Genomic DNA, 144,179 nt, shown 5'->3' on the forward strand with positions numbered 1-144,179 from the left:
AAGTCTTGGATAGGTGTACACTTTATTGGGTTAATAACTGGCTGGGTGACCTAGCTTGAAGAGTCATGGTGAATGGAGTTAAATCCAGATGGAGACCGGTCACTAGTGGTGTCCCCCAGGGCTCAGCATTGGGGCCAGTTCTCTTCAATATCTTTGTCAGTGATCTGGACAAGGGGATCGAGTGCACTCAGTAATTTTGCAGATGACACCAAGTTAGGTGCAAGCGCTGATCTGCTCCAGGGTAGGAAGGTGCTCTGCACTGGGATCTGGATAGGCTGGACTGATGGGCCGAGGCCAACTGTATGAAGTTCAACAAGGCCAAGTGCCAGGTCCTGCACTTGGGGCACAACATTCCCAAGCAGCACTACAGGCTGGGAGATGAGTGGCTGGAAAGCTGCCTGGCAGAAAAAGAAATGGTGTATTGGTCAATAGCTAGTTGAATGTGAGCCAGCAGTGTGCTCAGGTGACCAAGAAAGCCAACAGCACCTCTGTCTTGTCCTCCCAGATTCATACTTACTTTCTGCCAGTGCTGGTTAGAGCACTGGAGGCAACTAACAGAAACTGTAATAAGGGAAATCCTAATAAGACATAAGGAGAAAATTCTTCACTGTGTATGTGGTCAAACAGGAATGGGTATCCAGAAAGTCTTGGAGATCTCCATTCTTGAAGACGCTGTGAATTTGACTGGACAAGTCCTTAGAATCATAGAAACACAAGGTTGGAAAATATCTACAAGATCATCTACTCCAACTGTCCTCCTATCACTAATACTACCAACTAAGCTATTAAATCGTATATCGTAGCACCTCATCCAGGCGCTTCTTGAACATCACGAGGGACAGTGACTCCATTCTGGGCAGGCCGTTCCAGTTCCTGAACACTCTTTGAGAGAAAAAGTTTTTCCTGATATCTAACCTAAATCTCCCCAGGCACAACTTGACGCCATTTCCTCAAGTCCTGTCATTAGTTATCTGGGAGAAGAGGCCAACCCCCTCCTCATCACAGCCTCCCTTCAGGAAGTTGTAGAGTGCAATGAGGTCTCCCCTGAGCCTCCTCCAGACTTAACAATCCCAGCTCCCTCAGCTGCTCCTTGTAAGATTTGTTCTCCAGACCCCTCACCAGTTTTGTTGCCCTTCTCTGGACACGTTTCAGGTCCTCGATGTCTTTCTTGTAGTGAGGGGCCCAAAACTGAACACAGTACTAGACGTGTGGCCTCACCAGAGCCGAGTACAGGGGGACAATCACTACCCTAGACCTGGTGGCCACACTGTTTCTGATACAAGCCAGGATGCTGTTGGCCTTTTTGGCCACCTGAGCACACTGCTGGCTCATATTCAGCCAACTATCAACTGATACTCTCAGGTCCTTCTCTGCCAGGCAGCTTTCCAGCCACTCATCCCCCATCCTGTAGTGCTGCTTGGGGTTGTTGTGCTCCAGGTGCAGGACCCAGCACTTGGCCTTGTTGAACCTCATCCCATTCACTTCAGCCCATCAGTCCAGCCTATCCAGATCCCTCTGAAGGGGCACCCTACCCTCAGGCAGATCAACACTACCTCCCAGCCTGGTGTCGTCTGCAAACTTACTGAGGGTACACTCAATCCCCTCATCTAGGTCATCAATGAAGATATTAAACTAGATAAGCCCCAGTACCAACCTCTTGGGGACACCACTTGTAACGGGATGCCAGCTGGACTTAACTCCATTAATCACTGGGCATGGCCCTCCAGACAGTTTTTTACCCAGAGAAGAGTATACGTGTCCAGGCCATAGGCAGCCAGTTTCCCCAGGAGAATACTGTGGGAGACCCTGTCAAAGGCTTTGCTGAAGACCAGGTAGACTGCATCAACAGCCTTTCCCTCATCTACCAGGCAGCTCACCTGGTCATAGAAGGAGATAAGGTTGGACAAGCATGGCTTGTATTTCATGAACCCATGCTGGCTGGGCCTGATTCCCTGGATGCCATGCATGTGCCATGTGATCTCACCCAAGATGATTTTCTCCATAGCTTTCCCTGGAAATGAGGTCAGGCTGACAGCCCTGTAGTTCCCCAGATCCTCCGTATGGCTCTTCCTGGAGATAGGAGTCACACTGGCGAGCCTCCAATCCCCTGGGACCTCTCCAGATAATAAGGAATGCTCATAGATGGTGGAAAGTGGCTTGGCAACTACCTCTGCCAGCTCCCTCAGCACCCTGGGGTGGAGTCCATCTGGTCTCATGGTCTGGTCCCATGGACTTGTGTTGTTCCAGATGGAGGAGCAGGTCTCTAACTGTCTCTGCCTGAATGACAGGGGGTGATTCTTTACCTGAATCACAAGGGACTTCCAGGTCAGTGTGTAAAGTACCCTGAGGATAACTGATCCGACTATTAAAGACAGATGTAAAGAAGGCGTTGAGAACCTCAGCCTTTTCCTTATCCTCAGTGATCACATTCCCTGTTGCACTAAGGAAAGGATGGAAATTCTCCTTGGTTCTTCTATTACAGTTAATATATTTGTAAAAAGATTTCTTGTTCTCTTTTACTGCAGTGGACACTCTGAGTTCAAGCTGGGCTTTTGCCTTTCTAAGTTCCTCCCTGCATATCTTCTTGTAGTCTCCCCAAGTATCCTGTCCCTTCTTCCAGAGGATGTATATTCTCTTTTTCTAACAGACTCTCAACAGAAGTTCCTGGTTCATCCACGTCAGTCTTCTTCCCTTTTGGCTTACAGGACACAGGAACAGCCTGCTCCTGGACCTTTAATATTTCCGTCTTGAGGAGTGTCCAGGCTTTCTGGACCCCTTTGCCCTTCAGGAGTGAATCCCAAGGGACCCCTGCAACAAGTGTCCAGAACAGGTCTAAGTCCACCCTCCAAAAGTTCAAGATAGCAGTTTTGTTAGTTACACTTCTGACATCACCAAGAATAAAAAACTCTACAGTTTCATGGTTGCTCTGACAAATACAGTCCCCAACCTTCACATCTCCCACCAGTCCTTCTCTGTTAGTGAAGAGCAGGTCTAGTGGGGCACTTTGCTTGGTAGGCTCTTGTACCAGCTGTGTCAGGATGCTGTCTTCCACACACTCTAGAAACCTCCTGGACTGCTTCCTCTGCGCAGTATTATACTTCCAGCATATGTCAGAGAAGTTGAAGTCTCCCATGAGAATGAGTGCTGGTGATCGTGCAACTTCTGCGAGCTGCTCATAGAATGCCTCATCCATCTCTTCATCCTGCTTAGGCAGTCTATAACAGACCCCCAACAAGATGTCACCCCTACAGGCCTTCCCCCAGTCCTTATCCATAGACACTCAACTTTATCACTCACAACCCCAAGCTCTTCAACGTCAAAACACTCTTTAATATAAAGAGCCACACCACCACCCTTCCTTCCTTGTCCATCCCTCCTGAAGAGCTTGTAGCTGTCCATCACAGTACTCCAATCATGGGACTCATCCCACCATGTTTCAGTTATGGCACCTAGGTCAGTTAGCCTGCCGCACAGTCGCTTCCAGCACCTCCTGTTTGTTGCCCATGCTGTGTGCACTGGTGTAGATGCACTTCAGATGAGACATCTGCCTCACCCCCAGCTTCAGCATCATTCCCCTAGGCTCTTCTCTGGTGAGTCCTGTTTTATCCCTTCCCCCCATCACAGCTAGCTTAAAGCTCTCTCGACAAGTCCTGCTAGCTCCTGCGCTAGGATCCGTTTCCCCCTTTGAGACAGGTGAGTTCCATCCATCAACAACAGGCCAGGGGTTGAGTGAACTGCCCCATGGTCAAAGAACCCAAAGTTCCTGTCTCAACACCAGCCTCTCAGCCAATTATTCATTACCTGTGTTCTCCTAGCCCACCCCATGTCCTTCCTTGAGCAACTTTACCATTGCTAGAAGCTGGCAAAGCTTTGAATAGGAAGTTGAACCAGTTGACTTGCAGAGGCTCCTCCCAAAGGTACTTAAGACAAAATTCTTAAGACACCAGAGTTTTGCCATGCATCCCTTATTGGGGGTATCAGACTCCTTAACACAGGTTTCAGTCCTGGTTCATGCATCTGTAGTGATGGGTTTAAAGTTGCAACATCTCACTGTCACCCTACAGATTCCTGTTACTTGAACCCTGCTTGGTCTCTCTCACAGTATCTTCTTTCCTTAAAAGTCCTTCACTCTGCTCCTGCCTTCACTCGGTCAGGACTTGCAATTGCTTTGTGTTATATTAAATAAATATGCAGTCATCTGAGTTCCATGAGGCAGCAGGTAAGGTGCAATTTCACCAACCATTCAGAGCCTTCTTACTTGGCTTTCATGGCTTTAATACATCCTATGTTCTGCTGGCAGGGGAACTTCCAGAGAAGAAAGCGGAGAGTGCGCAGCACTGTGCAGTACACCAGCAAACAGAAAGCTACAGCTTTGCAAAAAGAAGAATGGGCTCCTACTGTAGTTGGATGATGTAGAGAAGTTGAGATATAAAGTAGTGTCCAGTGTCTTTTGTTTCTCACTTTTTAAATTTTTCTAAGTTATAAGGAAGAGGGACAGATTATGCTATTTCAAGTGATCTACTGTTGTTTCCTTGGTCATTATAAGCTAAAAACTGTAGTGAATCTTCCCTTCATACTTATAGATCACAGTCATGAAAAGGTTTAGCTTGGAAGGAAGTTCTGAAGTGAATCTGTTCTAAACTCTTGCTCAGCAGAGCTACTTTCAAAACTAGATCAGATAGCTCCAGCCTCTGTCCAGTCAAGCTCAGAAAATCTCCAAGGACAAAGCTGCCACACCCTTTCAAAGCACTTGTTCCAATATTTGACCACCTCAATGTGATTTGTTTTTCCTTGTCAGATCAGAATTCCCCTTCATATAATATACTCCCATTGCTTCTTGTCTTCCATTGTGTATTTCTGAGTTTGGCTTCATCTCCTTTATACTCCCCTTTATGCAGTGACTCCAATTAGTTTGTCAGTATCTTTCTTTTCTCCAGGCTGAACAAATCCCTGTAAATCATGTGCTCTGTTTCCTCATTATCTTTGTGGCTACCTCCTTGACCAGTTTTAGTATTTTTGAGGTTTAGAGGTTTTTGGTTTGGTTTGGTTTGTGTTTTGTTTGTTTGTTTGTAATTATATTTTTTTAATAATTTTTTCTTACTGGGGTGCCTGAAGCTGGACGTAGCACTCTAGCTGTATATGCACAACTGTTGAAGAGAATTATCACCTCCTTTGCTCTGCTAGCTATGCTCTTGCTAATTTTGTCTGATCTGTGGTTAGCCTTTGCCACAAAGGCTTGTTTGTTAAGTGCTCTCTGTGTCTTCTTTTTCCACATTGTTATTTCCCAATTGTCCCTCTGAGAAGATGACATTAGATTCTGGACAGTGTTTCCTGTGTGATTACACAGTTTCATCTACTATTTACAGCTGTGACTTTTGATCTGAATTGAAGACAAGCACCTGGATTTTTAGCCCTTAACAATGAGTAATGATAAAGGCACAGAACTGAAATCAGCCTGCCTCTGAAAAGAATTGAAGGTGTTTGTTCTGTTTCAAAATGTGAAAAGTTCAAAGGAGATGGAAGTCATGGAAAGGCTCAATAGAAAAGAGTGATACTATGTAGCCATAAAATGACTGGGACTCATGTCATTTCTATGTGTCTGTAGACCTGGGGAGGCAGAATCTAGCTGAGATGTGCTGAGCAGAAAGAGAGGATTCCTTCTCCTGAGAGAGGAAAAGGAGGAGTCACACATAGTACTTGAATATGAATAATTTGACTCGGGAAACTTGAAGTGTGACTCATTCTCCTCTCTCTTCCTTTTTTCTGCTTTTCTCTTTGCTTCTCCTTCACAAAACATTTGGTCTGTCTTTTAAGAGGATCATTACTGAACCACGAATGAGTTTTCAGATACTGAATATGAACACAGAAGAGGATGGATACTCTCATTTAAATCACCTGCCACAGCATCCATCCAGACACTATACATCCGTGAATGTCAACCAAGGTATGACTGACACCTGTTCTTGAATTTTCTATGCTATAGTGGACAACCGGAATGATCTCTCTTGTCCAGATAAGTAAATGAGAAAAATATGTATTTATAGGCTTAATGTTTATTTCTGTGCACTATTTATATGGTTTTGTCCGATAAAAATAAGTGTGCATGGATGTGAAAATACATAGAAAGAAACTACTGCTGTTACTTGCCCTAAATTTCTGGAGAAAAAGACAGATGGCTTTGGTTCAAACTCTGGAATACAGGAATCAGTGCTAATGTGATTAGTTTTATTTATTGTTTTATATTGTGTCTATTTATATTGTGTTTATATCTCAGTGTGTACACTGAGAGTAGAAAGGATTTGTGCAAAGTGGAAGATGATATGGATATATTTCCTTACTCTATTCTGGCACAGAAGAATAATAAAGTATTGCCAGGGAGAGCAGGAACATCACCTAATTCTAAGCCATAGGATCACTACAAGGTTTCATAGTCTCATCATTTTCTAAAGGCAAGGAATCCCCTACCCATTCTGTTTAAACTATATACTTCCAGTGACTCATTTCAAACAGACCCCTTTAACAGATGCACTGCAGAGAGCCTAATGTCCTTCACAATTTTCATTTGAGTTGATCCTTAAAATATAATATATCCAAGAAGGGAAAATACTTTGAAAGCCAACTAATGGCTTTTCCTGGAAGGAGGGAGCATTGTCAGGGTTACTGAACAGAGTGCTGCATGGCACATAAATTTTTGGTTTCTCCCAGGGCGATCTCTTCCCTTTGCTGTATGGTTGCCAGCTATCTTCATTTTGTTTGTACTGTGCCTGGCCCTCATCATAGGAATGATAGTCCTAGGTAAGTGCTGAAACCTACTGTATTCCTTTATTCATATTAACACCTTGGGAATAACTGCACTGAAGAAAAGTGGCAGACTGACTGCAACAAAGGAGTCATAGTTCAGCCTCCTCACATATACTGTTCTTCCCCATCTTCCTATTTGCCTGAAATAAACACCACAGCTTGGTGCATAAGTCTTTGAGGAAGTATTTTTAAAGGCATTTCTGGACCTGTGCCCAGAGCAAGGAGACAGAAATCAAGGTTGTGTATTTTTGAAAGAGTGGGAGAAATGGATTCTACCCTCATCCATCTATCACTCTTTTATTTGCTAATTAGAATTCAGTTATGAAATTCTAATGTTGACTTTTATACATCAGTTTGATGTTTCTCTTTTCGTCTTCTCTTCTTGTTCAAGCCTCTTTACTCTACTGGAACAGCAGTTCTTTTCTCCTTGCTTGGAGACCTTTTGTGTTGGAAAACTACTATCTTAAATTGGTTCACATAAGTATGTTAAAAAAGGGACATACTTCTAGCACTCAGATTCGTGAGGAAATCTCACTGTCTGTTTCACTCTATCATTCGAGCTTACCTGAGATGTGCAAAAGAACTGAGGACCTTCATGTTTTATATTAGCTTTTATCATGTGACATCACTGTACCTAACTTGTTATTGCAGAACCTGGACATTGCCATTCTGACCCATTACATTCTGACCCAAAAGCTAATATCTAAGTACTCCTGATATATATATAAGTATATATATATATATATATATATATGTATATATATATATAAACTTCCTGCCTTTCTCAGAAAAGTTTAACCAAGATTTAAAGGTGTGTTTTTTAGGAGTTTTAGGGTGTTTTTTTAAAAGTCTCAAAAGTCTTCCTTTAAGATCAGCATGATTAGTTCAAGATACTCCTTGCTAAGTATATTTTTTTTCATTGTTTTAGTTTTTTATTGGGTTGTCAAGTGACCTGTAATGGAACTGTGATTAAAATACATTTAAAACATGGGAATCTCTTTATCCATTGTTTTCACATTTGCTAGTTTCCTCACCATATGTGACACTGTAGCATCAGATTTGTATGTGAACACACAGCTGCAAAAAGTAAATTTGCAAAATATGATGAAGCACATATATCATGCAATACCATCACAACTTTTTTTGTCTCACTGGAGATTATCTTTATAAACTTCAGGTCTCAGAGGTTCTCAGGCACCTGTGCAACATGATGAAAACTTGCAAGGACTAAAAGAAAGATTATGCTCAATGGGTGACACAAACATTAAGAACAGTAAGTAGAACTACCATTCACACAGCCTGAAGTGTGTGTTAAGTCTTATATAGTTAAATAAGGGTGTTATATATTATAGGAAATTAAATTATGAACTAAAAAAATAAAAAATAATTAAAAAAAATGAGTATAGATACAACCATAAAGTGCCATATGCATTTCAGCTCTACATATCTTTGACTTTCCAGGCCTATGAGTGCACATTACTCTTCATTTGGTTATTTATAAGGGACTGATGGTTTCTTACTGTTCTAGGCCCAGCATGTTCACTGTGCCCTGTAAACTGGAAATGGATTGGAGGTGACACCTGTTTCTATATTTCAGAAAAGGAGGCAACATGGCTAGAAAGTAAAGACTTTTGCTTTTCTCAGAATTCCACCCTTCTTACACTGAAAAGGAAAAGCAAGTTGGTACGATTCCTATCATACTGGTATTTCTTTGCGATGGTATCAACTATTGATAACTCTTCACCAGTCAGCAAATACCTCTTTAAGATATACATTAATAGACATACTGTCCCCAGGGTCTGAGGCAATGTGGACTGAAGAGCATTTAATCATAAAAGTATACCGATGAGGAAGCTAATAACATGGGATGTTATTCAGACAGTTATTGGATGCGAGTGTCCTGAATCCTGAGAAAGTTAGAAGTGATGATTTTCAACTCAGAAAATCTCTTTGAATACTCTAATAGAGTTCTAGAGAAAATTGTTGCCATGGTCTTATATTTTGTAAAGATGTCAGACACAAAATATTCCTGTTTGCATGTCAAATAAAGACACTGTCTCCTGGAAACAATGTTATGAAGTTTTGATGACGAGTTCAGAATATCATTGTCAAATTACTTAACTCTTTTGGTTCTTTCTTTGATTACCTCTTCTCAGGAGAAGCTATTTAGATTTAAGCAAAAACACATCCACAAACACGTTGGTGATAAAGGTTTTGCATTTTTCATAGATCAGAATGTCTCATATATTACAAAAACAATCATATTGGATTGGATTATCCTATGGAGTTGATGGCTGGTCTTGGATGGATGATACAAAACTTTCTACACAGAGGATGGACTGGTAGGTTTTCTGAACTTAGATGGTCAGTAGTTTTTAATCTCTTCTTGCACAATATCATCCCGGTGCGTTTAGGGAGGAGGGAAAATAAATAAATCCTATTAATGGCAGAGTTTCAATGCAGAATACAGCCACAGACACTTTCAGAATTAGAATACTATTATAGATTTGGAATCCCTGAAAAAGATAGTTTTAGAAAACTAAAAGTGAAAGCAAGAGAAAGAAAAAACGAACCAGTGCAATCAGTGACTGCTCTCCCTACTTAAACCCATTCTCTTTATGAAACATTCCATGAGCTCTAAAGTAAGTAACTCACACTTCTTTCAAGACAGACTGCCTCATGCACAACCTTCCTGAACAAGCCTTTTCTACTCAGCCACAGTAATCCCAAATTCACTCCTCTCTTTCATCAACATTTCAAACCCTTAATACACAAAAATGGTCAATGTGAAAAGAACCCATTTACTTTTTCTGTAAATTATCATCAGCTTATTCAGCCTCTTTCTCCTTTATTTAAACTGTGGGGAAAATGAATTACTATTCTGTTCTACATGAAGTGACCACTGCATGCAGTAATATGAGAGTCCTCATCAAAATGGAGAGCTGTCACAGGCAGGACCAATATTTTCTGACTGAAAATTCTACAGTGCCTCCTGAGAAATACGTGCTCATTTTGTCTTGCAAACTCTTGCAATTCCCGTGGCTAGTAGATATCAGGCTGAATGATCTGGCTTCTGTTTGGGCAGACCATTGTCATTCAGTTTTCAGACTCAAATTACCACTGTATAAATCAACTGTTGGAGGGTCAATAATGACTGGTGAGGAATTAGTGTTATTTTTTGTTTTGAGTATGCTCTTTTTTCTTTTCTTTTCTTTTCTTTTCTTTTCTTTTCTTTTCTTTTCTTTTCTTTTCTTTTCTTTTCTTTTCTTTTCTTTTCTTTTCTTTTCTTTTCTTTCCTTTCCTTTCCTTTCCTTTCCTTTCCTTTCCTTTCCTTTCCTTTCCTTTCCTTTCCTTTCCTTTCCTTTCCTTTCCTTTCCTTTCCTTTCCTTTCCTTTCCTTTCCTTTCCTTTCCTTTCCTTTCCTTTCCTTTCCTTTCCTTTCCTTTCCTTTCCTTTCCTTTCCTTTCCTTTCCTTTTTCTGCTACATTACAAATATGTTTTAATTGCATTAAAAATAATTTTAATTAATTAATTTTTAATTATTTTTTAATTTATTTTTTTTACATCTTTACATCAAAGGAAGGTGGGAGACTGCCTTGACTTGAACAATGTCATGTTCTTCAACATTTTGTAGAAGAACTTGCATGACTGTGCAAATTTTGCAATAATGTATGATCATCCAAAAGCTTTGTACAAAACATGTATGTGTAAGTTTTTAACAACATGATGGTTTTTGTTCCTTTTCCTAGGATTGATTTGTCCAACAAGGAAAACTGTGCGTACCTATACTATCGTAAATTAAAAGTTCACAGTGAGGATTGTTATGAGATATATCCTTGGATCTGTGAAAAGACGGCAGTCCAGTTGATCTAAAAATATTCTTCTGATCAGCAGAAGGAGAACTGGAAGCATATGAAGAAATAGATTGTCATTTTCAGATTTTTCAAAAAGATGATGTAAAATAATGTTTAATAGAAATTCAAAGCAGAGTCTAACCTTCACATACACTAAAATGTAACAGAAAGGAAGCCTTTCCAGATAAATAGAATCAGCAATAAGAAATATTTATGAATCAGAGACAAGATATTAGCCTCCTCTGTCTAGCTCAGAAACCTGAACTGTAGCAAAGTTGTTAATCTCAAGCATGTCAGCATAGCCAAAGAACTCAGAAGCATAAAGTCTTGTGGGGCTACTTCTTGTCATTGGTTAGAATTTCTTATATATCCGTTTCTACCAGGGCTCTCCTTTTAGCCCATTTGACTACTCAGACGATGAGTCTTCTCTCACTTCTATTTACAAAGATACATTCACCTCCAAAAACTCTTAATTATTTACAGTTTACTCTTCAATGCACCAACTTTCAGTTATTCTAAATTACTCTAAAACCCCAAAACAAACACTCCTCTCCTTTACTACTCAAATATGTGTGGGTTCTCTGTTTGCTGCTTAGCAGCAAAACACCAGTTAGCACCTTCATCCTCCTCTTGGCTGGGGAATATGAATTTTAAGTATGTTCAAATTTTAGATCCAAGTAATGGTGCTTTTCCTCTACATGCAATAATGTGATCTTCCAAGAAGTCCCAGAAGTCATTGTTAAATAAGTGTTAATAAACAGTACGTAGTTATCATAATTGCCATAGCTGTTATGCAGGGAGAATGGAAATACTGATTGGATTCCAAGATTGCCATCCTAAGACCATTGGTCTTCAACTAAGAGGGAATATCTCCCTCTCTTTACCTAACACATAGGGCCGTAGAGGGAAGAGGGATCCAAAATACCTAGTTGATATTCAGCTATCACCTCCTCCAAACTCAAGAGAGGTCTGTCCCAATGAGCAGAAATTCAGGCAAAAATGCCAAAAGACATTTGATGAACTAGAGGTTCCTGGCCAAATTCAAACACAAAAAGAAAGCATAGAGAGGGTAAATACATGGATGTGTAACCTGGGAGTAATACAGATACAGGGATGAGGTTAGGAAAGCCAGAGCCCATTTGGAACTCACTCGGGCCAGTGATGTCAAAGACAACAGGAAGGGCTTCTGGGTGACAAAATGTAGATGGAAAAATATGGACTCACTGCTGAAGGAGATGGTGGACTTGATTATACAGTAGGTGAAAACAGCTGAGGTACTGGGTGCCTTCTTTGCTTCAGTCTTTATGAGCAAGATTGGCCTTCATGCATACCAGGCCCCAGAATGTAAAGGAAAAGTCTGGAGCAAGGAAGAAGTTCTGGTCTGGGAGCACAAGCAAACTGTACATAGATAAATCCATTAGCTCTGATGGGATGCACCCATGAATGCTGTGGGAGCCAGAAGATGTCACTGTTGCAAGGTCACCTTCAGAAACCTTTTAAAGATCATGGTTACTGAGAGAGTGCCTGAGGACTGGAGGAAAGCAAATATCACTCCTCCACTTCTATCTTCAAGAAAGTCAGGAAAGAAGACCCAGGGCCAGGCGGACTCACTTCAGTCCCTGGGAAAGCGATGGAGCACATAATCCCGGAAACCATTTCCAAGCACAGGAAGGGCAAGAATGTGATCAGGAGTACTCAGAATGCATTTACCAAGGGGAAGTCACATTTGAACAACCTCATAAACTTCTACAATGAAATCACTGGCTGGTAGATGCGGAGAGAGCAGAGGACTTTGTCTACCTGGACTTCGGTAAGGCTTTCAACACTGTCTTCCATAAGATCCTCATAAAGAAACTATGTATGGGATGGATGAGCAGACTGGGAGATAGATTTAAAACTGGCTAAACAGCCAGCCCAAGAAGATAGTGATCAGTGTTTTAAAGTCTAGTCAGAGACCACTAACTAGCAGTGTATGTCAGTGGTAAATATTGATTCCAGTCCTGTTTAACCTCTTTATTAATGATCTGGATGATGGTGCCGAGTGTACCCTCTGCGTGTCTCAAGGTAATACAAAACTGGAAGGAGAGGTGACCATATGGTTGTGCTGACAGTCAGAGGGACCTCAACAAGCTGGAGAGAGGGACTGACCTCATGAAGCTCAAAAGAGAGATGCAAAGTCTTGCACCTGGGGAGAAACAACCAACCCCATGCACCAACATATCCTGGGGGTAAAACAGCTAGAAAGAAGCTAGGCAGAAAAGGTCCTGGGGTCCTGATGGACACCAAGTTGAACATGAGCTGGAAATGTGCCCCTGCCACAGAGAAGACTGTTAGTATTATGGGCTACATTAGAAAAAGTATTGTCAGCAATTTGAGGAAGGTAATCCTTCCCCTCTCCTCAGCATTGATGAGGCCACATCTGGAGCATTCCTAGGCTCCTCAGTACAGGAGACACATGGACATACTGGAGAGGGTCACAGAGATAATGAAGGGAGAAAGTTGGGACTCTTCAGCATGGAGAATAGAAGGCCTAGGAGAATCTTATCAATGTATATAAATACCTGGAAAGAAGCTGATAAGAAGACAGAGCTACACTCTCTTCAGTTGTTCCTAGTGCCAGGACAAGAGGCAATGGGCACAAACTGAAACACAGGATGTTCCCTCTCAACCTCAGGAAGCCCTTCTTTACTATGTAGGTGACTAAGCACTTGTGCAGTTTGCACAGAGAGGTTGTGGAGTCAGGCCCTTTGAAGATATCCAAAAGCCATCTGGACATGGTTCTGGGTAATCGTCTCTAGGTATCTCAACTTGAGCAGATGGGATGGACCAGAGGTTCCTTCCAACATAAATCATACATTGATTCTGTAATTCTATGGTTGATTTAAGAGCTTAAATTTTATATACACTAGTCTCAGAAAGCCTCAGTCTGATATTCATGTGGCTGTGTTTAAAAGAGGTTGATCAATTTAATAGAGCTTGCTACTTTTGAGTAGGAACGTTGATTAGAGAACTTCCTTTGGTTTTGTTCTAAGTTTGAAAGTGTCTGAGTTTTTTTCTTCATGTTGGAAAACAGATTTGAGCAGAAAAATTTGAAAATATATTTTGATGTATTTCTATGTCACAGTCTACTAGAAATTTGATTTGTCTCCAGTGTACACAGGGATGCAGTTTGAACCACCACATTCAGCAATGACACTTCCTGGTCTATGAATGTGTGATAACATTGGTGGTAGGGGAGATGGTTGGACCAGATGATCTTGGAGGTCTTTTCCAACCTTCATGATTCTATGATTCTATGATATTCATGACACAATCATACGGAAGAAACTTCTCTCTTTCCCTGGGTTGCTATACTGTACTTCAAAATACAGATTTTATGAAATGCATAAGATTTTTGCCTTCATAGCATAGGCAAGTTGATATTAATTTTCTATTTCCTTTCTGCTACAAAATACTGGTTTTCATGTATACAGTTCCCATTAAATATTTGCACCATAATTTGTGCTGTGTCCAGTATTCAACTTTATTTGACATTATAAACAGCAGCAAATATGATTGCTGCATGGTCATTTCAGCATCCATCTCCAAGAAAGGTCCTATCCACAAAGGTCACCTACGAACCTTGTGCATTTCAATGTGGTCTAATTGTGTGTTCCAATTCCACATTTCAGTTGAGTCTGTTTGTTTGGTGTTTACACAGGAAAAAGTCCAATAAATCTAGAAAATTATAGAAAGAAAATACAGGAAATACTGAATAGGGAGGAAATACTGACTCTTGCTGATAGTTTAATCAGATTCAGGAGGTCTTTCTCTGTGAAAGAATATTTTGCAACTCTTTGTTTGAAATCAGAACAAAAGGGTGACCTTTCTACAGATAGAGTGCACGTTTCCTTCTTCTCAATTTTCTGGTGGGTTTTTAGAGTGGTGAGGAGTAGAGTGGGTACATAAGTTTTCAGGATAGCAAGGATATGTGTGATTGCGATCCACTGACTCCAGATTTCCCCCAAAGAAATAGGCATCTGTATTTACTCATTCTTTTGTCATTCTTCTGCAATTCAACAGTTCATGGAGGGAAGTTACCAAGGAGGAATCAGTACTACTGAGAACAATACAAAGATCAAATATTAGGGATTTTGTATTCTCTTCTTGTGGCCAGATAAAACTCTTATATTGACTTTTTATCATTGTAAGCCAGTGACTTAAACAGTGACATCTAGTTTATACTGAGTGAAGGCAAATCAAAACCACATTTACTAAGATATGGTTGAAAAGTGCTAGGCTAGAACTGTTGCTTCTTTGACTGCAAGAAGGGTTGACTGAATCACAGCAGCCAACTTTTAGCACAACAAAACTGAGTGTACTGCTTCTCTTGTACCACTATTTCTGCAGCTTAAAATTAAATCCCAGTTTCACCCAATCGTATCAAAAGAAGTTTGTGCAGTTCAGCTGATTTGTGCTCACTGACTAATGGACAATGAACTGCGGAACAGGAAATGAATGTCTATGTTAGTTTGCTCAAGAGTTTATGACCAACAGTCAGTGTAGTCAAAGATGCTGATTCTTTTACAAGAGATCATGTTTGTTCTTCTACTCAATAAAACACTTGTTAAATGTGAATATTTAAAAAGACATCTGTTTTGGTTGGTTGGTTGGTTGTTGTGTTTTGTGTTTTTTTTTGTTACTTGATGAACCATTGAAGCCAAAATTCTCTATCACATTCTCTTCTGTCTAGACACTTCAAGTCTGAACTGGCGATAGCACTAATTTCAGTGATTTCAAGGATAATCTATTCTTTATCTGGTGATTAATACTAATAGTGGTAGACTCTTTCTGCTTCTTAAAGAAGACTGCAAACAAGTATGGTGAAGATATGTTATTTCAAATCCATGACAAAGCTTTGCTCACCACTGCACAGTGAGGTGCAGTTAAACATGTGATATACAAAGGCCTCTGTATATTGCTCAGAAATATTTTTTGGGATGCATTAATAACCTCTATAAAAAGCTTTGCTTTAACATAAGACTTTGTTAACCTTTATAGATAAAGCAAGTGGGTAATTTGTGGGTTAACCTTATATTTACAAATCATTATAAATTTAGTGGTTTGGCTATGACTGCAGGGAATTTGGCTTGTCTTTGTGTTTACTTCACAATGACAAGATACAAACCCAATTCTTTTGCCGTGTAAATGAAAATGCCAATATCTGTAGGGCAATTGGTTGAATAATTATATTGAGTACAGATTGATTAACAATTAATCGGAGATGTTCAGATACAGTTCTGCAAGAAATTAACAATATAACAAAAAATATATTATCACTAGAAAAACATATATATATATATTATTCAGGAAATTCCAGAGAATTATAACAGTTCTGAGGTTGCAATTGCAAGATGCTTAAAATAATTTTCATTCAAATAAAAATTTATTTGCAGCAGCAAATTCAGAACATTTAGGGGAATCATGACGTCTAAAAATTAGCACACTTGTAAAGCTACTTTAAAACCCAAATTGTACAAGCACGCAATACTTGCAAGTTCCCTATAATGAAGACGTGGGGGGAACAAGGTGTGATATATTCAGAAATTAATTTTTAACAAGCTAATCACAGCATGGAAAATAGATCTAAAATGCTTGTCCTCAAAATCATGAAAGCAGTTCTGTTTCTCTCAGTAAGACATGAAAAAAACAGGTCAGTTACAAGTCTGTGGGTTTCGGGCCTGGATAGATGTTTAAGTCAGCACTTAATTGTGTACTTCTATCCTTGTTTCCTTGTTCTTGCAGCAGTCTTTAGAAGAGTTGATTGAGAATCATTTTCCATGTACCATGTGGCTGTGCAACTTGAAACATGGCAGTGTATTTTGCAAGTCCTGATGTCTGAAGACAACAGCTTCTGTTTATAAACATGAATTCAGAGACATATTATCTCTGATAATGTGAGAACTGGAATCTTGCTGCAAGAATATATTTCCCCACTCGGATTTCTTTCTGGTTTTATGATCCAAATGGTTTACTGCTTGTCTGTTAGCAAGAGTAAGAAGGAGGACAATGGAGAGAAGAAAACTCATTAATAAGTAAAACTGTGACACCTCATTCTGGGTTGCATCTCTGAGGTTTGCCAAGAAATAAGACACTTGTGCAATTACATGTCAATACAATGCAACCAACATAAAAATAAGAAAACAAAGTCAGCAGAATAATTTGTTTTTAAAACAAATAAGCACTATGAAGAAAAACACCTATGAGCAACTGAAAGCAATAAGACACCAAGCTATGTCGTACGGTTGACACGCTGGAGGGAAGGGATGTCATCCAGAGGGACCTTGAGGGGCTTAAGAAGTAGGCCTGTATGAACATTATGAGGTCTGGCAAGATCATGTGCAAAGTCCTGCATCTAGGCTGGGGCAATCCCAAGCAAAAATGCAGGCTGGGCAGAGAACGGATTGAGAACAGCTCTGAGGAGGACTTGTGTGCTGGTTGATGAGAAGCTCAATCTAAGCCAGCAATGTGTGCTTGCAATCCAGAAAGCCAACCATATCCGGGGATGCATCAAAAGAAGCATGGCCAGAAGGTCAAGGGAGGTGATTGTTGGTCCCCCTCTACTCTGCTCTTATGAGACCCCACCTGGAGAACTGTATTCAGCTCTGGGGCCGCAAGGAGGGACACAAAGATGATCAGAGGGCTGGAGCACTGCTCCTATGAAGACAGGATGAGGAAGTTGGGGTTGTCCAGCCTGGAGAAGAGAAGGTTCCAAGGGAGACCTTGTAGCAGCCTAATACCTAAAGTGGGCTACAGGAAAGCTGGGGAGGGACTCTTTGTCAGGGAGTGTAGTGATAGGACAGGGAGTAATGGCTTTATACTATAAAACAGTAGTTTTAGATTAGATGTAAGAAAGAAATTCATTGCTATGATGGTGGTGAGGCACTAGAACAGGTTGCCCAGAGAAGCTGTGAATGCCCCATCCCTGGAAATGTTCAAGGCCATGTTGGATGAGATTTTGAGCAACTTGGTCTAGTGGGTGGCATCCTTGCCTATGTCAGGAGCATTGGAACCAAATGATCTTTAAGATCCCTTCCAATCCGAACTGTTCTATGATTCTACTACTCTATATTGTAAGAAAACAGAGTGAGAATAACAATTTGTCTTTAAAACACGTAAGTACTATGAAGTTGATTAATTTGGTAGATCTATTGAGATGAATATTCAGGTTGGGTACAGTAAGGAAATAGTTTACCAAGAAGCACTGAGAGTGGCTTATGAGCTGAAGGTGTACTTTGTGGCATGAGTACAGCGTTTATAGTCCTGTTTTAATGGACATCATATCAAGCTGAAAAGGCTAGTCATAGACTCAATATTTTTTTTATCAAAAATTAACATCAAGGATACAAAAAATGTAAAGGCTCTAGCTGTGCTAATACCTTATGGCAACAACAAACTGCAAACAATTACTATTCTAGTGGTGACTATAAAAAATCTTTCTTCTTCTGTCTTTTTCAGTGTGTAAAAAAAATAAAATGTCTAAGAGCATTGTATTAGGCTTGAAATGACTCAGTTCACTTGAAGATATGATTGGATTCTGCCTTCTGATCTTTGCCAGTGTTAAGTGCTTTCTGCACTCAAGTGACTCCATCTTACATATAAGAGTGTTTTTTTTTTCTCTCCTGTATTAAGCCAAAATTCAAGAACTTGTTTATACTACATATCAAGGAAATTCAAGGTTAAGTGTTACTCAAACATAGTAATAAGTTGTACACTATGCACCTTAGGGCAGACAGCATTGTGTTACTGGATGCCACAAGCTCTTCTATTCTGTGTAGCTTTACTCATCGCGTAGCTGTTATAATTACAAATTATCATGGTATAAAATGAAAAAGAAAAAAAAAAAGAAAAATAAAACAAAACAAACAAAAAACAACTGGGCAGCAATGAGGAGCAGGACCTTATCCCCTTGTTTTAAAAGTTTCTGAGCTTATGAATACTCATCAGCCTAGTACAGGGAGATCTCTTTTCTGAATTCATGCAGCAGCTGTGTGTAGGCTATGGGATCAGTTGGCTGACATCCTCAAATGGACCTGTGAGGTCTCCATGTATGGCAGAAAACCTGGAGGCAGACCTCTGCACAAGGATAGAAATCTGCTACTTGGAAGTCTGTGAACAGCCTTTATGTCCCGTACAGGGAAACCCAATGGACATCTCCTCCTGAGCACTGTACAGAACAACAACCTTTCTTTGAGCATCACCCTTTATTTCCTTCAGAATTTAACTGCCAGCAATAGCCCATAGTACCATTGCTTTTCACTTCTCCCTCAGCCAGAGCCCAACAATCAACCACTACTCTGATAGAAGGTCTTTGCACGAGTTCCCTTCCCTGGTTTTTGACTCTATGTCCAGACAAGCTGCCCTTCCTGGCCTGATGATGAATTCCTGCTGGTCCTCTCCCCAGTGCTCTCACATCAGTTTTGCTCACTGGTTCAGCTCATAGAATTATATCATAGAATCATAGAACAGCTTGGGTTGGTAGTGACCTTAAAGACCATCTAATTCCAACCCCCCTGCTATGGACTGGGACACCACCCACTAGATCAGGTTAGCCAGGGCCCCATCCAGTCTGGCCTTGAACACTTCCAGGGATGGGGCATCCACAACTTCCCTGGGCAACCCGTTCCAGTGCCTCACCATCCACTCTGAGTGAAGAATTTCTTCCTAACACCTAATCTAAATCTCCCTTCTTTTAGTTCAAAGCCATTCCCCCTTGTCCTTGTCACCATCTGCTCAATGAAAAAGTTGTTCTCCATCTTTTTTGTAAGTCCCTCAAACAGGTCCACATCCTTCTTGTGCTGGGGGCTCCACATCTGGATGCAGCACTCCAGGTAGGGCCTCAGAAGGCAGAGCAGAGGGGGACAATCACCTCCCTCGACCTGCTGGCCACCTCTCCATCGATGCATCCCAGGATGCAGTTGGCCTTCCAGGCTGCAACTGAGCACTGCTGGTTCATGATGAGTTTTTTGTGTACCAGAACCCCCAAGTCCTTTTCTGCAGAGCTGCTCTCAATAAATTCTTCTCCCACTCTGTACTCATGTCTGGGACAGCATTGAAGCAGCTGCATCACCTTGCACTTAGACTTGTTGAACCTCATTAGGTTCACGTGGACCCACTTTTCAAGCTTTTCCAGTCTCCTCCTCATACCAGCCCCCTCAGTGAGGGCTCTCCTGCTTCCTCGTGGTGTGATCCTTAGGAGACCCTTGCATGGTCAAGGGCTGTAACATGGGGCCTTGCAGCATGTCCTAGTACAACAACCCTGTGTGGATTACTCCTTCCATCCTTCACATCTTACCTGCATCCCCTGTAGACAGGTAAGTGCTGGGATCCCAAGTAACATCTCCACTGCTGCTGAGGCCCCATGATTAGACTTAGAATAGGCAGCATTTCCAGACTGTGAGATAACTGTGACACAAGACACTTTGTTGTCCTGGCTCCTCTGAATTACTTCTTCATACCCATAATTAAGATAACTAAGATCATTACCATATTGCTAAATACCCATCTAGTGTGAGATGAAGCACACTTGTTGGCTGTTCTTACTGCAGAGTTACGATGCACAGCTTCAAGTCCGAAATAATCATAATTATAAGCCTGCCGAGATAGCACCATAGCTAGGAACTTACAGTTCAATTTTCATCAAATGGCTCAAATTAGAACAAAATACATACAAGAACAGAAGTCCCAAAACATAAACTTGTTTGTTCCTGTGGGACTTCAAACATTTCTGTTGCATCATTATAAAGGCCCTGTTATGGTGGTTATTCAGCCTACTGTCTGCAGTGACATACCAAGAAGACACACTACAGAAAAAGTCATTTGTAGCAATATTTATTCCAGCTGTGAAATTCTAGAACAGGATAGAAAATGGATTTGGGATATCAAAGAACTAGATCAGATGTGACATAGATAATTATTAAGACAGATGTCTTAGAGGAATGTGCCTTCTTCCCTAATACCTGATGAAGCAGAATCCACTAGCAGTTGGACTGGCACCCTTGGCATTAAAAATTGGTGACTTTCCTCAATGAAGATGTATTCTGTATTTGCTTTCTGGTTTATGAGCCCATAGGGGATGCAATCTCATTTCAAAACTTTACTCTCTAACCAGTAGAACTAGTAGTATTTTGTCTTTTAATACAGGCTCTGATTTCTTTGTATCACCCAGTTACCAGCTAGTAGGGACTGAAATTAAATCAAATATTTGGCAGTTTATTGTAAAATGGGCATTCATGTCATTCATGTGTGATTACCCAATGGATGCATTTTGAAAACATGTATGTGTTGTCCTAGCTAATGTACATTGATTACAGATTGTTGGTGATATGAATCAATCTATAAAATTGAGTTCTGGAATCATGTGCTTAATTTTGCTTCACTTAGAATGGAATATATAAGAAGTGGATAGAACTGGTTACACAAGAACACAAGGCCTGAAAGAAAAAAGAGGGAATTAAGTTGCTGGGGAAAAAAAAAAAAAAAAAAAAAAAAAAAAAAAAAAAAAAAGCACAAGGAGCCTGGCTGATGTGCATCACCAGAGGACAAGTTTATAGTATCCCTGACATAACCTGTCCCTGCAACAGCATATCACAGGATGGGGCTTTCTGCAAAGCTGTGCACACTACTGCCTGTCTGAGTAGTTCACTTGCTCAATCACTGCAGGATCCACCATTTTCTCACAAATGCAAAATTTGTATTCACCACACTGTGCAGTGCCTATGTTTGAACCCTGAAGCCACACACACTCTACGAAAGGTCTTGAGCTGGTTTCTTGGATCTGAAACCTGTGAAAAAAATAACAAAGATTTTCACCATCCCATGAAAAAAAATCCACAGACTAATAGAATAATTCATGATGGCTGTTACCTATTTGACCCACACTAGCATATAAGCCCTTTTATGGAGGCTTGTCTGAATAAATAAACAAGTGATGAGCAATCTGATGATAAACTGTGGGGATGGGCAGCTGAGTACTAAGTGGTGGCTAAAGGCTCCTGCCTTTGGTTCACAAGAAATATGCATGGACTTGGTCTGTTCCTATCTGCATAGTCACTTACAGATCTGTGGAGAAAGCTGATCCATCCTCCCATAGCCAGGGTCCCTCAGATCCATTGTGAGACAGCCCAGTCCAGAAAGAATATGAACCGTAAGACTGTGCTGATTGCATTACAAAGTCCTGTACAGAAATAAATGTGAAGCCTGTGAATCACATCCCTGCTTCATTCATAACCGCCTATGATTTGGAAAAGGAAAGAAGGAAATTAAAGTGAAGTATTCACACCTGTGTGTAATAAACATTGTTTTGCAAGTGACTCTGGGCAGTGCCTCCTACTTCTGGCAGCAATCTGCTATTTTGGAGGTAAGGAAAACTAACCTGCCTAGAGCCTTTAGAAGTTATCAGCTAAAATGGTCACTGAGATAACCACAGACTGCACATAGCTGGGTAAAGGATATAGGATAACTACTCCCTTCTAACACCCTTCTAAAGCTAATGAGTACTAGCTCAATTATATTTGACCTGAAGTGGGGTGAGGCTCTAGATGTAGACTGGTGTGTCTCAATTAACTCTCCTGAAGTCAGTGAAGATACATAAGAGAGAGTACAGCCACAGTACAAGCAGAGTGACTTCAAAGAGGCAGAGACTGAGTTTTTGTCGTTTGGTCCAGCACATGCATGCCATAACATACTGCTCCGGTAGAAAGATGGAGTGGCTGTTCAGACCACATTAGATGTAGTGCATGTAATTAGAAAAAGGAAAGAACAACAAAAAAGAATCTTTACCAGCTCTTTCTTACTCTCTATCTTAAGAAATCTGGACTCCAGAGCAGAGCACCGAGCCTTGCTTTCTTGCCAAGTTTTCCATTCCTTTGAAAAGTAGTAACAGTTCTCCCCATACTGCAGCCAGGTCTCAGGACAAGGAGTACATTTATATCCTTGAAAACAAAACAGCACCTGATCAGCTTTGTCAGTGATGGCAGTCTCTTCTAGTCTAGTGGATTTCTGCAAGATCACAAGAGCAGTGCACAGCCTCTCTATCACAGAGAAGCAGCAACTCCTCTTTCATTCTGAAGCTAAATTCATGCCTTCGGGGGAGACTTTATAAACACAGTTGCCAGAAGGCCAGAATAACATTTCAAAATTAAAATCAGATAAACAAATACTAAAGATTTTTGTAATATGAGCAGAAAGCCTGTGAAAATATGTGTATGCAATCCAGAACTGTAGAACTGATAATGACTGATTTTTGCACTGTATTTGAAGCAGCTGCCAGCTTCACAATGAGATGGAGTGCTGGGGTATGCTTCTTTCTTCTCCATGCAACGGGATAACTGCTGGTAGGAGAGTGCTAGTATAGTACAACTAGAGGAAATTTTGACAATTGAGTTATGTTCACAGAGACATGGATCTAGGTGGGCATACAGGTAGAGGGAACCTAGACTTTCAGTCATATGGGGTCATCTCTATTCATGTGAACTTTCAGTTTCTTGCTAACAACTTAAGGGGCAGCTCTTCCCTCCTATATGCTTTGCAAAGCAACTTATACTGGAACTTCTCTGGCAGCATTTCATATATGCTATGGATTCAGCATGCAGATGGCAGATAGTGATGGCCAGACAAAATGAAAGATATTGCACCCATTGTTCTTCCAAAAATACCTTTCTGACAGCTGCACTTTGGCTCATTCTGCCACATTATTCTGTTAGCTGCTTGTTGGGACCCTGAGTAATACTGAAGCCAGTGAGAATTCAAAATACTTATTTTTTCCACCACTCTTGCACAATCTAGAAAATCCATTTTCTAGTTGGAAACAGAAATAATCACAAGTGGCAAAAAGACCTGCCAGATAAAATATTTTGGAGAACTCTGGGAACTGGGTCCAACCTACTGGGTGGATCATGACTATTGTTTTGCAGTTCACAAGGCAATTTGATATTATAACAACTCAGTACCAGCTGGGAATATGGGGACTTGATGCTGGATGGCAACAGATAGCACAGCACAGTGCATTTGACTCTTACAAGTAGCTTCTGGTTTCCGTTAAATTCAAATGCAGACTTCTACAAAGACGATAATCTTGTCACTCTTTCACAAGCCTTTCATTTATAATGATTCTCTTCCCTCCATTATGTGATAATCTAGCATATTTAGCCCATTCAATATTAAAGGTTCGAACCATTATTTTACACAAGTTAAAATATACCCTCTGGATATGGTCCATAAACTGTTAAGGCCAGTGATTCCAAACCTATTTGGTAGAGGTCAGCAGTATTTGCTCTGCTGCATCCACTACATAACAGAATGAAGATGTCTTGAGTGGTCAAAGCATTCCAGACAACTAGAGCTAGTAGGAATTTTCCACGATTATTTTTTTTCATGATAATTCGCTGAAACTGACAACAACAAAGGGAGAATGGTGGCATCAATGAATTTGCCTATTGAAAACACATTTTTTTAATATAAAAACAAAAGTATCATCATTGGGGTACTTTCTGAATTAAAATGTTTTTTTTTGCTTTAGGATTTTAAAAAGTTCCATTGCAAAAAGTCAGTAAACATACTTCAAAGAGACTGATACTTAAAAAATGGAAATGCAGTCTTTTCATTGATTCACCAGAAATTAATTTTCCAAAGAAACAATTCAGAGCAATTTTAGAGATTTTGAACTTTCCTTTCAATATTTTTGATAGAAAACAATTATATTTGTGGTTACCATGAGGTGGAATCACCTTCTTCCCACCAGTATGTACCTCTGGAGGTGGCAAGTTGCTTTACAGTTTCTGACAAGTTCAAATTCTGAGCCTGGAGGTGCTCCAACTGCTGGCTGAGGTTTTCCATAATTGCCTTTTGCAGGGTGAAGTTTTCATCCCTTTCACGCACAGCGTGGCAGACCAAGATGACTTGAATGACAGTGAAACAAGAATGAAATTGTTCCATTAATACTAAAGGCATAGGGCTCAATGTCACCCAAATAAACTTACCGAAGATGCATATTCCTCCCCAAAACCAAATATACTTGACCTACCTTCACTTTGTGTGTACTACATAAGACATATCTACATCCTGACACATACTACATCATGATTTTGAAGTCTGTGGAGTCTCCTGAGTGGGTAAATTCTTCCAGAAAAGGATCTTTTTCTTTTTTTTTTTTTCCTTTTTTTTTCTTTTTCCCATTAATTCTTTGGGCTAATTGTTTTCCTTAAATTGCTTCTAGTTGTTCATACAGCTCTGAGCAGCCCTTCTGTGACCATACTTACACTTGGCTGCTAAGACTCCTGTAGCTGCCACTGAACTTAGGCAGATGACCCCAAGCACCATTGCAGCCAGCTGCCAACAGGAAGATCGACTGCGAGACTCTAAGATACACAAAAAGAAGGAAAGCATCAAGAACAGGCGCAGAATCAATGAATGAATGAGGCTGGCAGGGACCTCTAGAGGTTGTCTGGTCCATCCCCCTCTGCTCAAGCAGAACCACCTAAAGCAGGTGACCCAGGACCATGACGAAATGGCTTTTGAATACCTCCAGAGGAGAAGGCTCCATAACCTCTCTGGGCAACCTGTGCCAGTGCTTAGGCACCCTCATAGTAAAATGTCTCCTAATGTTGAGAAGAAACTTCCTGTTTCCAGTATGTGCCCACTGCCTCTTATCTTGGCAGTAGGCACCAATGTTTACAGCTTCTTTCCAGGTATTTGAATACATTAAAGAGAAACACACAAATACACACCACCACCCTGAGCATTCTCTTCTCCAGGCTGAAGAGTCCCAGTTTTCTCAGCCTTTCCTCATATATAAGATACTTCATTCCCTTAATCCTTTTCATAGCCCTTCTTCGGACTATCTCCAGCATGTCCGTGACTTTTGTACTGAGGATCCCAAAACTAGACACTGGCACCTCTCATCTTTATGTCTCCAGATCCTACATTGCACAAGACAACATGACCAGTACTCTGCCTAGTAAATTGCTGAGATTCCAGTATACTAGTAAGTGGTATTACATCAAAAAAATTGTCCTGCCATTTGGCTGTGATCAGTCCTCCTCAGGAATTTGGGGCTAGGAAGTGAGTAGGCCATAGAGATTAGTTTAGCTATGAAGTATTAAGAGAATACAAATTGAACAAATAAAGCTAAACGGCATAGACTTTCACATGTGTGAAAAGACTGTCAAGGAAATATTTGGCTCAAAACATGGTCAGAATTTTCATATGCTTTGAGATATTGGTGTATTTTGACTTTTGGATGCCTAACCTGCCAAACTGGGAATTAATCTTGTGATTCATGTCTTTTGTCTTCTTTTGGTAGACTCCAGTGCAACACTTCAGTGAGAATACTTAAATTATGTTGAAGTCACCAACAGAAATAATTGGGATACCCGCCTCTGATACTTCTGTCTTTTATTTCCTGTGTTCCCTAACCCTCTAACCTAACAGTTGGGATTAACCCTACTAGACTATTAGGAATTCAGCTTCAACCTCCAAATATAAAATACAAAGAACCCTTGAAAAATAAGTATGAAATAATCACAGACTAGCTAATAAGGAAAAAAATATTTCAGAAAGAGCTCTTTAAACTGCTAGCCTAATAAATTCATCTAGTTACTCAGGCTGGAACATAAAATCTCTTTGTTTTTCTCATACCTTTCATACAGAGCAATTTAAAAGCACGAATGTGTACAGTACAGAGTACAGATTTGTGATCAGCCACATTCCCACATTCCTCTGTGTCTTCTGTGAAGCTATATAGCATATTTTTTATGATTTTTTAAGTACAAATATGTATTTGTTCATCCTCACCCCCACCCCCCCAATATATAACCTGCTTTTCTTAGCATTTATTTCAGTTACTCATATTTAAATGATTAAAGTTGAAAGACCTTTACAGAGTTCCTTAGATAGATTACTTCACTAACTTCCAGGACCTGACACTTGATATCTAGCCTGAACATGCTTTTTTTTTTTTTTTTTTCCCCTAACTGCATCCCACAACTCTAATTGTCTCTCAAATCTAAGCACTTTTTCCCCTTTCTCCAGACTTACATTCTTTTTAACATCCTGCTGTTTTTCTGTCCCTCCAATTTCTTTGAAGATTTGAGTCCAAAGGTCTCCCTTTGGAAACACGTAGGTGACAATCTCCTCTGAGCACCACATCAAAATATTATCCAAGGTGAAAGTTTGCCCTGTGGAGAGCTGTCCCCACCGAACATCAACACTACCTTTTGCTCTGGCAGTCTGGATGTCCTTGGTTTGTAATTTTTCCAATGTCACAAACTTCAGGTCTGCATATGTCACTTCTTCGGTCATTTCTGAAGGCTACAGGAGAAATCAAAGGTTGGGTTGATTCCACAGAAGAAACAGAGCTTAGGTTCTGGCTGGGATAAGATATATGCTCAGTGTCACTGGGAGTTGATAGAGTGATTCATATAGAAGTCAGAAGGTTTTTTTTTGCACATTCTCAAGGACTTCATGACACAGAGGTGCCAGGGTTATTTACACGCAGCAGAAGCTTCTAAAATGGATTCATGGAATAGTATTTAACTCTCCTGTGTATGCAGATTGCAATGGGGCATGGAAATCTCCAGTTTTCAATTAATGGAACAAATGCATAGTTACCCAGTCTGGGGACTGCACCCTTTCTGTAGAAAGAAAAAGAAGGAAGACAAGAGTTAAAAGGGAACTGATGTTAATTTTGGATTATGTCTAAACTATTCCTTGAAGTTTTTCAGCATCAGGAACATTTGTTTCCTGGCTTTATTCTCCGGTGATTAATATTCAGAAAATGTAGCCAAAATGGCTCCCCAGTCTTACTTGCTATGAGTAGGAATGGAGGTAAAATTAAGTGGGAATTATTCCTTTGCTTATTGTTTATGATCACATCTCAGTTGTCCTGATGGGGTAGCACATAGGTTTGTCAAAGCCATTGCCCATTCCCGGAACATGAAAAAGTTTCCCAGCTGTCCTTCCTATCTCAGGCCTAGAAGCAGTCTAGGCACAGTCACATATGACACATCACAATTCCCTCGTTTTAGCAAGAACAACAGAGCACGGTAGCAAGTCATTGTGCTAGGAGTTGCCACTGCATCCAAGGAAGAGCCACCCATCAGCTTGAGAGTCTGCCCCATGGTCTCTAGAACACTAAGTGCTGGTAGTATGATGGAGAAGCTTATCAAGTTTACCAGTATTTCTATGTCTGCAGAAAAAAAGGCAGGAATGAAACCTGAACCTTCTGTTTTATTGCATGTGGCACTGCTGCACACAGCTCAAGAACTGCTGGCCTCACCATCTGTGAATCTCTGTGACAGAGGAAGAGCACCAAGTAGCATAGAATCCCAAACTTTTATCTCAGAGTGGAAGAAATGAGTACAGTAACTTAGGCCCCAGCATCTGGGCAGAAGACACAGAGAGGCCAATAGGTGTTAATTTCCAGGAGTGTCTTGGCCTGTCCCCAGTGAGATGGTGCTTCTGAATCTTCTGTCATACCTTCTCTCAACAACCATTATGCCATCAGTGGAAGGAACATGAAATGTGGAAGTGTTCTGCTCCTTTGCACCTCGTTCATTTGATAAAGATACAGTTTTGTTTCACAAGTGACAGAACCCTTTTGGATTATCATCATCCATTGTAAAATATATAAAAATCTTCATGATGTCTGGCTACACCAGCAATAGTATCAGGGGCCCTCATGAGTCCCAAATGTCTTCTGCATTTTACATTTCTAAATATCCCTGGAGAAGTATTGGGTATGACTAATCAAGCTGGCTTTAGTGGAATACTCATTGGAAGAATAAGAGGGATCAAACAGCAACTTCTGAAAGATTTCCAAGAGTAAGCAGTACAGCAGCCCTTTTTCCATGCTTTAAGAAGTTTTACTCCCAGTTAAAATCATGCTAACTAAGAAATAAAAAACAGGCTTGACATCCATCCCCTGATACAACCAGAACAGGATAGCTGAGACAGGACAAGAGTATCTTCTGCCCACACTCAGATCTGCTTTCTCTAGAATCCAAGGAAAGATATGTGGAAATCACATAGTTTACTGTTGCATGGACTATTAGATTTTAAACTATGTCAAAGAACAATGAAAAGTCAGTGATGGGACATTTTTGTTTGTTTTAGCAATTCTGTAAGAGTCTGATCACATTTTTAGAACCGTCTGAAAGGTGCTAAGGTAAAATATGAACGACAACTTTTACTTCAATAATAAAATAAAATAATAAATTCAAGCAAAGACAAATAAAATATAGAGATGACTGAGGCAAAATATCAAGGGAAAGTGCAGAAATTGAAATCATTGTTGGATGACAGGGCCACAGACAGGTTACTAGAAACACAGTATTGATGGCAATGCCATATAAATAGAAAAAGAATGATCAATGAAATTCAGCAAGAGTGAGTTATGGTATGCTTTTGGATGGGTCAGATCTTCATGCTACACTGATGCTTTTTCATTAGATTTCTTTTTACCACTCTATCTGATATTTCTTCAGTTTGGTCTTTCTAGAATTTGAAATTCTTATGAGACTGAATTTCAGCTAAAAATCAACTGGTAATCTTTTGAATTATGAGCAAAAAATCCCCTGAAAAACATTAATAATTTGCTCTTCTTTTCTACATTTTATTCTAACAGTTTTTAAAGTTGTACATACAAGAAAAGCTATTTTACAGTTCTACCACCCTTGTGATTGGCAGAGATCTTCCACTAAAATTCTTATAATACACAAAAGAGTTTCAGGAGAAAGAGAAAAAAATAATATTGTCCACTTCCCACATAAACAGGAAGCTGTTAGCTCATGTTTCTATATTTCTTATTTGTCCACCAGGATGCAGAAACATTCTTCCAGTAGTAAACTAATTTAGAAACAAAAGCAATGAGAGAGAGAAAGAGACAGAGAATGATGCTAAGGAATGTTTACACTGCACCACTACTTTTATAATTGGAGCACGGTAAATGTTTTTTAGCCTGCCTTGTAACTGTGCATTATGTTCATGAATTAATTGGTTCTGCTCTGCAACTCTAAAATGCATCACCAAGGCTAATGATTCACCAGCTTAATGTGATTGCAACATGGAACAACAAGTCTCTCTAGTTGCTATCCTGCCCTTAACATATACTTATACACCAGTCCCAGGTGGTTCCCAAACACAAATAGTAACATTATTACTGAACATTTTTTCTGTTTTAGCTATTCAAAAGAGAAAGAGAACATGAACACAATTTTACGCAAGTAATCATATTCTGACTAGTCATAAGCAGTAACAGAAATCCAAAGCAGCTCTACAAAGTAAAGAACAATAACAGGTTGTCGAATGGAACCTTCTAATTTAACTAATTGCAGGACTTATTGTATCCAGATAGGAGAATTAACATGTATCCCCTATGATGCAAAGTATTTGGGGAGATTTGGCTGGCCATGCAGGACATTCAAGAGTGGGACCTGTGAGAGAGAAGTAAGCAGACTGATAGTTGCAGGACTGACATAGCAGGAGACTACAGGTAACAGGCATGATGGCAGAGCCTTAAAGTGGAAGATCCAGGAGGCATAGTATATGCACATATATGTGCACAATTATTTATTATATTGCAAGCTCTTTCACCTAGCAGGAACTTCCCAGTTGTAACACACTCTAGACATTGATCACATGGATAAAGTCAATAGGTTGAATCTGAATTGGTAAGGGGCAGAAAAAGTACTGGAGGAGGGAGAAGAATCTGATACACATTTAAACAGGTCAATAACATGACCTTCAACCCACTCCCCTCAGGGTAGGGGCGGGGAGAGGAATAATTTGTAATGAACAAACTCAGACCCTTTCTGCTCACAGAAGAGAAGGTTCAGATCTGCAGAGATCTCTTGATACCCTTCATTGAACTAGTTCAACATCTAAAGTAAGAACTCCTAAGTACCGCTTTTCTCCTGATCTGACTGGAAGGTTTCAGAGAACCCTTCAAAAGAGAGGAAGAAGCACATCAAGAAAATAACGAAAGGTGACAGGCAGAACCAAACAGGAGTTGTCGGTGACAGAGAACAGAAGAGTAAAAACAAAAGCCCGAGAAGTAGAGACAAAGGACAGACCCAGAGGCAGATTGAAAGAGGTAGAGTGGGAAGAGACTGGATTCAACATACGAGGAGTGTGCTCTTTATTCTAATCAGTGAATAGGTGAGGATGAACAGAATCTAACAAGAAGAAAAGTCACCGAGTAGCTTGAGCCAGCAAGAGGCCACAGAAGCACCCCTTCAGGATGCATAGCCTTGTCATGATCTGCTTTGTTTTAGGGTGTTTCTTATGGGTAAGTCACACCAAGTTCAGTCCCTTTTCATATGGTCTCTACTTAGTTGTGGAGTTACCTTGGAAAGCTGGACAGCTGTTAGCAATTGATAATAGCAGGAATTTCTGTTATACTAGAAATAATTGGGCATATCAAATGCAGAAGAGAAGAATAATTGCTGTTATTCCAGGGATGATAACGCAGAGGTCAGGGTACCCAAGACAGAAGAATGAGAAGGGTAGGAGTGCTGGAGAGACAGAGACAAATTCAAATTGATGTGAGTGTAATATGTATTCCCCATATATATACACTCCCAATATTTGAGCATGGAGAAGGATTTACATCTGTAGTATGGCATAGCTACATATAAGGGAAAAGGGAAACTTGTGGTGAGTGCAAAGGGAAGTTGGAGTCTGTGCTGGAAACAATGTTAAATAGGATTTTATTGACTATGTGAAGTTAAGATGCGAAATGGTGAAGTTGCCATCACAGTAACTTTAAGTCTGCAGCAGAATATACAGGGAAATTTTTGAAGATAACAGCGAGACCTTTCCATAGGAAATTCAGACAGGTAACTGTCTATGGTGACAGAAACAAATGTTGCATATCTTATTTGTTTTTCTCCTTCTAGTTCCCCCAAGTGAGGGGCGAGGAAGGGTGTCTCAATGCTGAATTGTGAGTATTTGGAGATCTTGCACTCTTTTAAGAAAACTGTGAAGGTCAAAGGTAGTAGTGGACATCAGTGTTAATAACATGGTGACAGACATTTTCCAGAAAAGCTTACTTTCATTTTGACTACTGAAAACTTACATAAAATGCCCATTGCTTTGAAATTTAAGTGCATTGGTTGCTACCTATTCAACATATTCATCATGCAGTACTGTTTCTGATCCCTATTTGGATAACTCTAACGATTAATAGTGTTCTGGTGTAATTTTGATTAGCTGAGATTATGCATTTGTAATTAACCTTTCCTTAAAAACTTGTTTTTAAAATATATTTCTTTGCTGAATGGTGGTGTTATTTGTAAGAATAACAGAAAACAAGACAAGTGAAGGGCATACAGGAATGGCACAAAGCTGTGCCAGGAGAGGTTCAGGCTGGATATCTGGAAAATTTTCGTTAACATGATGGTGGTCAAATACTGGAGCATACTTCCTAGAGAGCTGTTTGATGCCCCGTGACAGTCAGTGTTCAAGAACCATTTGGACAATGACCTTATTAATATGCTTAAACTTTTGTTTAGCCCTGAAGAGGGCAGTCAGACACGATGACCTTTGAAGATACCTTCCAACTGAACTATTGCATTGAATTCTATTCTATCCTGTTCTGCTCTGTTTTGTTCCGTTCCATTCCATTCTGTTCCATTCTAAAATGTCCTACTAGGATTCTGTTTTGACTAAATCTTTAAAAATGCACAGACAGTTCAACTGACTGAAACTAAAGGAACATACAACACAGTATCTAAAATGTACTCACAGGGACAGAAAAAAATCAATGAGAAAGTCAGAAGAAAAAAAAAAAAAAGTAAAACATAGCATTGGCCAGACTGAATTGTGAAAAAAAAGAAAGAAAGTTGAGAAATTATAACATGATGCAGTTCCTAAGGTTTGCAAAACAAATTGGTCAGGCACAAATATCAGGGGAACAACTAAGAGATAAAGCAAAACAGAAGGGAAACTCATCTGACAAGATCGATGAGGTTGGGCAACTGCCTCCTACATGAAATACTGTGTTTTTCTCATATTTTCTGTCATTTACAAGCTGCAGTGTAACACAGGAATGTGAGGGAAGCTGGAAGAGAATACAGTGGGGATCTTTCCATTTATTTGTTGTTCTATGTCTAACTACTTTTTGTATCTCTTTTTCTCAGCTGTTCAGGTACAGAGTGGGTCCATCTGTGGTATATCTGGTAAGATGACATATGATTACTTTAAAGATCTGTATCACTGGACAATTCCAGTAGCAAATGGTGGGATTAAATGTGGTCTTGTAACTCACTAAAGGGTGATGCTACCCCCTGCATTCCCTTTACACCTTCTAATGTTCTGCAGCAGTAGCAAGCCAACCCCTAGACATTGCATTGTCTTTGGCAAACATTGACTTGCCACCACAGGCCTCCTTTTTATTCCATGTATAGTTGCAAGCACAATATTAATAAAGCCTTCATGTCACTGTATGCCTTTTAAAAGGCTCATCTTTTTACTAATTTCAGTCCATTTCCTTAGTAATTAAGGATGGGATTAAAAAGGACAGCAGTTGTCAGACATCTACAAGGCTGCATTAGTAAGATTGTAGCCAGCAGATTGAGAGGTATGATTTTCCTCTCCATTAGGACACTTCTGGATTATTTAGTCCAGTTTTGCTCCCCCAGTACAAAAGAAGAATTGATAAACTGGAGCAAGGCTCTTGGAAAGCCAACAAAATAATCAGGGGACACAATGTGTGAGGAGGGGCTGAAAGGACTAGGTCTGTCCAGACTGGAGGAGGCTAAGAGGCAGGGAGGAAGGGACCTAACTGCAGATTTCTACAAGCTGAAGTGTATCTGAAAAGAAGACAGAGACAGAGTTTTCTCAAAGTTGCACAGCTTAAAGATTCAAGACCATGGGCCAAGCTGCATCCAGGGAAGTTCTGATCATACAGAAAATTAGGTAGAAGGTCAGATAGAATAAAAAGTGTTTACCCTAAGGATGATGCTGGAATGGGTGCCTGAAAGGATGGGATCTCCATCGCCACAGACTGTCCAAACTCTGCTGGACAAAGCCCCAAATAATTGCGTCTAGCTTTGATATTAGCCCTGCTTTAAGCAGGGAGAGATCTTAATATGCCCTCTCTAAACAAGATTTTTTCTGCTCAAATTCTGTTTTCTCTCCCCTTCCAGGCTGGTGGTTGTGATTGGTGGACTGCTTCTTCTGTGTGGCCTGGTTTCTGTCTGCATGAGATGCTGTTTTCATTGCCATCAAGGAGGGGACGAATCTGGTCCTCAGCCCTACGAGGTCACCGTCATTGCTTTTGATCATGACAGCACCCTCCAGAATACCATTACCTGTGAGTTAGCTTTGACAGAGGCTGGGGACCTCAGTACACCCTACTGTGAAGGGATGTACTGTGAAAAGCCCAGGGTGGGGCATCTCAAGGTCCCCCAATGGGCTGACAGAGGGAAATCCCAGGCAGGATGCTGGGAAAGTGGCATCTGTAAATACTATAAATTAAGGTGCTCAAAAAGCCTCATGTAGCAAATATGGTCAGATGGTGAATCGGTTGTAAGACGTGCTTGGGTGAACTAAGGGCAGCTACAGGGGCCTTGGTGCCAGTTGATGAAGGAGCAATTATGGGATATTGCTAAGGGGGCTTCATTCTTCCCTTTAGGGCAGGATGAAAGGGTAGGAAAGGAAAATATTCAGGCTATGGGGACAGAAAAGCCTGTGCACTGTGCTCTAATTGTGTGGTACTTTCAGGATAAGGCAAATGGCTTTTGTGTCCTCCCTTCCAGCTCTCCATTCGGTGTTTGGACCTGCTGCCAGGAGAATACTAGCAGTGGCACACTCCCATAACACTGTGCAGGGAACATCACCTCTCTCGGCATCCGACACCCCTCCAGTCTACGAGGAAGCTCTACGCATGAGCAGGTTCACAGTTGCCAAGGCCGGACAGAAAGTGACAGATGTGGATCCAGTGCCCAAAGCAAAACTGCAAACATCTGCTGAGGTCAAGGATGCCCTGCCAGCCCTCCCAGGACGCTAGTGCTTGTGTTTAGTGAATGACAGTAAAATAGAGAATGATTTCATTCAGAGGCTAGTTCTTCTGGGCAGGACTAGGATTACCAGATTAAACTCCTTAGTCTAATGACAAAGGCAAAAAAAAAGATACTAAAGTTCCAAACAGTTCAAGATCCAGCATATTTTGATGGTTCCTTTCGATACCTCCTTGAGATAATCACCCATTGGCATTCCCCAGGTCCATTTATTACACACAGATGTCATTAGAATTGCATTTTGCATATACAATCAAAGAGGTAGCAGGATCAAGGTGCTGAGGTACTTTGCACGCTGGTGCTGGAGACCTACAGGGAGTGGCAGATGCTACCTCATTGTACTTGCCTCCAGCCTAAGATTCCTGGAGATGGCAGAGCTTTTCATACCAGGAAAAACAAAAATGTGAAAAGGACTTACTATGCAGTAATAAAACCAAACTATCGAAAAGTACCAACAATTCACAGCATTATTTTTTTTTTTTTAATAAAAAAGACCTGTGTAGGAATACAATATGCATGTAAGAAAATGATAGGATACACTAGTAGCATGTGCAGTGCAGTTCCCTAAATGATTTATACAGTGCGCACTGTCTGGTCCTGAATAGGATGTATAGCAATTCTGAAATAGCAGTCACAAGCTCTGGCATTTGAATTAAACCTATGATAACATAAACCTGTGATAACATATCAAACAATGGGAGGAGCAGGAACACTACTGCTGAAATAAAATTCAATCATAATTCATTTACCTTCATATTATATCATATATCAGTTATTCCTACTGTTGTAGTCAAAAGCAAATCAAGCTAAATAAGACCATCTAAAAGATTTAAGCCATTTCTCAGATAGAGATAATATGCAAGTCTTTCCTGATCCACATAGAGGTGTTGAATCATTCAGAAATATTCATCAAACTGTTTGGATGAGCATAGTTATGGACTATCTCTAAATGTTCCTTGGACTAGGGAATCATGACAGGGTGGCAGCTGAACTACATTGGTATTTTCTCTATCCCAGGTTCAACAACCAAAAACATTAAAGAATAAGAAACATCCAATATCAAATAATAAGCAGTCATGAATTAACTGCATGTGTGTGTTGATGTTGATATGAATGCACAGGTCATGGACTTCACATCTGTTTGAAGTGCCTGCACAGCCCTTCCTGCTATAATAATGTTGATCTTCACAATACTCCTGTGAAATACAGAAACATGATCATTTTGTAGTTAAGAGAAAGAACCAGGTTGTCAAATGTGTTTAGGAACATAACTGCTGTTGAAATTAAAACCATGGAAAACTTTAGAAAGGAATTTAGAGAAGGTTGCTAAGATACCTTCAGGGACAACATAAAGCAGAACTGAAAAACCAAAACATCTTTGATGATGTCCTAGACCTTGCCCAGTCACAGAAATTTTATATCCAATAAGAGAATTGAAAGAGGGTCTCGATTTCCTAGATCATGAACTTTTTCCTGAATTACATAGTTGTTAGCTAATTGTACCATTAATGAATGATAATCTAGAATAAAATAAATGACATATAAGGTTATGTCTTTCCTGCTCTACAACACATTTGAAATAAGAGTAACTGTTTGTGAAACATCTAATAGTGTGACCTATTTCATCAGCTGGTCTCTGAAGTCCAGTTTAAGACTGACTTCTCCAGCAAGCTGCAGAGCATTTCCTGGAAGGCTCTTGTTTACTATACAGTCAAAGCCTGAAGCAAACAGAGACATTTGAATTGGCTGAACATGTGTAAAGCACTATCAAGACCAGAAATTTCCTGGAAGTCTTCACAATCGTTTCCACTTGGAACATACCATTCCCCCACTGCCTCCACCCCTTTCCTCCTGCCTGTGAACACAGGCGGCTGAGAGCTGAGCTGTGCGTGCATTTAACATGAGATGGCAGACGTGCTCCACAGGGCAGCAATCCTGCTGCTGGAATTCCTCCCATGACTAGTAGAACAGGAATTAACAGTTTTTAAGAATTTTAAATAATAATTACACTGTAATTTTGATAAGATGTGCAATAAAAAGGGAAGATTTAAAATTCTTGATTTCCCCTTCCTCCACAGCACATAACCTTTACTATCTCCTTTTTCTCCGTTTCAAGGAAAAAGTTACATGTCACTTGTACCCAGAGCTGGGCATTACCTGCTAATTTATTTCCCCTGAACAGAGCCAGTATAGTCTAACTCTCCTGCACTTTTCCATCTGCTCACATTCTTCTTCGCATGTCTCACACTTAATTGTAACATAGTAGAGCAGACACCTCAAGGCTTTTTTGCTGGCAAGAGATCAAATAATGTGACAATAATGATAGACATAACTTCACTTGTTAAGGGATAGTTTCCTACTAAAGTGATTTCAGATGAGCAATTTCAGAGAAAATATTTATAACTCTAGCAATGAATCAGATACTCAGAGCCTACAGGACATGAAACAACCAGATTAATAAATAGATAGATAGATAGATAAAATAGTAACAGATCTACAGACTCTAGGTAATGATACGAGATAGTATCTAATAGCAAAAATTAGGTGTCATTGACTGGAGACAATTTACTCTTGTTCTTAGGTCTGCTATGAATTGGCAAAGTTCTCTCTTCCAGAAACAATCTAAAAATGAGGACTTAATCAATAAAGACCACGTGTACTTTGTGGGGAGAAAAAATAAATAAATAAGTAAAGCAGAACCACACCCCATAAAAGTATAGTATGCTTATTTACAGAGCTAAGCTACTACTTGGTACTGCTATTTGCAGTTATTTGGCTGTTTTGTTCTCCATTGTAGGTGGTTACATCTCACTGTAGAGCCTGGTTTTTGAATATATCTTCTGTGTTGTTTTATAATGGCTAATAAGCTTTCTGGGATCTTTTATGCTTTCGGAATGAAAATGAAGTATAAACATTAAATACTATTGAACATTAAGAACTACTACTTTTATGCAATATTAAAAAAAAAAAAAATCAAGTAGCAACAGTTTTCCCCTCATTTAAAATTAATAAGGACATGAACTGTCCCCAAATAAAGAAGGACATACCTGGAAAATAAATAAAAGGGTTCTGTTTTTCATAACATAATCTTAGGCTTTGTTTGAGCAGCTTTTTAGAAACCGTAGAAAATTGAGGAAACTGTAGAAAATTAAGAAATTGTAGAAAATTTAGAAAATTAAGTAGTGAGATGAGACTTCAGCATAGACAATATTGAGACGTTTCCTAGAAGGAAAAGATCTACACCGTTAATCATTGTTTGCTGGGAGTGACTAACCCTGTGCCCTTACCCAGAACCAACATGCACATAATGTTTTTGTGGCTGCTATAAATTCAGCATAAACTGGTGACAGGTCACAGCAGATACAGCAGACACGTCAGGCAAGGATTGGGGAACTGCCCATGGACAGACAGCAGAGCAGAATTGCAAGTGACTTCAGGTATGCCTTCTTTGGTTGAGATTCAGCCTACAAAGTAGAAGTTTTCTGACAAGACAGGCTTTGATATGCGTGAAGCATACTAGAGAATAAAATAAAATAAAATAAAATAAAGTAAAATAAAATAAAATAAAATAAAATAAAATATTAAAAAAAAAATGTTCCTGTGGAGCTGCAAATGGAATAAGGACCCAAGTGGAGGTACTAATGAAAGAGATATCCATGGGAATCCTGAGTTTCAGGTGGCTGATATAAGTAAACAGCAGCTCCAGGGTTGGCTCAAGAGATATCCACCTATGATGACACCTTCAAAAAACGTAAGGCAAATAACAGGGATAATTTTATGTTCAAGTCATGGAATTTTGGCCAGTTATGTAGATACACCTTACAGACGAATACTGTAGAGATCCTAGCATTGCCCCAGGAGCTCTGCGTAGCACAGCACGGGCTGCAGCCCCCTGCCCCTGCATTCTGAGTAAATATTTTTATCTCCTGTTTCTATGGCTACAGCACTGGCAGTACTTGGGGAATCTCTTTTAAAGTGAAGCTCTGCCTGCTTGATCTGCAGACACAGCAATACACTACATGCTCAGAGTTCTTCTGACACTCAAAGTTAAGAAAGCGCTCATTGTTTGGCCACTCTGGGAACCACTTTGTGCTTGGAGTTCAGTGTAGGAAAAATAACCAACCTCATTTCCAGTTCCACCCTCTAGCACATGGATCCAGAATGTGGGGTTTGTCACATGCCCATGGGCTGACATTTTAATAAGAACTCTAAGTCAGATGCCTAGCTGTTTGTTACTGCTTCTGCATGTATCATCTTCCTGCCTGCCGTTGTGCCAGTGACGTTATTGTTTTTACTGAGCCGGCGGAGAGGCTGGGAATTCAGTGCCTGTTGGGGAGGAAGCAGAAAGTGGGAGGAGCAAGCGTTGTGGCTGCATATTCAGGGCTGCATCATCAGGACAGAAAAAGTTCAGTAAGGGGATTTGTAATCCTCACATGGGATTTGTTGGGGGAGGGGAGGTCACCTAGCAATGCTCTCATGGCCCATGTCTTTGCATCAGACCAGGGAAGAACCCCAAAACTTTTCTCCTATTTGTAACGGAATTTCAACCTAGATGTTTGCTCAGTATCCTGAGCTACATGTATATATATATATACATATATGTATATATATATATCCGTGTATATATATATATATGTATATATATATATAATCCTGGAGTTGGAAACAGTGATTAACAGGAGTTTGAGATCAGTCTGTAAAACAGCTACAGTGGGCTGATGGCCTGGGTGAAACAATAAAAAATCTTCTCTTGAGGAAAGGCAGCTACTTCTCAACAGATCTGTAAACTTAGCAACTGCTATGGTGCAGGTAATTAGGAAGCAAAAAGGAGGCCAAACATGGGTGAAAAGAACTATGCCACAAAACCAGCATTTTCTCCAGGTCTAAACAAAAATGATGCCTTGCTTCTGACTCACCCTTCTGAGATCCTCTGACACTACCTGCAACCATGGGGAAATGTCCACGTGTCTAAGCACAGACAGAAACAAGTCGATGATGCTTCCTGTACTAACATCATTTATGTGAACTATTAAAGACTGAAACACACTCACCTATGCCATTCCCACTGTTGGTTGCTCTGTCCTTAAGAGAGCCTGGCACATGCCTGTTGGAGCTGGTCCTTGCAATGTGCAGGAGGCCACAGAGCCCTGTGCTGAGTAGTAACCCTATAGGCACTGAAACGTCTGCCAGAGTTCTTATGGAACACACTTCATCCCTCCAAGAGTAGATGTCATGATTCAGGTGAGAAAAAACACACCCCTAACTTGCCTATTCATCACCTCTCACTATAAAGGCATTTTAAGGTGTCAGGCCCAACAGTACTTGCTTAATTTGTAAGTGTAGGTGAGATTTCTAACTCATACCCATTTGTATTCCCATGGCAGACCAGATTTTCTGGGAACTGCCACCATCAGTATATATGCATCTAAGTAAATATGTTTCATCCATATATCTCCTTTGTGCAGTGTGAGAGATCACGGTGTACCTGGGCTTGTAGAGAGAGTGCCACCAAAAGACCTCCAAGTTCAAGAAACGATGGGCTCTAGAGTGCAAAAGTGGGTGGCAGGCAGTACGTGAAATGACTCTTTACAAGGCAGAGGGCACAAGCTCACACTGTGAGTCTGCTGTGGGGATTTGTAATAGGCGTGTCCTAAACTCTGTTGTCAGCCTGAGCCCCACCCTGCAGGCAAATCAGGTGTGCATATCAGTGTACGGGATAAAGCCACCAGTAATGCCTGAATTATGAGTTTCTTGGAGCAGCCTAAAGGATTTGTATGAGTACTTTTAGAAAAATACCAGGGCTTTATGTTCCTCTGATCCTGTTTTTACCACCAAGGAGCACACCTTAGGAGCACCGTTACAGGACATCATTAAGGGACATCCAGCTTGCTCTTCAATTTCTTCAGATTTCAAGCTGACTCCACTCAAATCTGGATTTTTTCCATTCTAACCACACTAGACGCAGAGTCCTGCAAAATGGCAAGTGTGTCTTTTTCTACTCTTGCTTGCCAATGCACTGACATGGGGTTGAATCAGATATGGGAAACCTGGGATCTCTCACCTCTGTCACTGCTGTGGCCTTAGAGGTTTGCCTTATGGCATCCAAGGCAGCCTGCTGCCCCACTCAGCACATATTGCTGCAACCAAAACCACTGCACAAATGAAATATCACCCTTGAAATATCATCCTTGGAAAAGTTCTGCTTCTCCGGATAAGGCATGCAATGAAATAATTATTTGATGCACTCTCACCCATTGTGCCCAAGGTAATACCATTCAGTTTTTTGTGCTGATTTGACAGTGCTGATCCATTCATTAATACTGTGTCTTTTGCTGGTCAGTAAGTAATTGTGAGCCTAGCCACTGCTAGAAAAAAAAAAAAGATATTCCAAGAATGCATCAGCTGAGTAACTGGGCTAAAATTGGCTGGCAGTTCAGGCTTGTTTGCAGCCAGTTCCCTTTACTATCTGCTGTCTGTAATGCGCATCTGGTCTGGCGCGTTACGTGACACACTTTCTGCTCCCTGTTTTTTAACAGAGAGAGAGAACAAAACATAAACAGAAGAATCCAGAGCCAACAACCACAGGGACGGCCATGAAAAAGCACCGCCCCTTTTTTCTTCATTTTACATCCCACAGCCTAAAGAACCTAAAGCAGTGAAGAACAGGCGGGGGGCAGGAGGGTAGCTCGACCTCCCCAGGTTTAGGCCAGCAGAGGCACCCCAGCATGACGTGGGGACACCGGGCCTTGGCCATGGTGCAGTGTGTGCCCATACAACCCTGAGTCACACCAGGGTTGCTCAACCATATTTTATTATTTTATTTTATTTTATTTTATTTTATTTTATTTTATTTTATTTTATTTTATTTTATTTTATTTTATTTTATTTTATTTTATTTTATTTTCATTCCGAAGACAAAACCCGCGATAAACGAACGTAGACGGAGCGAGCCGCCACCCCGCACGTCGGAAGCGGGGGACACGCGTGGGTCAAGGGGAGGGGAAGGTAACACGAGTGGGGGGGCGGGGACGAGGGGGTGCCTCCCAGTAGCGTCACAGCGCCCCATTTGCCGGCCGCGGCTCCTCCCGCAGCACGGATCGGCTCGCCTCGGCTCGCCTCGGTTCGGTTCGGGGCTGCGGTGCCGGGGGCGTTTTTGGGGGCTCGCCGAGAGCGCAGCAGCCGTCGGGAGGGCACCGCGGAGCCCGGCAGCGCCGCAGCATGAAGTTCCAGTACAAGGAAGACCACCCGTTCGAGTACAGGAAAAAAGAAGGGGAGAAAATCCGGAAGAAATACCCCGACAGAGTCCCCGTGAGTGTGCCGGGCTCGCCCTGCAGCCCTCGCCATCCCCCCCGCCCGCCGCTGTGCTTTTTTAAGGGGAAAAAAAAAAAAAAAAAAAAAACGGGATTAGTAAAGATGACGGCTACAGCGATGTTACGACATTAATTCCAGACCGCGTTTCCCTTTATCGCGGACCGATAGCTGTTAGGTTATCGTATGTCGGGGGCCGTGAGGGTGGGCGGGGGTGCTGGGGTGCAGTACTCCCTTTTTTCAGGCATCCGCAGTGGCTGGGCAGCGAGATCGCCCTTCATCTTTTTATGGCAGGCTGTGTGCGTGGGGCTGGGGGTGGGGAAGGAGCTTGCCACTCGCTCTGAAAATGGAGGAGAACAATGAGCGAGATGCAGAAAACAAGATGTACACCCGTGTCAGCAGGTGCTTTGCTTTTATTTTTATTTTCTGGCGTTTGGCTTGGCACTTCAGTGTGGTTTTGCTCTGTCCTTTTCCTTTACAGGTGAGAAAAAAAAATGATAGTAAATGGTCCTTCTTAGTCTTTCTGCCCTCCTCTTTAATAAGCTGTGGAAAAAAGGTCACTTGGAAAACAAGGTCATCTTCTAGCTAAACTGGTCCATAGGTCTCTTTGGAATGCTGGTGGAAAACTCCTGGCTTTATAATTACTACTAATAATTGCAAAACAAAAATAGCAAGATTAGTTGTGATATTATTATTTTTTTTTTTTTTGGTCCTCTTTTAATAAACGTTTTGCAAATGTTCTTTCTCTCCATCCCCACTGGAGAGGTCTGTCCTAGATTTACTGCCCAGGGGTACAGTGTGCAAGCGAAGTGAGACTTCCCTGTAAGTCTAAGGGCAAGGGGGAGCAGTTATACCAGAGGTCAAGATCACTTTTCATCTTGGGAATGGCCCATGACTATTTTTTCAGAAGTTTTTGGAAGTCACAATTTGGGTGCAATTTGCCCATCTGTTTTGGGGGACGCTGGCATAGCATGGCAGGTTAATCATGCATCAGGTCAGTGATTAAGTATATGCTGTTCTGTTTTTTGAGACAAGGACCACAGAGGGCTCTGCAGGTCAGGAGTAAGACAAACTGTAAACTGAGGATCAGCATGGCAGATTATGCAGGAGATCATGATAGATGTGTCTGGAGGAGCTGTGTGGGGAGCCTAGGACCAGATACTGTCTGGCAAGAGGTAAGATCAATACAGAGGGCCATCTGCAGAGCTTTATGGAGAAAGTCAGGACCAAAATAGTAAGGTGAGCTAAGTTAAGGAGCTGAGGAGGAGTGCAAACACCTCATGGAGAGGCCCAGATGTGGATTGCTAGGGGAAGGTTGTTGTCAGAGCTGCCCATGGAACAAATGAATGCAGCAGACAACGTTCTTTGCATCACTTCCATCTCTGCCCTTCTCAACAGCATGATCCTTGAAGATGATGGCCCTTTGGCTGCTTACACTGCAGTGCCCTGGTATGTCTCAGCATTTTGCACATGTTGGCACAGTCCCGCATTTCCACAGTCATCACCCAGCAACAACAGATATGGAGATAATCTGTATCTGCCGTTTGGATTTTCTTTGTAGGTTTGTCAGTGTGTGTGAAGAAATCTTCAGAAGAGATATTTGGGTTATTAGGCACATTGACTACAGTTGGTAGTCTATCAAAACACATCCAGTCTTTACCTGCTCTTCACAAGAGAGAGACCTCTCTCAAGCTCAGCGGTGATTTGATTTGAATCCTTCTTAGTGGTTTAGAAGCCCCAGCACTTTCACCTCATCCTCATACATGGCATAACTTGAGGTACCCCCATTTTTTCCTTATTATCTAGCTACATTACGGAATTACATGCCGTCCTTTTGAGTCAATGTGGTCATATCACTGCTACTGCCTAGAAGTTTTACTTGTCTCTTCTTGAAATCAGAGGCAAGAACTCAAATTTTTTCTCCATTGCAATTTATTGTATTAGATATTGCCCTGTAGGATTTGAGGGTAAGAAAACAGGCAAAGTGCTGTTGCTGCTCAGCCTGTACCTGTGCAACAAGGCTGTGGAACTGGCTACCCTTCACAATACTTATCAATTGCATCTTGTATGGAAATACATCTCTTACCACAAACTTAAAGGAGCTCAATTGCCTTGTACTAACTGAGGTGCTTAAAGTTCTTGAACTAGCAGAGATTACTGCTATTTCAGAAACAAACATAGAATTTTCAGGGTTTTTTAGTTGGCAGCATCCAAATGGAGCACAGTGAAGAGAAGTCCAAGCCAGCATCCCTTCTATGTGACATGCTTTGCAGATATTCACTTGCATCTCTGGAGGAGAGTTTGGCTGGCATGGCACTTTTTCCAGGCTAATACACCAAGCTAATCACTGTGTTTTTTTCTCTGACAGTGTCTTGCTGATGTGACACCATTTTGGTTCTAAAGAAGTCTTAGTCCACAGCAGTTCAGCTATTGTACAGCAGACATACCTGCTGATTTTGGTTGCCAAAGGGCTATGGGAGCAGGAGGCCTTAGAAATTAGTCCCACAGTGTCTCATATGGATTATGTTCAATTATGGGGTATAGTGGAATGAAAAAGCTTAGAAAAATTAGGAAATTCAACTTCTTGTTTAGATGGTCAAAATGGCTTCCGCAGAACAGCAAACCATATAGATTGAATCATATAATGTATCTCTACTTGTTCAGAAATATGTACAAAAAAACCCTAGCAGTGTCTGCACTTCCGTTCCATACATGCGTAGTGTTTCCATGCAAACATACCTCCAAACTCTGGAAAGGCTTCCGAGCCTTTTCATGGAAGAAAGTCAAGTCACTTTGGAATTCTTCCCACTTCAGAGGTAAACATTTTGCCTAGCTCTTGTAACAGATATTTTTATGTAGCAGAAGATCTCTTTGCTCTTTGACCTTAAAGCTGCTGAACTTATGCTTTTCTATGTCATATAATAAGGATTAGTATTTTGTGTCAAAGGTCTCAGTAGATCCAGATGGTACCCAGTTTTGTATTTATTATTTATTTATATGAATAAGGAAGTGTACATAACTGTATCAAGTAGGGAAATAATCTTAATTATCTTAATAAGAGAGATGAATTTCAGGGTAGAAGTTAACTACATGAAGAATTGGGGATTAACAGCTCCCTCTCCTCTCCTCCCCCCCAAAAAAACCCACAACCTTCCACAGTAAGCCGCAGTTTCTCTTTAATTCTGTACTTCATTCTAGAGCATTCAGTATGGGTGAGCTTGGAAAGTAGGATATGGGACTACTGGGACTAGGGCTGATTTTGTGCCAGGCAGTTTAGAAATGTAACCTGGAAACAGTTCAATTTACTTGTGTTCATGTATTGGCCTCCTGCTAGTTCCTTCATACAAAATTAACCTGCATTGGGACCTTCAAGGTGACCTGGTTGTTTTTTTTTTTTTTTTTGGTTATTGCAGTTTATTTTTAAGCCTATTCCAATCTCTCTTTTTTTTTTTTTTTTTTGTAAGCACACTCATTGTGCTTACTGCTACATCCCAGGTTCCCAGCACAGCCATTGTCAATGATTTGCAGTCTTCTTCTCAGCTGTCTGTTGTGTAATGTTGTCTATTTGTTATAGATTAAAGAAATTTTTAAAGGCCAGCACCACTGGCACCAGCTCTCTAAAAGGGTAATATCTCTTTACACTGATGCTTTTTTCATCCATTTCCTTTTATGATAGCCATGACTTGTCTCTTGCTTTCTGTCTCACCAGGTAATTGTAGAAAAAGCACCAAAAGCCAGAGTACCCGACCTAGACAAAAGGAAGTATCTTGTACCTTCTGACCTCACAGGTAATAAAGTCTACCTCCTTTCTTCCTGATTTTCAGTGAGAAGGTTTTAGAAGTGCTTTTTATTCATACTATCATCACCTAAAAATATCTAGGCAGGCTGAGCTAAGCATCTTATCATTACCCCAGTTTAATTAGCTATACTCATTATATTTACGTGTTTTAGAGTCTGGATTATCAGCATGCAGGATTGTCTGAGATGTCTGAGGTGTGCCAGTGACTTAACTAATATGCACGTGTCACTGCTGACTTCTAGCTATGATGAAAATGACTGAATTGTGTGTCATAGGCAGTAGCATAAGTACCAATCAATGATGACTTAGCTGCAGCTCAGGTTGCCAGAGGCTGTATCCTTGTGGCAGGAAAAGACAAGTTATTGAAAGAGTGTCATAGTTTTCCACCACCAATGGTTGGAGTCATGGCCACAAAGTTCCTTTTCTGAGTGGTCATGACCATTTAGTATATTTTTGTTTTCATTTCAGAACATGAATGAGTTAAAGGAACAGCTCTTTTTTTTTTTTCCTTACAGGATAAAATTGACTGCAAAATACTTTTTTTTTTTTTTGTGGAAAATAGCTAAAGCAAATAAGGAATTTATTTTCAGGAATTATAAATATATTTACACTCTGGCAATATTCTCCAAGGTGTTATTGATGTATAGGATTCAAAGGTTAAGCAAGTTAAATGTCTTTTCACCAATCCCTGCAGTAGAGCATTTCCTACCATAATAGGTGAGGTGTGGATATAGAGGATGTAATGGCCTAAGATGACATAGAGAACTTGCCAGCACTGAACAGGATGGCTGCTAATGTGGTTACAGTCATGAAGTTCCTACTTGCTTTTCCACATTGTCCCTTTTCCACTATTTTTTATATATAGTGTTTGATTTCCACAGCTTCTTTCCCAAAAGAAAACAACCATGTTTAGGATAAAATAAAACAACAAATTTAAAAAAAATAAAAAATAAATTAAAAAGGAAGGTCTTTCTGCATCTAAGATGTTCTCCTCTGTTCCTCTTTAGTTGGGCAGTTCTACTTCTTAATCCGAAAGCGAATCCACCTGAGGCCAGAGGATGCACTGTTCTTCTTTGTCAATAATACCATCCCCCCCACCAGTGCTACCATGGGCCAGCTGTATGAGGTAAGCCTAGCCCATCTCTTTCTCCTTTTGTTGGAGTGTCCAGAAGAACACATATTCTTGCTATAGTACAACTGTGCACCACTCAGCTGACAGCAGATGCAACTTGGCCACAGATCCCTGAACGTGGAAGCCCTTGGCCTGGGCTATATTCCTTCATCTCTTCAGGAAAATGATGTTCTGCAGTTATAAGGAGGAGTCCAGGGAGCCTAGTAATTGTAATTAATTGTTTGCTAGTTAAAAGTGTTGTTATATCAGGTGGTGAATAGTTTTCCCAGCAGTTATATCTTTGGTCATACTACTTTAACAAGCTATTGAAACAAACCATTTACCCGTATTTCAGATGCACAAGTGTCAGGAGCAGGAAACAGAACATATGCACTACCTTTCCTGTTTATACAGAAAAAAATTTCCTCTTAGCCAATCTTAGCTGATTTCTCCTTGATTTCTCCATTGACTGTGCTGGTGTTTTTTAATATGAAAGCTCCAATTTGGTGCTGCAAGCCTTATTTGACCAGGCACTGTGTCTGACAATGACTGGACAATGTGTATATAAACTAATGAAGATGATATAAGATTAGCACACCCAGATCTGGACATGTAGGATAAAAGTATGTCTAACTGTCCAGGGCTGAGATCTGGACTCTGTCTCTGGCATCCTGCAGACTTTTTATGTCTATGGAATCAATTAACATCTGTTTTACTGTCCATATACAAAACAGGACAGCCACTTGTCAAGGTGTTCTGAAAAATGATGAATATAACCACATTTATCAAACACCAAAGTATGCAGAGATTATTTTTGACATGTTAAAGCTCTCCAAGTCACTCCCCCTGACCTTAAGGCCATACCAGTGCACAGTCTGCAACAGTCAGGGCTGTTCCTGTTGTGTGTTTTCAGGACGCTCTGGCTGTGGCTTTTCTAGTAAATCCGGTGTGTCCAGAAATGTGACATGTCTGCATGTAGAGGTAGAGCCGTGGCCAGGGAGCATTGCTCCACACATTCTGATGTAGTGGATTAGCCCTTCTTCTTGTTACAGTGATCTTCTGGTGGGCTTTTTCACATGTAGTGAGTTACAGGGCTATGGTTTGTTACTTCCTCCCTTTCTTCCCTTGCAGGATAACCACGAGGAGGACTATTTTCTCTATGTGGCCTACAGTGATGAGAGCGTCTATGGCAAGTGAGCGTCAGCCCCCCAGGCATGCAGGCGAGATGGACTGATGGAACTGATTGGGGGGGGAGGGGTGTTGGAGAGGAGGAAGGACAATGCTTGAGAAGAGGGGAAGAGAACTGGAAGTGAAATACATGCACAAATGCTATCACCTTCCATGCATTAATTATAACCATCATTTTTTAATTGAGGGGAGGGAGGTTAAGGGTACAGTGAATGAAAGGGTGAACTGATAGGCTAGGAAGGAGTGCTGGGTTGAGGAGTGGGGAGACTCCACTGTTTGTAGTTCTTCTGTTGCCACAGCTGGAAGCTGTTAGCCAGGACTGGAGGCTGCTAGACAAGCCAGTGGAGCTCCTGGAGAGTGACTGCACAGGACGGAAATGGCCATTCATGTGTAACCCTTTCATTGGATGAGGAAGGCATGCCTGGAACATGTATCGTACACTGACCGTGTCACACCTTACCCATGGCACAGACCACACTCCTATGAGCATTCAGCAAGCTGTGAAATATTTCATCCTGCCCATACAAGGCTGTCTTCTGCTGACAGTCCTCACACCAGATGCTACCTGTGAAGCATTACGAGACTACTGCATTTTCTGTCACTTCAGCAGTTTTAGAAAAGATAATTCTTGAGGGTTGAGAACTCCTCAGCTGTGAGACATAAAGATTGAGAGGATGGGGGGAAAAGGAAGGATTTTTTTTTTCCTTTATTGCTTTAATTGCAAGTGCTGGACAAAAAAAAAAAAAAAAAAAGAAACAACCCTTTTGTTCTTTTCAGGGAAGCCAACTGCTAAACTTACAAGCATAGGGCTAGAAAGGACCTCATGAGAACAACTAGCCCACTCCAGCTCTGAGACAGGGCTGAGTATACCAAACATGACTGTTCTTCCAACTTGTTCTTAGTGAAATTCATGTAGGTGGATCCTGGAGGCTGCTTAGATAGCTTGTACCAGTTCCCAGCTAACCTACAAGTGAGAGAGCTTTTCTTGCTATCTAACTATTCTCCCTTGCAATGCATTAAGGTGATTAATTACTAATGGTCTTGTTATTGGTGAACACAGAAAATTAGCCATCAGTGTTGTCCTTGTACCAGTCTTCTGCAGATTTGAAGATAGCAGAAGTCCTTTGGGCTTAGCCTTCCCTTCCATGTCTCATCCCTGTACAGATCTTGCACCACTTGCACAAGCAGAAGAAATCAGTTCCTCCCGTGTGTCTTTTGCTGGCTTTTTGTGATTGGACAACAGTGCCACTCTGACACAAGAGAGGTGCTTTTAGACATGAAGGGGAAAAGATTCTCTGTAGATTTTGTATTTAATTACTTTAAGCCAGTGTTGTTCTTAGAAAGGTACCAGATAGATTCTGTCCAGTGTAAGCCTTATGCTGTCATGCCAAAGCAGTTTCTTCCTGGTGGCACAAACAGCAGATTTTCCCATAACTGCCATAACTCTGATGAGGGGCTGGGGTTTGCAGAGTGAGCTGACTTTCAGGAAGGTTCTGGGGTTTTATCTAAAGTCAGAGAACTGGACCTGAATTACTGTAAACATTCCTAGATTTAGGGGAGGGACCAGGATGGAGGAAAAAACAAGATAGATGAAGAAGACAGGCAGAGTCCAAAATAAATTGAGAGTGTTTACTATATATACATGAAGAAGTTAAATCCCAGGTCTCTGTTCCTCAGAAATGAGAGATCAAGATGAGTGCTTCTCGGATTGTGGGAAACAGGAAATCAGATTTCAGGCTTTTCTGACTTGTTCCACTGAGTTGTACATGGCAGAAAAGCAGGCTGTGAGTGTGGAGCGGGAGTCACTGACAGAACTGTGTGAAGGTCCAGGAGGCAGTATGGTAGGGCAGGAGAGTCACTGACTGTGTGTTGTGGAAAGTAGCAGATGAATGGCAGAGAAGGGAGGAAGTGCAAAGGATCTAGGCAGGGTAGTCAGAATGGACAGACTGAAAATGGGGGAACAAAAGATGAAGTAGGTGGGTTTCTATCTAGTTTTTCATCCTGAAGTTGAGGTTTGCTGTTCCATCATGTGTTCATCTGGAATAAATGCGTCTGGATGAGTTGTACCTACTGCCAGCTCAGATAAACAGTTTCTGCCTGCAGTGCTCAGTCCTCTCTTACTGGCCCACATTCTTCCAATGGTCAGACTCTTTTCACATCGTTTGGGTGCAAATCTACATCAGTCTCTTGTTTTAGGAAGTTCTGAATGTTCTGAAGCAGAGAACAGACCCAGAAGGTTTTTTAGGGTGAGAGACAAGATGGGGGCAGATGGTGTACATCTCTCTGCCACTGTCCCACTCACTCACATGTGCTGCTAAGCACAGGGTTGTGTATTGTCTGAAACTAACCTGTGCTTAGCCACACTTGAGAGAAATTAATTGGAATCTGAGGTGTTTTTTTAAAATTGTTCAGACCTCTACCCTCTCATCAATGGGTTTATAAGTGATAAGTATGGGACTAATCTCAGCTGTTTGCTGCATTTAGAGTTTACACTTTAATTTAGTTATTTTACGTTTCTTTTAACTGGATTGTGGCATTTACTTCTGTTTTTGCGCGCTAGTCCAATATTGTACAAGGTAATGATGGTAATTTCTTTTTGAGTTGGTTAGCTGCAGATTCTTGTAAAATAAAGTTCATATTACTTGAGCTAAATCAGCCAATCAATAAAGATGCATTGAAAACCACAAGTTTGGTCCAAAACAGGTGACTGTAGTATTTCTCCCCATAAGTGTGCTTGTAAATAAAGGGCCTGTCCAGCTGGGGCAGCTTTGTCAGAACTTCTCACCACTATTTTTTCCCTGCCCAGCCGTCAGGACTTGGTCCTGACCCTGACCTGTGGATGGACTTCCTATCTGGACCTTGCACCCTCCTCACCACTGTGATGAGCCCTGTGGTCTAGGCTGGTGGCTGGGCCTGGCCACCATTCCTGGGCCTGCCCTGTGCCCCCCACAGGGACAAGGAAATGCAGAATTCACTGAGGGGCAGGCCTGCAATGGCAGTAGATTTGGGCTTCACAGAATCATGGTATCACAGAATACCTGAGGTCAGATGAGACCTCAGGAGGTCATCTGGTCAAACCCTAGGGCCACCGAAAGCTGTCTGCCCAGGACCATGACCAGACAGTTTTTGAATATCTCCAAGGAGGCAGACTGCACAACCTCTCTGGGCGTATCTTTATGGATATTTGTATGCTGACAGAAAAAGAGCCCTGCTGGGAGCGGGCAAGCCCAGCAGGTGCTGTCTGCTCATAGCACAGCCACTCCAGGACACAAGGCAATGGTGAGAATCGCATAGCTTCCCCCACCTCACTCATCCTTCCAGGCTGTGGGGCCAGGCCAAGCTGGGCACTGGAGCATGCCTGTTCCACTGTGGCATCACAAATGTTGGTTTGTGCCGGTACTGCTAGCCAGGATGGAGCCAAAGTACTTGTTATAGGTTAACCCTGGTAGGCAGCTAAGCACCACACAGTTGGTCCCTCACTTTTCCATCTCCACCTCCAGTGGATCAGGGGAAGAGTAAAAGCATGAAAAACTTGTGGGTTGAGATAAAAATTATTTAATAAGTGAAGAAGTGGAAGAAAGAGAAAACAAAACGAGATGCAAAGTTAATCACTCACCACTTCCCATGGGTAGATGGATACCCAGACAGTTCCCAAGCAGAAGATGTCTAACTGACCTAAAACCCCTCCTCCCCCTGTTTTTTGCTGAGCATGATGTTACATATTATGGAATATCTCTGTGGTTAATTCAGGTCACCTGCCTGATTGTGTCCCCTCCCAACCTCTTGCATACCTCCAATCTGTTCAATGGGGGGACAGTGAGAAAGAGAAATCCTTGACACTGTATAAATACTGTTTAGGAATAGCTAAAACATGGATGTGTTATCAGCACTGTTTTGGTCACAAATCTAAAATACAGCACCATACAAGCTACTATGAAGAAAATTAATTCCATCCCAACCAGACCCAGAGTTGTGCCAATGCTGACAAGAAGCATCCTTCAGCTTTTGTCATGGCGTCTGCAGGCTGCACATGGAGTGGGCGAGAAAGTTGCTTTAAGCATCAAAGTCAAGAACTGTAACACTGAAACTCACAGGAACAAAATTTATTAGGCCCAACAGGATATTTTCTTCCCCACTGTGTAAAAGGTAGAGCCACGGTTTGAGGTTTTGCTGTTTGTACTGAGGTCTATCAGAGACAGTAATTCATCCTGCACCATGTAAACACAGAGCCTACACTTAGCAAAGCTTCTGTGCTTATAAACACTACCAGGACTAAAACAAATCCCCTCTGTATAGCATAATGGTGCTGTGACTCCAGCTAGACAAAGATCTGCTAAAAGCTTATACTACCCACTGAAATTCAAAATAGTTGCAGTTTTCAGCCTTGAATTTTAGCTTCAAATGTAGTGCATGTTTTACTCTTTAGGTTATGATGTTCTCTGCTGGCTGAAGTAGAAAAACACTATGGAGTTGTATCTGACCAACCAGACCTCTCCCACGCCCCCTCTCATGCTTTTCCTAGGAAAAAGGCATATCAATGATCCTTGTATGCCTCTTACCTGCCACGATGCTTGCATGTTTGTGTCAGTGCCATTCACGAAAGAAATAGCACACTTGCTGAATATGGTATAACTGGTTCATATGTGAAATGTTAGCCTCTGCTTAAAGGTTGTCACCTTTATTCTCCTGTCATGCCAATAAGGTTATAAAAACTGGATTTGAGCAAGGCCTGGTAGAAACTGAGGGCTCAGCTGGTTAAGAGAGGTTGGGTAATTCATACACTGTATTGGTCACTGTCACTGCACCTGGAATCTTCTCTCCAGTGATCTTGATGCTTCTTTTCAAAGAAAACATTCTCTTGGGACAGAGAATATCAGAGAGTATCTAAGGAAAAAGATGACCTTGGGAATTAGGGTCACCAAGGTCACCACCATGAAGCAGATCTGGACTAATGTAACGGGTCCCAAATTATGTTAAATACTCATCTTTTCATTCCCATAAAACAGTCATGTCCAAGATGAAAGAAACACTGATTAAAACAGAAATAAAACTACCGGAGGGAGGAACTTCAGCTTACTCCTGTCACTCAACCTCTGACAATCAAACACTCCCCCAGGATGTGCCACAGAGTGTGACTAGAGAGCTCATTGCTGCCAGGGCACTTGTGGGACTGACCCAGTCTCAGAGACCATGAACAGTGACTGCCCCAGCCTGTGCTGCCAATGTTTAGGAGGATGTTTCAAGTCCCATGGTATTTCTGTTCCTGGAAGCGTGCATGAGCATAGCTTAATCCTGGCTATATCTGTGTTACAGGAATTAGTTAACATTCTCCTGAAAAAGCTGGATTTTGCAGCATCTTTTTGTGAAGTAAGGATGTGATTCTCCCCGATTTTGCAGCCTGGCCAACGTCATTTGGATGTTGTGTTTTTGTTTGGGCTGTTAAAAAGTGATGTAAATAGTGATACATGAAAACAGCAGGAGAACATTAAGATTTTCATTTTCAAATGAAGGCATTGCTAGAACTGCATTAAGGTGGAATGCTCTGGATTAGTAGCTGAAGGAAAAATTGATCTGATTCATCTCCTGTCAACTTTTTATTTTTATCTTGCAAGCTTAGAAGAAGTCTTTGTCAGAGCCTAGGACCTTGTTCTGTTGTTCATTGACAAATCCTCTCTAACCATCTGAGCAGTCTTCTGCAGCGTCCACACCCCACTTGGGAACCTGGAGAGCTTTCAGGAGGTAGTGATTCATGTTACCTATTGTAGGACATTCTCTCACTCCTTGGTGTGCCTAACTGCTCTTGAGAAAATTCATGAGATATTTTGGTCAGCATACTAGTCTGCTATTTGACATCTTTGGAATAGTTGTCCATGTAGCACCATACCTTTAGGTACTGACATTTACATCCACTGGAATGTAAATCTATGCTGTTTGCAGAGAAAGTAAGTTTTGGGTGAAAGCATCCCCATTCAGTGTTCACAGCATGTACAACCTGTACATGGCAAGTCTCACAGCTGCCACCAAATCTACAGGCTGCCACCTTCCTGCTGGAAATCTGGCTTTTCTCTACCTGTTATGAGCTATTCTGCCACTGCTCAGCACCATCAATGACAGTGACAGAGAGACTGACAGAGAGAGCAATCTAGAAGCACAAATGGACTACAAGAAGGTGACAGCTGCCTGCCGGATTTGAGAGTGTCTCCTAACATGTCAGGGAGATCAGCAGTTGATGGTATATATCCTCGTCCAAGCAGAGTTCTCTTCCATGAATTAAACCCTTTACTTTTTGTTTAGTTTGTAGCAAAGACAGATTCTGTGACTTCTGTCTTCCAATATCCTCATATTCCTCCACTAGCAGCTGCCCTTTTTCCCCTGAGAGTGCAGCAAGGTTTGCAGGAACAGAAAACACACCTCAGCCTTTGATGTCATTGCCTGTCCAGCTGCCTTCTGTCTCACAGGAGGTGACAGAAGGCTGAGGTTTTTTCTCATCCAGCAGCAGCATCTACCTCCATTACCTGGAGTTAGAAGACGCTTTGCTGCCAAATATGCAATGAGCAGGATAGTGTGAAATGGGGGAAGAGGAGAGAGGATGAAAATTCATCACATCAAATAGACAAATGCATTGCACATCCATGAACACATCAAACACCACTTTGACCACATACACAGAAGCATAGGCTACATCCTGCACCTCATGCTGGAAATATACATACGTACCTCTTCCACCATGCTTCTTCACACTGCATCAAATGCACATGTATCTTCACATGCTGCACTGGCCACAGTACAAACATTACCATTTTAAAACCCTGGCATGTCTTTAGTTGTACCCCACACCATAGTGAATTTGCATACATTCCCATAATACACCAATAACAAACATGTGCTTTCTATGCCAGGCCATATCACAGCAGATATGCAACACCTTACCAGTCCAGCATATTCAGCTGTAGTGCTAGGTAAGCAGAAGGGATGTAATGGAGACAGTGATATATGCTATTCACAGGATATAGTTCAGCTCCCCACACAGACAGCACATATGGAAAGCACTGCAGAAATGAAAGAAAAAAGATGGACACACACACAGAATGTGACACTTTACATGCCTGGAGTACAGCCACACCATTAAGTATAGCACATCTGGACAAATGAGAAGGAAATACAGCAAAACTTACCACACAGCTGTGCTCACAGGCTTTCATCCAGTCCTTAGGATGATGGAAAAATACACTCCATGCAATAACGTGCATTCAGTGCAACTGGAGCCAACACTCATGTGGCAAAATAGGCCATAAAGAAGTGGAAATCAGTAGGAAAACATAGGATAGAAAAAATGCACAGAGTAATACATAGTCATGGGCTTCAGGTGGTTACAGGACAATTTGCATGGGCAAAAGGAGTGAGAAAGGAACCTGGAGAGATCAGAAAAGATACCTGCAATCTACAGCCACTAAACACCTGCCTCTTTTCTATGGAGTGCCAGGTCACAGGAAACCTTGTAGGAGAGGAGCACACTACCTACAGCTGTACTTCAGAGGTGAAATAGTGATCCCTCTTTCCTCTATCATTTTCAAATGAAGATGAAAAATAGCGTCTGGAAAAGCAGGACCCTTCTGATAGGGACTAGGGTGGACTGGGAGAATAGGATGGAGGCATAACTAGAGTATTGGCAGTTTGTGACGTGCAGGTGGAGGTGGTAGCCTTGCAGAGCAAGGTGTGGGAGGAGACTAGTGGAAGGGCTGCAGGATATGAGTGAAACTGGCAGAACTGTGTGGGAAGTGCAGCACTGGAATAAAAGAATGGCTCCAATGAAGGAGTGAAAAGACATAGATGGCTTAAACTAATAGGAAATGTATTGCAGAAAAACGTTCTTCTAGATCAGGTGTATGGTGGCTCCAACAGGTACTTGTGCATTCAGATTGCTGTAACTAGTAGCAGAAAGACAACTGCACATAGAGCTCATTTGCAAAGATGAGCATCTGGTGAAGCTGTGGTTATTTAACTACCTCTCTCTCCATCTAGTTCTTTCATGCATAGTCATTACTACAGCCAAGCTCCCTGGCATCACACACAAACGTTGTGGCAGAGTGAGGAAGTAAATAGTTGTCATAGGCATGGTCCCTCTTTTTCTTAAGAGGTATTCTTGGCCCATGAGCAAAATAATCATATATTCAAAGGAGGCAATCACCATGTACAGTCAATCACCATGCAGATATTAAAGGTGATAGAGCCAAGTATTTCACCCTGGAGAGAAGGCTTAGCGGGGACCTCATCACGGAATTCCAGTACTTTAGGCACTAAGGGTGCCTAAAAGAGGATAGAGGCTCTCTCTTGACAGAGAAGAAAAAGCTGCACCATGAGAGGTTTTGTCTCGATATAAGAAATAATATATATATATTTCTTTACAGTGAGAATAATCAGCCACTGTAATAACTTCCTCAGGGATGTGCTAGAATTCCCATCACAGGGAGCTTTCAATATTCTTGTGGAAAGGGTGCTAGATAATCTCATCTAGGCTCCTTTTTCCCACAAAAGCCTGGGCCTGATGATCTTTCAAGGTCCCTTCCATCCTGCACAGGTCTGTGGTTCTATTTAGGAGAGATCAACCTGAATATAACAGGCAAATGCATTACTTGATGAATGTAAGTGAAAATTATGTAATGATGCTAATTCAATTAGAATCTGAAATAAATATTTTTCAATTTTACTGTGGTTGTTCAGAGATAACATTGGAATATTTCAGGTCTCGTGCACATTTTATTTGCTCCAAGGGACATAGAAAAGGAGCGGTGATGGGTCTGATCATATTTACTTTTCATTATTTTGCATTTATTTGGTATGTTTCATATGATAGTCATTAAAAAATACAGATCTATTCAGCCTCACAACAGCCCAGAGAGGTAGTACTTATTGTCTCCAACCTGCAGATGAGGAAACAGAGGCACAGAGATGTGAACTGTCTTGCTTTGTGGCCATTTATGGCCACACACCAAATTAGAAGCAGAGTCAGAAAAAAGGAAAACAGAAGAAGAAGAACATAAACAAACAAAAAAGCCTTATTCCCCTCATCTCTAGCACTTCTAGTAACATGATTATATCCACCAGACAGAAAATTTGAAACATGGATTCTCTATATCCATATTATCTTTCATTAATGAAAGAAACTCCTCATTGTATTTGGGAACACAGCCACATAACATTTTGGTGTTCTGCCATTTGCAGACTGGAAAAGCTCTGATTTCTTTGCCAGAACCAGCAACAAGAAGGTAGCTCCTATTCTGACATACTGCCAAGAAAACACTGCAGAATTGTCTTTGAGCAACAGCTCTGTTCAAAGCTCTTTGATACATTTATCAGTGCCTTCTTTCTCTCAAACAAAATAACAAGTCACAGTGCAAGTCTGGTGAAAAAAAAAAATGCATCTTCTTGTCATTTACATTTTGTCAGACTTTTTGGCAACTTACAAGTATTTAGTATCTGTTCCTTTTTTCTATTATGGAGATGCTTCGTAAAATTTGCAAAAGGATTCAAATGGTTTAGAAACCTCATAAAAAGTAGAGATCAAGAGACAAAGTGAACTAGTCTAACCCAGTGCAAGTGAAACAGAAACCTCCCAGCCATTCTGGTTTTCAGATAACTGTTACAAGTATTTTCTTTTACAAACTTATTTCAGTCAAATTACTCAAATATCCACTGATTATGTAAGGTATTTATTTGTCTGCCTGATGGCATGTAGGAGTTGTGAATCTCCAACATGTAGAAAAGACATTGAAACGTCATCCTACTGGACAGATTTAGTCCTGTTAGTGTAGGACCCAAGACACCAACATCAGTAGGATAAACAGTTATGAAGTCAACAGGCTATAGCCAAAACTTGACTCTTCTGGGGTTTACACTATATGAAGGAGAATATCCTTATCCTTTCAGGTAGATGTCACAAGAGCTCTGTTTGTTGAAACTGCCAAAAGCATGAGTCAAATTAATATAGCCTCCCGATGTAAAGAGCAAGACTCTCTTTTGTCCAGCCCTGCATGTTGACTTTTGTACTGGTCTATCATACCAGTGTAGGAAAAAGAAGTGTGAAGCTGTTTGGTACTGAAGCATTAGTCCCTGCTGCATCTTTCTGCTGCTGGAATTCTGCACTGCAGTGTTTTCTGGAGAATCTGGACAGATGCCTAAGACAACTTTTTTTCCCATTCAGTCCAGAAAGAGCATTGTATCCTCTCACAGGACAGCTAGGTCCATAACTGTCTGTCTCTGCATATATGTTTGAATGTACATGTGTGCTATATGTGTAAGTTAACAACAGTGATATATTTAGAAAATTAAAAAAAAAAAAAAAAAAAAGTAGACTTCAAATGTTATTCCTTTCTTTCATGCAATCTTTTGACCTTTTAATCCCATTAAAGACCACTCATTATTTCCCAGAAGGAAGGGAAAAAAATGTGGGTTTGCTCCTTTCCAACCCACTTTTCATTTTGTAAATGTCCATCTTCTCTCCAACTTCTGCCATGCAAAAGAGCTTCACATCACCATTGCTCACAGGCATGTCAACAGAGAAAGCTAGGGTGGCAAGGACAGTAACTAATAAACTTCCCTGGAAAGGGAAGTAACAACGAGGTTCTAAATGGAAGGGAAAAGCACCAAAAGAGACATAAAGGACTTAGTGGAAGAAAATTCTATATGCTTGATTCTGCTTTCACTGATACTACTGAATAATTTCATGTTAGCAGACTGCATTAGAAAGCAGAGACAAGATTCTGCTCTAAACTACATTCATGGCGCTGACGTTAGTAGAGTTGCACAGGGGCAACTGACATTGATATCTTGGCTTGTCTGCAAGCACCAGCTTAAACTGTCTCTCCTTCTCCAGCAAAAGAACATGTAATTTTAAAAAATAAAATAAAATAATAAAATTAAGTTAAATTAAATTAAAAATAAAGTAAAATTAAATTAAATTAAATTAAATTAAATTAAATTAAAAAGTTTTCTTTGTGCTAAAAAGAGTTTAAGCAAGTATTGTTTTCCTGTTGACTTTAACACTTTTTTAACTTAGTCAAAAAAGTTTGCATCAAAATAGCTGGGAGTTGTTTCAACTAAACCTGTGCATTATTACTAAATATTATTCAATTTATCTTTTGTACAAAGAGATAGTAGTAGATTTCATAATTACGTAATTTCATTATTATTTGCAAACAGAACCAGAACAACACAATTAATTAGCTACCTGTGTAGAAGATTTGAAGACAAACAACAGTATACCAGTCAAGGAGAAATAATATTTAAAAAAAAAAATGATTTTAGCCTTTTTCTGACCCAAAGAAAAACGAAAGTAAAATATACATTAATTAAAAATACTAAGATAGAAGTCTGAAGAAATGTTATGTTTAATTGAAGGGAAGGTTTATTTCAAATAAATTATTTGCTGTTAGTTAATTGCTGTTGGCGAGCAACATTTTAAAGGTCCAAAGCGCTAAGAACTGCTAGGTCTGGCAGAATGCTGCTTGTTCACATCTGCTCCTGTAGGAAGCTGATAAGCAAGGAATATTTTATGCACATGATATTTTCTTTTACTTTCCAAAATAGCTGGAAAAATTAACACTGTCATAAGTTCTCAGATGAAAATCAAGTTGAAAATTCCACTCCAAAATATAGCTGAGTATTGGAATAAGTGGATATTCCACACTTTTGATACCTACAATGCTGGAAAAATTTAAGCTTTTTGTGTCCAAGAAAAAAAACTGTTCCTGTCCAAAGGTGATTTTTTTTTTTTTTTTTCCTTAGCGGGAGTTCAAAATGAACCCTAGAAAGCTAGGTGGTAGTGTGCAAGTCCCCATCACAAATACTTTAGCATATTGGATGGTCCCAAACTCCATTCATATTTCACTTCCCATTTCAGCCATAATCATATATCAGACTGGAAAATGCTGTTGAGAAGTAATTAATATTGGATTTCAGACTGGATAGATCCCACTCTATGACAACCAATTTAAAAGAATAAAAAGCAAGTCTGATGCGTCTGCTTTTGTGCTGTCAGCTGGGAAATGGTGCAAGATTTAGAAAGCAGGCTGAGAACTAGGTGTTAAAAAATGATCTGGGTGCACTGATATTTTATAACAGGTTTTATTGGCCAGCAAAGCATTAGATATGATCTGCTTGGCTAGGTGTGATACATGTCCCCATGTCAGGGTGTTTGCAGCCCTCAAACTCCTATTGAACACTATATCAGATTATTAACAGATGGCTGTTAACAGCTCCTGAGAGCTTCCCCCCTACATTTCCAAGCAACTACGCCTTCAGTGAAGATGTCTGCACAGCTTTAATTATCCAGGCCATCCAACGAAGTCAGATCACAGTGCAAAATTCTTTTCTGGCTTTGTGACAAATATTGTCAAATGAAATGCACTACAGCTACAAATCTTTACCAAAGGGTTGGATTTTCCACACTTTTTTTTTATTTTTTTTTATTTTTCCCTCCAGGGTTTTGTTTCCTGACACTAAATACACAGCAGGACTGCTTCAAATTATATGTTTTTGTGAGAAAAATTCAGCCCCTTTTAGGCTTTTAACATATTACCAGCATTCTAGAGCAGAAAGCTAACAAGGTTTCCACAAACTAAGTCATTAGGAGAGATCATCGGGTGGCATTGTGCTTGTATGTGTATTTATCAAAATTAAAAATACATATATTAAAAAAAAATAAGGTTTAGGCATCAGTCTAACAAAACTGAAAATAACTAATAATAATAATAATAATAAATTTAAAAAAAAAAAAAAAAAACAAGCAAGTAGGTGACGGACCAGTTTCCCATCTTGACGTCTGTGGTAACATATTTTTGTAGCAATACCCGGGTAACCACTTTCAGAAACAGAACTATACTTTTGCAGATTTCCTTTTGTGACCACCCTCCCCTGGCTTGGCACCTTTTCTTAATATAACATTATCTTAATCACACCAATGCCTTCTCAAAATGCATTTGATCTCTGTGCTTCCTGAAGAACTGGGGACTGATGGTCACACTCCGTTTCTGAATTTTAGACTTGTTAGTGTTAGGTCGGAGGTTGGATTCAGTGACCTTGCAGGTCTCTTCCAACCTAGATGATTCTGTGATTCTATGAATGCAGCATGTTCTTTTCCCGTCCCCATCCCTCTGATGCCCAGTGAAGCAACTTGACAGTGCACAATGCCTTTACAACAACGCTGTGCCAAAATATTTATTTTTCTCTTAGAATGTATAAACATCGCTTTTCCTTCCAGAGCCCAAGTAATTTCCCATCCCTACAGTGCTGCCAGTATAATTTGTGGATCTAATAGTTGTGGTAAAGACACAAATGTTAAAGTGCGGTAAAGGCACAAGTAGCTCAGACCCTTCCTTTTATTCCTCAGGCTCTACAGGGAAAACAGGTAAGAAATTTCATGTGCTGGTATATTCTGGTATATTCATGAGGTGTTGTCATACATATTAAACAGTAGAGTGCTCCTAAGAGGCTGCAACAGCACCCGTATGAGAGGCATTTACATGCCCAGAATCCTGCCTGGGGAGAAATACGGAAAACAACAGTATTTATCAGAAGGTATTTGAACTACCTTTACTATTTCTCTCACATGCTGTATTAGTTTCTGTAAGTCAAAATGAATAGCTATTAAAGAAAACCAGTGAGCACAAAGGAGTAACATTTGCAAAATGTTTATTAATTACTGATTTGATTATGCTTTTAAAGTAAATTCCTTTTGTATCTGTATGATAAGCACAGTCACAGAAGGGCTCTCTGACTGGAGAATAAGTTGCAGTGTGTGGCGTAGGGCCGAAGATTCTGTTTTCTGTACTATAAGGTACAAAAATCTGGAAAATTGCTGAAATGCCTGCTGAAATTTTTTAAATTCTCCCAAGGTGACTGAGATGAACATTTTGAAAAGCAGAGAGGCTACAACTGCTGTAGGATTTTTTTCTAGGTATGTTGTTTCTCTTAGCCCTAGTCTCAGTAGCATGATTTTCTCTGCTTATTGTGGGGCTTGCCTTAGAAAGCCTTTGTTCACAAAGATGAGCTAGTGCTTATGTATAGCCAAAGGAACAAAAGTCTTCTGTTCTGAAAGCAGCTTGGTGTCCTATGCAATCCTGTTTCATCTGAAATCTGAAACTGGAATCAGGAATCAAATACAACTTTTATATTCTGCTACAAAAGACACACTAAGAAATGGTACATTGCTTACTTCTCTAGGTAGACCTTGAGTCTTTGAGTTTATAGGAATTCAGCATGCAAGAAGCAGATGAGAGAACCATACCAGGCTCTGCTCCTTCACAGCAGAGAAAAAAGCAGTTAAAGTTAATATTCTCCAAAGAGGGAGCCCAAGAGTTGTCAATGCTGCTGTAGTTTGCACTACATAATACATCCCCGGATTGCTTCATAGCCCTGGAAATGGGGGCTAGTAGGAACAGAGGGTAAAGCCCGTCAAAAGGAAGACTTTATGGTCATGGTACTGGGAGCTGAGGAAGACAAAGTGGTGACAAAGGAGAAAAATATGAAGCAGGACAAAGACCGTATCAGTGACACACTCCTGATTGATGTATGTAGGCCTGGGACTTTGGAGAAGTTTCTAGACTCCCAGTCACTCAAAGGAAGTATACAGTCTGTCTAAGGAAAGCTCCAGGTATCCTGAAACAAGGATTTCCTTTTTAAACAAAAACTTCTTTGACATAAAGAAATATAGTTATGTTTCCTCTTACATGTTCACTTAACTCTTCAACAGTGACTAAGCTCCCAGCTCTACACGATGCATTGCACATTCTGATAGTGTGCATGTCTGCATTTTCTACAGCAAACACCAAGGGCAATGGTATTGCCAACCATTCCATTCAGGGAAGTGGTTGAATCACCATCTCTGGAGGTCTTCTTAAGAAATGTGTAGATTTACAACTTAGTAGCATGGTTTAGCGGTGGACTTTAGTACTAGGTTAAAATTTGGGCTAGATGACATTAGAGGTCTTTTCCGAACTGAATGGTTCAATGATTTTATGATTCTATACTCACCCCCTTGCTTTGCTGCTTTGGATGGTGGGTGAACTACTTGGTAACAGTACCCTGCATGTCATCATTGACAGTGTGATGATCCCCACATTTCCCCCATGGCACTCTGCAGAGATTCACCATTTCTCTGTTTACACCTCACAGAGTGTACTCTGAGCAATAATGTGTTGCCACCCCTGAAACCTCTAAATCTTGGTGAGACTGATTTATTTATGGGGAAAAGGAAATGCAAGCAGCTTTCTGAAATCCTGTAGGGGAACAAACAATATCTCACACCTCATTTTTGGTAAGTAGATTCCAGGGAAGGGGCCATGAGTGGCGAGTCCAGGACAGAGACATTCTCTTCTGATTTAACTAATAATGTTCAATTAAAAGCAGTACTTGCTATATAAATTCTGACCTAGGACTCTTCAACAAAAGTCTCACTTTGCAAGCCAGCAGGTCCTATGAAAGGCTACAGATACCACCCCTACAACATTCTCATTTTGCAGCAAAGGCAGAGCTCTGAACAGGAAGAAGGACTCACTCACTTTACACACCTATCAAATACTAACCCCAAACAAGCTCTCTGGCAGAGAATTTCAAATTTCACAACATGAAACAAACCAGTTTGCTGCTGCTTTTACCAGCACTCCTAGACAGGAACGTTTGCAGACGAGATTCTTGGGGAAACATGGCCTCATTGAAGTCAATGCAAAAAGCCCCTTACAAAAAACACATACTTCTAAAGCCACTTTTATGAAGTCTTATACAGTTCCTATCACAACTTCAAGCTGTAGAAATAGTAATATGAATTCTATTTATGGAATAATTTATATTGTAATGATACTAACATTATGGTGTACTAATGCAAGGGCCTTATGATCTGTGAAAGTGCCTAGAATTGCCTGAATCCTGTAAAAAAGGAATAGAATATGTACTTAAGTGGATTTTGTCGGAAAATTATTTGCTTTATTGTTAAACTATGGATGAAAGCTGACTGTACTGAAATGTCTTGGAATAAATTATGCAGCCCTACAGTATCGTCGAATTAAAATTAGTGAAAGATGAAGTAGTGCTAATATAAAGTAGAACGAAGTTTAGGAAAGAAAAACAAAATAAAACAAGTAAACAAAAACAAAACAAACAAACAAAAACAAACACGACGTTTTGGTGTGAGAAAATGCAATGATGTCCAAGTTCCAGCAGGTGGCAGCTGAGTACGGGTTTTTGAGTCATAAGTGGCCCCCTCGGCTCTCAGGCGGGGGACAACTTTTCCTTCCCACTGGGCTCAACAGGGAACCCAAGGTTTCCAGAGAGAAGAAGCTATACAGCATGGACCTTCGCTCTGCACATCTTTGGAGGGACTCACCTGCAAAACTGCAAATAATCTTGCCTGTTTTCATTGCAAACCTCGTACAGGACTTATTGGACTCAAAAATACTACAACCCCATCCTACAGGAAAGATGGAGAGAGACTCTTTATAAGAGAGTCTACCAATATGACAAGGAATAATGGCTTTGAACTAAAAGTGATTAGATTTAGTTTAATGTAAGAAATTCTTTCTTATAGGGGTGGTGAGGCCCTGACACAGGTTGCCCAGAGAAACTGTGGATGCCCCATCCCTGGAAGTGTTCAAGGCCAGGTCAGATGGGGCTTTGGGAAACCTGGTCTAGTGGAAGGTGTCCCTGCCCATGGCAGGGGGCTTGGAACTGGGTGATCTTTAAGGTCCCTTCCAACCCAAACCATTCAAAGATTCTGTGATTCTATGACTGAAATCTCCCACAGTTTAGATTGCTAGGTAGTGGAAATGCAGATAATACAGAGTCTTTCAATACAAGAAATTGTTGGCTACTGTAAGGAATTCTCTGGGCTTAGTAAATTAAAATGGTTGCTCTTTAGGTTGCTCTGTCTTGTGCCATTGAAAAGATCTAAAAGAAATATTTTTCATCTTAAAGATTTCCTCCTCCTCCCTCACTCCATTTTGTGCTATGTGTGGTTCAAGGGTCTGGCAAATCTGTTCCAGCTTCCAGCACAATTCTTTATGAGTGTGCTGTGGAATGCTACTGAGATGTTTTCATAGAAAGTGTTAGGAATCTGTTGCTTTCAATATTTCAAGCTCAGCCAGACAAAGAATGTAGCAACTGTAATATAAAACATCTCTCTGGGAGCAAAACAAGCTAGTACATTTATTTCCAAGTAATTATACCAAGCACTTAACTCACAAAATTGAAATCAATTTTGCATACAGCAGAAATCATATAAAGGATAAACACTGACTTGAGGAAGAACTTTAGTCCTATTTTACGAATCTGAGGCTCCATCTAGACAGATGCTTGAGGGAAGAAGCATCAGACTTATCACACTTCTCAGCAAGCTGGATCTAAATTCTGCCCACCAGTCCCTGAGTTCTTTACTGTTCAGTTGCCACTGACCACACAATCTAGGGCAAGATATTCTTCATTTAAAACACTGATTTTTGAAACAAATTTGAATATAGAAAGCAAGGTTATATTCAATGAAAGGTTTTATTCTTATAAATCAATATAAGAAATCAAGTAATTAAACAGATTCAAACAAAATGAAACTAAATGCTGTTCGCCAGAGTATTTCTGTGCAGAAATTACAAAACTCAAAAGGTATAGGTTACAGATAATTCAACTTGTCTCTGGCTCCTCTGTCTCGTCATGTAGTATAAACCACATCAAATCCACAATTTAAAAAGACAGCAATAGCTTACAGAAAATGTTTCTTTTGAAGATATTAACTTAAAGATTCAGGAACTATTTGCTTCACAGAAGGATTTGTTGCCTGAATAGATTGCTCATATAAAGGAATGACTAATAAGAATGGCAATGAGGAAGGTCTAAGTGCTTCTCTTTCAGGGGTCTGGAACACAAGTCCTGTGAGGAGCAGCTGAGGGAACTGGGGTTATTTAATCTGGAGAAGAGGAGGCTCAGAGGAGACCTCATTGCTCTCTACACCTACCTTCATGTTCCTGCTCTGTTCCACGGAAGCAGCTCTGAGGTGGTGAGGCAGCCCCTGCAGCAGAACTAAGCTGTCCCAGCATTGGCCCCTTGGTGCTCCAGCTGACTAAACAGGTCTGTCCTAGATAGAGCAGTGCACGTGGGAGATTTTTTAACTTTTTTTTTTTTTTTTTTGAACATTTAATTTAAAAGAATAACCATGCCAAAAAACATTCCGCAAAAGTACTATCCAATGTCATTCTTTCCTCTACAGGCATCACAGTCAGGCAGAAAAGTACTGTTTGAGGGGGAATCATCCTCAGGGTGGGAACGGAGATTGACATCAAACCACAGGGTTACTGTGGAGGTGCCACATTCAGATTAACATACACTACTGTTCATCAGAACTAATTTGCTCAGACAGTGTCTCACTGTCATGGTACCACAGCCTCTAGCTCCAGTACTAAGGGGAGTGGGGGGGTTGGGGGGTTGTGTTGCCTCCCACTCCACAGTGTACACGTACGGTATCTCTGGAGATGAGACGCCAAATGGTGGGAGATGGTTTGTAGACAAAGCCTTAGTATATTGGGTGATAAATCCAGATAAATGAACTCAACCAATTCTAATTCATGTAATACAACTTTCAGCTACTTTTACTGTCCTGATGCTCATGCATTCTCAGTAACATCAAAGTCATGCTTTCTCAGTAACAGCAACTTGTCCGATGGAAGTATTGTGAATCTGACAGTTAAAGTTCAGGAGCAAAGTCCATTCTTCCAGTTCTGTGGCTGCATTTCACACTAAGAAAGCAGGGGCTGACTGAATTAAGCAGACAATTCTGCTATCTTGGGGAAAATTACAGTGTAATATGAAAAAGTCAATATTTTCTATGGGAACAAACCCATTCTTCTCCACTTAACAACTGTAAAAGATTTTCACAAAGACCTCAGTGGTTTCACTAACAAGGAATTCATGCATGAGTCTATGCTGATCCTAAAAATCCCATGCATGAATGGAGACTGACATGAGGAAAAGGTTTCTATATAAACTATTTTAATTATCATGAACTGCAGGGCATCTACGCATGTTTAATTCATCTATTCCACTATGAAACTCAATCAGATTTAGAGTCAGTCACTTCCAAACCTGTATGAACTAACGTGGGGAAAAGGCTGTCAAATCATCATAAGAATGCACATGCTGAGACTCAAGCCACTTTAATGAAAGGTAAATGATATTAAGGTCTAAAATGTATCAGAAGTATGTGTTTCTGTGGACAAATTCACAAACAGTGCCTTGGCACAGATTTGCTCTCAGATGAAACTAAAGCAGATCTTTTCTTAGAGGCTGTAAGTTGCTCATCATCCTGAATTCCCATGGATTTCCTTGATCAAAGTTTTGATTTAGTATGAGGTTTCATGTAAACCAGAACATTGCTTTTTGTGATGTAACAAGACAGGGAGCTTAAGAACAGTGATGCATTTGTCACATTTATCTCTCCATTTAACAAAGCTCCCTCTGAACAACTGTGCATTATTCATTGGGTCTGCAGCAGTACTATAGATGCTGTTCATGGTTCTGAGATTGTATTACGTATCCACAATACACACATTTTTTGCTGGCAAAACCTGTGAGAGTATCCTATTCTTGTGTGGAAGGTTTGAGCCAAGCAAATGTTTTTTAATGAATAGTTTATTCACACATGAAAAATAATATCAACTGACTGGTAATTGTGAGTTTAACCTATGTTGACCAGGTAGTGTTAACCCTCTTCTCAAATGAGGGACAGAGAAGAGGATATTATTATACATTTTTTAACATGTTTTAGCATTAAAAAAAAAAAAAAAAAAAAAAAGAAAAGAAAAAGGAAAAAAAAAGTTGTTTCAATTCTTCAATTCCTCAAGCTAGAAAGCTAACTGAGCAACTCCTTAATGGAGTTTGCAATATGCCAGTATATAGTGGTGATGTATGTACATGATAAACCAAAGTTCCCTTTATTTCTGGAAGTAAACAGTTTTGTTAAAAGCCTACACCATACAGGGAAAAAAACAAACACACACATTTTATTCATGTTATTTTACATTTAGAAGAGAAAACTTCTATTACAGTGTCTTGGGAGGATTAATAAATTTTAATGGAAAAAAAAAAAGAATCTAAGCTCTTTTGTACAGCTATATATTCTTAGTATATAACCATCCCCATGCTGATGTACTACTAATGGTTGAACATTTCCTGCAGGATGAATACTCCCCTTCAGAAGAGCCATTGATTAGCTTTTTTTCACATAACCTTTTTTCTTCTTCTTCTTCTTTTTTTTTTTTTTTTTTTCTTCCAGACATGCATCCTATATGGTTAAAAAACCTAGTTTTGGCTTTGTAGGATGCTGCAAGTCTTCAGCTTGTTCTGAAATTATCTATTTATTGGACACTTAACATTATCCATTTATAAGACATTTATTGAACACTTAATGGGCAAGAATACAACTAACTTCAATAGGTCCTTGGAGAATATGTAATTGTAATGGACAGAAAACTACCCATTTACATTACCTACTCAGTCCACTTTTTCTAATAGGACCGTGCCCCATACAATATTCCTCAGGACACTTTCTCTTCTGAATACAACTCAGAAACATATTCTAAATGATGCAGTTTTACAGGACAGCAAGATGAGGATATATTTCCCAAAATATCCTTCAACTGAAATTTGTCCTGCCATTTGCTACAGCTTCCTACATCAACTTTGCTTTCAAATGACCACTATCAAAGTGGTATCAATGAGGTGATTTAATATTATTATTACTAGTAGTTCGTTGTTTCAGGTGTGGAGCAGAGATCTGAAATATATCATGTGACTGAAAAACAAAGAGATCCCTCACAACATACACACCTCATTCTGAGCTTGCAAACTGTCTAGAAAGGGCAAATTCAGAGATGACTCCTTTACCAATATGGGAAAGGGTCCTTCAGAGTACAGTGTATTCACTCACTAGGCTATCTATTGCAACACCAGCAATATTAGCATAGAGTTCAGGCACCACTAGCTCAGGCACCTGCAGTACTGCATGGTCATTGCTGGTCTTTACAGCTTTCTGTAGCAACTCAATCAGGTCTGCAGGAGAAGGCCTGTCAATTGCATTCCACTGCCAGCAGGACTTCATGATGTTGTACCTGTAAGATGAAGAAGAGAGAGGAGCTGGGAATGAAAAGCACCAACACCAAATTTTACTACAGTCAAATCATCTTGTACTTAGAATGTCTAGAAGCTTCCTCTTTTTCTGCTTCATTGGAAGTTCTTTCAGTGAAATTTGCAATCAGATAATAACGTGTGAGGACAAAGGCAGACCTGCAGTTGTTTGCCAGGTTGTCAGTTGTGAGTATGGGAAAAGGAGAAAAGATTACATTTGGCATTACCTTTTGAAACAGTAACTGGTATTCTTATAGATTAAAAAGCCTATGAATATTAAATTAAAAAAAAAAAAGTCTTCACGAGAGGAAGTATGATGCCTCAGATCTCCCCTGTGGATGCTTAGATCATTCTGGAGATTTACAGGAGAATGATTACTCTAGAATAGCTCAGTGCCTTGCATGGAAGCAGTGGAGCAACAAAATTCAAGGGCAGAGAAAGAAACAGGAACAAGAGCAATTTTCAAAAGCAGGTAAGAGAGTTTTTGGCAGCCAGGGTTTCAGTAAGATGTGGCAGGCATGAGAACAAGTCTCCTCAACTATCAGGTTTCTATTTTGTACAGTCTAGACTTAGAGATCTTTGTTAAGATTCAGTTTTGTGTGTTCCACTTCCATCTATCTCTGCAAATCTCACTTTCAATTATCCATAAAGCAAGTGGCTTACATGGCTTGCCGGCAGCTTGAAGGCTGTTTCATAATGTTCCGTCTCTGCAGGTATGGCAAGATATCAGAAGGTGGTACCTCAGGATATGGTGGAGCACCTGGAAGGGGAAAGGAGTAACAGTAGAAAACCGTGAGATAAAGGTAGCAGCTTCTGTGTAAGAATGTCTTCATTTCATACCAAAATCCATTCATTTCCTATCACAATTCACACTGAGAGAAAGACTAAAAGCAACTATTGAGACACTGCAAGATGGGAAAAAACAGGATGTATAGTTAAATGCCCCAACTTTGCATTCTTAAATTGAGATTTTCTAACTTGTTAATTTGTTACTTCCTTTTGTATTTTTTTTAATTATTATTAAATCTTCTTACCTAATGTAATCATTTCATACAGTAGAATTCCAAAAGACCAGCTGCAAGAAAAGAAAACAAAGCAGTGTTAAGTTACCATACTAGCTAGCTAGCAAGCTTAAACATATACAAATGACTAGGCACGACCTGCAGAAATGAGAAGAAAAGGTATGAGATGTAAAGCAGAGCATTGCACTGAGAATAGGTATGCCTTACTGTAAACTTCAGGACATGAAATGATACATGACAAAGTGAAAGAGACAGGTCTGACTGATAGATTAATATATAGTCCAAAAATAAAATCATACATGTCTGCCTTAATGCTAGGGGGTTTCTTCAGGAGCCGCTCTGGTGCTTGCCACTTTACTGGTACCATCCCTGTGACTGAGCTGGCACCTTTTGCATGAGCTTCATAGGCCAGCCCCAAACCACACAGCTTGGCAGTGAAGCTGTTCTGAAGGAGGACATTCCTGGCAGCAATGTCACCATGGAACAATTTCTTCTGTTCAAGGTATGCCTAAAAAGTTAGAAGAGGAAGAGACCTTCATCATTTTAAAAGGAATTCTAATCAACAGAAGTTTTTTTACTGAGCTTGCACCCATCCTCCACAGTGCGGAACAGAGGTGTATGCTTACCAAAACAATGCCAGCATATTTGGCTCAGCTTTAACAAACTACATCCTCACAGCTTAGGCTAAGAAAACTTAAGCCACCATGCAGACTTGTGCAGGAAGCAAAAAATGCAGCAAATGTGAGCAGACTTACCAGAGCTGCTGCAACTTGCTGTCCAACTTCATATACTTGCTTCTCAGTGAGGTCATAGGGGATACCATTCATTGTCATTACATCCTAGGATAAAAGAGCAGATCTTGGATCATAGCTGGAGGGTACTGAAAAACTTCATAAAATCAGAGTCACTTAGCTTGGAAGGGACCTTAAAGTTCATCTAACTCCAACCCCCCTGCCATGGGCAGGGATGCCACCCACTAGATCATGTTGGCGAAGGCCCCATCCAGCCTGGTCTTGAACACCTCCAGGGATGGGGCATCCACAACCTCTCTGGGCAGCCTGTGCCAGTGCCTCACTACACTTACAGTGAAGAATTTCCTCCTAATATCTAGTCTAAATCTATCCTCTTTTCATTTAAGACCATTCCCCCTTCTCCTATCATTATCTACCTGAGAAAAGATTCCTTCTCCATCTTTTTTATAAGCCCCCTGTAAATACTGAAAGCCTCTATGAAGTCACCCTGGAGCCTTCTCCTCCAGGCTCAATGTTCCCAGCTCTCTCAGCCTTTCTTCATAGGACAGGTGCTCTAGCCCTCTTGTTTCCTTTTAATCTAATAAAATGAGTATTTTACATGTATAATCTTATGCTCCCTCAACTAATTTCATAGATTGATTGTAAATTGACTGAAAGATAGGGGTACAAGGACGGATATATGGTATGCTGGGTAAGATTGGCACACTAGAGACTGATGAGTAAACCGAAGTATAGAGAAGAGATTAATAGGTTAGACAAAATTGGCAGAATACCAGTAAAGCATGACAAATACATATGAATGAAATATATATGAGTGAATTAAATACTACAAATTAGACTGACAAGTAGAAAAGCATGTCTGTAACATACAAATGAATATCTGGGATGAGACTAACAGTCCATCTCTCTTACTCCCCTGTCTATAACACTAACCCTAGTTGGATACCAAAGTAAGAGAGAGAGAACAATGTAAGCATATGTTGCTTTTCTTGAGTAGTTTTCCACCCCCAACAATTTTTAGTCTAAAGACTTCCCGAGATGGTTATGGTTTCAATATGTTCAGTAAACTTTAACAGGTTATCTTTAGTGAATTTATTCAGTCTTGTCTTGAAACAATATAAAGCTTAAGTATCTGCACTAGCTGATGGAATGGAATTCCATTAGTCAAACCCCTACTTTCTGAAAAATCATATACGCTTGTTTGTTTTGACCATGGCACTTACAAGCTTTATTTGTTACCATCTTGTCTTTCTGCTGAACAAGACAAAGAACAATCCCTCTGAATTTAGTGCCCCTGAGGTGGGAGTATGACAGATTTCTACAATAACATAGCAATGTTTTGTTTCTATTCCTCTCTTACTAATTCACAGAATATCTTGAGTTGGAAGGGATCATCAAAGTCCAAGTCCTGGCTCCACATAGGGCCACCCAAAAATCAAACCATACATCTGGGAGTGTTGAGCAAATGCTTCTTGAACTCTGACAGGCTTGGTGCTGTGACCACTTCCCTGGGAAGCCTCTTCCGGTGCAAAACCACTCTTTCAGTGAACAACCTTTCCTGATGTCCAAACTGAACCTCCCGTTACAGCTCCATGCCATCCCCTTGGGTCCTGTCGCTGTCCCCAGAGAGCAGAGCTCAGCGCCTGCCTCTCTGCTCCCCTCGTGAGGGAGCTGCAGGCTGCCATGAGGCCTCCCCCCAGTCTCCTCTTCTCTAGGCTGAACAAACCAAGTGACTTCAGCTGCTCCTCATATGTCTTGCCCTCTGTGGAGTAAAGTAACTAGGAAAATTAAACTAATATTCACATTTTAAAGAAAATGTATAGAATTGAAGAAGCTTTCAGGGTGGAGTGTAGCTGCACTACCTGACCATTCCCTAGGCTTCCAACCATAGATGCTATTGCACTAGGGGAACCTGGTGTGCTGGCTCTAAGGAACAGTGTGGAGCATAGAGCAGAGTGGAGACACCGCGGCTAGGCTCTGTGACAAAATGAGGTCTCGACTGTTCTTGCGCACACTGAGACCGATAAACTGCACATTTGCTACTGAGACAACAACCTGTCATGTTTTTGACAAAATGCTGTGCTCTAGTGAACTTTTGCTCATTATAATATCATTATAATACCAAAACACACTTCCATCCCCAAAGCAACCTGCCTCCAAGGTGCAACCACCCCTCACTGAGCACATGCTCTGAATTTCTCAGAGCCTATACCTTTAAACAAAAGCAAGAAAACTTTACCAGTCATAACCAAGATATGTTTGACTAGAGTCACTCAAGTTCCACCTAAGAGATAGAAAATAATATAAACTGGCTTAAGAGAAAGGGGATGTTAGGGAAGATACTATCAGGAAGGATACCTTCTGACATCAGTCAATGGGCTGAGCTTCTCTTCCCCCCCTCCACTGGGACACCGTATTGTAAGATTTGAAAACTTGGTTATACCAGGTATCTCTGCAGAAACTTAGAAATCTCTAGAGTTTTTGTGTTTTTTAACGCGTTAATAGCCAGGCTGTGGACCTGTGTATTTCATGCATGTTAGATTGCTTTTGCAGACAGTGAATTTATCACCGGCAATCCAAAGAACCTGTGTAGCTGTTGCTGTAATAAATTGCACTTAATTGCATTGTTCCTAGCAGTGATAGTTCTCATTGAACGCAGCTAGAGTGAGGGTGTGCTATGTTGTTGGTGAATCCACGACTGTGTTGTGGTTTAACCCAGCTGGCAGCTAAGCACCACACAGCCGTTCACTCACCCTCCCACCTCCCTCTCTGGGATGGGGAGAGAAATGGGAAAGTGAAGTCTGTGAGCTGAGATAAAGACAGTTTATTAAGACAGGAAAATAATAATAATAATAATGATTATAATAGTATTACTAATAATAATGTGTACGAAACAAGTGATGCACAATGCAATTGCTCACCACCCACTGACCGATGCCCAGCCCAACCCCAAGCAGCCAGCCTCCCCACCCCGGCTAGCCACCCCTATATGTTGTTTAGCATGACCCCAGATGGTATGGAATACCCCTTTGGCCAGTTTGGCTCAGCTGTTTTGGGTCTGTTCCCTCCCAGCTCCTGCTGCACCCCCAGCCTGCCCGCTGGCAGGACCGAGCAAGAAGCTGAAACGTCCTTGGCTTGGTGTAAGCACTGCTCTGCAACAATTAAAACATCAGCGTGTTATCAGCACTCTTCCCATCCTAATCCAAAACATAGCACCCTACCAGCTATTAGGAGGAAAATTAACTCTGTCCTAACTGAAACCAGGACAGACCATGATAGTTCAGTTCCTTGAATCCGACCAGACCCATAATGGTTAATCGGCTACACCCCTTAATGCAACACCCTCTAGAACCTTCATCATCTTCTTAGCCCTCTTTTGGACACTCTCTAACAATTTTATGTCTTTGTTTTATTGTGGCACCCAAAATTGCACACAGTGCTCGAGGTGAGGCTGCACCAGGCAAAGTACTGTAGGTAACTTCCCTTGATTAGCTAGCAATGTTGTGCTCGATACACCTCAGGGTACAGTTGGCCTTTTTGGCTGCCAAGGCACACTGTTGACTCATATTCAATTTGCTGTCAAGCAGAAGCCCCAGATCCCTTTCCATGGGGCTGCTCTTCAGCCTCTCATCACACAGTCTGTATGTATAGCCAGGGTTGCCCCTTCCCAGGTGCAGAATCTGGCACCTGCTCTTGTTCAGCTTGATGCAGTTGGTGATTGCCCAGCCCTCTAATTTGTCAGGATCTCTCTGCAAGGCCTCTCCACCCTCAAGGAGTCAGCATCTCCTCCAACTGTAAAGTTCATTAGTATGTATTTGAGTCCTGCATCCAGACATCAAACCTTTCCTTTACGGAAACAGCACTGTAAGAGGGGTGTGATGTAAAAGGCTTAGACAGCACCATTGATTTTGTTGTCTTGCTTTCTAATTTTCTGAAGTATCAAATAAAAGCATAGGAAACAAATCACAGAAGCAAGGGGTTGCACATCTCCCATTTCTGTCATTCACAAAGCATGCTTAGTGTCTTATTCTAGCTGGACCTCCAGATCAGCCTCTGGGAAAGTGCTGACATTGCAAAGCATTGCCTGGGTGCTCAGCAACTCCCTTGCACTATTGAAATCACAGAGCATTGCAAGTCTAGACAAGAACTGTCCTAATATTTAGCTTATTTTTTTTGGCTTGTGGTAATATTTTCAAGGGAGTATATGTTTTCATAGAATCAGTCCCATGATTTCACATCTTGTCAGCAATGGGCCATCAGTATGTATGTGAAGCCAAGATTGCTTTTGTGCTTCTGTATTATTTCATTTATGTCTATGCTGAATTTCATCTGTTTCTTTTTATTGGACAGTCATTCTTCTGCAATTGCTCAAGGTCAGCCCCTGCCCTTACTGGCTGTTGTCATTGTCAACCGTCACCACCTCATTCTCATTCACTACCCATTTTCTAAGATATTGACACATACAATGAAAAGCACCAGGTCCTAGCACATTTCCCAGCAGAACTTCATGGGTGACCCCTCTTCACTGTAAGTACTTTTCACTCCTATCCTCTGTTTCTTGTCTTTTCATCAATTAGTTATCATTCAAGCACCTTCTCCCTATTGTCATGAGTACTCTGTTTCTTTAAAAGCTTTTGGAGTGGGACTTCATTTGAAACTTTTGGAAACTCAAGTAGCTGTATCAATTTTCACTCTTTTTTTGAATGCCTGTTTAACTCTTCAAGGAACTCCAATGGCCTGCAAAGTAGGACTTCTACTTACAAAATGTCAACTTCTGCAAACTACAGCACATCTATACAGAAATACACTATTTATAGACCAGCTCAGACTTTTGTAAAACATCATTAGGGAATGAAAATAGTTTAGATTGATATAGATTGGATGCATGGAGAGATGAAAAGAATCTTACGTGATTTACACATAGATATGCACATAAGCAATTTAAGAAGATATGCTGTCATCACTTCTTTTGACTCACCTTCCGACATGTCCATAGAAACGTCAACAGGTCACCAAGAGACACATCTTCCATGATCATATAAAGTGGGAACCGGTCTACACAGCATCCAACTAATTCAGCCAGGTTCTCATGATGGCCAAGATTCTGATGGAATTTAATCCTTCCCAGGAAATCCTTTACTTCCTGGAGACCAGCCAGATCTGAAAGAATCAAAGAAATCCCAGTCTAGCACCATGTGGAGGCAGCAAAGAAAAGGGCAAGTAACTTAAAAATCAACATGACTGCAGTTTTCTTTGGTCCAATCAAAATGCTACTATGACTAGCTATGTTACTGAACACAGCTCTATCTCTCCTAGTAATGACTGCAAAGTTCTGACCAACGTCATGTCTTTGATACACAGATCTGTAACAAAATGCTTTCTGGCCACGTGCTTTACCTTGTAAGGCTTTCAATATGACAGTTGTAGTCTTCCCAGGGTTTCCAGTTTCCAGTTCTGCTCTGTAGATGCTCCCATACCGACCATGTTTTATCACCTGCAAGGTGCCTGGTAAGAGTTTCTCTCGTGGTATCTCCAGTTCTTTCAGAGTCAGGGATGCAGAATTTAGCAGGTTCTCCACAGTTGTTTCACTCATCTGTATATACTGGTTCTTAGGTGAGCTTGATTCTTGCTGGTTCCTGTCATTCACTGACAAAAACAAAAAATGTGATGCATAAAACCAGAGGGATGAACTTTTGCAGTAGGTGGCAATGCCCCTCCTATTGTCTTTTTTTTTTATGTTCTTTTGATTTTTGCTCCATACTGCTTTTGGAAATCAGGATGTAATAAAGAAATGTTAGTGTATCGTACTTATGCCCCAGAGGCATTCAAGATCTTTTATCTCCCACTTGACTTGATGAAAAGGCAGAACGAGTCTGGAGACCTGTACTGTATTTAACTGTACAAACTTTCTTTCTGGGTAAGACACAATTTGTATTTGACTCCCATGTGCTGAAGCCACAGACATTTTCTTTTATTACCAACTACTGTTTGTTACGAGAGAGACACACATAGGGTGCTCCCACAAACAACTTATCTTTGTTTTCAGTTATTTCCTTTAATATAGGCCGAAGATGTTTTTTTCCTGTGCAGAAACAAGAACAGTTCAGAACTGGACTTTCCTTTCCACAGAGCAGCATGTGGTTGTAGTAATGACAACCCTTTTCTCACATTCTCACCACTCCCTATTCTATTTCCTTTCGTCCCCATAAGAAGTGGAATACAGGAGTTTGAAATGAAATTTCTTAAATGACAATATATATAACAAGTTAACTAGGTGTGATCTGCATCCAAAAGACTGTCATACCTCTGAAACTCTCCTTGCATGAGCATCCATGAAGACTCTTATGTAAGCACACTTTACAGATCTCACATGATGTTACCACAGTACGGTATGTTGCTTCAGGTTTGTTGAGAACCATCTGCACTACAAATTCCATTATTGCTACCTCAAGTGGAGTAAATAAGGGTTCCCCAATTTTTATGTTCACTAGATTGCTGGATACCACTCAGGCTCTTCAGAAACAGTATTGCCTAACAGCTCAAGCAATGAGGAAATGGGTTGACTTAGGACCACTGAAACCAACACGCTTTCCTCTGAAAACTATGATGGTTACCTTGTTGTTCAGATGCTGAAGATCCCTCCCTCTTTGTTCGCAAGCCTCGACAATGGAGCCAAAGGATCACGGTTAGTAGGATGACAAAAAAACCCACAAGGAGAGCTGGGACAACAATCACTTCGGTCTGATATTCACGCACAACTACAAGCAGACAAAGAAAATGGGAAGCCAAGGCATAAACATCACTGTTTTGAAAAGGACTGTGTGCAGCATTACCTGATATGCACAAATTATGTATTACATAGCAGTAATGAATCATTTCAGTAAACTTCAACCCTAAAGGTGTGTGGGGGTGTTCACCCTCTGCTCCTTGGAATAACAACTGAACACTTTTAGTGCTGCAACCCTATTCCTCAAAGGTGCTGAATATTTAAAACCTCATGAAGCCTCAGGACTCCTGCACCTCAGGTCACTTATTTAGATGCCTTAATACAGAGGTGAGGAACTGTAACCGTGAGTGTAAGTATCCCACCAGTGAAATATAGTTGGCCCTGGCAAAGGGATAGAAGGGATATGGGAAGGGCTGGACATTGCTGTGCTATCACAAATCTAAATAGCAGTGCTATACAGGTTCAACTATTTCCATTGAAACTATAGGGAGCATTTTAAAGAAAAAAGGGTGGGATCACCTGGTTTAGAATTTGACCCAAAAACACTATAATTAACAAGGATGTTGCAGGTAATTGACTCTCTTGATTTGGGGGTGGTGCTATTTTTGCACTGGGGCAAGGCACCATTTCAGTTTCCAAAGATGACACGAAGTGATGAAATCAAAATCTCACAAAATTGGTCCTTAGAAAAACAGCAGAGAATCTAATTGACTATGTCATGACATCTTAATCTCACCTTTATGATTCATTCAACGTAGAAATACTCTAAGCTAAAATTATGTGAGATGAATCCCACCATAAAGGCTGGAATCCCCACAGAAGTTTCCACCTTGAGACAATGCAGGGAAAGGTCAGTCAAATCCTTCTGTTTGGGCTGGGATGCAAGTGGAGGAGGGGAAAGAGCTTGGTCCCCTTTTAGCAAAGCTGGCCAGCAAAGCTCAGCATATGAAAGATGCTAAAGGAATCTGTGAATCTTACCACAGAGCTTGTCATTGCTGTTGCATTCCAGTAGCATGCGTGTGAATCTTTTCACATCCCCTGCCATGTTCAACCACAAGCAAGCGAATCTCCAGCCTGTTGTCTGCACTGACATGAAGAATATTAATGAAATTTGTTAGGAGGAAGGATGATTTAGGAAACAATTAGTGAAAAGAATATTGAGATTTCCACCCCTTAAATTCAGTAGTAGTGTGAAGAAACAGCACAGGGACTTCAAGGCTTAGAGAATGACACGGGATATCCACTATCAAATCCCATGAACTGGAGACTGCACAATCAATGAGAATTTAAGATTATTTTTTTTCTGCAGTGCTACACAAACAATTGGGTACCCATAGGTCTAAAGGTTGTCATATGCACAAACATTCATAGTCACTAATTCAATCATATTTAAAGAGCCTAGCATTTCTTAGATCCCAGATTTACTTAGGTTTTTATCTTCTGGTCCATAATAAACGAACAAATCAGAAGCATGAATACAGAATGTCTGCCATGCTTGACTAGAGTTCTTTTCACAACTCATATTATTGCCAAAGGGTAAGACTTAGCTTCACAAACAGTATCAGCTAGAATGTTTTATAGACATTGGGACTTTTTTTCCTGGAAGCACTTATTTATTTATTTTTTGGCTATGGGTTTAAGGCAGTTAATTGCAACAACAAATGCTAATAGTAATATGGAATTCTTATTTATACTAACGTGGCTTTATGGAACTTGTTGATAGATAAAACATTAAAGAGTTTGTTCTCATGCTTAAAATTAAGGGTTGAATTTATGCTTAATCAGCTGTAAAAAAGATGCAGTGGAAAGAGGAAAACGGAGTATATCTGCTTTTTAAGATATTGAAAAAAGTCTACTTCATTTTTTATTTCCTTTGATTCTTAATATGTCAGCAAATCCACCTGCTTTCAGGGTGTGGCTACAAAAATATCAACGATACAGAAATAACTCCAAGCTTTTCAGGTAAACTCTGAAAACAAGCAGACAAAGTCAAACAACCTCAGCTATAACACATGAGCATACTTACACACAAATACACAGGCATCACCCTGAGAGGAACATTCCTAGCTTCTTTCATTCTCAAACAAATACACAGATACAAAAGACAAGTAGGAACAGACATGATGTCATCACAGAACAACTGACTTTAGGAACAATTAGCAAGCAACCATGTTGAATAATCTAAATCACAAACAGTCCAAGCTCTATCTTACCACTAGTCAATAGCTTTGCTTTATGCAGATGCTCATTAGAAATGCATGCTTATATTTAAACAAGGTGCACGCACAGGCTCACATAAGCACAGGTATACCAGCTGTTACTTATGCAGAAACATGTTCATACGGTCACGAAGATCCACGAAAAAAAGCTTTGATGCAGCAACCATGTATATACTGCTCCCCTTTCTGTAAAAAAGGTTCCTACCTACCTTAGGTTCTTGCCATTAGCAATGTCAGTGGGCGGCACATGCATTTTCTAACCATACCCAGGCAGAACTATGTAATCCAGAAATAAAATCACTGGCGCATTAATTGCACTGGCACTCCCACTGGTTGCTACTGTTTACAGAGACGCATTGGTGTTACCAATGTAAAAGTCAGAGTAGACAAGTCCATTCACACTCTATCCTCTTCCAAAACTCAGAGAAGTAGAAAAAGAAGCTGCACTTAGTGATATAATTCTGAAAAGGTTTTCAGTGCTACTTTCCAGGCCAAGAACAAATGAATTCTTGTACTTAGCTCTGCGGCTTGCTGGTCAAACATTAACAACATTGCAGTTCCTGCATTTCCTTCCTGAGTTAGCATTCTTGTGGACTGTTCTGCTAACTCAGAAACACACAGATCTCATCTCACATATCTAATCTTCTTATATATTTAATAAACATTTTTTACAGTATACCTGTAAGGCACCCATTGAGGTTATGTGGAACCAACATTTTTAAATTTACAGGTGCATTGTCACCACAGAGCAGAAAGCATACAGACAGTGCTCAAATATTTACTTTAATATATGAAGTCAGTTTTCCAGCGTAAAGCAAGGATACAGGGAACGAAAATATGTTAAGAGGTCCAAAACCTATACCTTATTGGAACTGTATTTTTCCTTGTCTGTCTTATGTTGTGCCAAGACTATGTTGTTTCAATCATGAGCACCTGGAAAACTTATCCTGCATAATTTCAATTTAGAATTTGTATTGGACAATTTGTGCAATCACAAGTAAATATCAGTTTAGTTATTCCACTGTTGTTTTTTTTTTTAGTACTCTTTTGCATATACTAAAATCTACTACCTGGAACTCTTGGATCTTCATTTCTCTTCATTGCTTACTTCTAAAAATACATTTGCTTCTCCTTGCCTGAGCCTATCTAGACTTTCAGGTTATTCTGATTTCCTTCTCCTTCTGCTTGTTTCAACAAACTTGTCGTTTTTGTTTTTTTTACACAAATCCTTGAATTTCCTTTTTTTTCCTACCACAAGCATTTTTTTCCACCAGATCTGATGCGCCGTTGTGCTTGTACACCTTATACAAGAAAACTAATTGGTAATGAAATATAAAAATAAAACATGGTAGGTAACAACCACAGTACCAGGCCACTCTTCCTTCAGAATGCCAAAGATCAAGGTAACAGCGATATGTTTCTGTGCAGTTTCAGGCTCTCAAGACTTCCTGAAAGACACCTTCCCCTTGATACATTGACCAGAATGCAGATTAGCTTTTCTCAACAAAGCTCCTCAACACAAGGAACTGAATGGAAGCAACAAGAGGCTGTGAAGTTCTCGGTAAACAAGTTTTGAAAAGGCACCTGTTTCCCTGATAAGGGCTCAGAAAGAGGGGACAGGAGTTTTACTGAAAAGATCTGATGAAACATGGGAGCTTTTGCTGTGGCAAAAGGAAATACAGCTTTGCTAGCGCCTGTAAGAGTAATGCTCAATGTATTACAAACCACGTTCAGATACAACATGGCTCCATGTGAACCCTAACAACAACAGTCAAGCCTTTCTTCAGCCAATACTTGAATCCAAAACCCCACATCCAAGATAAATATATAATCAAGACTGTGGTAGCTAGACATAGCAAAAGTAGCTGCCCTTAGACACGGTACTTTCCTACCATTTTTGTGTGTGGTACTACTTCACCAAGCGATTTAACAAGTGCCAACACAGGCTCAAGGAAGTGGCAAGAGCATACATCCAGAAGCAGGAACAGGGAAAAGGGATCTTCCACTACCCAGAATATTGAATGGCTATTTTGTCTAAAGCTGTATCATGACACCATTCCCTGGGTCAGCACCAAGCCACAGGCACTGTATGCCAACATAAGCCCTGCTACAAATTTTTCCATTCCCTGTCATTCATTCCCATGTTCATGCTGTCCCTCTAGTGCTAGCACAAGCATTTACAGGGCAATGTGGTAAAATGAATTGAGCAGGTGATTGCCCTAAAATAAATAATCTTCCCTTGCATTTTTCATCAGCCTCAATTTACGCTTATTTAAGTGCCAGCACCTAAAAGTCAAGAAGCCTAAGAGACAGACATTGCTGTGAAGACTGAGAAGTAACAAAAACATAAAGTCTTATATGTCAATGGAATATATGGGAATAACTGGCTTGAGAACTGTGCACACAAACTGGCTGACACATTCAGGAAAATAAGATGCTGCATGTACTCATGGTACACAGTTTGCCAGTGAATGTATCTGACTTGCAACATCAGTTCCCATTGTTGAAACAAATCCATGTGTACTGATTAGCTATTCTGGCTAAAGGAACAGGTGATTAAATTAATTAAATATGATAAAATTAAAGGCTAAGATTAATTCAGATCTTCATTAAAACTTTTAAACTGTGCTATGAGCTGATGTGGAAGTTAACATTTCATCAGACTTCCTGACTTGCATAATTGCACACCACTTTATTATCAGAATATGCTTCCAAATGTTTTTCTTGCACTCATCACAAGGACCAACTGTAATATGACTGCAGGTAGGTAAGGAACAGCTGAGTAATTATTCTCCTCAATCTAGCATACTAAATAGCCTGACTGATAAAAGACAAAATAAATCCTTTATCCATAATGCCTCCTATTTTATTCCTTGCAGCAGCAGATCTATACTCAAGCTTTTCCAGTTCTGTACTGCTTTTATTATTTTCTTTCTGTTTTATATGACCTTTGAACATTGCTACCAGTCAAGGCTATGACAGACATTATGTGTGCAAGCACGCAACTCAGGTCATGCAGCTGGAAAGGAAGGGAGCTACTAGGAACCAAAATGGCAGTGAAAGCACAGTGTCTGGGCTCCAGATAGCCAGGCAGCTGTGCACACTGAATGTGAGAGAGGGAGAAGAAAAATACCACAGAAAAGCAAGCAGAGAAATAGAGACTTCTTCCCAGCAGTGTCCACCATTTTACATAAAAGTAGTATCCAAAACAAATAAAAAACAGCTCCCACGGGTCTCAAACTGAACAACGTGATGCCTTTCATGTCTACAAAAAGCTATGCACCTGTTAGCCTGCATGTCCTGTCCCTTCTGCCTTCAGAAGACTTTAGTGACTTTTCCAACAGCCAGGCAGATCATGACGTTTTTGCAAGGCTTCCCTGACCCACTGAGCCATCTCACCATAAGGCACCTCTGAGCTACTTAATCTGAGCAGCATCTCCTGCCGTGTAGAATGGGAAATTCTGACTGGTCAGTACGGGTCATAACATACCAGAGCCACCTCACTTCTGTCCCAAACAGGGATTACTGATAATGCCCTGTGGCTTGCTGCACTCGCTGTCATAATTTCTCAGCTATAAAGATTGGTATTCTAACTCACTTTTGCATCAGGTGGCAGCTGTAACGCTCTATAAATAAACAAAGAATTTCAAAAAATCCCATACAGTGACTCAAGATTTTCTCTTGGTCCAAAATTAGAAGCAATACCTGAACATCAAATCTAGGCTAGCTGCTACTGAAGTATTTTAAGGAGTTACAGAAAATCAGGATGACTACTTCTGAAGAGATATACCATTGGGGAAAAAAAAAAAAAAAAAAAAAAAAAAAATAACAAGGTTCATGCTACTACCTGGGCAGGTGGATCACTTAGGGCAAACCTGGCTCCTTTTCAAGGGAGCATAAAAAACAGGCGAAGTCAGCAGTCATCACTGCACTGAAAAGTATGAGTGAAGAGGACTCTGCACTGTTGTGCTTTTATCCTAAGGAGATCAGTCCAAACCGGCACCATGTCATTGGAGATATGCAAGATCTTATGGTGCTAAGTTTTGCTTAAACTCAGATCATCTCACAAAAAAAATGAATTTATTTGTACATCATGAGGAAGTCCTGAGCAGAGAAGTGTGAAACAGTACAGAAACTAAATGGTGATTAAGACAAAAATATTTTTCTAATACAGATAAGCCCTCATATAGTTTCTGAAATACTAACATACACTTTAATCACACTCCCCTTTATTAAGGCCACAAAAAATATTCCTCATAGGTAGCCTGCAAAATAAAAGATAAAATAAAATAATAATAATAATAATAAAGTAACAAATACATTAACCTGAAGCCATTAGTGAGAAAGAATATGAAACGCCTAGAGGCCAGGTTCGCAAACATACATTTACCCATGACCTTCCTTTTTGTAGTTCCAAAATCACAGGCTACTTTTGAAAGCACCAGCCATGTTGTATGTTTTTCACTGATTTTGGCAGTAGCTGCAAGCACTAAGCCTGTACCCAAACCCTAGTACAAACCTAATACAGATATTGTGAAATATTGTGACAGAAAAAGCCATACCAGGGCATTAGAAGAGTTGAGAGTTTTTCAAAGGATCAATGCACATGTAGTTCTTGTTGTAAAAAAACACTGCATGATAAAAATACTGCATATCATGTTGCTGCATAATGGCTTAAGAAACGATGTGAACCTGCTTTCATAGACACACAGCCATATGGAAATTTAGCTGAAGTTGTGCACATAACTTTAGCTTCACAAGTCCTTAACTTTTGGCTATTTGTTGGTGCATTTAATGTAGATTGTCTTTATGCTTAAGTAGCTTATGTGCGTGCACATATAGATGGAAACAGGTAAGTACACAGAAAAAAGCTAGATACCTGCACCACGTAGGATTATTTAATTTCCTTACAATAAAGCAGTAGTGACAAATCAAATGCTAATCAATTCTGAATCCACACCTAGGCACATATTACTTAACTGAGCACTGAGCATATTTGTATTCACGGGCACTGCATTGCCTTGCATTATTTCAGTGAATTGAAACTAATTTTAAACAGTACTTATTTCCTTTCTTATTTTCTCCCTGTTTAAAATGTGCCTAGAAGTTATTTCATTATTTCATCAACCTGTGTGTAGAGGGTATCACCCTATTTTCTCAAACCCCAATACCGTTATGACAAGATTTTATCACAGAGATGTATAAGTAACTTCTGTACAAGCAGTAAGAACACACTCAGATGTACATAGATGTATAAATTTTACAGTGCAGTTATATCCTAGTTCATGTCATATTTATGTTAATAGAAGTCTTTTCAAATGTTTAAATATTCATCAGCTAGTCTTCTAGCAGCGTTTTCTCTCACTTACCTCAATCACACCATTTCTCTTGCCCTGCAGTACTCTTTTCCTGGAACCCACCTGCTGCCAGCTCCCTGTTTGTCTGAAGCCACTCCTGATAATGCTGATGGTTACCTCGTGCAGCTGTAATTCTTATGACTAAGTTCCTCCTCACTGATTTGCCTGCCCCTGACCTGCCCAGCTGCGGTTCTTTACTCCTCGAGGTTCTCTCGGCTGTCTCCCCAGGGGTATCGTAGGAGCCTAAGTCCAACACGCAAGCTGACAGGTAGGCACACACTCGTAAAACGGGTCTGCCTGGCTTGCACACACCAGCTGCTCACCCACTGATGACAGACACAGGCAAGGCAAAGACTCCTTGAGCGGGGACCTTCGAGCATAATTGGAAAGGCAGGCAAGCGCCCATCAAGAGGGACGGGCTAACATAACAAACGGAAACTGCACACTTCAGATTAATGGTTCATCTTTAGAAATAAAATGGGTTCTCAGAACACAACATTTGGACAACGCCCCTAAAAAAACTCCAGATGCTGAAAAAGCTTTCTATCAGGAACACAACCCGGTAGAGAACATGCAACTGAACAAAGGGAGAAAAGATTAATAATACCCAAACAGATAGCTGCAATGCAAGGTTTTTTCACATTCAGACTTGCTCCTTGTATCCCTCTTGCTCAGGCTGCCCATGCATTCTGCCAGCATTTTCCATCTCTGCTGTTCAGCTCTTCCCTTTCCCTTTTCTCTCGGTAGCCCAGCTTGGAGCTTCCCACACAGCCCTGACAATGACTCGCACTTACAAAGCCCCTTCAAAATCCATCCTAACCTCTCCAATAAGTCCTGTTAATATTCTAGAACACACCCTGCAATCTCATCTTGTTACCATGCCCTTGAAGTCACTGTTCAGCTCTGTCAGTGCCCTCAGTCCTGAGCAGCCATGGGGTATACTCTTCATTATATTTCAGTTCCTTAGCATTTCTGCCCTGGGGACTTCCTTCCCAACCAACCAGTGTATTTGAGTCCCAGCTGCTGGGCTGTAGGCTCCCCCTGTCAGCTCATAGACTGCCCTCAGCTATCACCGAAACATCTTGTGTTTCAGATTCCTGAGTCCTGATTATATGAGCCTGTAGAAGATTATTTGCTTACCTATTTCACACAAGAGGGAGGCAGTTGTATTACAAGAGGAAACAACATGAGACCTACCACTGAGAGACAAAGTTCAGTGCACAGTCATGACGCTCTACTGGTGGCTTTGGATAGGTAAAAATCATATGATCTCTGACAACTGTTTGAGCAGATCTGATTTATTCCTATTAACACTTTGGTGCTGTATAAATTAGTTTTGGGAAGTTTTTAGCTGTGGTAGAGGCAATAGCTTTAGATAGGGAAACACAGTAGTTAATCTATCCATAGGAGCAACTGCATATCAATGTATCTGTACAGCAGTACCTCTCAAACTTCTCTCTGGGATTATCGTTCCACCTGGCATTTACTTTCTAGGTGTAAAGAATGGTTAAACTCAGGAGTGGATCTCTTTATGTCTTGATCTCTACAGAGCCTGGCAGAAGCAAGCAAAATAATATTAGTGAAATAGTCACATAATGTGGACTCCTGTACCCCGAGAAATCAGCAGAAATCCTCTAGACTGAAAATTTTCTCGAGTTACAAAGATCACTACAGCTGCAGACCATAGGCTGAGGCTCTGTTTTCTATTTTCCTCCTGTTCTGGTGCTACCTTGCATTGACTGTCAGCAGTATTTTCTCTGTGAAGAAGTAAAAGATCTGAGGATCTATACCTCACTCCTCATTAAGAAGCAGATAAATTGCAAAGAATAGTACCTCATTTAAATGTGCTCTCTACTGAGATGTGTTGCTTTCCAGAGGCACTTTCCCTAAGGGCAGCTGGGGGAACCTATTCAAATATACTGTTTAAGAATATAATAAGTGATAGTCTTTCTCATTTTGATCCTTGTTCCACAGTTTCTACAGCCCCCACCTGTAGAAATAAAGAGTAGGAAAGGCATGGGGTTAATATTCAAGGTATGCATATGCAAAAGTAGCAACCCCTGTTGCTTTTAGTTTCCCCAGTCAATCTTTCTGCTGTGATGCCAGTCAGACTGGTTGGAGAAAATGTTTTAACAGTTCAGAGTTCAGACTTCAAACTATAGTCTTCCTCACAGATCCATAACCCCCTCCCCCTGTTTGGTTAAGGGACAGCAGTCGTTTATTGTCCTGTGAAAAGCAAACTTCTGCTACAAGTCTTCTATTGTGTGCACAGCCACAAAGAAAACATTGCCTGTTTAAATGTCCTTCTGTTTTTTTCCTTATGCAATTTTTTCCTTATGTATGACTAGGTGCACTGAAAGGTGATGGACTGTCAGTCTTGCTAACAAAAACGTCCTCTTTACCACACACAGCAACCATCCAAACTACACACAACTGCTAAGTAACCTCAACAACATGCTTCTGAGACTGAGTGGCAATGCAGCCACAAACCATTCAGTCTTTGTCCTATGTGATGAGACTGTTCAGCAGGCTGCTACTTTTCTAGTTTAACTTCCAGAAAGTCAGCAAACTCCAAGAAACTGTCACTGGTCCAGAAAGTAAGCTTCATATGAAAGGATCCTCTTGTTTAATCTTACTGTGGTATCCACATTTTTTTCTGCAGTAATTTAGAGGCAGTAAGTTTTCTGATGTTTACTTTCACATCCTACTGTAAGATTTGAAAACCATGCCCATAGATGATGGATAATGACTGATCTTTTGGTCAGACGAACCCCACAGAGGTTGAAAGGCTTAGTACCTCTTCCTTTGGTTCCACAAGCTAGCCATTTGTCCCTGAGCAGGGCAAGAATCAGAAGAGATGATCTAGAAGTGAAAGAAACATTCCCATCATTATCCCAAGTCACTTCTGCCTCAGGAGCTCTGCCTCTCATGACGACAAGATATTCTGACTTGAGAACAATTCATTTGCCTTGATTTTTCTTGAAAATGGTATCTCTACTGTGATTTTCAATTCATCCTTACTGCTTTTGTTATTAAAAATTTCCATAAGAATGAAGACTAGGAGGAGCTGCATTACATGAAGAGAAATGAGGAGAAAAAAAGAGCTCTTCCATATAAAAACTAAATGATCAAAAGATTAATTCTCATCAGCCAGTTGAAGGTCCAGTAATTTGCCAGCACTTCCACTATTTAAGGTGAGGCACAACTAATAGTAATCTTTTCCACCCACTTTCCAGCCAAACTAGACTGTACCTTTCCCAACTCTCTTCCTGAATCTAAATGGAAATTTCCTTTGCAGTTTTACAGTCTCTGCCTTGGCGGTCAGCCCTCCCTACTCAAACCAGATGCTCAGGAAAGATCCTGAAGGATGGTTAGATGCTCGAAGTACCTAAGCTCAGTAGGTTATGGTAGAGTTTTCCCCTTTGGCTTCTTTGGCAGATTTTCCAGGCCCAGAGGCTTGGATTCATTTGACAGAGATGAAAAACAAAGTTAGGAGTATGGCTGCCACAGACTCTCTGTTATAGTTAGCACAAGGTCATAGGCAGTTCTGTAAGCAGTTCAAGCACTAAAATCCTCTCTTCCTACATGACAGGTATAAAGGGTAGCCCAGCTCCTAATTCACATCTTTGTCAAATGACAGAAGTTAGATAACATGCGTCTGAGCTAGATTCTCTTGTTTTCTTCTTCAAATAAATAATTTCCCAGAGTGAGAGCTCACTGGGATCCTCAAATCAGTAGTCATCAATTGACAAACTGTTAGATTGGAAGTTAGGTGCAGCACATACAGCTTTGTGTGGTTTCTTGCTGCTCCTGACCTTAGCAACTAACACCCTGAGCACAATAGGCATGCACATTCTTCAGTTACTTTTACCTTTTCTCTTTCAGCTTCTTATGTTCTTTCTGCTAAATATACACATTTTCCTCCTAAGTTCATTTTTTTTTTGCCACTGCATTTTTACATTGTTCACATTTCCAAGTGAGAACACAACAGCTCCTCTTGGCTAAACTTGGAAGCTGTTGAACAGAAGTACAATAGCCTAAACACCCAGTCTAAGTATTGAATAAATTGCGTCACTTCACACAAAAAGAAACAGAGAAGCTGGCTCTTCCCTGGCAAGGATGCCAACAGAGACCTCACAAGAACTAAAGAGTATGTATATCACAAAAGTTCACTTAATGTAACACTGTTACATAAAAGCATGTTTGTTTCCATTTAACAATATATTTTTTGACCTGTAATTCACCCTCTACCACATCGCTGTGTCCTAAAGGACAGGCAAGAATGACAAATAAACCAAGGCACGTTGAAAACATACTGTTCCCGTCTGCCAGTGCCACGGGAAATGGATTTCAGCCCACTTAGTATTATGCACTAGCAAGGTACCTAAGGCACGCAAACTACTGGAATTGCGTGCACACATTAATTATTATACAAACAGAGGATGCTAGCTGCCCAGATTTTCACGGAGCGAGGAAGCAGTACATGGGAAAGCAGCGCCAGACAAACACACAGGTGCACAGCCCCCGGGAGCTGAGGTTACCCAACACCGAAACGCCGGGGCAGCAGGGAAGGGGGGTTACCTCCTGCCTTCCGGCCTCCGGGGAAGGCCAGCTACGTTTGGCGTCCGCTGTGGCAGGAGGGGAGGCGGCCGGGACGCCCCGCGACAGCCGCCCACCCCCCCCAAAAAAAAGCCGTGTCCTTCCCCGCCCCTTCCCACGGCAGCCTACCTCGCCGACGCCGCAGCGCTCGCTTCCGCGAACCACAACATTTACCGGGGTGGCTCAGCCCGCGGGCGCCGCAGCCGCGGGCGGGCGGGGAGGACGGCACGGCATTTTCTTGTGTCCCGTTGCCGCCCGCCCCGTCGCACGCGGGCCCCGTGGCGGCGGGGAGCGGGGAGGGTGAGGGCGAGGCGGGGTCGGCGGCTCCGTGAGGGGCTGCGGCGGGCCCCGAGCCGTGGGACGGGGCCGTGGCTGCCGGGTGGCACGGCACGGGGCGGTTTGGGGCCAAACCGCGGGGTTTTGGGCAGCTGGTAAAGGCGGGGGTGCGCTGAGAGCCCTCAGCGTCCCCGTGAGGCCGGGCGTGCCGTTAAAACGCTGCGAGTGTACCAGGAAAATAGATAACGTTTTCTAATGATCTCTTTGACACGGTAATCTTTGTCATTACAGATACCAAAATATTTACCTCACACAAATACAGCATATTTCAGTGTAAATCTTTCTGCTTAAGCTGATTTTGAAATGGATTGAAGGAAGCATGCGACATACAGTTGGTAACCAGTAACTTCCAGGTCAGGCTCTTAATGGCTTGACATGTAAACGGAGAAACTTACACACTTTTTATTATTAATCTGTATTCCAATATTGTCAAAATCAACTCACCTCAAAGTAAAATAAAGTATGAAATACTTGCTTTCCTTGCAGATGGCCAGATCAGAACCTCAGGACAGAAATTATGATAACGTGGTAAAGATGGTAGAGGACCTGAACAGAGAGCTAGAGAAACTTCTGGAGGAAATGGAAAAAATGACAGGTAAAGGTCTTTAGTAAGAACAGTGTGGATTTGTCTACTAGAGTGAAGACACTGGAGATTTATTAATTATTTACATTTATTGCTGTGAACTTCCTTGTGTGATAGAAATGTAGTTGGAAAAAAAATTGCCATCAGCAAATGCCCTAACGTTCTTAACTGAGAGAAAAAGAGTGCAAATAATCTAATCGGGCGTTAACACTAAGATGATGCTTAGTTCAGAGTGGTGGCTGAAAGCAAAAATAATATTAAGGCATTTAATTTACAAAGATTAAAACATAAATAAAAACATAAAATTAAAATTTAATTTTGCAAAATGGTGGAGTACACAGTAACTCTTCAGTCAATCCATGACAATTACCCTGTTGGAAGACTCCTTACAAATTTAATCTTATGTATGGAGAAGACTACATATTCCTCTTCATATTCTGCAACAATTCTATCAGAAACCGTACAACTAACACAAGTGGATGGAAATTGATAATTAGATTATATGTAATTAATGATGATTTAGGAATGTTGTTGAGAAAACTACAGTCAATTTATGGTAAAACAAAAAGGAAAGAATGAAATTTAAGAACTGATCTCATTAGTTAGGTTGTTCTTAATTGTTTTTCCATCTCCATGCTGTGATCTTTGGCTTTTCTTTTCCTCACCTAACATAAGCCTCCTGTTACTGCTCTGGAGCTAGAATTCTTGGGTTTCATTCATTCATATTAAAAAAGTTGATTACACCTTTTTTAATTACCCATTTTGTTGTAAACGTTAGGTAAAATGTCCATTTCCTTTTTGTACTTTACATCTGTATGCTTCCATTCTGAAGTATTTTGAGACATTTATAAAAAAGTAACACCAAACATATATATATTTTTTAATTTTGAGCATTACTGTGAGCAGCTTCTGCTATTTTATTATAGGCCTTCTCTGACATAAGGTCTGATCTAATAATAATTAACGTCCTTTATTCTTTTATTGAATCAGCCACTGCATTATTATTTTTATTATTTTTTTTGAAAATTCCTGTCTTGGTAATATCTTTTGGTTTAAAGTGCAGGCAACCTGGATGGCATATGACATGGTAGTAATGCGTACCAACCCAGACCTGGCCAATTCCATGAGGCGTCTGGAAGATGCCTTCCTGAGTTGCAAAGAAGAGATGGAGAAAAAATGGCAAGAGGTGCTAAGGGAATCTAAAGGTGAAGAGCAAAAAAAGGAATAAATTAGTCATGCTGTCAGAGCTACATCCCTTGGAAAATCTCTCCAGTCTTTTTGTTTTCCAGCCATGGAGGTTTCACAAACACCGTGGAAAATGGATTGCCATTCATTTTACTAAGAAATACTTATGCGTATACATTTATGGAAATATTTTGATGATTATACATACATGTATTAATATTGTTGAATATACAAGGTAACAAGGTGTCTATTTTTATTACATTCATCAGTCATCCTTGTAGTGTGTGTGTGTGCATATACAAATTCCTGGAAGACCACTCTCACTTCATAGTCAATATGTACACATGGAATAGTTTTACCTCTGAACAAATGTGTTGGGGTGAGAGTGTGTGTACAATGGAAAACTGCATTGCACCAGCATATGCCTATCAAGGAAAATTGAAGAATTATTTTGATGTGGGATTGCCTACTAGGTGTTCAGTGACAGAATTTTATTATTAGATAGCTCACCTGTAGTGTTTTCATTTTGTTTCCTTGGATTTTTAACCATTTATTTGGACTGGTTATCCTAGAAAGATCATTTCTTTCAAACTTTCTGAAGGTAATGTCTTATTTCAGAAAAACTTGTTTATAATTATAGACTGTAGTTTGTGTGTGAGGTTGCTGCAAACACCAGATTAACATTATTACAAAACATGCTTTTCTCCATATGTTCCTACTGTGGGATATTAAAAAGGAATAGAAAAAAAAGAAATTTATTTTCTTGTCGAGGTGTGGATTAAGAGCATCACCTCGTGGCTTGTAGTTACTGCATAAATGAGTATCTTACCTGAGCTGGAAGTCAGTGTAAGCTTTGAGAAGTAGTTTCTCTTTCATTAAAATGCAGTTTAGCAATGCTATCTGGCATTTTTAGAGGCATAAATGGTAAAGAATATGAAGTTAGAACTATATTCTTGACTTTTGCTCCAGCAGATAGGTCTTCATTCCTGCCGAGGTAGGGCTAAATGGCATAACAGCATGATGAATCTTGTGCTTTGATTAATCCTCGGAACATTTCATGGCATGTTGTCACTTTGGTACCTCTGACAGTGTTATCTTTGTTCTTTAATGCTGCATTAAAAAACTTTTTCCAAGAGGCATTGCCTTTAACAATTTGTGTAGAAACTTACCAATTTTTGTGTGACGTTTTGGCTATTAAGTGCTAAGTGTAGATTGACTAGGTTTCTAGAAAGCTCAATTTTCATTTAGATACTTAAGTGGCCGGTGTTTAAAAGAAAACAAAAAGCAAAAACAAAGGCAATAAAACTTTTTTAAATCCAGCAGTCCTATTGAGAGAATGGTGCTCAAAACCAACACTTCTGAAACAAAAACCAAAGCATGGCTTTTATTCATTAAAAAGTCCTCTGTGATGTTCAGTGATGATATACCTGTAGCCCTCTCCTGACCTACTGTTATGCAATGATATATGATTTTTTTCCTAGCCCTGAGGTCTCATCATTCTACAATTTGACCAGTCTTGGATTTTTTTTTTTCTCTGTATAACCATGGAGGTAGGCATTATAGCAACAGAAAGTATGAAGTACGCCTTAGACTTCTCACCATGAAGCAGATAAATTATAGCACACCAATGCAGTCTCAAAGACAGATGCTCATGCTGAGGGGCTTAGCACAATATGAATTCCTCTGTGAATGAACTGAGTTAAAGGGCAGGTATTGTGAATACCTGTGAAAACACGTTGTCTATGTTATCCTTTTTCTTACTCTTGAAAGTTCTTAAACTTGTAACCATATGCCCAACAAGTGCTTAACTATGATGAGTGGTAGGGACAAAAATTAGGAAGAGAACCAAAAGGTTGAGAACCAAAAGGTTGCAGGCAGGGACTATAGCACATAGCAAATCTGTATATGGGAATATAGCTTGGAGAATGTGTCTGGCTAAGTAGACTAGAACTGCTGCCCTACCTTCTCCCTAGGCTTTTCTTCTCAGGTACACAATAAATGGAAGACAGTCAGGGATATCCACCAGAACAGGAACAGTGCATACTGCTTGAAATACAATACTGCAAAATAACTCTTTTTACTTGTAACAATAACTTTTAAAATTGATAATCATCTTGTGGAGATTGACAGTTTTTTTTTGTCTACATCTACCACATTCTAGCCCAGCTGGATACTTAAGACTTGCCACAGAAGCCACATCAAAGTACAGATTTTTCTGTGACAGGGGTGCACAATACAAGTTTTGTTTACAGAAGTAGAAAGGATATGGATCAACATCTCCATCTAGTGTTCACAACTGTAACAGTAATCATGATTGCTAGGTTGACATCTTCTACTCACCCACTATGGAAGATTTTTGTAACGAAAAGTATAAGTAGCAGCTTAGCTTTATGCTCACTCTCACTGAACTCCACTTACGTGACTTCAGCCTGTGCAGCAGTTATTCCTAGGTGATTCCTACACTGTATTTTGAAAAAGCACGTGCTTTCCCTTAAACAGCCACAAAAGTAAGAGAAGGGGGCACTGGTACATTGCCACTCTATAACCTCAAATATAGCAGTAACAATTCTGTTCCATTAGTTCTTAATTATTCTTCCTTTATCCACTTATGGTAACACTTAATAAGCACATCATGAATCAGTTAAAAACTTTTGTTTTGTTTTTAAGTTATCATTAATGCTGAGACCTGGACAGTGGAATCTGTTTGTTCTGCTTCATTTTGCATGAATAGAAAGGTCAAATCTAATTCCACAGCTGATAAGTGTGAACCTTAGCAAGAAGGGCACAGAGTTGATCTTTAAACACTTGTTAAGGGCGGTAAGCACTCTGTTTAGCAGTGCCACCTTTTTACAGTGCTCATCACAACAAAATCTACAGTCCATTGTTACATACTTAACCTGTCTGCAGGGAAAGAGTTGGATGCCTACAAGTATCCAAGAACCAAGTATCCAAGAACCAGCAAACCAAGTCAGATGTTGTCTGATACAGAAAGGCTGTAATGATACACTGTAAAAATAGAATTGAGAAGGCCTGCCCAAGGGGGGACAGGGACTTTGCATTTCAAATGGAAGCTTCAACTTATCAATCCTCATCAGAACATTAACATTCTAAACAAAGCCTGGGCTATTTCCTCCAGTACTGGTGCTTACCACTTCTGCTTCACAGTTCTTATTTTAAACTCAATTCAGGTTACCTTACAAAGGTTCAGAAATCAAGTCCATGTTTTAGATTTGTTCTACAAATTTGGGCTGTTTCACATGTTGACAGTTATTTAGAAATCTCAGTCCAAATCCTTGCCTTTTTCCTGAACATGGAAACTAGATGAGGACAGAACTCACCTGCCAGGAACCTCTACTCCTTTTATCTCTACTCCTTTTGTCATACACATGTACAGTGTCAATCTGTACCAATAGGGTTTATCTGAAGTGCTATTATTTATTAAAGGCTATGTGAGGATTGTATAGCTAAGTTCAGGAAGAGGTGTTTTAAGGATACAAATACACTACCCCAACTTTGAGTAACAGCAACTGTAGGACAGAAACATAAGTGTTGGACATGTTGGAGAATGAAGCATGCAACAAGATATCTGAACAAACACACCCATATTCAGCAGCTGGAAGGAGACTGATAACACTTGCAAGATATCTAAACTTCATGAAGGAACACAAACATGCATTCATAGGACAGTTAAGAACTTTAAGAACTCTGCTCTTCAGCACAGAAGAGATACAATATTTTATTTTTCAATAAAAAAAGTTTTAGGGGGGCTAATAAATTTTACTGCCACTATCTTGGAATAGAATGAAGTGGCAGTTACATTAGCTGTCTTTTTGAGCAGATAGGAATCTCAAAGAGAACCTTGCATTCTACTGTTTACAGAACACAAGAGCCTTGCAAACAGATTTGGAATGAATTTGCAGGATAGTTTTTCCCAATCCTCCAAACTCCTGCTGGAAGACAGTAACAGAAAAACCTAGCTATTTGAGTCACAAAATCAGAAGGCATTGTAAGTTATAGCTGCCTTGTATATTTTTTGTAGAAGTTGTTTTGCATTCAAGTAGCCCTACTTAACATTGCCACGTCCTTGCTCATGTATCATCCAGCATAGCTTTAGACAAGACACATCTTTTTTATACATTCAGTGATGTAGCCCTCATTTTCACACAAATGCTGAAGCAGTAAGATAAAGTCATTCATTATTTTAAAGGAGAACATGAACAAACTTCAACAGATTTGCTTTTTTGGTGCTTGAAATCGCTTTTATTTGTGAGGAACGTCACCCATGCTGCACAGTTTCAAATAGATCTTACCAAGGAAAGCTGAAATTTCTCCTCCCCATGTCCTGCAGTGAACAGGACTGGCACAGAAAAATGAAAACTCAACACACTTGGGAGGTTTAGCACCAGCATCCAATAAAAAAGCATTTGATTTCAATTTCAGTTCTTTGGTTGGGTATTTTTCCCTTTTCTTTTCAGTTTGATACCAAAAGAAAAACTGAAAAATTCAATACTAGCAAAATATTGAAATTCTAATAAAGAAAAAACCCACAGTTGCTGTTGAAACTGGGGAGGTTGCTCTTTCTGAATCTCGCTCTCTTCATGCATCTGTCTTGCAGGCGTTCCCTGGATCTCTGCTGCTGGTATTATTTAAGTTCCGATGTTTAAAATCTTTGCTTTCATCATTGTTGACTATTTATTGCTTGAATATTTCTTTGGTGTTACTTTTGAGTTGTACTTTAGGACACCTGTTGAAAAGACAGATTAAAAATATATTACAGAATACATAACTTTCACTTCACTGAAGAAAAGGTGGGATGTCAGAAGGGTGAGTGTTAGGATTAACGAATTAAGCATGACTGGCATATCCTATCTATAAACTGAAAATACAGCATCTTCCTACAGCAAAACAGCACCAATTCATTAACACATGCTATTACTAAAGATACAGATAAAGCAAGACTTGTTTTCTCACAAAGAACAGTAGACAGTTCCTTGATTCACCTACAGAAGGCTCTCAGAAGTTACATGTAACTTACCAGATGGCCAGACATATGGGGACACAGCCACAACCTGAAGTACTAGAAATATACACAATCCTGCTTCAGTTGGACTACCCATATTCCTTACCTGAGAGATGGTAAAGGTGCCTGGGGAAGCTGGACATTACTCGGCACCACTTTGCTCAGTCACTGGAGCAGGATTTTCAGCAGGTGTTTCAGTCACCTTTGTCTGAGACACAATAAGCCTTGTTAGAAACAGACTAAAAAAAATCCCTTCTCTGTTCAGTGTCAGCACCAATATAACCCAGGTTTTTAATAGAAGCAAGGAAGATGAATCTTCAGAAAATTTTAGCATATTTCTTATAGTTAAAGCATTACACAGATCATTTTTGGCCCACTTTTTTCAATACAGCTCTGACATGGAGGAGACTACTTCAGGCAGATATAGTATAAGAAATTTGCTCACTAGGTAAAGTCTGTTTACAACCTGGATTCAACTAGTTCAAGCAGCTCAGAAAATTGATCCAAAGCTTTCAAAGCTCTCTTATCCTAGAAAGAGATGGTTTGAGGATATTTGAGAAAGCTCAAAATGTCTCTCTCTACTTCAAAAGAGTGTTACAGTGACTCCAAGAATTATCCAGAAGCAATTCCTATCCCGCTGCTGGTTCCATTTAAGGTAAGCTGCTCAAAGAAGTTCATAAGGAACAGGCAATGAAAACAGCTGCCTTTACTGTCAGCATCTTGGAGTCAGCCATCAGTAACCTCCAACACACCAATACACCTGGTAAACCCTCCCAGCAGAACAGAGGCTTGTGAATATTCATACCATCAGAACTCAGTTCCTGCTGCATTGCCAGGAGCATGCTTACCTCTTTCCCATCCTGAGCTGACGCATTGGGTGGACGAGGTCGGCGCCGGTAGTTGTATGGGCGCCTATACCCACGGCGAATTGGCTGCTGACTCATAGCATTGGCTTCATGCTGGTTCTCTTTGTTTTCGGCCTCTCCTGCCACTGGGGCAGGGCGTGGACGTGGGGGGCCTCTGAAGAGGCAGGGAAATATGTATCAAGGACAAGGGAATCCTGAGAAGGTTAAACTACCTTAACCTCAGCCCAGCAAAAGACCTCTCTAACCAAACACCATCTTAATGGTTTCAAATGCAAGCAAACAATCCCTTTGCAGTTTGACTGTTATGTAGTTTAAGGGAAAGACTTGTTTCATTGGAATAGACAAGCAGCCTGGGTGTCTCTTCACTGCTGAAACTACATCAGCATGTTCTGCTGCTTGTCTTATAATAAAGAGGTAGTTACAACATCTGAGCTGCTGGCTAAGAGAAGAAACAAGCCAGCAGTGGCAACATAACTCTGCCAAGTCAGCCTTGGACTAGCCCAGCCTTATTTGTAATTGAATGGTTTAATTCCTAGGAATTCCTATTACACCCATGAAACACTTCTGGATATCCCTTCTGAAATAACCAATACAATGTTACCCCTCTTGACTACATAAAACAAGCACAAGATTTAGAGGAGCAAGTGAGGTCTGCTGAATGGCATACCAACACAATTCAGCTCCTTAGGAGTAGTCTCTATAAGCAATTATGAAAGATACCAGCAAACACAATCCAGCAGTTCTTATTTGTCACTCATCCTCCAAGAGGAAACAGAAACAAGTAACATGAAGTCAGGAACCTGAATAAACTTCTCTACTTGAAGTTAAAAAAAGTTGGGCAACATCTCAAAATGTTTAACAGTCAGAGGCTGGGTATTTCATATACTGATATTTTGAGCTACACTGAATTACTCAGTTATGGAATTGCTTCCTCAGTGCAAAAACATGGAAAGAGTGGCCATGTCAGAATTAAGACTGAAAAAAAAGAAAAAATCCTATGCTGGCCAAGTGAAGGGATGACTAACATGTCACTCAGCAAGTTATGCTGCATACCCCATTGGAAAGCATGAGTACTCATGTACACTCATGTACAGTCTGAACTTCGACTTAACCCAAGAATAGCCTATTTGGTCTTCAAACACCTATCTAGCCCAGTTTTATGGATCCCTACATGGATCCCTTCACCAGCACAGGATACTACAAGTTAACTGAAATGCTACCATATAATCTAATAGCCTCTAAGAGGTAGTGCATAACTTCAGTTTTTCCTGAACAGTAGTCTTTTTTCTACACCTACAAGAGACACCAGCACTTGGAAACAAGCCTAACTGACACACAGGACTGTGCTAGATACAGACAAACCAGTAGTCCAGCAATGATCTGCAAACTACTATGCTACATGTGAATGCAGTCCATGTGAAGTATTAGAACACATTGCCCCAGCAGATGCTGGACCTACCTGTCCCAGATCAAGTGAAATCTAGATTCACCATTGTTCAAGGAAGTATAAGAGTTCAGCTGGGACGAGAGCTTACAACTCACTTCAATATGTTGATCAGTTGTGAGAAGTAACAATACAAAACTTTGTCCTTTCTTGACCTATTCCTGACCCTGAATAACATAGTCATATTAAACTACTTCTACAGTTACCTCCTTACTCCTAATAATTATACCTTTCTCCTAATAATTAAGAGGCTTCTCACCTCTCCCTACCACTCACATGTACATGAATGTCAGGGAATACAGCTTCCTACTCTAAGCTTTTTATAGACCACATTTATGTGGTATTGCAATGACAAGCAGAGAAAATAACACAAACCTGCGGTAGCGGGGACGATACGTAGGATTCCTATGGACTTGCTGATTAAGTTGTCCTCCTTCTGTGATCCCATCTTTGATTTCTCCCTCAACACCCTGCAAGCAAAGTAAATCAAAAGACCAAGACAAAGATGAAGTGTTATCTCTTCACAGGTATATGTTGACTATATAGCCCAATGATTTGAATACCAGTTCAGACAGAACAGTAAACCTCTACAAGCATCCCAACACATTAGGTTCAAAGCATAGATACCATAAGGCTTTCATTTCAGCAAAGTAACCGTGGGGGCAGAACAAGAGTTAACTGATGCTCTTTATCTGCTATTAGGAGGAACAAGAAGTCACCTGCTGACACCATATCCCTCTCCCTAGGGAGAGAGAGAAGCCAACAGTTCTAACACATACAAAAGTGCATTTCAAAACAAATGTCACTGAATTGCAAGAGGTAAATGGATTATGGAAAGGTAGCCATTGATCTGGACACTTCTGAATTGGGATGGTGAACTGAAAGTCATCATGCTGAAAGTTGCTTCTGACCACTTCTGTTCTGGCTCTGTTAAAGAAGACTCTCCTTCACATCTCCCTCCCTCCTGTGCATATTCCAGCATAATTATGACTTCTCTCCTCCAACATGAGCTGACAGTTGGAATTTCAATCAGTTCTAACATGTAGTACCAGAAATTAGAAATCATGAAGGTCTTGTTGAAAGGACAGCATGTCAGAAGTTAGAGCAAAGCTAACAGTAAGGAGGAGTGCAAAAAAACTGCTTTCAGCCAAAGTCTCTCCTATAGGACTTTACAATCAGCATCACATTCACTGCTCTTTAAAGACACAAATTCAATATTGCCTTTTAATGGCACAGCCTAGGTCTACTCCTCCATATAGAAGCCTGCATTGAAATCTCAAATGAAGAACAGCATTTCCTATAGTGACAATGACAAAAAAGGAATGACTGAACTTGAAGCATTACTAGAAAACAATGTAGACACTTTTCCTATTCACCTTGAACTGAATTTTGATGCTTCAATATTTTAAGTGTGCTTGGGTTGCACAGGTAGTTGAAAACATTGAACTGCTTAGCCTACATGTATCAGTAGTTTCCTGCATCCCCTATAGTATCACAAAAGTACATTCATTTAACTGAAAGTTACCTAGGTTTGCTGGCCAGAGGTGAAGTATGCTTCCAGAATAAAGCTGTTACATTGTTTCACTAACTTCTGACACACTGTGTAACCAGAAGCCAGAACTTGAGCCTTGAGATCCTGTTTTATTACACTACTAGTACATTTATTAGATGCATTGACTGGGAAGACTTCATTTGTATGGTTAAATTATCACTACATTTCTAGCACACAGTCCTGTTCATCCAGCATATTCCACTGAAAGCTTCTAATAAAAGATACCTGTTAATACATTAGGTCATCCTAAAAGATGAATGTAAGAAGCTGGCCAGCTTCACTCCACATTTTTCCTCCTACAAAATAGGCAGGCATACAGTAACTTCCCATGAAGACATGAAGCTTTATTCTCTCCACAAATAAGTGTATTTTTAAGCATTAGCTGCAACTGCAAGGCGCTTTTTATTCATCCACTTCCTCCAATTTATTCATGTTCTTCCATTTCAGTACTGTACAAACACTACAGAATGAGCCATTTGTATTTTCACATCTGCACAAGAAATGTCAGACTTTAAAATGTTTCCCAAACAATTTTGCCCATCTCTGACTCATTTGTTCACAGTATTCAGATGACATCATCAGTTCAAGGTTATTCATGATTCATTGCTTGTATTAACATTCTGACTACAGCTCCATGCCATGTCTTACCACAGTTTGTGGAAGACCATGGCCTCTTCTCTTCAGTGAATGCAGTTAAGAAGCATCTCTGCTCTCCACAGAAACCTCCAAGCAATCCAGACAAGTGTCCATTGCAACTGGTTAAAAAATTATTCTTGAAGGCTCTTCTCATTCTTGAGAAAAGTCACAGGTGTTCAGAAACAGGCCCAGTAAGTTATGTCCAAAGTACAGGCACATTTGAGCTAGCATGGCAAAGAATGAATAGCATCAAAAGGCTTGCCAAAAACATGAGTAAACAAGGATAAGTTCTCTCTTGCTGGGCTACAAGGTTGAACTAGTTGACTTCACTTAGCAAATGTGGAAGTTCCTAAAACCTGAAACACCACTGCACTGAAGCTGAATATTACTGCCATTCGTAAGCTATAGAACTTTGAGCTATAACACTTTTGAACCCTTTGCTTTTTACTAAAGAAAGCAGAAGTGACATGGAACTGAGCTCTGGAAAGTCACCTCTGCAGTCTAGTAGATCAGGCCTAGGTACACTGAAATTTCTTCAGATGTGCAACAGCAGTTGCTTATAAGCAATTAACTTCCTCAAGACACTGAAGAGGATATTATGAATACTCAAGTTTCAGAAGAGCTCTGAAAAATACCTAGATGGAAACACCTCCTCAAGTCAAGCAGCAACACCTTTAGTTCAGCTGTATACACTATTTCTGTGGTACTGTTCACAAAATGCTATGGCTCAGACATTGCTACCTTCCTTTCCCTTTGCAAATCTGAACAGAAGGGTAAAGCAGAGGCCTTGTTGAAGAAAAAAGAATATTTGAAAGAAGCCTCTTGAAACACAGTAGATTTGCAGTTGCAACATGAAGAATGTTAATTGATACAAGAAAAAATTCCCCAAAAGAAAGTGCTTCAGAAGAGGATTCATTCCACTAAGACACTCAGAATGGAGCTTTTACTCCTTCAGGCAACTAATTAATCAGTAAGCCAGTAAAGAAGGCCCATCAGAACTGATCAGCTAGCTCAGAACATAAGAACATTCCACTACAATACATGAGGAGTTTAGCAGGCATAGCTGCATCCAAAGCTGACGTTCTTGGAGAACTTATAACTAAGGTCACGAGAAAGTGTCACTTCTGATAATTTTACACATCCATGTCTATCACACTAGATAGGATACATTTAGGAGTACTAAAGATGCTGGGCAGTGTCACTGCCTGGCCACTATCATTTTTGAGAAGTCACTGCAGTCACAGTCTACCTAGTTACTTGATAAAGAATGGTATGTTAAGGGGATGGTACTATAATGTGTCCGAAATCACAGAAGTTCTGTTCTGCTGTCAGTTTACAGATTAAACCAAATCTGGAAGGCATATCAATGCTTTGGTGAGCAGGTCTGATAATTCAAAGGAATCTCAACAAGCTATATGAAGGACAAAGCCTTGTGAGCAATAAGCACCCAGGTTAACATCTTTAAGTGAGCATTTGCAAGTTTTGAAGGCTGTAATTCTTCTAGAAGTGTTACCAGAGAAAGACCAGTATGTTTTCAGTTTTCAAAAGGGACCTCATATCAAGCACGAGGTCACAAAGCAGTTAAGGCCTAGTACTGCCCCCCCCAACACTAACATGGGGATTTTGACATAAACAAGATTAAGGAAAACACAGTATATCACAATTTGTCCCCCTTGTGTATACTTTCAACTGCTGGGATCCAAACACATTAGTGTCACATGCAAGCCAGAGTTTTAACGGCATAACCTTCCATTAGACATTCAGGAGTTCCACTGCAAGAACCCTGAGACTGAATGTTCCCCACGTCCAAGACAGGTCTCACATTATCACTCCTCAGGCAGAAGGAAACAGCTGCTTTCCATACTCAAGAGTACACAGGGGTGTCAAAGCCTTGATATGTCTGCTCATTTAAAATTTGAAGCAGCTCCAAGATAAAACCAATACTATCAACTAAGCCATTCAACTAAGCCAGTAGAGGGAGATTTTAGTTTTAGGAAAGCAAAAGGAAACAATACTGGAACACAGGTAGATGATGTTTCCCAGTCTTATTTGTTAGCTCATCAAAAAGCTGATCAAAACCAAGTGTCCCAGTTCTCTACCACATAGTTTGCAGCTTTAGCTTTCATTCCATCTCCACAAAAACAATGACATTCAGTAACAAGGCATCAATTACCATCACCAACTTCCAGCAGACTGCAGTACCTCAAAGAACACCTCTCATGTATTTAAGTATGTGGTGTCTAATGGTACTAAAGAAGAGACCTTGGGATAAACAATATAAACAGCTAGACTGTAAGGAAAGGCTTCTGTTTGCCTCCATGCTGCCAGCTTTGTAGAACAAGGTCAGAAGAGTAACGTTGCTTAGACTTATCCAATATAGAAGTCTTGGAGTTATTTGCACACTCCTGTGTGACAGTGATCACAGATTCAATGGTTAGAAAAACAGACACTGTCAAGCCTGCACTATGTTCCAGGTACCAATACAGCATAAGCACAAAACATAATAGTAACTGCTAGAACTATATATGTACCACATAATTAGTCCCCTGCAAAATTTTGCTGGAAAGCTGTTTAGGAAGGCTTGCAAATCTGATGAAGGGTGGTGTATAGCTGGTTTAAAGAAAAGAATGTTTTCCACCATACTGCTGCAGACAAGTGGCTATGAAGGGAAGATACATTAACATTTCAACTAGTCAAGCTACTACCATGCCATGCAAAAAACAGTGAACTTGTTTACAAGTTAGTTTTTCTGAGCAACCTTCCCAAATGATGGTTGATTGTTATATTACTTTGGGCAGTGTAAATATTTTCCCTTCCTTCAGGTGAAGAGCACGGTGAACCACCTAGGTGTTTTACTCCTGTTTGCTCCTTAACAAGATAGCTTAACACCCAAAAAGATGCTTTAACACCATTCAGAAAGATACTAAGAAAAAGCTTGCAGTACACCCAAGATCATCCATATTAACATCAACGATATGCTGGACAAAGTGAAAATATTCAAGAACATTACTGAAGAACACTAACAACTTAAGCATTAACAGCTCAGCACATGCCAGTGTTGAACCTGTTGTTCCATCTCCTGAGAAGAATGGAAGACAGCTGAGGTAGGACAACCATCACTAAGAAGTAGTCAAACTTACACTTCGAGGTGGTCCACGGCGTCGGCCAAAATAGCCACGTCGATAGCGGCGCCGGTCTGCAGCATAGCGACTGCCTTCTACAGGGACTCCATCTGGACCAGTGACATTAGCTGCTTCTGCACCCTAAAAGGCCAAAAAAAAAGTTAAGCCACAGTTCTGTGAGAAAAGAACCTGAGGCAGAAGAAGGAAGAAACAAGGAGAAACTTGCTTGCATGAGTATAACATCAGTTCCCAGCTACATAGATCCCTTCCTCCTGTATGCAAAATCAAGTCTGTTATTCTCACCCTGCAACATGGGAGTTATGACTGTATAAGCTAATGAGTTGAGATCCTACCAGCCAGACTAAGCTCAGAGGGTAGGAAAAAACAGGAAGAAATCACTGGTTAAAGTAAAGACCCTGAAAGCTCAGAACTCAGAAAATATCTGCGATTGAGAAAGTAGAAGCTTGAGAACCTCCAAGCTCTTTATAGTCATTAAGTTACCAGACTCCAAAACAAATTATTCAGGGGAATATATATATCAGTTGAGGCCTGCAGACTGCCAAATAAGCATTATAAGCATTAACTGTTCTATCAAGTTAAAAATTCTAGGAGCAATAAGATGTGTTTCTGGATCTCTCAAAACTTAATTACACCTCAATAAAGCCATAAAAAACCCCTCATCTTCCACAGAGAAGCTGTATGAGTGCCACCCACCCCAGGGATCAACACATTAGACAAAAAACACTACGTGTACAGACAGTGCTCTGCGTTACTTCCCATGAGAGTGTTGTGAACTCTGTATTACACCTCTATAGTCTTACCTTCTCTCCCTCGACCACATCAAATTCTACAGTCTCTCCATCACCAACACTGCGCAAATACTTCCGTGGATTGTTTTTCTTTATTGCCGTCTTTAGATAAAGAAAAATACATTAGTTAATCTTACTATTATCTTACTCCTTCATAGCACTGTAGATGAGGGAAGAATCATATTTTCCTGTTACAGTCCCAACTCTGCATACCAGATCAGTCATCTCACCGAAATACTTCAAAAAGATTGATCCCTTCCCTCCACTTTTCTACATGGCCTCCTTACCCCCTTAGTCAGGGTTTACTCGTTTCTCAACACTCATGAGCTTACAAGTTGCTGCTGTTCCAGGACTCCCCTTTTCAAGCCTACTAAGTATTAAAATCTTTCTGTATTTCCATACACTCAAGTGGAGTGTTTGGTCTCCTGGAAGCAATACCAAAGTACCTTCAGCAACAACTGTGACCCATTCCTTTACAATCTGGAGACCAGTTGACCATGCATAAAGATGTTAAGATTGTGAGTATTTTGTAGGAGGTGGCATTAACTATAAAGTATCATGACAACTCTCCGTAACTAAAGAATTACAAACTACAGGTAAAATGCATATTTTTGTTACTCTAAGTACTGTAAGTAAGAGAGACCCCAGAAAGTTAAGCAAGTCCCTGTTGAATACAGGGGAATGTTACTAGAACAGTCATCTTTTCCAGACAAAAATCCCTGAAATACTATTAACATTGCTTGCAATCAGAACCAGCTGACATCATGCCATCCTCTAACCCCAGACTCCCAAGAACACCCAAACATCCTAGTGATTTTCAGCCACAGATGCCTTTCAGTTAGTAGATTATTTCCAGGATTTCAAAGAGGCATTTATAGCAAGGCAAGGCTACTGCCAGTTAAGTAAAGTGCCATTAAGTAAAGATTCACAAACTGAAAGAGATCAGAAGACATTAAGCACACTACATTGTACAAGACAATCTAGGGAACCAGCTTTTTAGTGAAGTTCTCTTCGATTAAAGACCAATCTACTTGAAGTCTCCTGATATGGATGTCTTGTTAGCATGAAGGGGACACATGTAGATACAGTACACAAAAATGCACAAATCCTGCTTTAGTAAAATACATATACAGAGTAAAATAGAAGAGAATTGTACTATCTGTCTGCAATCAAAGAAAGGCAGCCAGAATGAAGATCAGAGAAGTTATTACCAGCACATGGCAACTATAGTCGTTCAGTCAACACTAGCCCCAAAACATTTCCCACTGAAGTACTGAAAGAAAAATTCTAGTCAGTTTAAAGTTGAGCTTGACCAGTTTAGGAAAAGTATTTTCATTTGTTGCTGAAAACAATCCCCTTTGTTTCAGGCAGCAGGCCAGCTTGTCCTTGTAGCCCTATAGCCCTACATCTATCCAGTTTTTCTGTACACTGCAGTGTCCCTGAATGGCTGTTAAGCCTTAGAAGACCATGAAAGTGTAGATAGTATTGCTACCAAAGCAAAATACAATCCAGGAATTTTTCTGATAGGAAAGAAGAAAATAAATAGGAAGAGAAGAGATAGGGAAGAGGAAGAGAACAAGCTGCTCAAGCACATTCTTTTGGGAACCACCACAACAAGCAGAGACTCCCACCTTCAGCCAGGACAGCTTTGCTTACTTTCTTGCTGAACTTTTAGTAACTGCCCCATTACTGAAACCACCTCTAAGTCCTCGGTTTTCCATAAATGCTAAATACTAACATTAAGATTGTTACCTTCACTGTAGATTAAGGGTTTAATTATTTCACTACCTCTGTGCTGAGACAACTGACATGACTCTGAAGTTTCACACTTTGCACGTGATGGATGTCAACAAGCTGCATTTTGAACTCCTCCCCTTCCTTGTAAGGAAAGAGGACTACTAGACATCCTTTCAGTAGAGGGTATACTTAAGATCAACCAACCTATTCAAACCCCCAACAAAGATAATGGAAGATGAAATCAACATGATCTCACATGTACTGTTTCAGACTCATGGACAAAAGCTTCAGGATTCAGATTTGCAATTGAATGATCTGTAAATAGGTGACAGAGGCTGCCACACAGTAGGCTGTGGGGTTATTTCACAAAAGCATACACAAAGAATTTCAATAGTCTCTCAAAACTTAGCATTAAGTGGATGGCTTTACTACTACCTCAGCTGTAGGTAAACACTGAAGGAATAAGCTGCTAACAAGCCTAAGCTCCAAGCTTGGAGAAAAGACTTTTACTCTGCATATCCAGAGAGGAGAGAGCACTATTCTCCGTGTTACTGTTCACCACCATTCTGCAGGCTCAAGCAGCTTTGTGTTAACACAGGCAGCACTGAACAATTAACACAAAGCCTTTCCTTTCCCAAGGGAACACTGATGAACAGACAGCTATGATAAACTTCAGAGCTAGTTCAGTACTTTGTTTGGAAGAGTTCTTTCTGTACCCTCATGATATCACCACATCATGTGCACATCCAGCATTGTCACAGTGACAGCCAAAACTTGTCACATCAGTTACTGGTACTTCTATACCAGGTTGCACTATAAACACTGTGTATGAAGATACAGTCTGGTTAAGCGGAGAAAAAGATATCAATCTCTTCTGCTGCACAAGCTTCCCCTCACTGCTTGATTCAAGCTTGAAGCAAGTCAGACTTCTCTAGCTACCTACACTTTTAATGGTGTTAAGTTGCAGAACCCCCTCCTCCTTCCCTCTCACACTCCTTTGTGAGGACACAGAATGCCTGCTGCTTGCACTGCACCTGACTAACGCAGTGCCCTCAGCAGCACCTCACAGGAGCAAACTGCACAAGGACAACAAGCAAGACAAAGCCAAGCAAGTCTTGCCCTTCCCCACACCACTGATCGGGTCCCCCACAAGACAAAGGGTTAATTCAAAGCAAGCCATGCATGCCCTAAAGAGAAAAGCATTTTAATCTGTGCTCATTTATAAATAGCATCCAATAGACACACACTGAGAGTTAACCCCCATTCTGATCATGAGACCAGGCTGTTCCCTCCCCACTGTGTGCGTGCTAGGGGGGCAGGAGGAGGGTGTATCTGTTCAACTAGGTCAACCTTATTCTAAAGGGATTAGATGTATAATCCAGCCCCTCCCCGGGCAGGGCGTGGGGGAAGGGGAGGAGGAGCTGCACAGGCACTAACACAGAACAGCCAGGGAGCTGCTCGCAGGATGTTTGCTTAGCCATGTTTGAATCGCCTTCCTCACAGATTTGCCTTCCTCACACCCCTCCCTGCCCCGCAGCAGCTCCCCAGCACCACACAGGAGCACCAGGGCAGGAGCCCCAGCCAGAACACCCCAAGCGAGGACCTCCCCCCACTGCACCACCAAGTGGAGAGCAGACCCATCACTCCTTCACACCCCCGCTTCCTGCCATTGTCCATGTCCCGGAACAGCTTGGGATGGAAAAGTTTAGCAACATTTGATCACGGCTGACGTAGGCTGCATCTGGAGGAATCTACACTGCCATACAGAGCCCCCAAACAGGTTTAATCAGATGCAAGCTCGCATGTGATGTGGGATTTCTGAGACACCAAGCCAGTTTTGCTCAGTGCTCATGCCTAGAGCATCTCATCTTCCGCAGCTGAAAATCAAGTTCTTGCCACCACCAGTTTACATGCAGGTAAATAATCATCTCCACAAGTGAGACAAAACAGCAGATAATAGCATCCTGCTGTGGGCCTTCATTGTTTTGAATCTTCACAGGCAGTCTTAAAGAAAAATACTGATCTGTGTCATGTTTGTCATCAGTAGGACAGCTGGTTATCTTCACACAGGTCTCAGGGAGACCTTGTTTGCCTTCAGGACAGTTTTACAGTGCTGCCTATTCAAAACACCTTTCAGTCATGAGAACTCTTCCCATCTTCCTCCACACACAGCTGCTGTACCAGCAGCCAGAAGGGAGTATGTCAGTGTGCACACAACACATGTTTATTAAGGAAGGAGGTTAACTGTTACCATTTGTATATGAATTAAGACCTCTTGAGAAGTTTGTATACACACTGAGAGCACTTGCTCCCAGTCTGCTAACTGAACTGGGAATGTATACTGAGAACACTTCCTGGTATCTTCCACTTGCTACAGGCACCAGTTTTACTCCCTCCTGGTTCCACCCATTTTAGGGATAAGGGGTCTAAGCCCTTGACCTAGAGAAACAGTTACCCTGGGGTATTTATTCATGAAGCTACAGTATTCACTAGTATACACTATTCATGAGCTGAACTGAACCTTGATGTTTACCAAAGATGTTTAACTACATATGCACATACCCTCTCCATCTGTAACCAACTCTGAGTGCAAGCTCACCAGCTACATTTCATGGAAATACTGTCACACCATGAAGAAAGCGCTGCTTTTAAGGCTCACGTGGCCTGCAGACCTTTCACAGGGAAAAGCTCCAAGGATAGTATTTCATTTGCTGGTGAAGTCTCAGATGATGCAAAACCAGACCTATGCCAGCCAATCGGTTGGCATCAGTGTGGAAGCAGCATCCTCTGCCTTCCCATTAGCTGTCTGTGACCCAAGGCTCACGATACAAACTTAGAACAGCCTACTGACAGTTCAAGGAAGGTTAGCCAATGGCAGGCTGCTTGGCAATCTCTCCCTACTTGGGCACACTTGGCACACAGCCTTCCTCCCCTTCTTCCCAAGAACAGCTGCCTCATGCAGCAACAGCTGATGGCAACCCAGCCTGGTCAGGAGCCAGGCTAGATCACTTTCTCTCCAATACCAGGGAGGGCAGACAGAACAGACCTGCAAGTGAAAAAAAGGGTGGGAAGAAACAGAAGACACAGGAGGAGCCTGATAAAGTGGGGGAAGGGAAGAAGGACAAACAGCAAATTATTTACAAAACATAGGAAATCTCCCTGAGGGTGGGGTAGAAGTTTAGTGTTCAAATCAGAGCAGACAAAAGACAGCATAAAGGTTTATAATACCTACTCCTTCAATTATGAATTCAGAGAGAAAGAAAACATACCCTCCTATTCCTCCCTGGGATGCATGCATGCCAAGATGAGATATTTGGAGTAAATATTCTAAGGAGCAGCAAAGATAAGCTGACCTCAGCCACCCAGCTATTCCAGAAGCTACACAAGAAGCCTACCACAGGCCAAGGATAACACACATCTGCAAGTGATTACTGCTCTCTTACCTGATGAACAAACACATCTTCTTTGGTATCATTTCTGTGAAAAGAAAGTGATAAGTCGTAAGACTTCACACTAACATACTTAGATAGAAATCCCTGACTTTACAAGTAAAAAACCTCCCTTCCCCCAGGCTGTTGTACATCCCCTGAATTCCACACATTCTGTATAAGGCTGTACTATCAAGACCTTCCTCTGAATTTCCAGTCATATGTTTAAGAGCAGAAAGGATACCCCCCAGCTCTAAAGAATGGGGGGGGGGGGGGGGGGGACGACACAGGAGGGAGGTTCCCTGTAATCTGCAGGGTAGCATTCAGTATTTTGTTTCAACACAGGACAGAGTAATGACTAGACTACTTGCCTTTCACTACTCCCCCTCTCTCCCCCCCATCATCTTCTACAGGGCCTGCAACCTGAGCTGCTATCCTAGAGGTCAAGTAAGACTATCAACAGGACTGGTCACAGCTGTTAGCAGAGCTCTTCTTTCAGAGAAACTCCACACAAGAGGTACTAGGAGCATCCACTGGCAGGGGAACCAGAAAAGAAGTCATTAGATTGTCTAGATTACACCAGCCAGTTCAGACTCCTGCAAGCAAAACATGAAGATGTCAGAGACCTTGATTCTGTATTCTCATACTGCAGAAACAGCCTAGACCCTACAGTCTGGTCAGTCAATTCTCTGCAGAGGGAATGGGTGGGTCCCTCACAAAGAGTGTGAAGATGTCATCCTAACTCTCCTGTGCTTGGTCTGACTGACTTTAGCATGGTGTAGCAACTTGTTAACTGTCTCACAATATCCAGCTGAAGGTTCCCACTTTCGAGTGCTACAAAGTACTAAGAATATTTCCTAATTCAAGCTTTTCTTTTTACATAGCACCAGATAGTAGTCACCAGGTACGGGAATAGTAATTCCAGTATTTCCTGTACTGGAACTGGCTTCAGACCCATGAAACAGGACTATCTCATTCTACAGTGTCCAACTTCACCAAGTCCACCTGTTCTGTAATAGATTAAGAACTTGCAGGACAAAAATGAAGGGCCAGGTATGCCTTTTGCAAGACAACTGTTCCATGAAGGGGCTTCTTTTCTCTTATGAAAGAAGGTATTTAAGCTCCTCAACACCACAGATATTCCAGCCTTAAAAGCTGGAATTCCCTCCAGTAACTTGGAAGTATTGATCTCAAGCATGTAAGGTTGGAATGTGATGAACCTGACTTACAGCTCAGCTGTTATTGGTGCCATTCAGATATTCATTTATACTCAGAGAATGAAGTTCTGTGAACCCAGGCCTAGCATACCTGCTCATATGAGAGAAGCTCAAAGCGCATTTCGAATGGGTGTTTTGACTAGTCTCTAAACATACTTGATTTTTATCCAAAAAATTTTCCCCTCCCCCATACTCCAGCCTTCCTCACATCTTTAAAAAAATCCAGGTAGCCATGAAAGACCATACAGCTCATTAGAAATGAGGTATTTTTTACTCAGACTACATTTGTACAGACTTTGACCCTCCCCTTCTTGTGTTGACCTTCCCCCCCACACCACTTTCTATGAAGGGTAGGTATGTGGTAGAAAGAGGCCCAGAGAGGGCATCCAAGTTTACTAAATGCCTGGCCAACCCTGGCCATTAACTGCATGAGCCTGTAATACTAATGTATGGCATATTATCTGTACCGAAAGTCTTGTACACTGTGCATACAAAATAGTTTAAACATACCTGTTGATAAAGCCATATCCATTTCTCACGTTGAACCACTTGACGGTGCCAAGAACTTTTGTGGCTGGAAAGAAAAATTAAAGTTGCTCTAGAACAGAAGTATAGAAGTGATTCTGTGATTAGTATTACAAAAACACTTTTATACCTGCCCATGAAGTCAGACTACACTGATTCTGCTCCCTTAATGGTTAAGGTATACATTTCCCTATTTCAGTTTATACTAGTGTGGTAGCAGGCAGTAGTGCCTTAACTTACTGTTTGTCATTAAGAAGTCAGCATGCAGCATCTAAAAATGAAGCCCAGCTCTATTTTCAGAATTGGCCATTCATCCCTTCTGTATTTCTTATCCCAGAAACAGAGAATGAAGCTGTAAACCTGCCATTCACCAGTTCTCTTTAGTTTTGTAGTTATGTTTCGCATCTAGCTGAAGCTTATTTAAAAGTCCCCTCTTTCACTCGGTGTCTCCCTTTCTTTCTTCACTAGAAACCAGAACTGGCTAAAGAAGCAGTATCACAAATACCACACAACTCTCATTCGAAGAAGGCAGCACATCTTTGTTTTGGACAAGCTCTTCCTCGCATTAACCTCACTCTAACCAAAGGAGCCCAACATTTATTTTTGTTTATTCCTACTTCTGGAAGCCTTCTATGAAATATCAGCTATAAACTGACCAACTACATGTCCTGAGGCTTCTAGGAAGAAGACAAGCTCCTGTCTCATATAATACCAAATTTGCATCTTATGTAGAAGCCACACTGCGATGTTTTATAGGATCTGGTGAAACCTGTTCCTCCAACATATAGGTACATGTGGGAGGAACTCAAGAGTGATGGAAGAAGTTCAGCCTCTCCTTCCCTGTCAGCAACTGGGTGGGGACAAAACTTGTCCTTTCCAAACCTGTAGGAAAGAGAATTTTGGGCTCTGTTCTTTAATAGATGTTATTTACTACAGAGCATAACCACACAGTTACACTGTGTAATGTACTGTGCCACAGTCATCCTATAATTTATACAGCAGATACCTGAAAGTGGTCTCATCAGGCAAATGCCTACTTGCTAAGAGCCTAACATATGTTCAGGAAAAAATAAGCATCAATTAAAGGGAAAAAGTCTAGAGCCAGTCTCCAGTTAAGAAGTCCAAGCCAGTCCGCTAAAGGCAAGAAGAACATACTGCAAACAATTAAGTTTGTTTGCTTTACACCTGCATTCTTCTCTATGAAGATTCACTAGGCAATTACACAGCTAGACAGACTTTCAGTCCCATACAGTCTTGGGATTCTCATATACCTGAGAGACAAGAAGAGTGACCACCTCCTCCTCTCAATACACAGTTATGGAAGCAATGTTTGCTGGTAGCAGTCCACTGTTGTACTGTTGCTGTGGTCAACTGAAAATAGTGACAGACTATTTACCATACCATTACTATTTACTTTTAAGAAGTGAAGGTTTTGGCAGATGTTCTTATTTAGAACAAACGAAACCAATTTAAGAGAGACTTATTAGGGAAAAGACTACCTAATACAGCACCCGTTCCCAGATCTCTCCTTATTTTCAAGAGAGAAAAATAAGAGTTTCACTGCCTAGCACTGACTGTCTAGCAATAACTATCTTTGGCATCAGCATTTATAGATGTGCTTTTAGGTTTAGTTTCATGGGGACATCACTGGGTACAGACACTTACTGCTAACATGAAGACACTGGATACATACAAGAGCTCACTGCACAAGTCAAGAGGGGAAAAGTGAAGGGGGGGGGGAACAAGCACAGAAACAGGAGCCAGTTGTGCACGCAGGTTTTAGCCTGCTGTAATAAACAAGGCTAATGCCACTGATTCCCTCACGATCATCCTTTTCCTCCCCCTCAAAATAGCCATTGAATCTGTTGGCCTATTTCAATCAGATTAGGAAGAGAAGCCTAGAAGTCTAACAGAAACCCTCAGAGAAGCAGTAGTCAAAACTCTGTGTGGCCAGCTGGCTGCTGACAAATGGAAGTCCACACACAGGGTCTCAGAGCTGGCTAGAACAACATCGCTTTGCACAAGCTGTCAAGAAGATCCTGAAGACTTCCATCAGTCTCTAGGATAGCACACTGGGGAAATATTCCCCATCTGCACTAGTCATGCAGTCCCCCCAAGCATTACTATGAGGGGAAGAACATCAGACAGTAGCATTATACCCTATGTCCACGTGACCATGGCACAGACATTGTTAAGCCCGAGCTGTCATAGTGGAGAGATCAGGCAGGAAGAAGGACAAGCCCAGAGGAAACCATAACCAGTTTTACTAACAATTCAAAAATAGTTGATGCAGTGAGTCCTACCCCACTAGGGAGCAGAAGTCCACGTATTTCTACAGGACACGATACACCTATCAGGGGAAACAGTCATCAACTACTCCTACCCATGCCCAAATTACTGAATTAATGAAAACACGTTTAAGAAAAATAGAAGAGAAATCTGATTAATCTTTGACCTTACACCTAGGAGTCAGACACTCGGTGCACATCTCAAACCTTGCTTCTAATGGGATCTTTTTAGGAGGAGACTTCAGTGAACGCATTTACAAGACCGTTAGCAGGGACACTTGAGGTAGGCAGGTATTGAAGCCCGTTGTGAATGGGCATCAGTCGTCGTTGTCTGACATCTGCTGAAGAGCTTGTAAGACCAATTTGCTAAAGCAGGGCTGCGATGGGTTATGTTCCCTGCTAGATCTGCGCAGGCACTTGTTCCTCCACTCCCCCACGAAGCAACAGCAAGAGGTGCACTAGTTAAAAACCTCACTAAGCGCGCAGTTAAGGCCAGAAGCAGCCAGATGTAAGCGACACCAGCGCGCCTCAGCCGATTACTCACAGATCTGATAACAGGAGAGGGGAAAAAAACCACGCAGGCTGTACCTGCAGCTGCTCCGCCAGCCCCCCTCCTTCCCCGGCTCTGTACCTGCCACACCGCGCCCTTAACCCCTCTCCGGAGAGGAGGGGATGCTGTCCTCGGGGAGCTCAGCGCTCGGGCACGGGGAAGGCGACCCGGCAGCGGGCAGCCCCACGGGGGGAGCGGGCGGGGAGCCCAGCCCAGCCCAGCCCCGCTCCTGACTCACCGAGCGGAGGCGGCGGGGTGAGGGGGGGGGGGAGCCGGGGATGAGGACAGCAGCGGCGCCGCCCGTCCCGGCCACGTGCAGCCCCGGTACTCACCCAGCACTTTCTTCTCCGTCTCCGCCGCCCCGGTGGTGGTGGCGGGGGCAGCGGCGGCAGCAGCGCCGGGCGCCTCGCTGGTGGTGGTGGTGGTGGTCGTGGTGGTGGCGGCGCCGGGGCTCTTGGGCTTGGCGTCCGGGGCGGCTGCGGGCGGTGCCGGCGGGGCTCCGTCAGCCGCCGCCGCCGCCGCCGCCGCGGTGGTGGTGGTGTTGGTGGTGTTGTTGGTGTCGGTGGGCGCCGTGGCCGCAGCGCTGTTCTCCGCCGCCTGGCTCATGGCGGCAGGGCGGGTCGGGGCGGGTGCGCGGCGCTCGGCGGGCGTCCCGGGGCCGGCGCTGGGTCTTACTGCCCCAAAATGGCCCCGCCGAACTTTTAAGGCAGGCCGCGGGGGCCGGCGCCGCCGCCTCGTTTGCATTTAAAGGGGACGCGGCCCCGCCGGCCCCGCCCGGACCGGCTGCGAAGGAGGCTCGGGCTGAGCGTGCTCTCATAGAGTGTGCCGTTAAGACTGGAAAAGCCCTCCGAGATCACCTGCTCCAACCATCCCCTAACACCACTGTCACCCACTGAACCATGTCCCCCAGCACCACGTCCAACCTTTCCCTGAACACCCCCAGGGATGGTGACTCCACCACCTCCCTGGGCAACCCGTCCTAGTGCCTGACTGCTCTTTCTGAGCAGAAATGTCTCCTCATTCCCAACCTAAACCTCCCCTGAGCCTCCTCTTCTCCAGACTAAACACCGCCAGTTCCCTCAGCCGCTCCTCACAGGACTTGTTCTCCAGACCCCTCACCAACTTCATTGCCCTTCTCTGGACTCTTTCGACCACCTCGATGTCCTTGTAGCGAGGGGCCCAAAGCTGAACACAGCACTCGAGGTGCGGCCTCACCTGAGCAGAGTACAGGGGGACAATCACTTCCCTGGTCCTTCTGGCTGCACTATTCCTGATACAGGCCAGGATGCCGTTGGACTGCATGAGGCATCACCTACTTCTTCATGACCTGTGAACCCGGATTTGACGGATATCAAAGAAAAAAATTCTGTCATGCAGACCCTCCCACAACTGCAAGCAGGCAAAGCCTTAGCTACCCCAGAGACCAAAATTGAACCAGTGAGCTCTTTCGAAATTCAAAATGCCATCAGAGCATTCAAGGCACTTCCACCCACACAGGCATCAATGCTCCCAAATCAATTACTTACTCCACTTTCCAAATCCTGTATGAAAATTATTATTGCAGTTCTCCTCATTGCACCCCACTATACACATAAGAAATAAAAAGACATTTTGTCCCACAATTTTGAATCCTCCACTCTTTATTTATTTTCTTACTTTATGTTTATGTCACTTTGTGAACTTTGTGACCTTTTACAATTTTCAAGGCACAAAATTCTGGAGGATGCTTATCTGAATCAATTTTTAAAGGAAATCTTATTATGCTTAAATTTTATGAAATGCTTTATCAAAATTCAGACACTGGCATTAAATTTATTTTCAATGCAGTTGATAATTATATTTTTTTCTCATGCTAATATTAGAAAAAATTACAACGTTCAAGCCATTGAAATGTACTGTACTTTATTACATTCTTTTTTAGAAATTTAGCAATGTTTTCCTCTATGTTTTAATTTATTTCAATAATTAGAAAATTTAAGAATTACAGGGTAGTCTCATTTTTCCTTCCCTTGCTGACAGTTGTTAACACATTTCCTTTGCTTTGGTACTCCATCCCTTTTCAAAAGTTACGTAAGAAGAAATTAATCTGCCAACTTGGATAATAATTATAACTATCATATGTTGAGACTAATTTCTGCATCTCTATGCTTCCCGAACAGTTTTGATCATCTATTTGCAAGTATTTTATAAAGTTTAGAACAGTGCAGAATCACAGAATGGTTGAGGTTGAAGAGGGCCTCTGGAGTTATCTGATCCAGCCTCCCTGATCAAGCAAGGGACACCTGGAGCAGGTTGTCCAGGACCACATCCAGGCAGCTTTCAAAGATCTCCAAGGAGGGAGATTCCACAGCCTCTTCCATTGCTCAGTAACACAAACATAAATAAGTGTTTCCTAATATTCAGATGGAAGTTCCTGTTTTTCAGTTTGCACACATTGCCTGTCTCTTGTCCTGGCACTGGGCACCACTGAAAAGAACCTGGCTCCATCCTCTTTCCACCCTCCCTTCTGGTATTTATATATGCTGATTAGACTTTGCTGAGCCTCTTCTCCAGGCTGAACAGTCCCAGCTCTCTCAGCCACTCCTCGTAAGAGAGCTGCTCCAGTCCTTTAATCATCTTTGAAGCCTTCTGTTGGACTTTTTCCAGTATGTCCATGTCTCTCTTGTACTGGGGAGTCCAGAACTGGAAACAGTGCTCCAGGTGTGCCTTCAGCAGGACTGAAGAGAAGGGAGGGTTGACTTCCCTCAGCCTGCTGGCAATACTTTGCCTAAGGCTACAAGGGCACATTGCTGGCTCAAGTTGAACTTGGTGTCCACCAGGACCCCAGAACCATTTCTGCCAAGCTGTTTTCCAGCTGGGTGACCCCCAGCATGTACTGGTGCCTGGGGTTGTTCCTCCCCAGGTGCAGGACTTTGCACGTCTTATTAAGTTTCATGAGATTCCTGTCAGCCCATTTCTCCAGCCTGTGGAGGTCCCTCTGGATGACAGCATGACCCTCTGGTGTATCCACTACCCCTCTCTGTTTTGTGTCACCAGCAAACTTGCTGAGGGTACACTCTGCCCCATTATCCAGATTGTTAGTGAAGATGTTAAACAGGTTTGGACCCAACATTGACCATTGAGAGTATGCTGCTAGTTACTGGACTCCAACTAGATTTTGTGCCACTAATCACCACCCTTTGGTCCTGGCTGTTCAGCCAGTTTTCAGTCCACTTTACTGTCTACTCATCTGGCCCATACATCAACAGGTTCTCTCTGAGATTCTTGCTGGGGTTAGTGTCAAAGGCCTTGCTGAAGTCCAGGAAGACAATGTCCACTGCTCTCGCTTCATCTACTAGGCCACTCATTTCATCATATAAAGCTGTCAGGCTGGTCAAGCATGATTTCCCCTTGGCTACTCCTGATTACCACTACTGATCTTGTCCTTCATATGCCTGAAAATGGTTTCCAGGATTACCTATTCCAGGGGTTTTCCAAGAACTGAATTGAGTGTGATTGACATGTAGTTCCCGGGGGCCTCCTTCTTGCCCTTCTTGAAGTCAGGAGTGATGTTTACTTTCCTCCAGTCTTCAGACACTTCAACCAGTCATCATTATCGATCAAGGTTTATTCAGAGTGGCCTCACAATGACATCCTGCATCCCATCAGGGCCCTTTATGTATGTCCAATGTGCTTAACTATTATCCAATAAGCTTATCCTTTCCCACCAAGGATACATCTTCCTTGCTCCAGCCTTTTCCCCTGTACTCTAGGACCTGGGATTCCTGAAGGCCAGTCTTACTAGTAAAGACTGAGACAAAGAAGACATTCAGTACATCAGCCATTTCCATCACCTGTATAACCAGGCCCACTGTCTCCTTCAGCAGTGTCTCCTTCTCCTAGTCTACATTTGGTCACATATGAACACAGAAACCCCTATTGTTGTCTTTGACATCCTGGGTCAGACCGAGCTCCAGATGATCTTTTGCTTTCCTAACCTCATCCCTGGATGCTCACCGTCTCTGTAGTATTCTTCACAAGTTACCCATCCATGCTTCTACCCTCTGTATGCTTTCCTTCTGTGTTTGAGTGTGACCTGGAGACCCTAGTTCATCCATGCAGGTCTCCCAGCATTTTTGTTCTTTCCTGCACACTAGGACAAACCTCTCTTAAATTTGGAGGAGGTGACTGATGAATATCAACCAGGTATTTTGGACCCCTCTTCCCTCCAAGTCCGATCTCCCGAAGCTGAGGGTTGTCTCCTTGTTTTTTGACCTGCTGCCTCCTCTCAAGAACTCCACTATTTCATGGTGACTGCAGTGAAGTCTGCCTTCAGCCTCCACATCCCCAGTGAGCCCCTCTTTGTTTTTAAGTATGAGATACAGCAGAGTACCTGTCCTCATTGTCTCCTTTATCACTTCCGTTAAAAAGTTGTCATAAGTGTTCTCTGTCAACCTTCTGAATTGCTTTTGCCCTGCTGTGTTGCCCCTCCAGTAGGTATGGGGCATGGTTAAAATCCTCCACAATTACCAGGGCTTGCAAGTGTGAGGCAGAAGAAGGCCACATCCGCTTGTTCTTTTCTGATCAGTTGGCCTACAGGAGACACCCACTACAATGTCACCCATATTGGTGTGCTCTTTAATTCTTGTGTTGCTCACATCCTTATGTTGGCTCCTCATCCATCCCCAGGCAGAGCTCCAGGCACTCCAGGCAATTTCTCACATAAATGGCAACTCTACTTCCTCGTCATCCCAGCCTGTCCTCCTAAACAGCCCGAATCCCTCCATTGCAACACTCCAGTCATATGAGCCAGCCCACCACACATCTGTGATCCCTGTGAGACTTTAGCCCTGCAATTGCACATGCATCTCTAGTTCCTCATGCTTATTCCCCATGCTACATGCATTAGTGTGCAGGCACTTCAGAGTGACACCCTGGTTTCCTAGAAAGGGTCTATTATTGTTTTGTTTTGTTTTATTGTGTTTTGTTTTGTTTTGTTTTGATCCTCCAACAGAGTAGAAGAAATAAAACCCTGTTGCAGACACCGGCTCTGCAAACAGTTGTTGACACACTGTTGTGGTTTAACCCAGCCAGCAGCTAAACACCACACAGCCGTTCGCTCACCCTCTCTCCTTCCTCTCTGGGATGGGGGAGAGAAATGGGAAAGTGAAGCCTGTGAGTTGAGATAAAGACAGCTTATTAAGACAGAAAAATAATAATAATGATGATGATGATGATTATAGTACTACTAATAATAATGTGTACAAAACAAGATGCACAATGCAATTGCTCACCACCCGCTGACCGATGCCCAGCCTAACCCCGAGCTGCCAGCCTCCCCACCCTGGCTAGCTACCCCTATATATTGCGTAGCATGACCTCAGATGGTATGGAATACTCCTTTGGCCAGTTTGGGTCACCTGTCCTGGGTCTGTCCCCTCCCAGCTCCTGCTGCTCCCCCAGCCTGCCCGCTGGCAGGACAGAGGGAGAAGCTGAAATGTCCTTGGCTTGTTGTAAGCACTGCTCTGCAGCAATTAAAACATTGGGGTGTTATCAGCACTCTTCTCATCCTAATCCAAAACATAGCACCCTAACAGCTACTAGGAAGAAAATTAACTCTGTCCTAACTGAAACCAGGACACACACTTACCCCTTCTCCTCCTCCTTTTCACACCGCTTCCCCTTTCTGGTAGGATGGAGGAGAACACCACCTGGGCCCCCATGCCCTTGACTATCACCCTAGAATTAACACTGCAAATGGTGGAAATATCAAGCTTGAGTTACTTGTAAATTGGCCAAACTGTGATAGCTTGGACTGAAATTTGTCCTTTTTGTTTGAAGAATTCAGCAGAAGACACTTAGTTCTGAAAATGAGGTGAGATAAAAATTCTTTGCTTTTGCTCATTTGAATTTATTTTAGGTCTTGGCTTCATAAATTGCAGTGATTCCATGCTTTTGAATGGAAAGTCAAAATCTAGGTGTGGTATGTGTTTTATAGTTTCTAAGTGAGGGGAGAACAAAGCCACTCCTCCAAATATTAGCAATCAAATTTCTCCAGGTAATTGCATTCTGAAAAAATATTTTCATTACACAGTTAGTAATGACTTCTGGAGTTGAACTGGAAAATTATCTGAAGGTGCTGTCTGGAGGTGCACTGAGCATGCTCCAGCTCACTCCTGCTGCTTGAATTCTGTGTCTGTCATTCCTGCACGAGCGCCGTAGGACACTCTGACTGGCCAACCATCCTCACTATTGAAATTCTTGTTTGTCACTGTGGCACCAGTCACCAATATTTGGAGCAAGAAGACTATCCCTTCTGTGCTTTTCCATGCATTTTCTGGTGCCCAAGTTACAATGAAGACTGGAAGCAGTAGATGGCTAGGGAGCATGGGCTTCAGGGAACACAAGAACAGGGTTTGCCAGGGACTGAAGCATCCAGGATGAACATGTTGTCAGCAGGGGATGAAATACCAGCATAGCAGCCAAGAGAAAACAGTGGCTGAGAGAGCAGAGACTAAGGTCTGGCAGCAAACAAAAAGAAATGAAGACACTAAGTAAGCATAAAAAGGTGTGAAGGAGAGTAGATGATAATGAATAGGCCAGGGAGAATGAAGGAGCACCCTCCTGACAGCAGCCTGGGACTCTGCAATTCAGCTTCCTTCCAGGAGCAGCCCACAAGCCACAAGTATTTCATGCTCCATATGCTTTGCCTGCTGTTGCTCCAGCTCCCCAGCTGGAAGGTGTCTGACCTGAAGCCCTGGAGAGCCAGACCCTGTTTCCCATGCAGCTTGGTCAGTGTGTGTTTGTGACAACTGCCCTATTCCTCAGCATGAGCTCTATTGCTGTTAGGGTTTTACTCTTGGAAGAGAACTGAAACACATTTTACAAAGACACTGAAGCAGAAAAGTTAAGCAAAGAAAAGTAAAGAAATACTAGAATTGATGCTACTTGTAAGCTTGAAGTTCAGCCCCCTGATTTGTAGAGATAATTATACATTTCTTAATTAGATGATCACATATTCCTCTTCCCACAGGATCCTTCCTTTTTCAGCAAATGAGCTGTCTTTCAGTAGTCCCTTTCATCCTCACTCAATGTGCAGCTCAAGCTATTTCTTAATGCATGTTATATAACACTTAGACTAGATGCAGAATTATTCATTCCCCTTTTTTTTTCTTTTTCTTTTTTTTTTTAATTTTATTATTATTATTTTTTTTTTATCCTGTGGGGCTTGTACTGCTATATATCCATGGTTCATAAGCATTAATAGATGCATTTTATCCAGCAGCACTTGCAAACAGCTGAGGTTATTATTACATTCTAGGGATGGGGAACTGAGTCAAAAAGAGATCAATGCTACTGTTTTCAAGTATCTGCTGATTTTGGGTAGCTGCTTGAATAATCCATGTGTTTCTTTTTCCAGGGAACTTGCTCTTTTTGTAAGCTGGGTGGGACATGAGACACCTGCACGAGGCTAGGACACATGGCACAGGAACATGGGAGATTCATACCTGCAGATGGAGGTCAGGTGAGATACCCTAAAGCACCCAGTGTCATTACACACTGAATTATGTATATTGCGTACACAAGCAGAGCTCCCATCAGCGTTAGCTGTGCATGGGAGCACACAGGCTGAGAGGTGGCTAGGAAGATCCTGGGTACTGCAAGGAAGGGTTGTTTTATGACCTGAGTCCAGAGTCCAAGGGAGGTTGCTCTTGCAGATCCTGAGTGGTAGGAGATGTCTTGCTGCTGCGTCAGGCTGGGAGCCTGGCCTTCTTGGAGGGGTGGGGTTTGAACCCCACCTTTTCTCTCACTCTTCTGCACTGGTGTGCATAGGTTGTCGTTCGTTGTGTCCTGTGAGTTTCTCTCCTTAGGTTACTGTTTCCTCCCATGGTCTGTGTGGGCAGCCCAGGGAACCCAGCTCCATCTTTGGAATTCCCCAGGTATGTGCATTAGATAGTGCAGCTCCTAAAAATCAAATACTTTGTGATTTTTATAACAAATATCACATTTATCCACAGGGCTCTCTTTCATAATCCTTGCCTCTGAAGTTCCATGTTAACCTGAAAATCTGTGTTTGCATTCCCTTGTACGGAGCTAACATACTCCATGCTGGCTATGGAATTACTCTTCACATGTACTGCTTTAGGCTTGGCTACAAAAAGACAGATTGGAAGTGCTAAAATTCATCATTATTCTAAAAATTTCATGATTTTAAACAAACCCCCATGAATTTTGAGTGCTGGGAAATGACAATGGTATGCTATAAGAATTCTAGATCAGATGGGTAGAGTCTGTTTGAGGATTTGTAGTGATGAATAACATTTTCTACTTATAAAGTAGCTCCTTAGGGGCCTTGGGCTCTACTGAAAAATGTAAGGAGAAAATGGGAGCTCTGAAAATTTTGCACAATGTGAGATGTGCAGGGTATCTGTATCCATCTTTCTAAAACAGAACACATTCATGCAGTAGATTAGTTCAAACAGCAGATTGAGCTAACAAGTTTTGTAATTAGAAAATGTACTGTTAACTGAAGCTGAAATATGTGCAAACACTTTGATACAAATCAACTTTTGTAAGGTATTTCATGGAAAAAAATGTGATAACTTTCAATAAAGGGGAAGGTTTTGATTCAGCAATTGCAGAAAGTAACATTACAATATAGAATTTCCAAATTATTTTTATTACGTAAAACAAAATTATTATTTTTTTTAATAGTAAACAGTATTTTTCTGGGGATATATTTTATAAAATACAGAAATTTAGAAATTAATGTTTTTCTTTACATTTTGGAAAAGAAAGATATTCGAAGCTACAGAACTGCCTTTAAATCGGAAAACCCATATTGTCTCAGATCTATTTGGAAAAGTAAGAAACTGTCTGGGCTTTAAGCATGAATTTAAACCACAAATTCTTCAAAATAGAAGCTGTCCTACAGTGTGCTTTTACACGCATGCTGGCATAATTGGGATCTTATATTCACTGCAGCTGGTACGTATGTTGATGTCATAAAACTGGAAATACACTGATCTACCACAAGCAGGTTATTTAAACTTTCCACTTTACCTTCCTTATTGAAAAATTAAAGTTATGGCATTTATCAAAAGATAGAAAAGTTTTAAAAGGAGAAGATAACAAATTAAAAAATGCAAGACTTGATCCACTGAGTCAGTGGAAAAATGGGCTTGTGATTGTGGTTGGATCTAAAACGTAGAGGATTGATTAATCTTAATTACCTTTACATTACATCTTATAACATCAACAGATAATTCTCAAATAACATCCTTAATATTGTTTTGAAGCCAGTTTGTTGACATTTTACAGAATCTAGACTTTTTTTTTCTTGTTGTCATTCCTTCTTTGTTTTGTTTGTTTGCTTGTTTTTGAAGACTTCTACTATGAAAAAACACCTTACACTGACTTTAATGGAAAGTATTGATAATCTTGTAAATCCTTTAATCTAGAGTGATTCAAAACTGTTCATAGATTGAATATCTGCAGGGTACAGTAGTCAAATGCAAAAAGCTGCTCCCCTAACCTGTATCAAGAATACTTTACAGTAATGGCATAAGAGAGAAGTAAAGGATATCTTCTTCATTAAAGCTGTGGAAGGTTGTCTTGGAAAAAATAATATAGTTACTGTGGTGGAAAGGTAACAGACTTCAGAAGTCATTGTCCCTTGATCTTCATGTTATCCTGCAAGATACTCCCAGCAGACAGTGAGAAAAATGATACTGAATCTGGTATTATTATTATTATTGTTATTACTCTTTTCTGGTGGACAATTTATCAGAGATTGCAATGAAATTAGATCACATTCATCAATAACTTTTGCCAAAATAAAATCAATGAAGTACTTAAAAATTGTTAAAGAATTCAGTTGAATATGCTAAATGAATGTGTAGGTAGTCATACAGTACACCTGCTTCAGCATGGCAAGTGAAGACTAACCCATCCCAATTTAACACCCAGCTTGGCACTGTTCTGGGAAGTGTTGGATCAAATGCACTCTGAAGGCTTCTGTGTTCTACCAGACAGAAGATGTGTTTCAAATTTGGTTGAAGTAACTGAAAATTATTGTCAATAAAGAATTTTTGGATCCTTCTAGGTGGAAGAACTTAAAAGGATTGTCAGTGTTTTCCTTCAGGATTTTTGTGTTGCAAAATGCAGAAAAGCTTATAAACAAAATAATTTTAATTATTTGGGAAGTACTTGGGAAAAAGCTTGGGATAAACTTGGGAAAAAGCTGATGATGATGGAAAATGAGAATTTCTTTGCTAAGAAATCAAGGACCTGACCAATAGTCACTGAAGGCCATGGAAAAATTTCTATTGACAGATTGACATCTAAAAAGTTTTGATCAGCTCCTGAGTGTGTCAAAAGCTGGGTAGTTGGCAAGGCTAAAATATAGTACTGTACTGCAATGCAAATATGCCTTTTCATGAAGAAACTGAGGAAGAAATTTAGCACAAGCTTGCTAGAGCTGTTCTTGAGCTCACTTGGTACCTGGTGAGTCTCTGCTGCCCACTGCCCTAGCTTAGCTTCCCTGACACACATCATACAGCAGAAATGGGCTCAGCTTAATGGAGAGTTTTATCTTCCTGGATAAATTACACCATTCTCCACATCAGACCTTCCATTTTCTAACCATGTTAAAAAAGGTGCAAGCATTAGTGTCCACAGACTGATAAAGCCGCTGAGCTAACTTTCCAGCAGTAGCACTTATAAACAAACCTTTGTGCACACACCCAGACACTGAACCTTCCCATCTGCCTTTGGCTCCTTTCTAATCTATTAAATAGCAGCTAACAGAGGGGAAGCCTATTCCCCTACTTGTTAGCTATTCTTACCTCTGGTCCTTGCCACAGAACCCATCATTTTCTTTTTCCCTATCCAAACTATCTGCTTTGGCTTCATTCTCTGTTCCTTTCTCTGGATGCTCCTGTGTATCATTGCTCCAGCCAAGGCTTCCTGCAGCATCTTATGGGTTAATGTGACATAAAGTGAATGCACAATAGGAGGTGTTTTTCTAATCGAGTATCTGGAAGGACCTTATCAAGAAAAGGAATCTGCTCACTCAAGCACTGAATTGTGTAGTGACAGTCACACTGCCTTGCTTCCGTATCTTTGTTTATTTACCATTTTAAGAAGACTGGATGAAAGCCAGCTGTTGGCTCCATGTGAAAAGGCAAAGGAACAAGATGTCTACATTTACAATGAACTTTGGAAGCTATAATTTGTGTTACAGTGACAAACAAGTAGAGTACAATGTACCTAAATTTCAACTCAGAAAACCATTCCTCAGCCACATACATATACCACAAACCACACATTCACAAATCTGACTGCATAAAAAACACAGAGACCACATACACAGAGAACTATCCCAACACATCCTTTCTTAGGTTACAGATGAACTTGCATTTGCCTGTGTTACAAAACAAAAACTCAGGTTGGCAGAAACTCTGATTACTCTTCCTGCTTGGTTGGGAAAGATGAGAGTGAACTGACAGTGAACACCATAGATCTATGTGGAACCTTGATTGGGCTATGACAAGGAGCTGAAGATCAATTCTCAAGCAAGGGCACAGCATAAGAAGCTCAGCTCAGTACAGCAGTGAGAAAAGTTGAGGTTGAGAAAGTAATGGAGAGATGTAGAACACACAATACTCCTTAGGTGGTATAGGAACATCTTACTGTGTCCTCTAATGTCTCTCTGAAGTGGTCTTTCCCTTGCATTTCATGACTATTTTTGATGTCATGAAAATCAACTGCTTTTTCAGTCTTTTCCAAAGTGTTATTTTTCATATCACTGTGGCAAATACAATGACAGTAAGTATCTGGGGTATTTGAGTGGAAGTATGAGAGGAATATAAACTGTCCTCTGTCACTGAGTAAATAACACACTCCTTTACCCATGAGTATCGTCTACACATGCACTTTGTAGAAAGTGTATTATATGTAAGTACTAGATTAAGTTTAAAAGAGCACCTGTCTGTGATACAGGATTCTGCTTTTGCCTGTCACAGTGACTGAAGACCACAGAGTTAATAAATTCCAGTTCCGAGAATGTCATTGGCTTGTTTTCTTGTCCTCAGGGAGTTTTGCAGAGGAAGGATGTGTCAAAGCAGGCATGGGCTCTGTGATTCTCTTCTAGTCTGGAGCCTGCTCTTCAGAGACAGCCTTTCTCTGGTTTCTCTGAGACAGGTCCCAGTAACTGTAATGTACTTAATGGCTGCACTTGCCTACAGGGAGAATGGGTAGGGAGATTGAACCTACTGGATTCAAAGTTTTATGGCAAGTCGTTAAAGATATCTTAAAGGTTAGAAATGGCAAGTGAAGAGGGGAATTGTCTGAAGCAGTGTAAAAGGTTTATGATTATGATTACTAAAGAAAAGCACTGAAGTAAAGAATTATCTTTGTGGGGCAAGTATCTGCAGGCAGGTAGCAACTCTACCTGGCAGAAGGAGACATGCCTATAGCTAAGTCATTCAGTACGTTTTTAATAAAAAAATAAAATAAAATAAAATAAAATAAAATAAAATAAAATAAAATAAAATAAAATAAAATAAAATAAAATAAAATAAAATAAAATATAAAATAAAATAAAATAAAAAAAGCAGTCTCAGTCTCTGTGGGGGTGGCAAAAATCCCATTTACTTTAAAGCTAAGTTGCATAAAGGCATATCAGAGTCACAAATAACAGATTGCAGAGAAAAATCCTGCTCTGCCACATAAGAAAAGTGTCCAGGGTGTGATCTAATACAGTACCTTTTCATTAGACATTTATAAGACCTTATGAAATGCATATGCTCTAGAAATTCCTCCTAAGATGCAACGTGAGCTAAACCCTGTTGGACTCACAGCAGTTCCCAGTGGACTGAGAGGCCAAAATAGTAAGACTGCTTTTCTAGGAGGTTGTGTTGCACCAGTAGGGAAAGTCATGGATTTGGAACCTGCTGTTCTGTTCTGGCACAGGGAACTCTGGTGCGTTCAGGTGGGCTTATCTAATGCTTGCTTGTAGGAGAGAAGAAATCTATCAAAGGCCACCCGTAATTAAAATCCACCCTGTCCTGTTTCCTATTGTCAACAGCAAACATGAAAGCATTGACCTTTTCCGAACAATTTCTACCTTACAATGTCTGTCTGATTGTTTACAGGAGACTAATTAAAGTTACAACACTAACTGGGGCAGTAGAGCAGGGACAGTTTCCTGAAGCAATGAAATCAACCAATACCTAAATGTTGTTATTGTCTGGCGTGCAGCAGGATGTTGATATTCAAAGAGCAAGTTGCTTTCCTTCACCTGAGGGAGCTTGAAGGTCCCTGAAGCCATTTTGCTGATCCTAGTTGCTGATTAGGCCACAAAACCTGTGATGCTTTTGAGATACATTCTCAAGGTGGATTTCAGCACCTTTGATAAAGGCCTGTTTTAAATTAAACTTTGGGAGATTTTGTGTATATATATATCTTTTTAACAATAAAAAGCTTGCCTTAAAATTAAAAAAAATATATCTTTTCTTCTTTAATCACAATTTCTCCTCAGATACAGCCCAAGGTTGCCATTGCACAAGCACTGCATCTCATTTAATGTGGTGTAATGATCACATGGACACCAGCGTTCTTTTAGGATCAGTAACTGCTACTAATGACATAATTTCAACTCTCTCTTATTGAGGGCATAACTTCGTCTCCTTATCGAGGACATGCTCCCTTCTTATACCATTTACCCCACAGCAGTACTTTTCCACTATTCATTGGTCAACAACTTTGCCCGGCAACAGCAAACACCCGGCAACCTCCATGCCTTTACAGCTGGAGAACAAGCAACCCAAGACAGCAAGGCGCCTCCTGAATCACCCTTCTTTGTTCCCTCTAAACTCTTTACATTCCTGATGGCCTCATCTTTAAGAGTCCGATGTTATCACCAACCATGGGGCTTGTCGACCCCCATGGCCACACTCCCACAGGTTAATTCATTCCAAAAATCCTCTCTGCGGTTTCCTTATTGGTACAGTTTTTCGGGAGAAATGTATTCCACGAAGTGATACGGGTCACACTAGGAACCCTGCTGACAGAAGCAATTCACTTCTCCTGTCCTAGCCTCTCTCTCTGATGTTTTGTGATTATAAAATTGGGTGTGGGCGTGTGTTTGTGTGCGAATGCCAGCCATCCTCACGAATATGAGGGCTATTCTGCTTTAGTCTACCCCACCACTGAATAAAGATTTGAGGTGGTGATTTTACTTTCCTCTGAAAACATAACATTCAGTATTGTCTGAGATAATAAAAAGTCAGGTCCTGTTAAAGCTGATCCTATTCCCCTACTCCATACAGCACTCCTTTGGAATTGCTGAATTCACACGGGAATCCTGCTAGGAGAGACACCACATGCAGAAAGGTTGCTACATTTCCTTTACCTCCTGTCCCCTTTTAAGCTGGATTTTTTACTGCTTTTGTTATATATATATATATTTCTGCTACCTGAATTATTTCCCACTTCTCTGACATTTTACTCCTGCTGCACCAGTGAGTCCTAACAGAGAAGTGGCTTTTTTGGCTACTCCCTTATCACTTTTCATTACCTAAAACTAAAGCTTCTCAGACAGCCTGTTCTTCCTGGCCCAGTCCCTGGAGGTGGACTCCAAAACCATGCAACTCTACTGTCTCCAACTGGATCTTTGTGTTGGGAGCTTGGTGACAGGGCACGTGGAGAGGAGGTCAAAGGGGAGGGAAGAGTCTTGCCAGCGTGTTGAAGGAAAGGACTCTTAGCAAGAGTATTTGGAATAAACACCAAGAACTTTGAGATTCTGGAAAACTGTATTGGTTTTGCTATTTTTGTGTAATTTAAAAGGTTTTGTTCATATTTTGAAAATAAAGAAACATTTCACAGTAATTTCTAGTTGCCAAAATTACTTTTTTTTTTTTTCTTTTTTTCTCCACGAGTAACACAATAGCTGTGCTGAAAAGCTAACAGTGAATCAAAGTGATTTAAGCAGGAAAGGAAGACAAACTTTCCAAGGCCAGTAGAAAAAAGATTTTAACCAAAACTTGTAGCTCTTAAATCAACAGAGTGAAGGAGAAACATGTTTATCTGAGACAACGATGAGTATATTCAGTCATAGCCAGTAGATGGCAGTAAAAGATGGGGAATAATAAAGGTTAAACCTATAATTTAGAAACGGCTTGCGGGTTCTCATTGCTATTCAGAGACTTTACTGTGTCCTGGTGCCATAGTCTGTTTACAGTTGGATTAGAAAGGCTGCATTGCATAGTTTCTTGGAGAGCTTTTTTTTTTTTCTTTTTTTTTTTCTTTTTTTTTCTTTTTTTTTTCTTTTTTTTTTTCTTTTTTTTTTTTTTTTCTTATGACTTGTGTCTTTCTCCTTAGGTTTTTTGGATGCACAGGAACGTCAATGTTTCTGTACAACAAATCTTTGTTTCCACAATTTAATCCCACAATTAAGATTTCCTAAATAAATGTTGCAAGCGCAATGGCCAATTTATAGGTAGGATCTCCCACAAACTGCTGAAACTCAGCTTCCCCTTATCGGTTACTAATAAGTATGGTCCAGCAACTAAACAACAGCTCATAGAGAAAGTGAAGAGTACAGCCAGCTGACGTACAGATATACCCAGTGGAAGCAACTGGGAGCCCATTTGTCCACAGTAATGTTTGGTCAGCACTTGGATTAGCAAATTGAATATGGCAAAGAAAAATAATCCCAGGACGTTGAACAAGTGCAGTGGTCAAAGCCCAGGCTGTGCATTTTGCACAAAGCAAAGCCTTGTGCAGCAGAATACTGCACAGGCATGCATTGTGTGAGCTGAATGAAAGGCTGGGCATTGTAGTTACAATGTCACTCTGCAATAGATGAGCACCTGGGCATTATGGGACGTGACTAGCTTCTGTCACAGCAAAAGGGGTGAAACATGAGAGTATAAATCTGGAGGGAACCCTGGGACACAGATGTTTTACCCTGACTTTGCAGCCATGCTCACCACATCACATCTTTAGGAGATTTATCACGCTCCATCCCCAAACCAGTTTGTTCCCCTCCTTCTCCCCCTCATAAATGCCCTCTAATTATCACCTGTAGTATTCTATACATATTTATATGCTACAATCTGCTAAAGCTATGACATATAATTATATAAACTGTAATGAACATAACACAATTATGATTATATAATATAGAAAATATAGAATTAATATAATTAATGTCATTACAATACATTAAAAATCTAAATCTAAATAATAAAATGTGCAGTTCAGATTGAAAGCAGGTTGACATTTTTCACAGAAAATGTCTTCTGACAAGAGAAAATTACTTCAAAGTTTTTCAAAATCTGCAACTTTTTTGGCAGGTAAAATTTTTCATAGAAAGTTTTTCAATGAAAATAGAAGGATTAATTCCAGGTTTTCTCAGGGGAAAGCCATTTAATTACAAGCTATATGTAACACTTAGAAGAAAGAGCATCCTTAATCTGAGTCACCAGCTACCATAAAGACTCCTGTTCTAGGCCTGCCTCTGCTGAGAGTGAGAGATCTCTCATGTCATGACCCTACAAGGGTTTAAATTAAATCTACCTTACACACATTGTGGGAGGCTGAACTTAATTTAATGGCTTCTGCCTGATACCCCAGAGGAATGTATGTTCACTGAAGATGCTTCAACAAGACACTTTGGTAAGTCCCAATTTGTATTAATTTCTCCTTGAAATGTACTATTGTTCCTTTTCCTCTTCATTTCACAACTGTCACCATTTTTAAATCACAAAAAAATTATTTGGGAAGAAGGTCATCTAGTCCAGCTCCCTGCTTAGAGTGTGGCTAACTTCAGTGTTCGATCAGGTTGCTTATATTTTCTTGTAGAGCTGAGAAATCTAATAAAATACTGTAAATAGGACAACTGAAAGGTTCATTGAATGACAAGGAAATTCTTTGTCATGGCATTTCTTTAAGGCAGAGCTGAAGGCATTCACTGACACACCATTATTAATAAAAAATTACTTGTTCTTGTTACAATCTCTGCAAAGAACCAGTATAAACTGCACATGTGATTCCTGCTCCTGTTTTGTATAAAGTACAACCATCAGTTTGCATCAGGCATATATAAAACACAAGTTAGGGTGTATAAAGCAGTAATGCACTGACATACCTAGACACGTCCTTATTGATAGTAATAACTTGTATATTTTTTAATGCCGTGACAGCTGTTACCAAGTTCTTCTCACTGTCTGGTAGGGAGATTGGCTTTGCCTTGCCCAGTATTTTCTGCAGTTAAATTTCGGGGTCAGTAGTCCTCTGACGGAGTGTTAAAGCTGAATGCCAGATTAAGGTATGAATACCAGATTAAGGTATGAGTCATGGGAGAACCTTTATAGGGTTGGGCTACGAAGTTTGCATTTGAAAAAATTCTGCTTGGGGGTATCTTGACAGCTCGCTGAAAGAGAAACCTTCTGGAGCTAATCTACATTTATATGTAAACTGAATGAACATAATTCTTTGTTTTCTGTGTACAAAGAACCAATTCAAGTCTTCTAAACTCTGCAGGCAAAGCCTGTGCTGTTGTCCCAAAATATTGTGCATGAACCAGACTTCTTGACTTTGGAAGGGGAACAGGGAGGGAAAGGGGCAGAGCTGGAAGAGAAAGGCAGGGAAGAGAGTGCAGCAGGATACAATCCTTCCAGCAGCAGCTCCCAAACCCTCCCTCATAGAAAGCAGCAGCAAACCTGGTCTTCCCATGCTGCTCCCGGAGGTTTGCTCCCTCTGACGTCCATCTACTTTACTGGAGACTAGGACTGTTCATGTGCACACATTAAACGTGTTGTCAGCATCTGCATGTAGTAAATGCTCCACTTCCTCATTTCTAATTTAGTCCTTGTCTGCTCTTAGGGATGGTTTCAGAGTGGCTGGCAAACACCAATGCATCACGTTCCTAAGATGAGGGAATCTCTACACAGGGGTACAGGACCATCTCCCAGTGCAATATTTATGGGTAGCAAGGCTGTTTCTTCAGCAAGCTCAGGGTGAGAGCTGGTGAAAAAGGATGTTGGGAGACTTCAATGACCAGCATTAGACAGAGGCTCCATGGCTCTCCTTCAGAAAACATCAATCAGAAGCATTTTTGGTAAGGTTGTTGCTCCCCTGGGGCTGCAATTCTCCATATGAATTTCCTACATCACAATGCTTTCATCAAGAAAATACTTAGAACATGCGTTATCTAGAGAAAGTAGTTTTAAACAGTTCTCTTTCAGAAGACACAGGGATATACAGGAGGCCTTCTCCCTTCTGGGGAGGCAGCTGGAGGCCAGAAGTGACACCTAGGTTATATAAGATGACTCTAGATGCTCTTGTTTAGGCATCCCATTTGTAAACTCTCTATATTTTGTGACTTTCCCATTCCTTCAGGAGAATGTCTTCAGGAATCAATTTGCTTTAGAAATTAGCAATTCTGTAGTAATTCAGTCCTAGAGGGCTTTGTGCTCAGCGCTGTCACTGCTTCTAGCCTCTGCCTGGCCTCAATCAGGCAGTGCATTGCATCCAGCCACCTGACCATTGACTGCTGCTCTCTGCCACCACTGGGTAGCCAAAGCCAAAATGGCCACCAAGAGGGGTGAAGGCTGGGCTGTGTGCCTGGATGTTTATTGCTCCACACTTCAGATATCTATTGGAACCCCACTAACTCTTCTGTGCTATCTGACCCTTTGCTGCAGCGATGACCCAGTCCATTGTACCTGAGGTAAAGCAAGCAAGCTCTTGGTGATCCAGGCAGATAGGAGCAAAAGGGAAAATGTGAAGGCCGGAAATGAAAGAGGGTAAGGGGAGAGTAGGAATGTTAGAAGAACTCCCCTCCACGCGAGTGCCATGCTCTCATCTGTTTTGGTAACTACTAAACCCTGCTGTACCCTAGAGCTATATTTATCTGATGACACTGCTGTACTGACTCATCCCAGTACTCAGCTTCTGACACATACCTATGAACCCACAGGCAAAATATCCACCCATACTCATGCTGTATTTTTAAATCTACCGCTTGCCTTCCTATAATGCAGCAGTGCTTCAGAACATGAAAGGAGCAAAAGCGTTCTTTTTAACAAGACCAATGACATGCATGTACCCTGTTGTCACAGCACAGTGGTATGATCCACCAGCTCTTCAGGTAATTAGGATATTTTCAAATGTTCTTAAAATAGCAGTCAGTGTGAGTTACATTTTTATAATCTAGAATGGCTGGACTTCCGTACCACAGTATGGCTCTAAACCAGAGCTCAGCAACAACAGGTCACAACAGTAACTTCAGGTTCATGTATCTGATAGTGTACTCTAGCTGTACCTTAGTGTTAGAAACAGCAATTGGACTGAGACGAAATAGCAAATATCTCACAGGGCCTGAAAGTGATTTGGCAAAAGGATTTGGCAATATCTCACATTTAGTAAAATCTTATTCAACTGTCCTCCCTGTAGCAGATCTGTCAGTACAGAATTGCTCCTCCCTGGGCCTGAGTCAGTCTCATTTAAAAAGGACACCAATAGTAGGCTTGCTACTGCAACCCACACACTGTAAATTGCCCATCCTGATATTCCCAAGTGACAGCAAGGGGTGAAACGAAGACGATGGGAGTCTGGGATATGTTAAGTGAGGCACACAGAAGAAGAGGAATGACTTCTAGACTTATCCTACTGATCCTCTTTTCTAGCCACCAGTCCTACCACATCCTAGATTAACTTTATTGACTACTATGTAGTATGTACCATATCCTACAATCTAGTCCATCCAAGTTTCAGGTCTTGGATGAGTCCTGTGAGTCTTATGAAAGTTTTCTCATACATATATGCTTCGATCTCAGTTCATAAACTCTTCATCTGGGAATACTTCTGAGATGAACCAATGAGATTAGTACTTGGTTCCTGTAAGGGTTGAAAGAAACCCAATAAATTTAATTATGGGTTCAGTAAAACCTTATTCCCAGATGTATCAGTTTTTCTCATTACTCACCATGTTTGTTATATTTAAAAGTCATTGAGTACATCACTGTGACAACTGAAGAATTAAATGCAATCTGTAAGTCCTTTTCACTTCTGTTTTTTCCTCTAATCTATTACTGTTCAGCTTTTTTCTTCTATCTCCAATGACTCCCACTTAGAATCTATGAGAAATGTAGAAAACAGAGTTAGGATCAGAACAAATAGCAAACATTACATCCTACTTACTATCTTTTCATTTCACATGCTGCATTCTTCATTTGCAGAAGTACCAATGGCTTAAGCAGGCCCAGACCTACCTTGTAAAATGGTGTTTTCAGACAGAAGAATGACAAGTCTCAGTTCCACCTGGTGGTCCAAATAAGAATCAGGAATTGAAATAACAAGGTAATTCGTGGAAGAACTCTACAACTCAAAGCAAATGAGTTATAAAGTAGGTATGTGGTTTATTTTGGCGCCAGGCACATGCAGGATAGCTCCCAAAGGCATGTGCACCCTAACACAGCAGCTTGCTTTGGTTATATGCAGTAAAGAGTTACATATGCATGAAGTTTCCCAATATGTCCATACATATTCATAACCTATCCCCACTTTGTATTAAAATTAGCTCCAAGAAGTAATTTCCATAAACTCCTTCCATCTGCGCCTGCACAGTGCCTTCTGCTGGTGGCCGTGGGGATGAAGGCTGATAACTCTTCTTCATCACCACTAGTTGACCCCCTGCCTTTGTTCAGACTCTGCTGATCCTTGGCTCTTGTTCAAACCACAAGGTCGGTCTCAGCTGGTTTTTGAGACAGGTTCCCCATTTTGTCAGGAAACATCCTCTGTGAGGGGCCCCAAGACTCTTTGTTTCAGTTAATTTGCACAGTAGTAAGCAAAGGCACTCAGCAGTATCTATTTTAATGCAATAAAGTAAACCCCCATTCTTCCATTCCTGGCTTTAATAGTTGTTTTATTTAGAAATCATTAATGCGATTAAGCAAGCCCCCATTCTATCCCTGGCTTCGAAGGCTCATAAGAAAAGGTCACATTAGAAGTCATCTCCTTAGGAATGACTCTCTCCTATATTTATTTATTTATTTATTTTTCCTCCTGGAAATGAAAAGACTCAGTGGATGAAACTGTACTTCTCACTGAGAGGCCATCCAGACATTTCACTGTTCAGCACAGCTACAAATAGTCTACTTAAACTCTAAAAAATCACGTTTTCTACATCACATGTGCTTTCTTTCCTAAGACAAATACAACATAGAAGAAAGGATGTAAAACCAAATGGCAAGCATCTGTTTTCCTTCATTTACCCTTATTCTGAAAGCTCTGAAATAATAATTTTTTGAAAGCAGAAACATGAATTACTGGTTAAAGAGGTTCAATCCAGGTCACCAGCATTTCATGACATCTTTCACCTTGTGATCACTTTCCTCAGAGGCCCAAATGAATCCCTCTGTGTGACAAAACTACGTGTGACGTCTGAATAGCTTCTCACCTGAGGATTCTGTCTTCAGCACTGGGGAGGATCAGCACCCACCTTTCCACACCTGCTTCTTCCCCAGTCTTCCTCCTTTCTATCTTAAATGTTCAACCATGTCACATGGAAATGACAGACTGTGAATGAATGCAAGTGTTGTGCAAACGCCCAATAGGCAGCATGTGAAACCTTTCAGTGCATAGCTACACAATCCAAAAGTAGCTATATAAAAATGCTCTGGAGATCAGTTTGTCCTTTTAAGCTTCACAAAGGACTAATATGTTAACCTACAATAAAGACGTAGTGAGGAAAAAAGACAATTTATTAAAAAAATAATTTAAAGAACATTTTCCAAGTTGTGTTTACATAATGTGAATGCACTCACACAATGCTGGCAATAAGATGCCAGCTTTGTAGCCCTAGAAATTCTCTTCTGCCCAAACGATTGTAAAACTGTGTGCTACTCAACCACTCCTCCCAGAGGCTGAGGTGAATTTGATGCATTTTTCATTGCTTTGTTTTTCAACAAGCAAAGAGAGCAGGCAGTGGTTTTATTCTGTAGCTTAGATGCCTATCAACAGCAAACGTGCTTACTACTTCACAGCCAGAAGGAACAACTAGGCGCTCCCATTCCACTCCAGATGGAAACTGAAAACCAAGAGCTGAAAGACTTTCTAAATTTCTAAAAAAGTCATTACTACCCAGTACCAAATAGTCTTTAGTGGTCTTACAGTTCAAATGCCAAATTTGAATTTGGATGGTTTTAAATGTTTACAAGGAAATACCCCGAAATGTCACCCCAGAAAAGAAGAATGCCCACCCACCCCCAAAACTGGCAAGGTATTATTGTTTTATTGTCTAGTTAAGAGTAGAATTGAAGAGGAGAAATAAATTGCTCACTTTCACAAAGGATGAAGGAAAGCTTTTACGTCTGAAAAGGAACTTTGCAACAGTCTGTTGTATATAGTCTGTACATACATGTTAATGATCCTGAAAAATGGGTAGAGGAGTGTGCAAAACCTACTGACACTGAATTGTTTAGGACCATAAAAACAAAATCAGACTATTAAGAATTGCAATATACTAAGTAACTAGACAATGAAACAGTACTTGACAACTCATTCATTGTTGAAAAATGCAGAGATGCACATGAAAAACAATCATACACATAAAGACTGATTGTCTGTGAACTAGCTGTGGCCAAATGGAAAAGATACTGGTCTAACCATACTTGCCTTACAGGCACAGTTCAAGACATTCCCAATTGGCAGTTCTGGCTTATATCAATTCATCAGATGGCAGGGCCAAAGTAAGCAACAGCAGTAACCTTTTTTTGTGTTATTAGAATATATTGTCAAACACATAGTTAGAGGATGCTGTACAAGCCCAAGATTTACATTTATAGTACATAATTAAATACCTGATACTCCATGGAGGTCTAGTAGATGCAAATATGCAAATCTTGATATGGAAAGCCATTAATTAACAGATTGCTGTTGGGAGGAGAGGTAGTCTCACTGCAGAATTTCCTTATCTTCTTCCCTCTGCATTTGGCCACCCAAAAGAGAGCATACCCATGGGGTAGGTAGGTGTACAAAGGCAACATGCCCTCGTACAGAGCTTGCTGTATAGCAAAAATACATTATTGCCAATAGATATGGACCAGTTGAGTGATAATGTAGCCTTAAAATAGAAGGGCATCACCAGCTCAGAAAGAAGCCCCATCCAAAAGAGATTTTTTTTAACATTTAATTAAATCCTATCCAAGTGGCTGACATTGAATTTGTGAGTTTGTCCCCCATTTTACAGACAGACAGACAGACTCAGAGCAAGTGAAAACCTGAGTATTAGACATGCTTGCATCACAGATTCAGGAGTCATTTTTGGTGACTGGCACATATTAAAACAATGCAAACAGAATCAATCTAGAAACACAATCTTGTTCCTCCTCACATAGGTTTCAGTCTGTGATGGTAGCTACAAACTGTCAGCAAAGAGAAGTAAGACATACTAGAAAGCCAAGTTAGATGAAGGCACTGAAGATGACAGATTAGGCAACACCCTTTGGAGTCCCAGTGTATTTGATCTGTGTATGAGGAGCTGAAGTGATCACTGTTTTGGTGGTATACAAGAGGATAATTTCCATCCTCGTTTGACTGGCCAACCAGGCCAGGAAAAGAAATATCAGGTAGACTCAAAAATGAAGTATTTTTTGAAGGATTTGCATAGTGCTTTCAGAAGTGCTTTTTGCTTTCATTTTTGTTATTTTGTTTTATTCCATATTTGAGGCTCTGAGCCATCCATTTACTTGCTCTTTAAGAATCAGCAGAAATATTTCCAGCCCACATCACACTGTAATCACACAGTGATAACAAAGTTGTGAACAGACCATCTCTTCTTGCTTTTAGGGAACTTGACTTCTAAGCCCAGCTGAGCAGCTACGGTTCTGTATTGATTGGTCCTCTTTCTAAAGAAAGAAATTACAGCACTACAGCAGGGCAAGGAAAATTGATATTGATTTATTGCAACCCAGATTCTAATAATAGAAAACACAATGAAGATTCAAACCAAATTTTACACAAGTGTTCCTAACCTACAAGACAAATTCTGTAATTTTAAGAATCAAATGTTCCTGCAACAGAGCTGAAATTGCCAGTTCATGACCGCATTTCTTCAGTCTGTGTGCCACATTCTACATGGGAAGAGATGAAAAGTGTTAGATATTGAATTTATTAGCTCACAACTGTCCCAGTATAAAGTATGAGGTAACACTAAGACATTGATCCATATGTTGGGACACAGTACGGCTATCTGATAATCTCCTCTTTCTTATTATTTCATAACAAACATTCTTTAAAAAAAATGCAGATACCATGCATGCTTGTCTTAGTTTGTCTGTCTACATTTCCCTAACAATTTTGTCGAGTTTCATCTTAATCTTACAGAAAGGCAGAAATGCCATCTTTCCAATGAGACGTTTGATCATGTCAGAATCCTAGAACTTAGGGCACTATAATATCAGAGTGAAATCTATTTGTTTTCCTTATATCAGACAACATGGGAAATGGAAGGATCACATCTGTCAGAAGAAAAAATGTATTCGGACAATACTGGATAACAAGTGTTCACTTACAAGGCTGATATCTTCCTCCTGCATTTTCCTTGACATACATGAATTCTTCTGTAACAAGACATCAGAATGGTCACACTGCTAGATGATACACCCCCACACCCTCAGCAAAGAAAACAATACTGCTCAAAGCCTTGATCTGCCAAGAAGGTCACAATAATGGCCAAGGACGCTTGTACAGATTGGGATAGTCACAAGAAAACACTGAAGGGGACGTGTAGAAATATAATAATCTGAAAAGTTCAGGCCCCCCTTTTCATCAAAGACACCTCATCTTTTTTTTTTTTTTTTTTTTTTTTTTCCCATCAAAACAGATCACCCTCAAAGGCAGACATAACGCTTCATTTTAAAATGAAGATTTAGATCCAGTTCCATATCTGGATATGTCCACTTGGATGTGGGAGACTGAACCTAGTTACCTACTTGGGGTAACAACTTCTGCCCTTGTTCATGTAGACACAAATTCATAATCTTCTAGAAGTGAGAAAGACACTTTAGGCATGATCAGGCAACAGAGCACTGTGTCCAGATCATGAAGATCTGAGATCTCCAAACTGACTAAGACCCTAAAGAATTCATACAAAGTATGTAATTTCCACATAAAAAGAGTAGGATTTTTGCTATAAAGGAGCAGGAAAAAAAAGAGTATAAATGAAAACTCATGGAGACCCCCAGCCACACATCGCTCATTCAAACTGATGTTGTGCTCAATTGCTGGCATGAGGAAAAGGTCCTAAAAACAATGGACAAACAAAACCCCAAACCAATAAAGTCATTTCTTTGTAACAGTTGGTCTTCCTTGTCAGTTGGATATGAGTTACTCAAAAGGTTATCCAGAAACCAAGTACCACTTGTAACTGACCCAATATATGGACCACCTGGTGCTTGCACACAGGACCTGATGCCTCTGTTACTATGTTTACTTTGTAGCAAAGCAGGAAGATGTGCTTATGATGCCCAATAATGGAAAGATCAGGAATCCTGGGATTGCCATGCATTGCCTGCATCCTTTGTAACATGCAGTTCTTCTCTGGAGCTGACTCACATTAGTTTTCTATACTTTATGGATCATTTGCTTCGTCATGAATTTCAAAATCTTAGTGTAGCCAGGAGACCTCCATATATGATATGAAGATAAATGCTTATTATTTATATTACCAGTATATGTGGATATCCTCATTATGAACCATGGGAATATTTTATTATTTTCTGTAGTTTAATATCACAGCAAAGATACTTATCTTTGCCATGTTTTCCTAAAACAAGAGTTACAGGCTTTGTGCATATCTTTATTGACTTATTAATGTAAAACCTTCTGTTTGCTGCTACCTCGTTGTAAAAAAAAATAAAATAAATCAGTCGATTTAAAAAAGTTTCCATGGCACAAGTTCCCTCTCCAGCATTTTCATATTTCTATTTCTTTGGAAAAGTACCAGAAAATATTTTTCTTACATATTGTAAAAAGAGACACAAACATCACTGTTTATAAATAAAATAAAAATAGAGAGAAAACTTCTTACGTGTTCTGTTCATCACGTATTGCTCAGTGGAGATACTGCTGGGCTCACCTACAGAAAAGAAAAATCAGAACTCTAGGAAATGTATGGTTTGGATCCTTTTCATCAAAACTGTTTGCAATTTGCCACAACAGGGTACTGTAGGGTTGGCTGCACTATGCAAAGGAAGCAGAAGTGGCAAGCTAGCTGAATTTCCTGCATCCTCTTCCAGTAATACCAATAACAGGTAGCAGAGTTTTTCATGCAAAGCTTGCTATTTATCACATATATCAACTATAAGAAAAAACTGAGTGTGCTATTTTTCCCCTCTCAAAATAATTGCCCACAGATAACTCTTTCCTCTGCTTATGATTTCTGTACATAACTTGTATATGCTGCAGGCTTAAATAATCCGTGACAAGAATGAAAATTAATAAAATCCCGGAAATACAGCAAAGAACACTGTGACAAATCAGGATATTTGGATACTGTTATACAATGTTTGGGCTTCTGTTTATATTTAATTTAATTATTTAATTTTTATGGTATACTTACAGCTGGAGAAAGGAAATGGATAAAAACTTCAATATTTCTCCCATTTCCAGCATAATATAGTGTACTAAAAATAACCGATTAATCTCTGATGGCTCCAATAAATTTTCCTACTAAACTAGCAGACCAGACTTCACATTTTCAATATTTTTAAGAAATAAAATATTTATTTTAAGAAAAAGAAATATTTTATTGCCTTTTACAAAAAAAAAAAAAAAGGCAAGAAACAATAAAAACCTTCAGTTCTTCTGCCTCTCATTATACTTCACAAAGGAATAGGCTAAGAGGCCAGTAAGCAAGCAATGACTATAAAATTCTCCTTCTTCTCTCTACATAGTAGGCTTGTATGCCATAGTAGAAATCTGAAAAGTGCGTGAGAGTGTTATGTGTGACTGTTGGCAGAAGATATTTGCATATAGAAGGGTTAAAGAAGCAGAACTCACTGGACTTACCAGTCAAGTAGTCTTCCTCTGTAATAGAGTCGTATTCAACTATTTAAAAAGAATATTATTATAATTAATAAAAAAATATTAACATATTTTAAAAGGCAAAGCTTTTTAAGACTTCACAGGAAACTTCAGCCCATAAGAAACAAACTGAGGTTCAAGTTTCATTCTGTGGAAGAACAACTCAAGTCAGATGTAGAAGACAGAGAGGAAGACAATGGTATGTTGACCTGCCCACTTCCTCCTCCCATCACGACAAACCCTCTTGAAAACCATACTATCAGGAAAACAGTATTAAATATTTTAGTTGCTACCAAGCAGACTGAAAAGTAATGTTGCTGGTAGAAGCCAAAACCCTCAGATATCTCAGTGTTTTAGGCCCAGTGCACAAAAGCCACGTGACGAAGCTACGCTTCAGCCAGTCTCCTCTGGGCATACATCCCAGCAGAAGGTACTCACTTCCCACATCTGTGCTACACCACAGTGCCCAGGAATGAACTACAGCTGGTAAGCACACTGACCAACTGTGAACTATACTTGGCGATCCAAGCCACAAAAGAACTTGTGTATCTGTGCTGTAGAAGCAGGGATGCAAGAGAAAGGGAAGGAGAGACAGTTAGAGACTAGATGAGCATACAGACTGCATGAAAAGAGATTCTATGAAGCAGAAGAATAGCCATGCACAAGGTCGTGGAAAAGCAGAATTCAGAGCTCTTTTTGTTGGTGTGGCAATTTGCCAAGTTGGGGTGCTTCTTTAATCAAATGTTGAAAAGCAAGAAGATAATCAGAGGCACAGGATACTGCATCAAGGCACCAGAGCATGAGGAACTGAGGGAGGTGTGTGGGGGAGGACAGACCTGGAACAGCAGAAGGAACGTAGTTCAAGACTGGCAGAGTACTGGCCATATTATTGCAGGAAGAAGATTTAATAGGAATAAGGCCTTCAAAATTAGTATGAGAGAACTCTGGTGGTAAAGAGGGAAAGGAATCTGAAGAACATTAATTTATGACTTGAGTTTAAGCTCACCTTCCCACTGTTTTCTGATATGAAATCAGGGCTTTGGGTCCCAAAGGCCTGAAATGTCACTAAACCAAAATCTACACACCTTTAATAGTCTAGGTCTTTGCGTCTCTGGCCTCTGCAACCTTTCATACAGTGGGAGCTACAGTCTTTCAAGTAGTTATGGCATGCACATGTATCACAGTAACAAGAGTTAGGCACTTCAGAAATAACAGAAAGTGCAAGACTAACTTACTGTATTCACTCCTCCGGCCTCTGCTTTCGCTGATGGTCACTTCACCTGCAGCAACAATGGTGAGTACAACAGAGCATACTTAGGCCAGACGTGCCCTGCTAGCTCTGCTCTCCAACACCTACAAATACTTAAATACATGTGGCCATCTGCTGTGCCTATGTGCCCATGCAGCAAGGCCAAACATCTAGGCTACCAGAAAAATATGATGTAAGAGATGGTCTGCTGTATCACCGGTATTTCTGTTCCAATGCCTATTTTGTTACTGAATTCCTGTGTGATTTTGGGCAAGACCTTTGTATTTGTCAGTACCCATCTGCAAAAAAAAAGTTGATGAATTTGTTAAAAATTGTATGATAGTGATGGGCATGTAAATATCCCGGATTAAAAGCAAACAGGGCTCAGAGAAGAATCTGCTTCCCATTTTTGAAGAACATTTTTCTTCTGCTATGATACACTTTTGAAATTGCTGTCAATAATATCTATTCAAACTCATTGAAATGGATGCAATTTAAGATATGTAACAGTAGGGACATGGATCTTTAAGCCTTTAGCACAGTTGAGAGGTCATGGTAATAGTTCATAGGAGCTTACATATCCTAGAAAACATTCCAGTTATCAGT

General features: G+C 40.8%; 6 protein-coding genes across 11 annotated transcripts; 3 read left to right on the forward strand and 3 right to left on the reverse strand.

Annotated features, from left to right (window-relative positions):
• Nucleotides 1–21,314: 21,314 nt before the first annotated feature.
• LOC311217764 (C-type lectin domain family 1 member A-like) lies at nt 21,315–26,992 on the reverse strand (the record flags this gene model as incomplete). The annotated part of the gene is made up of 6 exons (XM_084300046.1): nt 21,315–21,477; nt 21,751–21,869; nt 22,475–22,626; nt 24,442–24,591; nt 24,952–25,050; nt 26,905–26,992. 6 exons carry the CDS (start codon nt 26,990–26,992, stop codon nt 21,315–21,317), a joined length of 771 nt encoding a protein of 256 aa, XP_084156172.1.
• Nucleotides 26,993–30,929: 3,937 nt separating this feature from the next.
• Nucleotides 30,930–34,700, forward strand: TMEM52B (transmembrane protein 52B; the record flags this gene model as incomplete). The annotated part of the gene is made up of 5 exons (XM_084300174.1): nt 30,930–30,977; nt 31,588–31,631; nt 32,830–32,868; nt 33,838–34,004; nt 34,450–34,700. The coding sequence occupies 5 exons, from the start codon at nt 30,930–30,932 to the stop codon at nt 34,698–34,700; spliced, it is 549 nt and encodes a 182-aa protein (XP_084156300.1).
• A 7,084-nt stretch (nt 34,701–41,784) lies between these two features.
• GABARAPL1 (GABA type A receptor associated protein like 1) lies at nt 41,785–50,862 on the forward strand. Its single transcript, XM_084296689.1, has 5 exons — nt 41,785–42,018; nt 45,728–45,806; nt 46,825–46,943; nt 48,060–48,121; nt 48,416–50,862. The coding sequence occupies exons 1-5, from the start codon at nt 41,929–41,931 to the stop codon at nt 48,447–48,449; spliced, it is 384 nt and encodes a 127-aa protein (XP_084152815.1). The 5' UTR covers nt 41,785–41,928; the 3' UTR covers nt 48,450–50,862.
• A 17,344-nt stretch (nt 50,863–68,206) lies between these two features.
• On the reverse strand, nt 68,207–90,206 carry STYK1 (serine/threonine/tyrosine kinase 1). Of its 2 annotated transcripts, XM_084288585.1 has the most exons (10): nt 90,081–90,206; nt 78,755–78,862; nt 77,664–77,807; nt 76,447–76,695; nt 76,028–76,209; nt 71,053–71,136; nt 70,597–70,805; nt 70,310–70,350; nt 69,939–70,035; nt 68,207–69,259 (listed from the first exon to the last, which is right to left on the reverse strand). In XM_084288585.1, exons 2-10 carry the CDS (start codon nt 78,819–78,821, stop codon nt 69,055–69,057), a joined length of 1,278 nt encoding a protein of 425 aa, XP_084144711.1. In that variant the 5' UTR covers nt 78,822–78,862; nt 90,081–90,206; the 3' UTR covers nt 68,207–69,054. The 2 variants fall into 2 exon arrangements, with proteins under 2 accessions (XP_084144711.1, XP_084144710.1); XM_084288584.1 differs by lacking the exon at nt 90,081–90,206 and having other exon boundaries at nt 78,755–78,917.
• SYCE3 (synaptonemal complex central element protein 3) lies at nt 90,127–96,149 on the forward strand. 5 transcript variants are annotated; one of them, XM_084288612.1, is made up of 5 exons: nt 90,127–90,251; nt 90,519–90,640; nt 90,774–90,882; nt 91,929–92,075; nt 92,160–96,149. In XM_084288612.1, exons 3-5 carry the CDS (start codon nt 90,774–90,776, stop codon nt 92,210–92,212), a joined length of 309 nt encoding a protein of 102 aa, XP_084144738.1. In that variant the 5' UTR covers nt 90,127–90,251; nt 90,519–90,640; the 3' UTR covers nt 92,213–96,149. The 5 variants fall into 5 exon arrangements, with proteins under 5 accessions (XP_084144738.1, XP_084144740.1, XP_084144739.1 ...); XM_084288614.1 differs by lacking the exon at nt 90,519–90,640 and having other exon boundaries at nt 90,131–90,251; XM_084288613.1 differs by lacking the exons at nt 90,127–90,251; nt 90,519–90,640 and adding an exon at nt 90,274–90,499.
• A 138-nt stretch (nt 96,150–96,287) lies between these two features.
• On the reverse strand, nt 96,288–115,930 carry YBX3 (Y-box binding protein 3). The gene is made up of 9 exons (XM_084288600.1): nt 115,582–115,930; nt 112,397–112,460; nt 110,685–110,718; nt 105,517–105,606; nt 104,714–104,836; nt 99,761–99,855; nt 97,924–98,095; nt 97,182–97,283; nt 96,288–96,799 (listed from the first exon to the last, which is right to left on the reverse strand). Exons 1-8 carry the CDS (start codon nt 115,853–115,855, stop codon nt 97,218–97,220), a joined length of 918 nt encoding a protein of 305 aa, XP_084144726.1. The 5' UTR covers nt 115,856–115,930; the 3' UTR covers nt 96,288–96,799; nt 97,182–97,217.
• Nucleotides 115,931–144,179: the final 28,249 nt, after the last annotated feature.

The sequence above is a fragment of the Netta rufina genome, assembly GCF_964035555.1.
Source record: "Netta rufina genome assembly, chromosome: 1".
In the NCBI taxonomy this organism is placed as follows: domain Eukaryota; kingdom Metazoa; phylum Chordata; class Aves; order Anseriformes; family Anatidae; genus Netta; species Netta rufina.

Excerpts from the sequence above, each read along its gene's own strand:
- SYCE3 (XM_084288611.1), top strand. The coding sequence starts at position 90,750 with ATGAAATACTTGCTTTCCTTGCAGATGGCCAGATCAGAACCTCAGGAC. Across the intron at positions 90,883-91,928 it reads GGAAATGGAAAAAATGACAG|TGCAGGCAACCTGGATGGCA; the intron begins GTAAAGGTCTTT and ends TTTGGTTTAAAG. Across the intron at positions 92,076-92,159 it reads GGTGCTAAGGGAATCTAAAG|CCATGGAGGTTTCACAAACA; the intron begins GTGAAGAGCAAA and ends TTTGTTTTCCAG.
- YBX3 (XM_084288600.1), bottom strand. The coding sequence starts at position 115,855 with ATGAGCCAGGCGGCGGAGAACAGCGCTGCGGCCACGGCGCCCACCGAC. Across the intron at positions 98,096-99,760 it reads TATCGTCCCCGCTACCGCAG|AGGCCCCCCACGTCCACGCC; the intron begins GTTTGTGTTATT and ends CTGCCTCTTCAG. Across the intron at positions 97,284-97,923 it reads CAGCTCAGGATGGGAAAGAG|ACAAAGGTGACTGAAACACC; the intron begins GTAAGCATGCTC and ends ATTGTGTCTCAG.
- STYK1 (XM_084288584.1), bottom strand. The coding sequence starts at position 78,869 with ATGTCAGTGCAGACAACAGGCTGGAGATTCGCTTGCTTGTGGTTGAAC. Across the intron at positions 76,210-76,446 it reads CATATTGAAAGCCTTACAAG|ATCTGGCTGGTCTCCAGGAA; the intron begins GTAAAGCACGTG and ends TGATTCTTTCAG. Across the intron at positions 70,351-70,596 it reads CCTAGCATTAAGGCAGACAT|CTGGTCTTTTGGAATTCTAC; the intron begins GTATGATTTTAT and ends CTTTTCTTGCAG.
- GABARAPL1 (XM_084296689.1), top strand. The coding sequence starts at position 41,929 with ATGAAGTTCCAGTACAAGGAAGACCACCCGTTCGAGTACAGGAAAAAA. Across the intron at positions 42,019-45,727 it reads AATACCCCGACAGAGTCCCC|GTAATTGTAGAAAAAGCACC; the intron begins GTGAGTGTGCCG and ends CTGTCTCACCAG. Across the intron at positions 48,122-48,415 it reads GATGAGAGCGTCTATGGCAA|CTGGAAGCTGTTAGCCAGGA; the intron begins GTGAGCGTCAGC and ends CTGTTGCCACAG.